Source organism: Petromyzon marinus, chromosome 60, assembly GCF_048934315.1.
Source record: "Petromyzon marinus isolate PM22_M1 ecotype Great Lakes invasive population chromosome 60, UKy_Petmar_22M1.pri1.0, whole genome shotgun sequence".
In the NCBI taxonomy this organism is placed as follows: Eukaryota; Metazoa; Chordata; class Hyperoartia; order Petromyzontiformes; family Petromyzontidae; genus Petromyzon; species Petromyzon marinus.
The window spans coordinates 8900636-9044814 of NC_133726.1; the positions used below are offsets into that span (position 1 = coordinate 8900636).

The 144179-nt window shown below is 51.8% G+C and overlaps 5 protein-coding genes and 1 long non-coding RNA gene across 8 annotated transcripts in view; 2 read left to right on the plus strand and 4 right to left on the minus strand.

The window, feature by feature from the left end:
* Window positions 1–2054: 2054 nt before the first annotated feature.
* On the minus strand, window positions 2055–11648 carry LOC116955544 (thread biopolymer filament subunit alpha-like). Its single transcript, XM_032976678.2, has 10 exons — window positions 10785–11648; window positions 9923–10134; window positions 8689–8749; window positions 8135–8230; window positions 7441–7620; window positions 6888–7013; window positions 5536–5649; window positions 4919–5025; window positions 3746–4137; window positions 2055–2862 (listed from the first exon to the last, which is right to left on the minus strand). Exons 1-10 carry the CDS (start codon window positions 11391–11393, stop codon window positions 2837–2839), a joined length of 1923 nt encoding a protein of 640 aa, XP_032832569.1. The 5' UTR covers window positions 11394–11648; the 3' UTR covers window positions 2055–2836.
* A 3806-nt stretch (window positions 11649–15454) lies between these two features.
* LOC116955568 (thread biopolymer filament subunit alpha-like) lies at window positions 15455–29423 on the minus strand. The gene is made up of 10 exons (XM_032976706.2): window positions 28095–29423; window positions 25266–25477; window positions 23269–23329; window positions 22609–22704; window positions 20450–20626; window positions 19603–19728; window positions 18285–18398; window positions 17651–17757; window positions 16771–17258; window positions 15455–15637 (listed from the first exon to the last, which is right to left on the minus strand). The coding sequence occupies exons 1-10, from the start codon at window positions 29037–29039 to the stop codon at window positions 15615–15617; spliced, it is 2349 nt and encodes a 782-aa protein (XP_032832597.1). The 5' UTR covers window positions 29040–29423; the 3' UTR covers window positions 15455–15614.
* Window positions 29424–34243: 4820 nt separating this feature from the next.
* DDX10 (DEAD-box helicase 10) lies at window positions 34244–72947 on the minus strand. Its single transcript, XM_032976705.2, has 20 exons — window positions 72707–72947; window positions 71762–71822; window positions 70367–70497; window positions 69728–69886; window positions 69173–69293; window positions 68488–68677; window positions 67713–67839; window positions 65591–65753; window positions 64524–64608; window positions 63761–63862; window positions 59218–59305; window positions 58011–58099; window positions 55544–55695; window positions 54529–54674; window positions 53732–53944; window positions 48865–48999; window positions 48238–48411; window positions 43463–43522; window positions 37247–37389; window positions 34244–36150 (listed from the first exon to the last, which is right to left on the minus strand). The coding sequence occupies exons 1-20, from the start codon at window positions 72866–72868 to the stop codon at window positions 35943–35945; spliced, it is 2709 nt and encodes a 902-aa protein (XP_032832596.1). The 5' UTR covers window positions 72869–72947; the 3' UTR covers window positions 34244–35942.
* Window positions 37311–61493, plus strand: LOC142905997 (uncharacterized). The gene is made up of 3 exons (XR_012930022.1): window positions 37311–37410; window positions 48269–48419; window positions 53679–61493. It is a non-coding gene; the product is annotated as an uncharacterized LOC142905997 (long non-coding RNA).
* An 8958-nt stretch (window positions 72948–81905) lies between the features above and the next one.
* On the plus strand, window positions 81906–99556 carry LOC116955540 (calcium homeostasis modulator protein 6-like). The gene is made up of 4 exons (XM_032976674.2): window positions 81906–82830; window positions 84874–85065; window positions 93724–93914; window positions 95357–99556. Exons 1-4 carry the CDS (start codon window positions 82423–82425, stop codon window positions 95667–95669), a joined length of 1104 nt encoding a protein of 367 aa, XP_032832565.1. The 5' UTR covers window positions 81906–82422; the 3' UTR covers window positions 95670–99556.
* Window positions 99557–102555: 2999 nt separating this feature from the next.
* The window catches only part of NOX4 (NADPH oxidase 4), a 47537-nt gene continuing 5913 nt past the window's right edge, over window positions 102556–144179 (minus strand). Inside the window, exons 2-18 of one of the 3 annotated variants that reach the window (XM_032976605.2) lie at window positions 142182–142277; window positions 139559–139669; window positions 137291–137375; window positions 134785–134882; window positions 133289–133316; window positions 132822–132894; window positions 130526–130606; window positions 128910–129114; window positions 128405–128569; window positions 127184–127246; window positions 118576–118636; window positions 118370–118457; window positions 117182–117301; window positions 114523–114631; window positions 112769–112837; window positions 109405–109502; window positions 102556–107501 (exon numbers count right to left, since the gene is read on the minus strand). In XM_032976605.2, coding sequence (XP_032832496.1) covers window positions 107381–107501; window positions 109405–109502; window positions 112769–112837; window positions 114523–114631; window positions 117182–117301; window positions 118370–118457; window positions 118576–118636; window positions 127184–127246; window positions 128405–128569; window positions 128910–129114; window positions 130526–130606; window positions 132822–132894; window positions 133289–133316; window positions 134785–134882; window positions 137291–137375; window positions 139559–139669; window positions 142182–142277 — 1671 coding nt within the window. In that variant the 3' untranslated portion in view covers window positions 102556–107380. Of the gene's footprint in view, window positions 107502–107565; window positions 109503–112768; window positions 112838–114522; window positions 114632–117181; window positions 117302–118369; window positions 118458–118575; window positions 118637–127183; window positions 127247–128404; window positions 128570–128909; window positions 129115–130525; window positions 130607–132821; window positions 132895–133288; window positions 133317–134784; window positions 134883–137290; window positions 137376–139558; window positions 139670–142181; window positions 142278–144179 lie in introns of those variants that run through there. The other 2 variants (XM_076053350.1, XM_076053351.1) reach the window with 2 other exon arrangements.

Consider the following 144179-nt stretch of genomic DNA (forward strand, 5'->3'; position numbering starts at 1 on the left):
AACGTCGTAGAAAGTCAGTGATTTTTCTTTTGCAAAGGGTCAAGTCACTTCAGCAGAGGAATGCAAAATGCAAGGTAAGAAGAAATATTTTGGACGTAAAAATAGATTTGTGTCAATTTCAATAATAAAATTCCTGCACACTTTGCACTCTTGGTCTATTGAGAGCACTAACGGACTGTTATCCAGGGGGCTGGGGGGGGGGCACAGCCCCCACTGAAATTTTGGGAAAGTCGGTGATCGGGATAACCGGATATCTGGCTGCTGCAAAATGCTGCAGGCTGCCCCCTTGTGCTGCCCTGCAGGCTGCCACCTTGTGTGCTGCCCTGCAGGCTACCACCTTGTGTGCTGCCCTGCAGGCTGCCACCTCGTGCTGCCCTGCAGGCTGCCACCTCGTGCTGCCCTGCTGGCTGCCACCTCGTGTGCTGCCCTGCAGGCTACCACCTTGTGCTGCCACCTTGTGCTGCCCTGCAGGCTGCCACCTTGTGCTGCCCTGATGGCTGCCACCTTGTGCTGCCACCTTGTGCTGCCCTGCAGGCTGCCACCTTGTGCTGCCACCTTGTGTGCTGCCCTGCAGGCTGCCACCTTGCAGGCTGCCACCTTGTGTGCTGCCCTGCAGGCTGCTACCTTGTGTGCTGCCCTGCAGGCTGCCACCTTGTGTGCTGCCCTGCAGGCTGCTTGAGCGGCAGGCTTGCGAACTTATCGAACTTATTAGCCACATCAGCGGCTCCGACCTATTAATAAACTCCGCGTTCAAATCCTATAAAAATAGTTTTATGCATTTGTGGCGCCCACTGGAAAACATAAACACTGGATATCTCAGAATATTGAAGTCAGCCCCCACAAAGTCAAAATCCTGGCTCCGCCCCTGCTGTTATCTAACATGTTATTAAGAATGGTTAATACGTTGTTTTTAAATTAAACAAAGATTCCTCAATGCTCTTGTCTTTTCATGTTTTAGAGTAGGTTAGATGTTACTTTTGCATACCTCCGCAGGACCGAGGAGATGTGAGGGCTCATAGCGCCCGAAATCTTCAAGTTACTGTCATGAATAATCTTTATTTTTCTACCTACGTGACTTTACCGAAAGAACCAAATAGTATGGATTCCTGCAGTCACGAAAGCTTCAAATCAAGATTACGGCCATGCAGTTGTTTTTGTTTCGTTTCTATTTTCCTCATTGCTGCACTTTATTTTGTTGCTGTTATATTTTATACTTAACCTCGGTCTCTTGAAATCTCACCTAATTAAACAAAATCATCTCGAATTAGATTTGTTTTGGTCAGTTACTCTGCATGCTTTAAAAAATTTCTGCTTCACCAAACACCCTACAACCCAAAGGCAGGAAACCCCCTACAAGCCACTCCCAGTTTGACACGGCTGATGATGCCGATGGCATCCCTAAGCCCCAAGTATCACCCCCCGTCCAGTGGCACACAACTATTTTAACTGTTATCCCATTAGTCTGGTAATCAAATAGATGCTCCATAGAGTCATTGATAACTTAGACATAGACAATGTTTTGATTTAAAGCTTTCGTGACTGCAGTAATTCATATTCTTAGTTCTTTCGGTAAAGTCACGTTGAAGGGAAACAATAAAATATATATAATTTTTATTGTTTTATATATATTCTATTATTTTATTGTTTCCTTTCAACGTGACTTTACCGAAAGAACTAAGATTATAGACAATGTTATTTATGCTGGAAAATCCCGATGAGCTGTGGAGATATTTCCACAGGAGTGAAGAATTCAGCCGAACTCCTTTTACACATTATACATGCAGGATTCCTAATACCTGCTGAGCTTTTTGAGATTCGACAGGCTGATTTGGATCAGCTTAATTTCAGCCGGGTTTGTCCGACTCACTGGCCCCTGGTCCTGGTTTGGCTCCCCGACCCAGATTGAGATGTCGTTGTGTGGGAGCAGCGCATCGCGGTTGGTTTCGTTCTGGTTCGGCAGGTAAAGTAACCAGTCGAAGTCAACCCATGCCGTTGGCTCTGCTCGGATGTGCCGGTGGATAAGGGTTTTGTACAGACGCACGCACACACGTGGCTTCAGGTTAATGCGTGTAGGTTTATTAGCGTCAAACCAACCGACTAGACCGCACCACCGAATCCCACCGCCCACCGCAGCGCAAGCAGCCGACTCTGCCACAGACCACTTTCACAATCGCGGAGCACCGGTCAGTCCGTGTCAAGAACGCGACAGAAGTGAAACGTGAACAGGAAGGGGAGGTGGGCCCAAGCGCCAGTGGTGCGGCTGAGTTAGGGTTTGGGATAGGAGTAGCATTAGACCCTGATTGACTGGTTAGCTCGTGTGGATAGAGCTCAAGGTATTCCCAGTGTCTGATTGGCTAGCGTGCTCCGCACCCTAATTGCTCGTCCCCTCCTACTGTTTACCAGCTATTGACGTTTCACTGGAGCTCTTTTATTGCTCTTCGCCTTTCAGTGTTTGGTGGAGACGTTGTTTGATGTGCGCTCCAAACGTGGTCTAGTGGGGGCGCGGCGGGGCGGGGGCGCAGCCGTCGGTGGTGTGTGGGGACTAAGGTGCCCCCCTTCCTGCCACGATCGGCGTAAAACCTGTCACCCCTAACCCCGGACATGCGGACACAAGCACGTAGTGGATATTAGCCCCAAGTGGAAAGGAATTACACATTTCGCTAATGTACATGCTGCAGGGAGCCTTGAGCTTTGCGTTGTCGAAGGAAAACTCGGGTGGCGTTCGGAGTGTTTGGGTTTTTCACGTTGCGTTCATTTGATCGATCTCCGCACGTTTTTCCTTTGTTCGTGTAAAAAAAAACGGGACGACGGCTCGCGGTCAAAATCCGTTCGCCGCTCATCCCATGAGGGTCGACGAGAGCGCTGTGGAAAACACGCACACACAACAGAAAAACAAGGTCATCGTCCAGCCATCGTTCACGCCCGTAATGCCACAAACGTTCCAATAGGAGGTGACAACAAGAGTGCGTCCCTAACCCTAACGCATTGATGTAAGACCCTCCCCCCTCCCCCTTGAGTGTACCCTGGGTATTGCAGGCGTGCGTCTTACAGCAACAAGGACCTTAGTTCAATTCCTGATTTGGGTGCATTTCTGCGTGCTGTTAGTATGTTGTACCCCTCTCCTGCACGGTTTTCTCTGGGTTCTACGGCTGCCTCCCATAGCCAAAAACGTACAATGTCCTTGGTGATGGCCAAACATCCCAATGCTGGACCCTCCTGAAACTTGAGTTTTCGGGTTCAATGTGGCTTTCCTGGGTAGATGAGTCATTATTTTAATAGAGTTACGATACTAATTGTGCCCGTGGTCTCGGGTCATGATACGAAATGTCTGTTTGAAATTCGATCAGTGAGCAGGGCATCACCCCGTGCAGTAGAGAAAAGCCCGCTGAAGCAGATATCACAGAACTGCTTCTGAAATTCCTTCGAGATGGTGGTTAAAATGTAATATTTTTTAAGTCTCAGAGCCAGATTAAGTGACAAAGCAAATTACATATTATTTTTTTGGAACAGTCATTGGTGACCGGACTGAAACCATTAACTCCACTACACTTGAGAATTCAATTCAACCAGAATTGGGCCCAGATCTCAGCTGTGCCGGCTCAGCATCTCTGACCCCCAAAGCCACACCCATACAAAATTACCTTCAAGTGATGCCCTCTTTAGTTAATAAAAATAATCATCACATTCGTCAGTGTTTAGTTTCAATGTTTGCTGGTTTACTCTTTTGTCCCGGTGTTCATCTCACCGTGTCCACCTCCAAAACTGGTGCTCATGCTGCTGCTGCCTCCACCGCTGCTGTAATTTCCGAAGGAGCTACTTCCAGCACCGCCGCCAGAGCTGAATCCACCGCCGCCAGAGCTGAATCCACCGCTGCCAAATCCACCGCTAAATCCACCACCGCCAGCACCACCGCCAAATCCACCACCGCCAGCACCACCGCCAAATCCACCACCGCCACCACCCAATCCGAGACCCAGCCCGAATCCGCCAGAGCCGCCACCGCCGCCACCACCACCACCACCACCGCCACCACCCAATCCGAGACCCAGCCCATATCCACCACCGCCACCGCCACCACCACCAGACATGGTCGTGGACTTGGACATGGAGATGGTGATGCCGCCCCCGCTGCTGATCCTGCGTGGCCACAGGGAAGGGTGCGGGTTAGCAGGAACAGTGGTAGTGGTGGAAAGTGAGTCGGTTGTGCACACTCAAGTCGGGGATAGCAGACTGCATTGATGTTGGGTCACAGTACAATACAACAATGGGATTTGCAGCACTGCCCTCTGCTGATAATATAGTCCGACAGAACATCCAAGCGCTACTCAGGCTCAAGCCTGTTAGCTTCCGAGGTCAGATAGGATTTCGTGCATTCCAAGTGATTTGATCACAGGCTATCAAAGAATGACGCTGCACTGGTGACAATTGCAACGCCTTTGTCCACATCTGAGTGAGCAGTTATGCAACCAGATAACTCTGGAAATCACACAACTCAATCATCGCCTGCAACCGCTTTGTCCGCGTCTGAGCGAGCGGTTGCACAGCGAGGAAATTGAACAGCCCATCCAGGATCATGACGACCAATCGTAGTTCGCAATGTCACATGACGATGAACTGCAATCGATGCAAATCGCTGAGCAGATCGCTAGGAAGTGGCCGCTCGGCAACTGTTTTGCAGAGGCAACTTGGTTGCATGCAACTGAGTTATACATGGTGCAATGTACATTTTTATTACCGTTTTAGTTGAAACGCAACAAGAATCTGGACATTGCTGCTGGTGAGCTGGGTGGCCAGTTTACTATTGGTGTCAACACTGCCAGTGGAGCTGACTTTTACTTGAAGACAGCAGCAGGAAGAGCAGAAAGATTCACAACAGCAGGGACGCGTCACCACGATAAGGTCGTCAAGGGGACCTCACCTCGCCTCCTCGCTGTCCAGGAGTTTCCTGTAGGCTGCGATCTCAATGTCCAGCGCCATCTTGTTCGCCAGCAGTTCCTGGTATTCCTGTGCGTACTGAGCGATTTGCTGCAGGTTGGGGGGGGGGGGGTCAGACGTCGCGGAATGCCGTTAGACAAAAATGTAAAAAATCTACAAGTCCAAATTGGATAGTTATTCTATGGGCGTGTGGCGGTGGTCACCCGGCATGAAGTCATCACTCGCACTGCACAAGCGAAACAGCCCCGTGCAAAATGGGTAGTGTGACGTCACTCGTGCAACATGGCCGCCGGGACGTCATTGTTTTATGCTTCAGCCAGTCTGTGGCTGAGGTAAGTACATTTGCGTTATCAATGTTGATCATATTCGTCAATAATAATTGGTAATAACATGAATAATCACGAACTTTTATTTATTACCGATTAACTTTTTAGCTACTTTCGACACAAGAGTGGTCCTGACCACTCCGGGGTTCTCTGCTAGTGTCACGAGCTTCATTCGTCTTAACTCGCGAAAGGAATCGGAGTTGTAGCAAGTCGTCCCGAGGCTATAGCGCAACGGGCAAAAGTTATGCTGGTTGTCGCAGACACCCCTGCTCACCTTCTTGATGTCGTCGAGCTCACGTTTGAGCACGGCCAGCTTGTCCTGCCACTGCTCCAGCTGCGCGTGGCCGTTCGCCTCTGCCTCCTGGATCTGTGTCTCCAGCTCCGCGTTCTGGTGCACGCGGCGTGGAGACGGAATCGGGATTGAGAACCGAGATCGCCAACGATCAGGATGGCAATCTAAACTAAACTGAAAACTAAGCTGTTTTTACTTGACCAGCTAATGCCCACTGAACTAGATGGCTCTTTTTCAGAAGCGACCTGGCTATCACAAAACGATAACTCCACGATGTGGCTTATCACGTGGGCAATTCATAGCAGCCAAATATACAGCAGCAGGCGTAAGGGTCGGGATCGAATCCACGACCTCCTGCGTACCAGGCGAGGTAGTTAATATCTCCTAGCCACCGTGGTGCCGAAATCAAGACTGAGATCGGGGGAGGTGGGGAGTGGGGAGATCGCGCACGTCAAAGCGACAGCGAAGGCATTGGGCCACGATGACGCACGGTGGCGCAGTCGGCTGAAAAGGTGTCTCGGGCCATTTCCTTACCGAGGGCTGAACGGGACTTTCAAAATTGGCCAAGCTGTGTGACCCTATATTGGGATGTTAACGAGGTGTTTTATGCATGTGGGAGAAAACTGCAGTTTCCAGAGAGAACCCCATGCATGCCGAGGGGTGGGGGAGGGGGGGGTAACACTCAATTCCCCTATATATGGAGTGCAGATGGAAATTAATCCACATTCTGTACTGCCAAAATGTCCCTAGCCAGCCAGGAGGTGGCGACCTCAAGTTTGAGGTGTGTGATCCACCAAACCTTACTGCATTCACAGTGCTGGAATACAGGCCACGCATGGCCACCACATTAACACACACACTTAAGTCACTTCTGTCACTGCTAAGAGGCCCTTGCAGATGTATCTGCTGTTTGGTCAACACGCGAATCTGGCCTGAGATACTTTTATTTTGGGGCTAATTCCATTGTTTATTTCATTATTCGCAACATTAGAAACCTCGGTTGTTCGTGTACGAGTCTGACGGTCAAAGCCCCGGTGCTTAGGCAATTTTCAACGGACAGAATCGAGTAAAATCGCGTTGGGACTGCAGGGAACTATGGTACTGAATATGACTATTGTACTTCTTACGTTCTTTCACCCGCGCCAAAAAAACCCAGAGAATGACAATTTTTCGCGGTGCCGATCTTATGCCGTTTTTTGTTTGTTACAATTCTCTTAAAACTGCCGTGAGAAGATAATGACGTTTCATTTTACAAGTGGCTCAACGACGGACGACCCCAGAAGGGACGATTGTGGAACGCGTGTCTGGTCTCGCTTGGGAAAAGGCGCGCTTACCGCCTCCCGGATCTTGTCGATCTCGCGACGCAGGCCATCCATCTGCATCTTGAGCGAGCGCAGCTCCTGCTTAGCCTCGCCGAGGGCTTGGTTTCCGGGCTGGACGGCGCCGACCACCTGTATGATCTGCGGGACAACGGTGGTGACAGCAACAGCGGGGAGGGGGTAGGAGGAGGGAACATCAAAACGGGCAAATGGACGAGACGTGAAGCGAGGTTGCACGGTGGCGGGAATCCCCCGTCCGTTACTGAAGCAGCCCTGGGGTGCGGCCTGTAACACGGAAATGTTAAACTGGGACATCCAGATTTTTACAAAGCCTCATGGGGGACAGACGGATGGACGTCCCTGCCAAATGGAGATGTTTGGCAGCTTTGGATTCAAGTGCAGAATCTAGAGGCCCTTATGTTTCCAAGTGTCCTGGACAGCGAAGATTCTTCGCGGCTGCACTTAACAAGGATTTGAAAGTGCTACCCCTCATGTCCCTGTGTCCCCATGTCTTCCCGTGGTGTCTCTCCATGTCTCCTCGTGTGTGTGTGTGTGTCCCGTGTCTCACCCGCGACTGCACGGATGAGAAGGCGTCCTCCTTGCTCTTGGAGGCCAGGGCCTCGTAGTGCGCGCGGACCTCGTTGAGCGCCGTGGTGAGGTCCAGCGCCTGGTTGTAGTTGTCCACCGTGATGGAGACGGCGGCGTTGGTCGAAACGCCCATGAAAGCTGACTGCACCTCCTTGACGCGCTGCACAGATGGATTGAAAGAGGAGGAGGGGTTTCAGGAGGAAAATGGTAAAGGGGGGGGGGGGGGGGGGCTTCGGGTGATGATGATGACTATGATCTCATTCACTACTAAGCAGATAATAAAAGTAATATTTACACATCTCATCAGCCACTTGCTCGTCTGGGAGTGCATAATTTCAGAAGAATTGGTTAAACAAGCAAACTCTAGACCAGTCTTGACACTCAGTGTCTCATCAGCAGGGTCTGACTTGCTTGAACCTTCGCTGGTGAAAGTCCCTTGCTTATAAACATCTGGCAGTTTACCAGCACTGGTTCAAGCGAGCCTCGCGCTACTGTTTACTGCATGACTTTGCTTTTCCCCAAGCCTTCAAAAGGATACGTGCTTCACCCGGTTACAGAATAGGTGAACTGTGAGATGATGGCGATGATTGATGATGAAGGTGGTGATGCTGGGGACGAATCTGGTCACGATTATGATAATTTTGGTGATGATGATTGTGTGAGGCTTCACAAACCGCGTTGTAGAGTTTCTTCATGAGGTCGATCTGATCCTCCACGCCCTGCACCTTGGTCTGCAGCTCCACGATAGAGAGGTATGTCTTGTCCACCTCCTGTGTGGGCACCAATGCAGAGCAGTGCATAACGAAGTCCACCACTATCATCAACAACATCGACATCACCTCAAACATCGATACCTTCATGTCCACCCCAACCTATACATCCACAAAATATCCATCACCACCATCACTTCAATCATCAGCACTTCCTTTTCTATCACTCCCTTACAACCATCTCGACCTTCATTTGCACCACGACCATCTCTTTACTCCACCGAAACTACCATCACACAACCTCCTCCACCACCTTCACCACCATCTCGTCCACCACCACCACCACTACCATCATCTCCACCAACGCCACCGTTATCTCCACAAACACCACCTCCATCACCTCAACCAGCACCATCCCAACTTCACCATCACCTGCACTTCACTATCACCACCACCTCAATAATCACCATCTCCACCACCTCAATTATCATCACCACCTCCACTTTCTCGGTGCTCACATCTTTCAAGGTGTTCCACTCGTTCTCCAGGCTCTTGTTTGACTCCGCCTCCTCTTCATACCTGGCAGCAAGGATGAGGTAAAGAATAATGTGAGCTCCACAAACCTCTCCTTCATCCCCATACCTTCCACCCACCGCCCTCTTCTCACGGGGACCAGGGTTATCTCCTTATCTCCAGTGGCCAGGTCAGAGCGGGTTTACAAAGTTCACCCAAGTAAGCACTTAAGTCACACAGGAGCACGTTTTCAAAGTACATCCAGAAATATTTGAAAATTGCCAAGAAATGTTGATATGGCCACACCCATTGCGCATTGGCAAAGTGCACCCAGAAATATTGGTACGGCCACACCCAGTGCGCATTTTGAAAAGTGCACCCATAAATATTTGATTTGATCACCTTTTATGTGGATTTTCAAAGTGTACCCATGAATAAAGGTATGGCCAAACCCAACAGCACGTTTACATAGCTACACATATATATGTAAATGTGTGGCAACTACGAATAACACATCTTAAAAGCATACCCAGTATGGTATGGTTATATTGGAGAATGTGTTTAAAAAGTGTGCATTTTCAAGGTGCATCCAGAAATATCGGTACAGCCACACTTACACAAACATGTGCATCATTTTCAAGGCTTCTTGGAATTCCGTCATTCTAAGTGGCTCTATTAAAATCTAAGTTGAATTTTACGAGGCGTTTAATTTCCAAAATGCACTCCAAAAACATGCACTTCAACACACTGAGGCTCCATTTATAAAATACACTAAAAAAAAAGAAAGTTATGACCACGTCCAAGAGCTCGTTTTCAAAGTGCACCCAGAATTCCACAGCCAATGGCGTATTTTCAAAGTGCACCCAAAAATAAACCCGCAGCCACACCTAAAAGCTCGTTTTCAAAGTTCACCCAAAAAGGAAGCCATGGCCACATCCGACATTTGCAAAGTGTACCTCAATAACTAAGGCACCCGCAAACAATACTACAGCCTGAACCAAGAGCTCGTTTTCAAAATGCACCCAGGAATATCCACACCGAAAAGTACACTTACAAAGCGCGCCCAGAAATAACTTAACAAATAGAGGCGGGAGCACATTTCCAAAATGCACCCAGAAATCAATGGTGCAGCCACACCCTAGTGCACACTTACACAGTGCACCCAGACATCATTTTACAGCCGCGGACAAGAGCACATTTTCAAGATGCACCCAATCGGTGAGTGTGCGGGGCTCTTACTTGGCCGTGTACTCCTGGATCACGCCCTTCCAGTAGTCGATCTCGGCCTCGAGCGCCGCTTTGAGCTGCCTCAGGCCATCGATCTGCGAGTTGAGGGCCCCCGTGACGGAGCCGATGAGCACCGTGGTGTTGGCCGGGCCGCCCGAGTCCGTGTTGGTGTACATGGAGATCTGCGCCTTCAGGATCGCATTCTGCTGCTCCAAGTGGCGCACCTGTGGGACGACGGGCGGGTGGGCAGGGGTGGCAACCGTGGTAATGGTGGTGGCGGCATGGTTAGAGATGTGCGGGTGGTAGAGATGATGGCAGTGGTCCTGTTTATTTAACACGTGAATATGATGGTGGTGATGATAACGTATCCTGGTCAGCACACTGGCGGAAGATCCGTTTCTCACAATTCATCAGCTGAGTCTCGCATCTCGTCGCGGGCATCACTTCACCATAACTCCACAGTCTACCAAATCCTCAACTAAAGGGGGCCCTGATCCCCGTAATAGCTCGCCACAGGGGTCATTTCATGCCCTATAGTTTGGAAGGGGGCCTTTGTGGCTGTGAGATTAAGGGATTACTGTGGAGATACTGAGAGGTCACCGTTACTGGGAATTCAGGGGTCCCTTTATTTGAGGAATTCCTGTGACTGAAAAATCATGGGGACCCTTATCTGATCTGGGGTTTCAGGGGTGCGTCTATGGGATGCGTAGTCCGGCGAGATCAAGACCCCCGAGTCTGTCCTATCAACGTGGCCACACGTCCCTGCGGAGTGTCTCGCTCGTCTACTGCGTGGAGGATGAGCTGTAGCCGAGGGGATTGGAGATAAACTACAGCCGAAGGGCTAGGACGCCCAGGTGCCCCCCATCCCTCGTACCTTATCCACGAACCCGGCGAAGCGGTCGTTGAGGACCTGGAGCTCCTGCTTCTCGCGGATTCTGGTTCCCTGCACCGAGTCGATGGAAGGGAACGAGGCCGGGTCCACCTCCACCATGCCGGGTCCCGCGCCCAGCAAGCCAGAATGCACCGACGAGACGGTGTGCGAGGTCGACTGCAGGAACGAGGGGTTGACCCCGTACGTGCCCACGTTGATGTTGGCGCCGACGCGGTTCCTGAAGTTGGTGGACAGCAGGCGGAGAGCGGCGGACGCACCGCCCCCCCTCGCTCCGAATCCGCCGGCTCCGAAGCCACCCGCTCCACCGCCACCTCCTCCGCCGTAGCCGAACGAGAAGGAGGACCCGCTGCCGTAGCCGCCACCGCTGCCGTAGCCGCCACCACCGCCGTAGCCGCCACCGCCACTGCAGTAGCCGCCGCCTCCTCCGAAGCCGCTGCCCATCCCGCGAGCCAGACCTACGCCGCCAAACTTGAAGGAACGGGAGCCACCGCCGCCGCCAAGGTTGGACAACACCCCGCCAAGGCCGGCACCGGAGTACTGAGCTCCGTAGCGCACCGAGTGCACCGTGCGTGAGGAACGCGCCTCCGACATCGTGGTGGTGGTGGTGCGAGGGAGAGAGGGAGAGAGGTCAAGGAGGTAGCGGTGCTGGTGGAACTGGTGGTGGTGGACGATACGGAGGTGCCACTGCTAACTCGGGTAGAGATGAGGGCGCCACTGCTTGTGCAGTTGGCTGAAGAGGAGGAGGAAGATCGAAGCCGGAGGAAGATGACGGAGTTGATGGAGGGGAGGTGATGGAGCAAGGTAGAGCAAGAGAGACCCACGAGTTGTGTGGTCTCGACCCCGGCACCTTTTAAAGGCTAAGTTCAGCCCCAGGGAAGGGGATGGGCTAACCGCTGCTTTCACGGGCGGGACATTTATTTATTTAATATTAATGCTATTTTATATATTTTTTTACCTGGTGTTTAACCAACCCCAGTTATTTATTTTTTACATGTCATTATTTTCTTGTCCGTGTAGGAATGCGCGGTGTCTATGACAGTGCACGTGTGTGTTCGCCCGTGCCTTCACTGCGCTACCGCCACCCGAGTTCGATTCCCATTCACGACCAATGACGCTGACAGTTAACATTTGAACCGCTCCTCAAATGGATATCGTGTGCGGTGTAAACATCGCCTTGAGGGAAACAAAGACGGCCGGGCGTTGTGCTGGCCATCCGCCCCCTCATGTGCCGGCTTTCATAGGTGCTCGCTAACAACACTTGCCTCACCAGTGTGTTAAAAGCTATTCGGGGGACCTTTGTATTTGCACTTTGCAAACTGCACTTGCCCAAACAGTCTTGTTATGTGCAATGATTGAATGTGTGTGTTTGTGATTGAATGTGTGTGTTTGTGATTGACTGTGTGTTTGTGATTGAATGTGTGTGTTTGTGATTGAATGTGTGTGTTTGTGATTGAATGTGTGTTTGTGATTGAATGTGTGTGTTTGTGATTGAATGTGTTTGTGATTGAATATGTGTGTTTGTGATTGAATGTGTCTTTGTGATTGAATGTGTTTGTGATTGAATGTGTGTTTGTGATTGAATGTGTCTTTGTGATTGAATGTGTGTTTGTGATTGAATGTGTGTGTTTGTGATTGAATGTGTTTGTGATTGAATGTGTGTGTTTGTGATTGTAAACGTGGGCGCGCCTGCATTTGTGTGGGGAGTGGCAGCGTGGTGGTTGGCACGCTGCGCTGCCAACCCGGCAAAAGACAACCCGAGTTCGACTCCCGCTCATGGCCAACGCCAGTGACGAGCATTTGAGCCGATCGACTCAAATGCAGCGCCTGGTGCGATGCCTTCAACATCGCCGCTGTGGAGACAAAGACGTTCGCGCGTGGCGCTGGGCCACACACCAGCCCCTCGCGTGGCCGGGCGGTCGTCTCATGTGGGCACTGCTGGCGAGGGACAGCGGTCTCCTCTTCCACGCCGAGTGTACGTCTCGGAAGGGTCTGGGCGTACCCACGCTTTCTCCACCGCACGCGACCTGCCGATCACAGACTTTGCTGTACCCGTTTATACTAAATTACTTTTTATTGTGCCAGGCAAGGCTCACTTGATCGATATCACCTTTTTTTCAGACGCGACCTGGCCACACATGATAGCCCAACGAAGTGACTTATCGTGTGGACATTTTATAGCAGTCAAATACTCTAAACGCGTGGTGATGTTTATTCTAAATGTGGAGGGAAAATCCGGAGGACCCGGAGAAAAATCCACGCCACCACGGGGAGAGAGAAAGAGAAAGACACGCAAACTCCAAATACACAGCAACAGGCGTCAGGGTCGGGATCGAACCCACGACCTCCTGCATACCAGGCGAGGTAGTTAACATCTCCTAGCCACCGTGATGATGAGAGAGACACGCAAACTCCAAATACACAGCAACAGGCGTCAGGGTCGGGATCGAACCCACGACCTCCTGCATACCAGGCGAGGTAGTTAACATCTCCTAGCCACCGTGATGATGATGAGAGAGAGAGACACGCAAACTCCAAATATACAGCAGGTGTCAGGGTCAGGATGGAACCCACGACCTCATGTACACCAGGCGTGGTAGTCAACATCTCCTAGCCACCGTGGCGCCCCATGCTACTGGGTGGATAGAGGCGGGGCTGGAGATGTAAGAAACTTGGCACATTGTTTCAGCTACCGCGCCAGGAGATGGAATCGAGCGGGCGACTCCAGGATTGTGTCGGCTACCTTAATTTATTCGGCTAAATGTAAGTTTTTGCGCGTGCGTCAAACCGGTAACCGTGTAGACCGGGGGGGGGGGGGGGGGGTAGGATATACAAACTCCACTCGCACACACGACTGCAAAGCGGGGCGAACATACAATCTCCACCCATAAAGGCGCTTGAGTCGGGAATCGAACCCGGGGACTTCTTACTGTGAGGCACGAGCGTTAACCACTGCTCCTCCGCGCGTGTGAGTGAATGCGTGCGCGTGAGTGCGCGTGTGAGTGAGTGCGTGTGTGAGTGTGTGCGCTTGAGTGCGAGTGAATGCGCGTGAGTGCGAGTGAGTGCGCGTGTGAGTGCGTGCGTCTGTTTTGGGCGTGGTGCTGGCCACCCAACCCCCTCGTGTACCCTTCAGGCCTTCGTGGGATGCTCGCTAGCAGCACTTGTCTCTCAAGGCTATACGGGGGGGCTTTGTCTTGTGTGTGGGGAGTGGTGGGGCTGTAGTTAGCGCTTTGGGCTATAAATCCGGCGATCCGATTTTGATTCCCATTCGCAGCTTTTATGAGTGATGTTTATCTAAGCCGGTCTTGTGTCCCTCTAGGTCAACTCAACCTCAAATAAGTACCTGGTGCGGTGTGTAAAAATCGCCAATGGGGAGACAAAGGCGGTCGGGCGTGGTACTGGCCACACCAACATGACCTGGTGGAGCCTTCCAGAAATGTGGAAGCTTACTTGAGTTAGGACACACTAAACATCGACACCACATTCACATCGACACCTACACAAACACAACCACGATTCGCCACTAAGTGACTGTGACGTCACCACGGCGCCTGTGCCAGGCCAGGTACACTTTGAGGCTCGCTGACAGGTTACGAGACAGACCCAGCAGGTGCCATGGGTTGGATAAGATGACTGGTAGATGCACCAGCTTGACCCCCTACTGTGCCAACTTACTGAATTTTTGCCGCCCGGCGCTCCGCTCGTTGTTGTGAACGTCGCTCTACCTTCTGTTGTTGTTGGAGGGCGACTGCCTCCAACTGCGCAGTAGCGTCCTTCACGAGCCTCCTCCACAGAGGACGATCTTGACACCGCTGGTACCAGTGATCGGCAAGTGCACTCAGCTCCACATCCTCCTGTACCGCATCAGTCCATCTCCAGCCCATGTCGTACCTGTTTAGCCCCCTCTATGCGGCCAAACAAAAGCTGCTTGGGCATGCGGTGGCTGGGCATGCGGGCTACATGGCCCAGCCAACGCAGCCTTGCCTGCCGGAGGAGCTCACTGATGGGAATGTGTCCAAATCTTTCAAGCATTTGTGAGCTCCTCACACAATCCAGCCTGGTTAAACCCAGGATGGATCGTAGGCAGGCCAGCCTAAATGTTTGTAATCGGCGCAGATGTTCCATTAGAGGGGTCTTCGTTTCACAAGCATAGAAAAGGGAGGCCATGACTGGCCGAGAAGACCCGAAGCTTCGTGCCGAGTGACAGACCAGGTAGCTTCCACACATCGTTACGTAGCCGATGAAAAGTGTATGCCGCCCGACTGATTAGGAGTGAGACTGCTGTCAAACCGGAGCACATACACACACACGTATAGACAGCACATGGACACAATACGTGTAGACACAGCACAGCCATAGAATGAACGATGTAAAGTCAAGGACACATTGCGCATAGACAGCATATATATGAAGTAGACTGCACAATTATACATAGCACACATAGATTGTTGTCCTTTCCCCCGCACCTACGATTAACACCACGGTTGGCTACGTACGATGTGAAATAAGTTGAACATACATACATACAACACAATATACTCAGCATAGATACAACACACAAATACAGCACTGTATACACAACACACAGCACATAGACACAGCGCTCAGACATAGCAAATACACACAGCGCTCAGACACAACACAGAGAGGGCAGCTCGAGACCAAGTGTCTTTATTTGTCACGGGTGGGGGGCTCACAGGGGGTTCCAGCAGGGGGCCCACGTGGGTACAGGAGGGCCGTGAGTATTGGCAGCGCTGGGAGCCCGAGAGCTTGGGGGTGCGAGGCAGGAGGAGCATGGGGGCGCGGAGTCCCTCGCTAGATGAACGTGGAGGAGAGCACTGTGGGCGACAGTAATTAACGAGCAGGGTCACGTGGTGTGAGATTAATTAGCATTGCTTACACAGTGTTCGATCGTCATGGTCAGGTGGGTGTGCGATTGGTTTTGGTTACGTTCAAGTATAGCGAGTAACCACCACACACGGAATCATTCAAAGTCGAAGTGATTTCCTGCTCAAATGAGCATTGAGGGGCTGCTTATTTCCTCAATTACAGCCCAGTGGCGGAAATTCCATGTTCCTATGGTGGCAGCGAGTATATTCATAGGACAAGCACCATTGACTTCCTCACAAAGTAGTACTCATGTTATCGACCCCGGGGGTATGATGAGCTAAGTTAACTCCCAACCATGCCTTGAACTCAGAAACCTGTGCGGAATCACAGAAACCCATATTTACATGAAAAACACATACAGTACATAGATATCCACAGACTTACATAGAGAACCACACTCATGGGGTGAGTTGTGGTTAAACCGAGTTTTCAAATGTAATGAGTTGATGATCTCAGCCTGGTCACATGATTGCAAGATAAAATTTAGATCTGCACTTAGTTTTGGCAAAATTCTCTCTCTCAACATTAAAAAGACATTCCTGGATTAAAGGTGGTCTGCCTGTAATCCAGCACTGTGGATGAGGAGGTACAGCAAAAGTGGACCCAACCTGTTCCATCTGTATGGAATAGAGCATTGTACCCTTACGCGCTTAGGTTTTTCTGGGTTTCCTCCCACTTGTAAACACCCAATTAATTGACTGAAATCATCTTAATATATAGAGGACTGCAGAACTTGGACAATCGTTGGTAGCGCCGGCTCACCGCCTGGCTGGTGCCTTCCCACTCGTCTGTGGTTCCACACGCGTCTTAAGTCGTTCACTCTTTTCGAGAGCGAGCAACTGCTGTGGTGCATTACAATTCTAAATGATTTCGCGAATATTTTATCAGAAAGTAGAATATTCCAAAAGAGATGACATAATCAGCGATAATAACGACTTAATAATATTTCGCAAACCGGACGATTTGATTATTGTGCGCCTTACTTTGTACCATCACCATATCGTGACAACGCAATCGGAAACGCTGCGTGACCTCAAAACGATGACGGGAGACTCGTCAAACGCAGACCATTGGAACTCACTGGAGTTGCTGCCTCCTCCGTAGGACGTCCCAGCAGACGATGAGATGAAGCTTGCTCCACCCCCACGACCGCCACCACCGCCACCACCACCACCGTAACCACCTCCCAGCCCAATGGCTCTGCCAGTGGAGCCACCGACGCCGATGCCACCGCCGATGCCACCGCCGATGCCACCGCCGCCGCCGCCGATGCTACCAAAACCATACCCACCACCTAGACCATAAGCACTGGACGCTGCGCCTGACTTAAAGCTCTTGCTAGCCATGCTGTACCCCCCTCCAAGACCCCCCGACGAGTAGACGCCTCCAGCAGGACCCCCTAGGCCGCTGTAGCCGCCCCCCAGGCCGCTCATGCCAAAGTCCCCGCCGAAGGACCCCGGGGCGCCCCCCAGAGGGATCCCGTAGGCCCCGTGGCCCAGGGCTCCGTAGCCAGGGACCATATTCGTGGTGGAGGCCATGGAGACGGTGATGCCGCCACCGCTGTTGATCCTGGAGGGAAAGTGAGTGGGAGAAGAGGAGGGTTACCATTATGGCACTGGTGGTGGTTATAGAGGTGGTGGTTGATGATGAATACTGATGATGATGTTAGGGGAGGAGGTGTGGTAATCAATAATAAGTGGTGGTGATGGTGATCATGATGATCATATTGATAATGTGGTGATGGAAGATATGGCTGTGGTGATTATGGTAGCAATGGTGGTGGTGATGATATAACAAAGACAATGAAGGTGGAGATAATCATGATCTTCACCATGGTGCTAGACATGGTGACAACGATGATGATGTAGTGGTGGTGAGCTGCAGAGAATCAGATCGCAAATCGATTCAGTAACTCGTGGCGTGACTCGGTCTCACCCACACACACAGATCTGGGACCTCACCTCGCCTCCTCGCTGTCCAGGAGTTTCCTGTAGGCCGCGATCTCAATGTCCAGCGCCATCTTGGTGGCCAGGAGGTTCTGGTATTCCTGCGAGTACTGCGCGATTCTCTGCAATGTTAATTTTCAACGTTAATCCTACATCACACGTCCACTTTGGTGAACAAGAGGGTCTCAGAGCAGAGCCGGATTAATCCACAACCTAAAAAGACCTTAGGCCCTCATATTTTGTAGGCCCTCCTTTAGGTCCTCCGTGCTGAAGTAACAGCTGAGCGATGGTAGCGAGGCCCTCGGAAATATTTTGTGTTTGAATAATGATATCATTAATGACTTTTCCCCAGCTAAAGCTTGAAAAAATGTTATTAGTTTGATTAAATTGGTGTAGTGAGTGATTTATGTTTGATGAATTTACCTTGAGTTGAATAAATGTGTTAATTTTACATAGGTAAATTAATATTTTTTTATGAGTCTATCATTTTTTTACAAAACGTAATACATAGGCCCATCCCTGCTATTAACCTTAGGCCCCTCATAACAGAAATCCGACTCCGTCTCAGGGTCCCACTTGAGACCTCACCCTGGTTGTTAAATGTCAGGGCCTCGCCTTGTCCTCACGTCGAGGACCCCCAGCCCCTCACCTTCTTGATGGTCTCGAGCTCCGTGCGCAGGCTCGTCACACGCTCCTGGTACTGATCCACGTGGGTCTCGCTGCTCACCTCCGCCTCCGCAACCTGGATCTCTATCTCCGAATTCTGCCGGGGAAGCCGGTTAAATATCATCATCGTTATCATTAGCGGCTGTGATCAATCAATTGCTGAAGACCTCCCCAAAGCCTTCGCCTTCCCTCAAGATCCCGCGATGTCAACATTCATATAGCTCTTGCAAATCAGCTTGTTTCATCGCTCCATCTCTGTGATGTATTGTACTTATATGTTCATGCTCCCTGCCTTTATTGACCTGCACCGACCAGCGTGGTGAAGAATTGTCCCAATTACCCCCACGACCTGCACGATGTGGGAAAGCCTTCATCCAGCAGTGGCTTGACATAGGAACTCAAGAATAGAGGGAGACAGAAGGGAATTCTAAAGATGGACCGATCCTCGGACCACCTGACCATCCCTCGGACCATGTGCGATAAGGTGGGATCAGGTGAGAGCAGGTGGTAGCAGGTTAAATCAGCTGGGAGTAGGTGGGATCGGGTGGTAGTAGGTGGGATCAGGTGGGATCAGTTGGGAAGGTGGGAGTAGGTGGGATCAGGTTGTAGTAGGTGGGATCAGGTGGGAACCAGGTGGTAGCAGGTTAAATCAGCTGGGAGTAGGTGAGATCGCGTGGTAGTAGGTGGGATCAGGTGGGAACCAGGTGGTAGGTTAAATCAGCTGGGAGTAGGTGAGATCGCGTGGTAGTAGGTGGGATCAGGTGGGAACCAGGTGGTAGCAGGTTAAATCAGCTGGGAGTAGGTGAGATCGCGTGGTAGTAGGTGGGATCAGATGGGAACCAGGTGGGATCAGTTGGGAGCAGGTGGGAGTAGGTGGGATCAGGTGGTAGTAGGTAGGATCAGAACATGGGACCTTTCTTGCCAGTATCTAAGTATAAGAATAGGTTTTACCCTTTCAGGAAATAAAACAGGTGTTAAACTGTGCAAACACCAAAAATACCTTTTGCAAGGAATACTATCTGCATTAACCACACACAGTGCTTGTGAACATGCAAACACAAACATGCTCTTGCAATATACGCATTGTCTTTGAAACTGATTGGTCTACACCAGAGACAGCTTTCTTTAAGGTTTTTGTTTAGTGTTTGAACATCTTAACGCCTGTCAGGTGGGAACAGGGGGGAGTAAGTGGGAACACACGGGAGCAGGTGGGATCAGTTGCGAGCGTGTGACAGCAGGTGGCAACAGCTGGGATGAGGCGTGGGACAGGGCCCCCCACCGCCCCCCACCGCCCCCCACACCTGCACGCGCAGGCGTTCAATCTCGCGCTTGAGGGTGTCCGTCTGCAACTTGAGGCTGCGCACCTCCTCCCTCGCCTGCGTCAGGGCCATGGAGCTCGTCTGGGTTGTGCCTGCCACCTGGTGGATCTGGGCGACAACGATTGGGAGCAGAGGGGGTGGTGGTGGGGGGTGGTGGGGGGGGGTTCATTGAGAGGGTTCGCAACAGACCGGCGGGGCCCACGTCGGCAACTCTTCACTCGACGGACTCGAACGAAGCCGCCGTCTCTCCACCACCGTCCATCCACTCAAGCAGAAGGGGCACGCGCGCACGAGATTGTAATCAATAAATGTATCGATGAGTCGCGCGTGGTGGGGTAATGCGTGGGAACCCAGCTCTCCCAAGAACTCTGGCCAGCGGGGAAGAGTAGGCCAAAAACGAACTTGTCTAGAGCTCCTAGCGGAGGCCCTTCCACCAGCAGTGGCGTGAACAAGAAATCTCAGGGCTGCGCCTTTACTGACTTGCTTTTACGTTGCGAGCAGGGGGCTGCAGAGCGAATTACACTGTTGTACTGTACTGCTAAGCCGCCACGACTGCTCCCTGAGCTGCTCCAACCCGTACTCACCGTGCACCCCCATGTCTCTGCGTGTCCCCCTCGTGTCTCCCTCATGTCCCCCTCGTGTCTCCACTCATCTCCCTGCGTCACCCCGAACACCTCCGTGGCCCCCCTCATGTCCCCCCTCATGTCTCCCTCGTCCCCCTCAGCGCCCACCCCCCTCAGCGCCCCCCCCCCCTCAGCGCCCCCCCCACCTCAGCGCCCCTCCCCCTCAGCGCCCCTCCCCCCCCGCAGCGCCCCTCCCCGTGTCTCACCCGCGACTCCACGGTGGTGAAGGCGTCCTCCTTGCTCTTGGCGGCCAGGGCCTCGTAGTGCGCGCGGACCTCGTTGAGCGCCGCGGAGAGGTCGAGCGCCTGGTCGTAGTTGTCCACCGTGATGGAGACGGCGGCGGAGGAGCCTCCGGCGAGCGCCGCCTGCACCTCCTTGACCCTCTGAGGCGCGCGGGAGACGGTGCACGCGCAAAATGTTCACGATCACGCACACAGTGCACACTACTCTGTGTTACACACAACACGCACTACAACATCACGTGCGGCACACGCACAGTACACAACTATATATTACACACAGCATGCAGTACACATCAGAGTACACACGCACAGTACACAACTATATATTACAACATGCAGTACACATCAGAGTACACACGCACAGTACACAACTATATATTACACACAGCATGCAGTACACATCAGAGTACACACGCACAGTACACAACTATATATTACAACATGCAGTACACAGAGTACACACGCACAGTACACAACTATATATTACAACATGCAGTACACAGAGTACACACGCACAGTACACAACTATATATTACACACAACATGCAGTACACATCAGAGTACACACGCACAGTACACAACTATATATTACAACATGCAGTACACAGAGTACACACGCACAGTACACAACTATATATTACACACAACATGCAGTACACATCAGAGTACACACGCACAGTACACAACTATATATTACAACATGCAGTACACATCAGAGTACACACGCACAGTACACAACTATATATTACAACATGCAGTACACATCAGAGTACACACGCACAGTACACAACTATATATTACACACAGCATGCAGTACACATCAGAGTACACACGCACAGTACACAACTATATATTACAACATGCAGTACACAGAGTACACACGCACAGTACACAACTATATATTACAACATGCAGTACACAGAGTACACACGCACAGTACACAACTATATATTACACACAACATGCAGTACACATCAGAGTACACACGCACAGTACACAACTATATACAGTATTACAATCGCCTCGTGGTGGTTAATTAACGTGGTCACCCTCGTTAGCCCCATCACGGTAGCTAATTACCTCACGGTAGTCGCTTCGTGGTGGTTAATTAGCGTGGTCACCCTCGTTAGCCCCATCACGGTAGCTAATTACCTCACGGTAGTCGCCTCGTGGTGGTTAATTAGCGTGGTCACCCTCGTTAGCCCCATCACGGTAGCTAATTACCTCACGGTAGTCACCTCGTGGTGGTTAATTAGTGTGGTCACCCTCGTTAGCCCCATCACGGTAGCTAATTACCTCACAGTAAGTCGCCTCGTGGTGGTTAATTAGCGTGGTCACCCTCGTTAGCCCCATCACGGTAGCTAATTACCTCACGGTGGTCGCCTCGTGGTGGTTAATTAGCGTGGTCACCCTCGTTAGCCCCATCACGGTAGCTAATTACCTCACGGTAGTCACCTCGTGGTGGTTAATTAGTGTGGTCACCCTCGTTAGCCCCATCACGGTAGCTAATTACCTCACAGTAAGTCACCTCGTGGTGGTTAATTAGCGTGGTCACCCTCGTTAGCCCCATCACGGTAGCTAATTACCTCACGGTAGTCGCCTCGTGGTGGTTAATTAGCGTGGTCACCCTCGTTAGCCCCATCACGGTAGCTAATTACCTCACGGTAGTCGCCTCGTGGTGGTTAATTAGCGTGGTCACCCTCGTTAGCCCCATCACGGTAGCTAATTACCTCACGGTAGTCACCTCGTGGTGGTTAATTAGCGTGGTCACCCTCGTTAGCCCCATCACGGTAGCTAATTACCTCACGCTAGTCGACTCGTGGTTAATTAGCGTGGTCACCCTCGTTAGCCCCATCACGGTAGCTAATTACCTCACGGTAGTCGCCTCGTGGTGGTTAATTAGCGTGGTCACCCTCGTTAGCCCCATCACGGTAGCTAATTACCTCACGGTGGTCGCCTCGTGGTGGTTAATTAACGTGGTCACCCTCGTTAGCCCCATGACGGTAGCTAATTACCTCACGATGGTCGCCTCGTGGTGGTTAATTAGCGTGGTCACCCTGATTGGCCTTGGTTAGTGAAGGGCACTAATTGGCGGTGCGGTGAGGAGGACGGCGTGTGCTCACCGCCGTGTAGATGTTCTTGGTGAGCGTGATCTGGTCCTGCACCGCCTGCACGTTCGTCTGCAGCTCCACGATGGACACGTACGTCTTATCCACCTCCTGCGGGGTGGACACGGCGTGTCGGTGGTCAGCGGCCTGCCGGATTCGATCTCTCGGCGCGGCAGTCAGTTTGAACAATGGCCCAGGTTTGTGAATGTGTATCTGGTCCACGTTAGGCATCAGTGGTGGGGTCCAGTGTGGGTGTTGACGCCTCTTCCAAGACCGCCTGGCCAGCGTGCAAGAGTAGGCCAGTAGAGGTACAAAATAACTTGCTATTGTTCATATTAAAAATAAACGATGGATAATCGGTTCTAAAATGACCAAAACAATACTGGCGAATCGCCTGATGAAGCTGGTTATCACCAACGAAACATTGCACTCGAACTGTAAATGTGATTTACTCTCCAATGTACCGGTGTGTTGAAGTAGTTACTAATTGGCACGTTTTATTTACATGTCAAACCTTAATAATTGTCTGTCAGGTGGTGGGTTTAACAACATGTTTAGACGATCTGACCCAAAAAACTTTATTAGACACTATCCCCATCGTGCTGGGGCTTCAGCACGTGAGCTGTCGTGCTATTAATATCGTGCTCGTATAATGGCTACAGCGCAATCACGTACGTCCTTCAGGGTGTTCCACTCGGCCTCCAGCGTGCGCGTCACCTCGTTCTCCTGCTCGTACCTGTGCACGGTCATTAGAAAAGGTGGGGGGGGGGGGCATAATTACCACAGGGTGGGGGGCCAAACCAACACAACCCTGACCCTAGCTGAAACCATGACATCAGCTTTACCCAAACCGTGACCCTAACCCTGACTGTAATCTTGATTGATCTCCGATCTAAACCCTGATCCTCAACATTACCCAGATTCTAACCCTGACCATGACAATAATTGTGACTCTACCGATGATCATAACCCTTACCCTGACCTCAATCCTAACCCTGAATCCAACCCTGACTGCAATCGTGACCAAACAACGGTCTTATTCCAAACTCTGAATCTAGTGAAGATCTTAAACCCTGACCCTTATCTTTAACCCTACCCTGATGATAATGATAGCAATGATGATGATGACAATGATGAGCCGAGACAAGCCAATTTAATTACAGGACTTTTTTAAGGTAATTTACTGGGCTGAATCCAACAACTTGCTCCGCTTGAAAGCCCGGTTTAATAACGGCCGGCTAAAACCCAGGATCTCGATGGTGCCAGATCAGCATCTGTCTCGGACATGGCCATTGTGAACCCCCTGGGGCATGAGGCCAATGCAGCTGTTTGTTGTTTGGATTCTGTATTTTTTTTTAGCTGCCACGGTTGAGACATGAGTATAGATACATACCTCGAGTAATGGGGCTTGGGGGGGAAAAAAGATTCGGACAATATTGGCTGGTTGGCTGCTTGCTGGGTGGTGTAGGAATGGAAACATTTGAGAATGTTTAGGTCAGTTTTTTAACGCTTTCTAAGTTTTACAGTGTTTATGGTAGTATGGACTCGCGTTATTAAAAACCGACTACATTGATCAAAGGGTTGCCCAAAACTTTGGAGATGCAAACCAGGACAAAGGACTATTTAAAAACCTGCGAAGGCATTTTGCCCTGACTGCTTTCCACGAGCTACCACACAGCTAATTTAATATACTGCCGCTGATGTTGGAAGGCATTAACTTAATCGATGAGCATGAAATATGTATCCTAACTTGTTTAATCTGGGACCATGCTGCGTTCCCACAGCCACTTGAAATTGGCTGCCCAGGTTGGTGAATTGGCACGGTGTGGCCGGCCTTGTTTCCTGTAATAGCCGGTCGCCTCATTTACATGAGACGGCCAACACGGGTTGAGTTGATTTCTCCCAGAATTCTGAGTTGCAAGACAATGGGAGTTGTTAAAAAAACTAAAAACTTGGTATTTACACGATGTTTTAAAGTTGACTTATTCTAAAAGTTTTGGCAAGGCATTCCCAGGAATATTTATGAGTTTTCCAGAAAATAATGCCAAAATGTAGCAAAAAATAAATGGCAACAAATTACGTTTTAATTTTAGTTTGGAATAACAAACTACCTCAATGATCATGAAACGGAGTAGATTTTTTCAGATTTATTTTCACTTCCTTCTGGCTATGGAGAGGAAGGAGAGGGATGGCCCAGCCATTACGGACGGGAAGCCCCAATCCCAGCCGGCACAGCTTGGATCTGGTTTCGAATGGCCATGGAAACACTGCATGAGAGAACCTGACTTAAAGGTACAACTTCATCGTACAAGGTAGTCCCTGAAGGCATTCTTCTGGCAACAACCATGCTATTTTCTGTAATTTTCACGAGCCATCCTTGAAGTTGTGTAAAGCTTTCGAGGCGCTTTGTTCTCGGGTCTTAACTTGAACTACATTTGTCCAGGCCGGTGGCACAGAAAATATTCCCCACTCGACACACCCCATCCAGTATATCTGTCGCTATGGCTCTGGCTGTGAGCCGCATAGTCCTTCTGCAGTCTACCAGTGACAAATATTCCCACGACAAATTAAGCCCTCTCTCTGGTCACACATTTTCTGCATCTCTCACGGCTTTGCGTCCCAGTCGGCCGCCCCTCACCACCCACCCCCCAATGTCAGACCAATGTCCTCACTTGAACGTGTACTCCTGGATGGCGGTCTGGAGGTGGTCTCTCTCTGACACCAGGGCCGTCTTATTGGCAATCAGCGTGTCGAGTTGGCCTTGGTACGAGCTGGTGATGGCCCCGATCACCACGGCCGTGTTGGCGGGGCCCGTGGGGTCCGAGTTGGTGTACATGGTAATCTGGGCTTTGAGGATGGCGTTGCGCTTTTCCAGATCTCGCACCTGACTCGCACGCACGCGGTGAGGGAGAGTTAGGGTCAGCATGGGAGGGGGAACGCCGGGCATGCTGCGTGTGTCTGTGTAAGGGTTTGTATGTGTGTGTCGGTGTAAGGGTGTGTGTGTGTGTATTGGGAGCGGTGGCACAGTGGTTGCCACTAAGTGACACGAATACGGCCACCCCAGTTTGATATCCGCTCACAGCCAATATCAGTGACGAATATCTGAAGCGGTTCTAGGTCTCCAATCGGTTGACCCAACCTTAAATTGTGTGGTGTGTAAACATTAACACTAGGAGACAAAGGCGGCCGGGCTTGGTACTAGCCACACCATCCCCTCACAAGTGTGCGATTCTGACCTTTATAGGAGTTCACTAACAGCACTTGCCCTAACAGCCTATTAAGGCTATGTGGGGATTTTTTTCTCTTTGCTTTTGCTTGTATGAGTGTATTGGTGTCTGTGTGTATTTGTCTGTGAATGTGCGCGAGAGTAATTGTGTGAATCTTTAGGTGTGCATATCTATGGGTGTGTGTGTGTGGCACAAGCGTCGTGGTGACGTCACCGCCACTTAGTGGCGAATGGCGGTTGTTATTGTGTGAACGTGTGTAAGTATGTGCTCGTGTGACGTCGCGTATGTGTGCAAGCCCCTAAATGTGTGTGTCTGTGAATGTGTGTGTGTGTAAACGCGTGTGTGTAAATGTGTGTGAGAGTGCCTCTGAAGTTCACTGTCACTGCACGTCCTGCGTTTCTCACTCGCTCAAAGGTTTTGTAACAAAAAATTTGGACAAATCGCAGAATTCACAAAACCCATGACTGAGCCCCCAGCCTCATGCAGATGCTAGTACCCCCCCAGGCACCACTCCCCTCGCTATGCACATAGATGAGTGCAGCACACGCTGCAAAAAAATACAAAGATCCCCAGTATAGCCTTTGATAGGATTCTGGGACAAGTGATGTTAAGAAGCATCAATTAAGATGCACACATTCACACACACGCATTTAAAGTCAAATATCCCCCTTATAGCCGGCTGGGACGATGCACCAAAGGTTGTTGTGGCCAACACCACGCCCAGCCTTTTTGTCTCCCCCTCCCCCCCATTGCTAATGTTTTCACACCGCAGCCTGAGGCGACCAAAGTTAAGCCCAGCATCGGTTCTGATTTCACTTTCCACTAATGTTAGTTATGGCCAGGAATTAAACTGGGGATCTTCCAAATTTGTACCGCAATGCACTCACCACTGCTCTCACACGCACACACACATCACCAGGGCAGTTGTTGGGAGTGGCACCCAGGGGTCAGTGACCAAGGGGAAGAGAAGACCCAAAGCTAGGTTGTGGCGATTGGACCGTAAGAGTCATCGTCCTTAAAGGACTTGTTAACTTGATAACAAGGTGAAGAGCCAGAGCGAGATGGTGGCAGCGGTGGTGGTAGTGGTGATGATGATGCTGGGGCTGTAGGAACTGTTCTTGGAGGTCACACGTAGACTGTGCAGAAGGAAGGAAGTGATGGCGAGGTATTGTGGTGGCTGCAGTTTTCACAGATGGCCTCCAGACGTTGGCCTGCACAGAGCTCCTAGCCTCACTCCTGGTGGCTCTACAGCTCCGCTCAGTCAATGTGAATATGGCAATATTATTGAGTTTTTTTTTGCCAGGTAAACCACGAGTTTAAGCTGTTAGATAATTTTCAGAGGCGATATTGGCCACACGTGATAGCTCCTAGAATTTGTTGATATCATCACACCTGGGAATTTATAATAGCAAAAATAATGTCTACGCATGTGTACAGTGTATATGAGCACACCTGTACATGTAATGCTGTGGAGTGACTAAAACTGTGAACTTTTGTGGCACTTTTCAGACAACGGCATACATTTAGCGATGCCCTCCCCCATTGACTTAACTATGAGAATTTTCATAATTTCAATGGCACAAGGGCAGCATGAGCAGCAGCAGCAGAAATTAGCGTAATTGGTTTAATTATAATTTTCACCATTCCAAGAGCACAAGGCCATCATGATGGTGATATGTTTCACAGACGAGCATCATCTGCCATTGGGACACAATGTTGCCCATGTTGTTTTACCCAATGATGTAATTTTCTGGTAGCTTTCTAAAACTTTCTTGGAACATTTTGACCATGACACCGGCACATGTCATGGGATCTTTAACGTCCGCGTGTGAAGCAGACGGCGCGTAATATTTTATGATTCACACCCGCGGTATTAACCAGGGCAGTTGTTGAGCTCGACAAGTGGCGAACATGCTACCGCTGGGCCACGTCAGTGCCCCAGTGTGATGTCACGGTGACGAGATATAACTACCTGGTATACAGGAGGTCATGGGTTTGATCCCGACCCTGACGCCTGTTTTATATTTGGAGTTTGCGCGTTCTGCCCGTGGTCCCGTGGATTTTTCTCCGGGTCCTAAGGTTTTTCCCTCCACATGTAGAATCAACATGTGTTTATAGTATTTGGCCGCTATAAATTTCCACACGATAGGCCGCTTCATTGAGCTGTCATTTGTGATAGCCCTTCTGAAAAAGAGCTATATAGCTCGGTGGGCCTTACCTGGTGAAATAAACATAGTAAAAAAATCTATAGTGTCCACTCAGACGCCGCCTCACCCTGTCCACGAAGCCGGCGAAGCGGTCATTCAACTTCTGCAGCTCCTCCTTCTCACGGAGACGCGGGCCTTGCACCATGTCCAGTGGCGGGAAGGACGCGGGGTCGATGTTCGGGAGCCCCAGGGTGGTGAAGCCATGGGGGGCTCCCCCGACGGGAGCGGCTCCCCCCAGGGGCGTAGACCCCATGGGGACGATGCCCGCGGGCCCCCTGCCCGGTTGGTCGCTCCCCCACGAGGGGTTTACGCCGTAGGTCCCGACCGAGATTGGCCTGCCTAAGCGCGACCGGAACGGCGCGGTGATGTTGTGCAGGGCGCTGACGGAGGCTGTGCCCCGCGATCCGATCCCCAGGCCTCCCGGCACGATCCCCGCCGGACCGGACCCCAGAGGTCCCAGCTGGCCCGGATGCATAGCACCGATGTACCCCCCAAACAGGGGGGCGGACCCAAACCCTAAGCCATAGCCACCCGTGACCCCCAGACCGGTCATGCCGCCACCTCCGGCGACTCTGGAGAGGCCAATGCCGCCGCTGCTTCTGCCGGCACCGAAACCGGCGATCCGGGATGCCGTGACCCCGGCGCCGGTCCCCAAGGCGAATCCGCCTTGTCCCGCGCCAAAGGATTTCTGCCGCAGCGTAGCGAGTCCCTTGCCCGTGTAGACGGCACCTTGACGCACAGACCGCGCGCTGGCGTGCGCGGCCGTGGCACCGGCACTGCCGCCGGCACCGCCGCCAACAGCACCGATCAGTCTGCTGCCGCTCGTAGCACTGCCGATCGCAGCACTGCCGATCGCAGCACTTCCGACCGCGCTGCTGCCGATCATGCTGCTGCTCGCGCTGGCGCTGCTCGCGCTGGCGCTGCTCGCGCTGGCGCTGCTCAAGCTGGCGCTGCTCAGGCTGGCGCCACTCACGCTTGCGCCGCCAGCAACGGCGGTGGCGACCCTCTCCATCTCTCGGAGGTGGCGAGAGATCACAGGAGGCACGGAGAAGTGTCTAACCAAGGTCCGATGGGAGGGAGATTAGAGATGCGGGACTGCCGGACCGAGCACCAAGTAAGGGGGGCCACAGAGTGCGGCCGCATTTATATCGGCGAGTCAGTGTGCGAGGGGGTGTGAGTCGGGGTGCATCGCGGTAGCCACCACGGGGGCCGTGGGGTGTGCGTGCAGGTGGCCTTGGCAGGGGTGCGGGGAATTGTGCGATTAACATCCCCACGTGCGGTTGTATTTGCAGGTGGGTTCAGGGGACGCGTGATTTGGAACCCTCGGGCTAAATTTCCCTATGACATGAGGCCCAAAAAACCATGGCATCATCGCCACCACGCCATGAAATAGTTTGCCATTTAATGAAACTACAAGCGCACGTATAAATTTTGCTCAACAAATGGCACGGCGACCCGTGTAACTTCACTGGACTGTCAACGTATCGGCAAAGCTCGGCAGAACTTCGGCGAATGCTGCTTCTCGACATAATTTTTCGTAAACCCGTGCCGATGTCTTCCATCGGTGACAACGTGGCAAATCGAGCACAGAAGTGTTTAAGCCCTTATTATCATGAATCGGAACGTGGTGCCTGGAATTCCAGTGTGATTAAATGTAATGGATTTTTCTGTCACCGAGAGGCTTCGTCAACGTTCCTGAATACGGCCAGTGAGTAAAGTGGCCTCCCCTGCATTCCAGTCTCGCAGAACCACGATTTTCTATGATCGGAAACCTCGTCAGGCAAAGCTGCAGGCTTGAGGTATTAGTAGAGAAAAATGCAACCCAAGGTGAATAAGGGTGGACATTGTGCATACGGTGGCCACTCAGTATTCGGTGTTCTGTTACCTGTATATGGCAGCACGTGGTGGTCCTGCTACGTTGATCTTGACAGAACAGTGCAGCGATTTTATAAATAACAACTGACCAGCCGGACAAAACTTTTATTACATTTTTTTATATTTGTGTTCGTTCATTATTTCAGAATGTCTTGATAAGTATTGTATTGCACCGTAAAATATTTAAACTGTGATTGCCCATTTGTATCTGAAATATATCACTGTAGTGTAAACAATGTTTACAGTGGGGGACGTTTTCATCTCGGGTACAGGGTTATGGTTGGTGTTTGGGTTAGTGGAGCTCAGAGGCTCATTACTCAGTCCAATCCACAGTCATGAACCATCCAGCCTCTATCGTCCACTGCTCCAGGAAGACCAGCGTGTCTTTGTTAGTCTGGAGCAGGGGTGAGCAACCTGCGGCTCCGGAGCCGCATGCAGCTCTTTTAAGGACTGCCTCGTGACGTTATTCACATGCATAAGATATTTTTTGGGTTAGATGGCATAAATATAAATGTGTCGTTAAACCTGCCACCACCCGATACAGCCAATTAGTAAGGTTTGTCACGTAAACTAAACATGCCAGGTGGTGGCGGGTTTAACGACGCATTTATTTTTACAAGATCTAAAACCAAAAACATCCTATTATGAATATTTTTAGCAAAATCCGAAGTGTTATTCACATGCATTTCGGCTCTTGAAAGAGGTTTTTTTTTTTACAAATCCTAAAAAAAATGGCTCTTGTTATTTTGGTTACCGACTTCTGGACCACAAAAAAGCCGACGGTCCTCTTTTTACAGAAAGAGCATGCTACACACGGCAGAGACGATAGCTAACGCTGCTGGGAGAGTGGCTCCCTCCCTTGCCCCTGTGAATTGCCAGCTTTGTTGTAGGCCAGTGAGCGCCTGAAGATGGAGGGTCTTTGGGAACATTTCGAGTGGGCTCCGTGGAGCGCGAGCTCGATCGGGCGTGGCCGAGTCCAGAAGGACTCGCACCTGGGCAACAGACGTCACTTAAAGGACACCTGCACCACTGTTCACGGAATGTATTCAAACAAGGAGACGGACGCGCGATTGTTTTGTCCTACGCACGCGCGCACGCACGCTCGCTCCATTTGACTCCTTAATGTGCGGTCGCGTTGTCGACTTCTGTCAGACACCGAGCTAGCACTGTCGAGATCCTCGGTTCGAATCCGAGGTTTTGGTCGACTTGACTGATAAACTGGGTTCTCGAGTGAAGCAACTTGATGGTCACAGTCTAAGTCGCCAATGATTTGTGTAAATACTCACAGGCCTTGCAGACAGACCCCATATACTTGCACAGAGACCCAAACATGTACAGAGGTGCATTACCTGAAACAGACTCATAGCCTTCCACAGATTCAAAAACTCACTCAGAGCCCCATAGCCATTCAACTTATTTGGGGGTGGTGCTGCTGCTGTATTGGCAGTGGTGCACAAGCACAAATAAGATAATTCAGCACATTTGTCAAAAACACTGCGGCGTTAAAAAACAAAAAGTAATATATTAGTTGACGTTTTAGGCAATGGTCCTTCACAGCATGTAGAGGCTTGAGAGGAAAAGTGGACCATCGCGACACAGACCCACAGACTCGCGAAGAGCGACATAGACTCACAGAGACTCATAGACTCTCGTAGAGACACTTGCATGAACCGACTTGCGATTCAACCGGATTCCCAAGTGTGACAGTTTATGTTATTTGGTTGCCAAGCGCAAATGACACAACAAACTCAACACATTCCGTGTCAATATCACTGTATGGCCTTAAAAGGAAATAAATACATATAATAGGCAAAGTATTTGGCAAATAGCCCTCCGCCACAGCAGATAACGGGTACTATGCAAGGATTACGGGCAGTTTTCAAGGGCAGTGCTACGACGCTTGTCATCAGGTTCAGTTGTCCAACAGGACATGCAATCGCCCACCTTTGTTTTAGCTTTATAGGTAGCTGCTTAGCTGGCTGCATAGCTAGCTGTAGAGGTAGCTGCATATCTGGCTGTAGAGGTAGCTGCATAGCTAGCTGTAGAGGTAGCTGCATAGCTGGCTGTATAGGTAGCTGCATATCTGGCTGTAGAGGTAGCTGCATAGCTGGCTGTAGAGGTAGCTGCATATCTGGCTGTAGAGGTAGCTGCATATCTGGCTGTATAGGTAGCTGCATATCTGGATGTATATGTAGCTGTAGAGGTAGCTGCATATCTGGCTGTATAGGTAGCTGTAGAGGTAGCTGCATATCTGGCTGTAGAGGTAGCTGCATAGCTGGCTGTAGAGGTAGCTGCATATCTGGCTGTAGAGGTAGCTGCTTAGCTGGCTGTATAGGTAGCTGCTTATCTGGCTGTATAGGTAGCTGTAGGGATAGCTGCGTAGCTAGCTGTAGAGGTAGCTGCATATCTGGCTGTAGAGGTAGCTGCATAGCTGGCTGTAGAGGTAGCTGCATATCTGGCTGTAGAGGTAGCTGCATATCTGGCTGTAGAGGTAGCTGCATATCTGGCTGTATAGGTAGCTGTAGAGGTAGCTGCATATCTGGCTGTAGAGGTAGCGGCATATCTGGCTGTAGAGGTAGCTGCATATCTGGCTGTAGAGGTAGCTGCATATCTGGCCGTATAGGTAGCTGCATATCTGGCTGTAGAGATAGCTGCATATCTGGCTGTATAGGTAGCTGCATATCTGGCTGTAGAGGTAGCTGAATATCTGGCTGTATAGGTAGCTGCATATCTGGCTGTATAGGTAGCTGTAGTGGTAGCTGCATAGCTAGCTGTAGAGGTAGCTGCATATCTGGCTGTAGAGGTAGCTGCATATCTGGCTGTAGAGGTAGCTGTAGAGGTAGCTGCATAGCTGGCTGCATAGCTAGCTGTAGAGGTAGCTGTATAGCTAGCTGTAGAGGTAGCTGCATAGCTAGCTGTAGAGGTAGCTGTAGAGGTAGCTGTGAAGCTCAAGGACTCTGCAGAGATAACATCTGGCACAGGGTTGGGACAACTCTCCCTGAAGCCTCTGATCTCACCATGACGTCCCACGCACCGGCCAGAGAACCAAATGTTGATAACAATGAGATGAGAGGAGGGGGGGGAAGGTCCTAGTGGACTTCAATGGTGGACATGGCAGAGGCGCTACCTCCTGCAGTCAACCGGGGTTTAAAGGACAGCAGACCAAACCAATGGAAATCGTGAAGCTCGAATTGAATGCCTTAATGGGACTTGTGATTTGGAATCGTGAGTTGACGATCTAGGTAAAGTTGTTACACTGCTTGGACAATCACCAACTGTCCCTGCGGGTGTGACAGGATTCATGCGAGTGTCCATTTCCCAGGGCTTACCCACACAACTCTTGACCGATTTTACTTAGACATTGTGGGATAAACTAAGAGAAGACCATGCTGGGATCAGCTACAGATGAAGGGCAAAAGCTCACACGGAGACCCACAGACTCGCACGGCAATCCAGACTCGCACGGAGACCCACAGACTCGCACGGACACCCACAGACTCACACGGAGACCCACAGACTCGCACGGAGACCCACAGACTCGCATGGAGACATCACTATGGACACCTGGCACTCCTCGTCGATCTTGCCATTGGCTGCCCTCGCCGGGGTTTAGTCCACCCGAGCAGAACGGTGTATGGGGAGAGTGTCCACTGCCACATACAATGAGCTACTTGTAACTCCACTGGAACCTCCGAGTTGTGGTGTGGCTGCCCTGAGCCAGCCTGAAACAGGTCGGGGGAGCAGGGGTTGCTTTTCCACTGCACAAGCCTAACCGTCCCACTGACGTTACAAACACTGTGTGGTGAAGTCAAGATGTGCATAGATGCGGCGGCGCTGTTTGGAGTTTAACCGACTTGACGTCACACACATTGTAGATGTCATTAGCCCCATCCCTTGCCCATTTTGGACCAGAGCCAGATTCATGTAAAGTATATTGTATAACCAGCTGAGAACTCAAGGGACCAGGATGTCTCATTTGCAAGACAGACCTGGGGTGACCCGGATGTCTTGTAAGGCTAGCTTCCGGCTTGACCTGGGGAAATGCAAGTGGAAAAAACACCTGTGCCGTGCTTTCCCATGCTGCCATTGCTCTGATGCGAAAGTGGGAAAGTGGTATGAGAAGAATAGGCGACAGCGGAGTACCAAAGCCAGTATGGGGTGTATATGGAGTGGCACCTTAGATTGACCGCGCCTACATCCTGTGGGGTCACTTTGGAGGGCATTTGTCTCAACATTGACGATTACCAAACCAGATGAAACCCGCACGTGGTCCTGTAGAGTCGGGAGCGTGTCTTTAATAATTAACATGTTTTAACAGTCAAAAAAGATCTCACTTCAGGGTCACAAATTCATATTTATTTTTTCTATTGAGTTGAATCTGCAATAGTTACATAAACGTATAAAATATACAATGGTGTAAACGTACAAGATTATATTCGTAATATAAAAATTACCATTTCTCAATCCACTGCTGGATGAAGGCCTCTACAACTGTCGGTCATGAGGGTTGTTTTGACGATGCTTGACCGCACTAATCAGTGCAGGCTGGCGAAGGGAGACGAGATTCAGGACCGGTTCGGAAGTCACTTGCCACTGATGTCAGCCATGGCTGGGTAATTAACACAGGTCGTCGTGTTCATGGCGCAGTGCTCCACCGGCTCCTCACACTGCATATTCATTGCGAAATAATGATGATTGCAAGTATGATTCAACTGATGTATCATGAATGTCAGAAGTCATTTTACTGAAAGAATTAGCATAGCGGCATCTGCATGTAACCGCATCTCAAGACAATACAGAAAGTAAGTTAGCTTATATGTTTGGGAGAGGCAGTCGATCATAGGCGGAGAGAAAAGGGGATAGTCTTGGACCTGGACATAAACAGGGAGTCGATAGCATAGATGGCTTGGGGAAGGGATTTCCAGACTGGGGACAGCAGAGGAGAATGAGCGACCTCCCACTGAGAAAAGATGAGGGGGTAGGAGAATGTTGAGGGTAGTAGGGCAAGAGGGGAGGGGTAGTAGAGTGTGTGAAGGGGAGCAGAGTGAGATGAGAGTGGAGGGGTAGGAGAGTGTTGGAGGTGAGTAGAATGAGAGGGGAGGGGTAGGATTGAGTGAAGTGTAGTAGGACAGAAGGGGTAAGCGAGTGTGTAGAGGGGAGTAGAGAGAGATGAGAGGGGGGGCATGTAGGCAGGTGTGAGTGCAGGGAGGATTTTGGACGCTGGGACTCCTCAGCGCCTCGAGGACACGTCGCATTCACCGAGGGGGTTTCCGGATCCCCTCCCACACGGAGTACAACACAACTCTCACACTTGTTGAGAGCCCGCGAGGCTTCCTGGATAAATAGACATTACAAATAAAATACATTATTAATCATTAGATGCTTTACGGATCCAAATGATACTGTAACATTTCTTGTAATGGTACAATGGTCCCCTTTGGATACCCTTGGGGGGATCATTGGCACTGCCCTGGTTGCCCAAGGGGCTCGTCGTTGTGGTTCTTGTTGGGCTCATGGTCGCAGTGCCACGGTGTCGCCCTCCTTCCCGTGTTTTCCTGCCCTGGCTCCCTCCCTCCCCACCGACACCGCCTGCCACCCGAACGTAGTTTTTTTGATCAACTATGTTGTTTAAGTTAAGGGTCTCAAAAATGCGATTGCATGTAGACAACCCATACGTTCCAATTATTGTTTACTTAACGCAGAGGTTTTCACAGCCAATATTACCATTTCTAATATAGTTTTGGGTTAAGGCCACAAAGACTTTGCCAGAATTCCGGTCTTCAACTCTAGCGGAATCAATAATAATTGGCGCATCGTTCAACGCTTGTACATCATGTGACCGTTTAAATCGTTGGGTGGTCAAGAGTTATGCAACAAATTGGACCAGATCATTCCAGTACATGGCCTAACCCAAAAATATAAATTGTAAAATTATTATTGATGTTGATGTGTTCAGTGATCGGCCTTCGCTCGAGTCCATCTCCTGGCCATACGTCCCCGCCGTGCCGACAAAAGGCTCCGCTGCGTGGTCACTCGGCCTCTACTGGCGGAGCAGGTGCAGCACAAGTTCCTCGTCTTCGGCCAGAGACAGCCCCGTGTCCATCACCCTCCCGCCAGCATCATCATCATCGTCGTCGTTCGACTGTGCCCGTCGCCGCTTGCAGAGAGGGGCCATGCCGCGGCGGTCCCTGCTCGTCGCCATTGGCGTCTTTGGCTCTCCACCATCCTCGCCGCTCTCCTGCGACGAGCTGCGGTGGGGGAGGGGCGAGCAATAGGTCAGGACACGTGCAAGGAATCCGGCCAAATTTGTGTCGTAAAGACCCTACACGGCCCCGACACGGTCAACAGACTAAATTGTCACCTTGCGTGCGCAAGGGTTTAATGATGCACCGATTATTATATTATCAATTCAGTTCACTCACCGGTGGAGTTGAACAATTCTCACATCCAAAGTTAGTAGCAGTTACTTTTAATTGACATGTGGTTGTCCGATAGTGTCGGGTGGAGGGGAGGGTCTTATGAAAAAAATTTGGCCAGATCATTATGGCGTAACCAAAAAAAACAATAATGACTCAATTCTTACTGGCTGCCAAACCCTAAGTGTTAGGTTTATACAATGTGGTTTTAATGTGGAGTGCTGACAGCTCTCTCTCTGCTGGCTCGATGGCATGCGGTGACTGGAGTAGTGGCACGATGATGTTAAGAAGTCCCACATACATCATCAGACATGGTCAATCCACTGCTGGACGAATGCCTCTCCAAGCCACCGTCATCCCACAATCTTGCGATGTCTTAAATCCAACTTGCGACTGCCCGCAAACTAATCTCACTGCTCCATCTCCTCCACATGATGGACGTCCCCTCGGACGCATTCCATTCCTTGGCTACTACTCCGTTGTTAATCCTGCCCCAAGCCCACTCGCTTTGCTCAATAGCTTAGAGTAATGCCACTGTGGCCATCAAAGAAATGTAATATACAATCGGTGACGTGTTGGGCAATGGCCCTTCTTCATAGCACATCAACCAAGAGAGGCTAGACAGATGGAGTGGTTAATAAGAGTTGGAGACTGCAATTATAAACACTATGGGTGACAATATTTGAATTGTGCATATGAACATGTACTCAACAGTAGCTGTTGGGTACCACACACCCTTCACTGGTTATGGGGCAACGTAGCTCAAAGCAGAGGACGGAAAACTAAATCCATCGCACATCTGTGCTCCCCACCTTCACCGACCCGCGCTGACCAGCATGGTGAAGTATAGTCAAATAACTCCCCGCGACACGAGCGGCATGCAGAAGCTCTCATCCAGCAGTGGATTTGGGAGTTGCTACGTGCATACCTGTCGCCCTCCTCGGCGACTCCACGTTTCTCCCCCTCCTCATCGCGGTACTTGTCGGGGTCAGGCAGGGTGCTGGGGTCAAAGTCCTCTCTCTCATCGTCGCTGTCGTCGCTGCGGCCGAGGACAGCGGTGCCCTCCTCATCCTGCAATGCACACGCGCGCAGGTAAGTAAAGGTACAAAGACACCCCATATAGCCTTTGACAAACTGATAGGGCAAGTGCTGTTATGGAGCACCTATGAAGGGCGACATAGCACACAAGGGGGTGCTTGGCCAGCACCACCCCTGACTGTCTTTGTTTACCCAGTGGCGATATTTACACACCACATCAGGTACTCAAATGAGGAACGATTCAGATAATCATCATTGGTGTTGGCGGTGAGTAGGAATCCAACTCAGGTCACCAGGTCACCAGCGCAACACACTAACCGCTACACTCTACAGAGGTTACTCAAACACAAGTACACAAAGGTATGCAAAGGTACATACATATACACATCTGTACATGTGACAGATCCCCTCCCCCCCGTGTACTCTAACAAGCTGTTGGGGCAAGTGCTGTTAGTGAGCACCTACAAAGGCCGGGACAGCGCACAAGAGGGAAGGGTTTGGCCAGCAGTATGCCTGGCCACCTTTGTCTCCCCAGTGCTGGTGTTTGCACACCGCACCAAGTACTCATTTGAGACCGAGTCGACCTAGGGGTGGCCCAAACCTGGTTTCTATATCACTCTCCCAGTGTGGTTAGCTGTGGCTGGGAATCAGGTGTCCAGGTTGTAATCGGAGTGCGCTAACCACTACACACAGACTTAGGTACGTACTCGCACACAAATAGGCATGTGCACACAAACAAAGACAGATCCTCCGCATAGCCTTAACAGAATGTTGGGGCAAGTGCTGTTAGCGAGCACAAAGACACACGAGCAAATGCAAGGACAGATCACACTCGTCACTCGCATCACGCGTTCGTCTCATCACACGCTCGTCTCATCACACGCTCGTCTCATCACACGCTCGTCTCAACTCGCTCGTCTCACGCCCACCACACTCTCCACGCTCACTACACTCCACGTGCGCTGGGCCGCACCTAGGGAGCGGTGCATAGCAGAGCGCAGCGGAACGCACACCTCTTCGCCAACTCCTCAGGTGCGGAGGAGAGCGGATAGAAAGGGGAGGGGAATAGAGCAGAGAAGAAAGAAGAGGAGGGGAGGAGAGTGTAGTGGAGAAGAAAGTGGGAACGAGGAAAGGGGAGAGATGAAGGGGAAAGGGGGCGGTGCAGAGGAGAGATGAGAAGGGAGAGAAGGAAGAGTGAAGGGGAGGAGAGTGGCGTGAGGCATGTGTGGATCTGTCTCGCCCCCAGGTAGGGTAGGGGATGGGACAGGAGGGGCGGAGAGCGGAGGGGAGAGGGCAAGGGAAGAGGGGAGTGGAGCAGTGGAGGAGAGTGAGTTAGAGAAACAGAAGCGCGAGTCCAGTGTGCATCACACGGGGAGGAGAGCTCATCGTTCTCGGACCGACCGAGTCCCCTCTCGCCGAGTTCCAGGCTAGGGTCACTCGGAGCGATGCGCTCCGTCAATGAGCACTGGGAGGGACCGCGCGACTCCCACGCACACCATGTGGATTCTCACTGCTACATTGTAGGGTTGCGAGAGACGCTCACAGCTTAGGGAGGCCGACAACCAGCAGTGGATTGGTCATGAGTGACGACGATGATGAAGATGGTCATGATGCCACCCCATCACCCCCATTTCTTCAGTATGAATTATTTTTTTGATCGGCTGTTAAAGTTGCGCGAGGTCAAAAAGCATCGCCAACTACGTAAAACATTTTTTAAAACCAATCAGGTCCCCAATTGGGCTGCTGGCATCATCACATGATATAAATGCGTTTTCTTTTGGACCACTTGCAGTAAGCAGTGCACCACTTAGAATTTGCACAAGTTGATATCGGGTTTGCATCGAGTTGGGTGAGCCAGCATCCGTACCACAGCTTATTTTTATAACGGTTGCTGAGCAAAGGCCCAAAGCGGCCAGCAACAAACAGCACTATTGAAGCTGCAATAGATAAAGAGTTGCTACGTTTCTTGAGTACAGCAAGGTTATTATGAGGCGAGAGAGTGTTGTGACCTGCATTGCGGTGAGCGAGTGGATAAGTGTGCTGTTGACCTGAGTGTGGTGAGTGAGTTGGTGAGTGTGGTGTTGTGACTTAGTGTGGCGAGTGAGTGAGTGGGTGAATGAATGAGCGAGTGGGTAATTGTGTGTCTGTGATCGGAGTGTGGTGAGTGAGTGGGTGAGCGTGTTACTGTGATCTGCAGCGCATTGGTTGAACCGTGGTGGTGGATTAAATGAAATCATCAGTCCTTAACACGAGTGGTGGAATCAACAAGCGAAGTTCACGGGAAAAGCAACCACTGTAGTAGCAGTAGCAAAAGAAGAGTAACAAGGAGGTGACTGAACACTGTTAAGCGAGCGCAGTGGATGGAGTGAATCGGTGAGCGTTGGATTGTCAATCCATGCCGGGCGTGTGAGCATTTGGGTTTTAGGGGCAATGCCATAACATTGTTAAAAATTATTTATGTTTTAATTAAACTTGTCTACACATGAACAGGGCAGGGTCCCCCACCACAGTAACTCACAACGCTGCCCCCACAATGCCGCCCTGATTTACATAATTGGCTTGTATCCAATTAACCCCTTCCACACCCAATTATTTATCACAATTAGATTTTTATATTTGCCACTGTGGTCAACAGGAAAGACACAGCCCTGCAATTGCGCGCTCACGCCACTGCTGGCAGAAGGGCCTCGACCAAAGGGAGCCTCTCTAGAGATCCCCTCATCTTCCACGCTGGCCAAACATCTTGGAAGAGGCGGTAGTACCCACATTTTACAACATAAAAAACGTCATTCACAACTAAGTGGCGATGACGTCACCACGGCGCTTGTGCCAGGCTAAGTGCACTTTAAGGCTACATGAAGTGTCGAACGCTCGCTGGCAGGTCACGGGACAGACCCAGGTGCGATGGGTTGATTGACTGAGATGACTGGCTGATGCACCAGCTGTGCCCCCCACTGTGCCAACTTGCTGTGTTTTTGCCACCCAGCGCTCTGCTCATTGTTGTGAGCATCACTCCTCTGCCCTGCGTCGTTGCTGGAGAGCCACTGCCTCCAACCGCCCCGTAGCGTCCTTTATGAGCCTCTACAGCGTAGCATATGCCGGAGATGGGCTATGTGTTAGGATCGCCTATGTGTAGCTGCGTTACGAAGTATATCGCCCCGTGTGCTCTTAATAAATAAGCCTTCTACTCCACATGTCTCGGAAGTCAGTCACGACACATATAACATGGTTGACCAATCGGGAGCCATCCCTTGACCACAGCTGGGCATCGATCAGCCTCCTATTGTATCTGTACCAGATGGAGATTCCTCCTGGTCGAAAAAGATGTTACATGGGACCCAAAGGACATCTCTGGTCGCACCCCAAGGTGAACAGGGAATGGCTCCGACTTCTGGCCACGTAGTTTTACCTGGGCCTGCCCACAATCATGAAGGTCCTTAATCATTGTAAGCAGAGAGACAGGGACTCTTAAAGCTTGAATAACAAACCAGAGCCCAGGCATATTGATGGTATCAGGCCTTGACCAGTCCAATAAAGACGAGATGTAGGTCCTATTGGAATTCCTGACATCTGCTATCGCAGACGGACAAAATATGACCGCCCTGGCCTGAAACCACACTGGGGCTCCGCAAGCCTCTCCTCAGCATACCTGGCAAGGCAATGTTGAATAATCCTTGCCAGGACCTTTCCTGGCACACTGAGGCGGGAGGTGCCCAAGTAGTTGTTACAGTCTGTGTGGTCCTCCTTAAAGAAGGGGACTACCAGGGCATCCTTCCAGTCCTGCGGAACCTGTTCAGTGGTCCAGACTGTTTTTATTGTCATATAGGGCAGTCTGCACACCAATGCTACCCTTTCCGAAGCATTTCGCTTGGGAAATCATCTCTGCCCAGTGTTTTTTCTGGTCTCAAGAGTCTGGATCTCTTTCTGTACTTCCTCAACAGATGGCACTTCAGCCAGCCACTCACAGGGGGTGACTACTTCCAATATTTGAGGAACAGCAGCCTCATCAGGGTCATCCCCACTTTGACCCATGACATGCAACCTATGCTCCTGGGTAGATAGTGGTTTGCCTGTGTTTGAACTTCCGTGATGGGAGATAAAACGGTTGACTATGGAGCAGATACAAGTTATGATGGCTGCAGTTTTTACAAATATGCATGGTTTACGGGAACTAATTACATGTCACATCAGCAACCATGAACTGTGATCTAATCACTGCGGGATGAAGGGCATCCCCAAACCTTCTCAAGGCCCTGCAAGACAACAATCCATCTACCGCAGCTGATTTCATCGCCGCATCTCTGCAATGGACGGCCTCTCCGGCAAATCCCCCCCCTCTTTTGGGTGTCACTGTTGTTGGTCTCGACCACCACAGCCACCATCCCTTGCAGCGACATCATCTTTCTGGTATTTACCTCACACCTGAGGCCTGCTCCTCTTCCTCCACTCCTTCCCTTACTGGTCCAAAATCTCCACCTCATCTTGGCCTCTCGGTCTCCGCCCTGGTGCTTCCAGGTTCATTGCCTTATTCCAAAGTAGCTTTCATTCTTCTTAAGACACTTCCCCCCAGCCAGCTGAGAGGACTTCCTCTCAGCATGCCTGAGATGGACACCACTAGCCCCTACCCCACTAACCCTAACCCACCAAACCTAACCCATTAATCCCTAACCCACTCATTCCAAACCCCGACTGATGCGTGCAATTAAGCGCACGATTGACATTTCTGCGTTGTTACATGCAGCCCCGTAGCATCGGTGCGTAGAATTAAGCGACGGGCGTTGCAGCCTTTGCTAATGCACACATGGCGTGGGAGGGGGGTGAGAGGGGGGTGAGAGGCGGAGCGCTCCGCAATCCATGCTGTTCACCGTTAAACCTGCGCTCCAAGTTCAACTTCGCCGGTGTGCCGTCTGTGCCCTCTCTCCCCCCCGCCAAGTTTGTACCATGGACACCCTTTGCTGGCGAGACGTTCCATCTTGAGGGATTTCACCAGGTCGAATAATTCATGGAAAAGTATGATCACACGTGCCCCCCTCCACACCTGGCCCTCCCCCCTCACGTGAAGCCGGCTCGCGCTACAAGCCTGGGCGCATGCCTGCGGCGCTCGCACGTCCTTCGTGTATTACACACGACGGCTAAATTACCGAAAATTACGGCTTGCGACGGGGCCTGCGTGGGGTCGTGTGGGGTCGCGGTAATGCGGGGGGGGGGACGGGGTATTTGGCACGTCTTGTGACCCGTGTTTTTGTCCTTTTCCCAAATTTCATTAATTTGACTGCGTTATCACCGTCGCGAAACACCAAGCGTCCGTCCAGGGCCCTCGCGGTTGAGCGAGCGGTGCATCGCCCCGTGCGCCAGCGTATGGGTGGGCGGCGCAAGGCGACATCGGAGAAGTGACCTCTGTCAATCACACATTGGGGGCGCTGCGCCACCGCCACCACTTGCCACCTGGCTAGAGACCCGTTCGTGACACAGCAGTCACAATGTTAACTTTTGGTTCTTCGAGCAGGAATTTAGCCAAGTTAAATGCGACTTTTTGCGTGCAGCCATTGGTTACCTGGCCATGGACATCAATTCGCTACACACTTGTGAACCTGGTTTATAAGTCACAAGTCCGTCTATATGGGTCTGTAGGTCTCTACGCAGTTTGAGTGTTTTATTATGTCCATGGATGTCTAGGCGAGGTTATGGATCTCTAGGCGAGGCTGTGGATGTCCGTTTGAGTGGATCTCAACGTTGCCGGCTCAGCGTTGAAGAGCTTTGCAGAGCCAACCCGGTCACCTCCAGATTCAAGTGGAACTCCCCCTCTGCTGTTGGAAATCAGGCTCTCGGAAAGGAGTCAATATTTTTAAAACATTTCTTCTAATCAGCTTCGTTCCTCTCTGGATCTCACTCTGCCACGCGGCTCCGTTATTATCTCTGTCCCATTCACACACGTGGCGCCTTGAGAAGCTGTGAAAGGCGCCCGTTAAGCGCAAATCATTATTACTACGTTTGAAACACACCTTGTATCAATGGTGCATCTATCGAGTGTGCAAGCGGTTTAACTGCGCCAGGGCCCCACTCCCTCCCACCTCTCCATGGTAGGCCTGCATGCGCTTGTGCTCACCTTGTTGCGTCCACGCTTGCTCAGCGCTCTGCGTTCCTCCTTGGCTCTCAGTCGTTGTTCCTATAACAAAACAACAAAGCACGGCGCCGAGTTAGAGCACCGAGTGTGGCCGGTTTATCGACTCCGATAAAAATAATACTGGAAAATATATTTCAGTACATTTGATATTCACGCCGTTCGTACAGCGCGAGGCTCTCGCGAAGGAAGGCGCTGTGGTGTTTTGAAGTCTGCTGTAGTTTCATGGTAGGGGGACCGTGTTGCGATGTGTACTCTCGTGGTGCGGTTTTTCACATTTTTGGCAAATGTGGACCATAACGCCGGCACACGACGATCTCGTCTCGAATGACATCACTGTCGGTTGGGCGGTTTACACCGTGATTTCATGAACCACGGAACTCGTGTGGCCACTCAAAGTTCCAGCACCTGCAGCAGCACCCGCACCACCACCCCCCCCCCACTACCCCCCCGTTCCACTGTTTGCACCAACTCGGGCAGGGGGCTTTAATTTTCTGGCCCGATTTTGGTCTTGACGACACAAATTTGACAAAATCATTATGTGGCCTAACGAAATCCAGCGTCGTGGTTAACCGTTGCCGGTCGATTGTTTGTGTGTACCTTGGCTGCCGCTGATAATCCAAACTAACCACTCGGTAAGCCCTCGAAGCCGCGCGCTTGTTGGCATGTGCACCATGCCCCACCGCTCCACCAGTGTCGCCTCAAATAAAAACGATGGTGGCACCACCAAGCTCTCAGTTTAAACAAGTTTAAACAAGCTCGCGCCTTTAATGGCCACGAACCGCGATCTACCCACGGCTGGGTGAAGGCCTCCCCCCCCCGTCGCCATCCCTTCCTAACAGTGAATACAATGGCTCTAATCTGCACACACGTTCTGTCGTTCGTACAGTCCCCCTGCCATCTTTTAACGCGATTCCATCAAACCATCTACGTAGCAAACGGAAACGCAGGAAAATTATAGTGTACTTCTATGCTGCCATGTCCACGCTCTCCACCTTCACTGATTGCCACTGACCAGCGTGCGTCTACGTGCAATTTCAGCTCTTCCATTTTATTTGTGAACGCCCGTCATGGCAGGTAAAATGTAGCCTGACGAGAAACCTCCGCTCGGCACATTGCAATGCCGATTTGCCATGTGCAGAGCTATTGTATATATTGCAAACAGCCGTCTTACACGCACGCACAGGCATGCATGCATGACTGTAAGAACCGATTGGTGGGGCGCAACTGGCGCAAGCAACAGTGCCCGTTCCGAGTCGCCCCCCCGGCTCGACTGGTCGTCCTCCAGCCTCTCTCTTGTGAACCGCGCCTGGCGCAGCGGAGGGAGAGGAACCCGGCGCCCGATTTGGCAGCGGCGTGCCCATGATTTGGCACTGCCACGTGGCGAGCACAGTGGAAACGCCCGAACCTGCCATGCCGTGAGGGGCGAGGCAAGCCAACCGCCGTGGCACCGTGCCACGGCTGCTACCTCTCAGCCACCCACCAGTCAGCGCCACCGCCCATACCAGATTGTGGCCACTACACACGGTCTGCCGCGGCCACTCCCTTGCAACTTGCCACGGCCCTTGCCTACAGCAGGTAGTGGTCACCAGACACTACTTGCCAAGGCCAAATACTTGCCATGGTCACTCATACTTCCCAAGGCCAGTACCGAATAATACTTGCCATGGCTATGGCCCACAAGAGGCCACGGTTACTTGCTAATGCCCTCCACGGCCACGAATACTCTCTTCTTGACAAAGCCACAACAGATAATATCCACTGACCGCCACCAACCCAGAAGCCCGATCTTAGTGCCCTAATATTTGAGTGCTGAAGCATTTTGGTGGTGCCATGGCGCAGCAGGAAGGGCGTTGTGCTATGAACCCGCTGATCTGGATTTGATTCCCTGTCACTGCTGACATAGGTGGCGAGGGTGATGCCTAAACCATGATGGTGAAGTATGGTTAAACAACCAGTACCCCTCTGGAAAATCGGGGGGAAAAAGTTACTCGACTCAACTGATAACGAACAAAAAAAAGCACGGCGAGTTTTATTTGCCGATCGATCGGATCTCACGCGACGGCATCCTGAAAAGATGATCCAATAAAAGGGATTTAATCAAAGTCAATTAGGCGGCGACGCGCCGAGTTGTAAAATCTCTGCCGTGGGGTGGCGGATGGAGCGGAATGAAACGAGACGTTTTGCAAGGGGTGGGGAGCACAGTCTGTTGTGGCTGCGATGCCCGGGGCCCGGCACGCCAGTGCACGTGATGACAGTGCCGTGCTAATGCACACACGCACTAAAACACACACACACACACGCTAACACACACACTAAAACACACGCTAACACACGCACTAAAACACACGCTAACACACACGCGCTAAAACACACACACGCACTAACACGCGCTAAAACGCACACACATACACGCACTAACACGCGCTAAACCACACACACATATACACGCACTAACACTAACACGCGCGCACGCTAACACACTCTGGTGCTTGACGTGGTGACAGTGCCGTGCTAACAGACACAAAGACAAAAATCCCCCGTATAGCCTTAAGACTGTAGGGGCAAGTGCTGTTCGCGAGCACCTATGAAGGCCGGCACGGCACGCGAGGGGGTGGGTGGCCAGCACCACGCCTGACCACCTTTGTCTCCCCAGTGGCGATGTTTCCACACCGCACCAGGTACTCATTGAAGACTGAGTCGACCTGGGGGACGCCCAGGACCGGTTCAGATAATCGTCACTGGTGTTGGCCGTGAGTGGGAATCGAACTCGGGTCGTCGGGTTCATAGCGCAGCGTAGCGCTAACCGCTACACTACCGCTCCCCACCTAACACACGCTAATACACACATACACGTGCTAACACTAACATGTACACACGCTAACACACACACACAGGTGCATGGCGGAGTGATAGCGCTGTTCCAACACACACATACGCTGGCACAAATACACACGCTCACTCGCACACCCACTCAGCCATACATGCGAATATAACAAACACACAGGCACCTATATCTGACACCAAAGACAAAGATCCCCCATATAGCCTTAACAGACTGTCAGGACAAGTGCTGTTAGAGAGTCGCACCTATGAAGGCACACGAGGGGGTGGCCAGCACCAAGCCCGGCCGTCTGTCTCCCTAGTGGCGATGTTTACACATCGCACCAGGTACTCATTTGGGGCCGAGTCGACCTAGGGGAGGCCATCACCGGTGGTGGCCGTGAATGGCAATCGAAGTCGGGTTGCCATGTTCGTAGCGTAGCGCGCTAACCACTGCGCCACCGCTCAGCCTTTATCGGACACCACACACACGCTTACACCCATTCTCACACGCGCCGACCCCGACACACTCGCACACAAAGTATGTATAAAATTGGCAGGGCGTGGTGGGCTATCCACGTGGCCTGTAATCTTGCACTGTGGAGGCGAGGGGAGGGTTGGTGGATCACAAAAATGTTAACAAAACTCCCACCCCGCGCGACTGCTGCGGCCTACCCGCTCATCTGCGATTCCCTCTTCATGTCTCCGAGTCGTCCTCTCTTTGAGAGCGAGCGAACACTGAGTGGCGATGCATCGCAAGTCGATATTATTGTTAATTCACCATGGGACACGGTGAACGTGTGTATGCATGTAAGCACGTATGTACCATATGCACGCACATGCTTACATATATTAGAGGCGTGACCATCAAGCACAATGTTACACACAAACACTCGATTTGTGAATTGTGTGGGGGGAGGGGGTTTGTGGGTGGGTGGGGGGGATGACTCCACCCCTAGCCCAGTTCACCACCTGCTGCACCAACAGCAGCGCCATCTTCAACACTAGAACCACAACAACAACCGCCATTCGCCACTAAGTGGCGGTGACGTCACCACGACGCTTGTGCCAGGCCATGTGCACCTTGAGGCCACACTAGAACCACCACCTGCTGCACAAACAGCACTACCATCTTCTACACTAGAACCACCAACTGCTGCACCAACAGCAGCGCCACCGTCTTCTACACTAGAACCACCACCTGCTGCACCAACAGCACCACTATCTTCTACACTAGAACCACCACCTGCTGCACCAACAGCAGCGCCACCATCTTCTACACTAGAACCACCACCTGCTGCACTAGAAGCAGCACCACCGTCTTCTACACTAGAACCACCACCTGCTGCACCAACAGCAGCACCACCGTCTTCTACACTAGAACCACCACCTGCTGCACCAACAGCACCACTATCTTCTACACTAGAACCACCACCTGCTGCACCAACAGCAGCGCCACCGTCTTCTACACTAGAACCACCACCTGCTGCACCAACAGCAGCACCACCATCTTCTACACTAGAACCACCACCTGCTGCACCAACAGCAGCGCCACCATCTTCTACACTAGAACCACCACCTGCTGCACCAACAGCAGCACCACCATCTTCTACACTAGAACCACCACCTGCTGCACCTGCTGCACAAACAGCACCACCATCTTCTACACTAGAACCACCACCTGCTGCACCAACAGCACCACCATCTTCTACACTAGAACCACCACCTGCTGCACCAACAGCAGCGCCACCATCTTCTACACTAGAACCACCACCTGCTGCACTAGAAGCAGCAACACTAGCAGCACCGCCTGCTACAGTAGCAGCAGAACTCTCACTCTCTTCTGCACTTGCAGCACTAGCGCCACCATTTTCTGCACTAACAGCACCAACACCACCACCTGCTGCACCAGCAGCAGTAGCAGGCAGCACACTCACCCTGTGCTTCTTCTTGATCTTCTCCCGGTAGAGCTCCTTGTCCACCTTGTCCTCCCGGTGCAGCCGCTTCCGCGCTTGTTGCACGTCGATGCCTCCCGGCCCCCCATCGTCGTCGGGGTCCTCATCGTCGTCAAGCGCAGCCATACTCTGCATCGGCGGCCAGGCCTGCACCTTCTGCACATGTGTGCACACACGCGACACACACACACTCATTGTCAGAATGGCCACCGTACGTTTTAGTCGGGGAGGCTCGTGTAACAACAAAAACACCACCACCATCAGCACCAAAGACAAAGATCCTCCCGTGCAGCCTTTAGAGACTGTAGGGGGTAAGGGGCTGTTAGCGAGCAGCACCTATGAAGGCGGACACGGTACACAAGGGGGCGGGCGGCCAGCACCACGATCACCACCACGATCACCACCGCAATCACCATCATGCGCAGCATCACCATGATCACCACCACAATCATCGCCACCACAATCATCACCACAACCACAGCCACCAACACAAGTGGCACCACGAGCTGCAGGAGCTCCCTCGTGTTGTCGTTTCGTGTTGTCGTTTCGTGTTTGCGAATGTTTAAATGGATCCCTGCACATCGCAATGCGACGGCGCTGGGCACGCACCTCGCCCTCGTCGGTGAACAGGACGCGAGTGTTCACTTTCAGCTTCTTTTTGAGCACGCGCTTGGCCTCGCGCACGCGGCTGTTACGGCCACTGCCGCCGCCGCCGGCCCTCCGCTCCTTCTTCTGCGATGCCACCTGGAGGTGAGGGGTGGGGTCGCAGGGATCAATAAATGCAATCAAGCAACGGTCTTTATTTTCTGTGACAGTATCGGCCTCATTAAAGTAGGCATCGGGGCAGATTACAGCAGAATGCGGAAAGGTACAAGGGCACACAGCAACAGGAATGAATAAGGGAATGAAAACTGCAATGAAAATAGGGAAAAACACAGCAACAGGGGACGTGGGGGAGGTCGGGCTCGAGATGCCATCGCAGCCAAAGCCGTCGACGCGACGACGTCATCAACGTCGTCCCTGCCGGTGGTCGGACCCCGCAGCGGCTGCGCCGTGGGCGCTGCGACCTCCGAGGTCTGCCGTCCTCGCAAAAACCCCCTCCACGCGCCCTCACACCAACTAGCACCGAGAACCACAGACCTGCCCGATCAGTATCAGGCCTGAGGGTCTCCTCTTCCCGTTGGTCGCCGGGACTATTGGAGACCACTCGAACGGGGTCAACGCTGGCCGCTAGCTCACGCGTACTGCGTGTGTGAGACTCGAGATGCACAGGTGCCGTGGGGTGATGTCACCTGTTGATGCTGAACTACACTCCCATGTGGCAGGGTATATACATAATGCTTTTAAGCATATGGATGTATATAGACAGACGGAGATCCCCTGTGTAGCCTATAACAGATTGTTGGGGCAAGTGCTGTTTGCTAGCACCTGTGAAGGCCGGCACAGCACACGAGGGGGTGGGTTACCGAGACCACGCCCATCCGCCTTTGTCTCCTTAGTGGCGATGGGTACACACAGGTACTCATTTGAGGCTCAGTCGACCTAGGAGAGGCCTAGGACCAGTTCAGATAATCCTCACCGGTGTTGACCATGAGTGGGGATCGATCTCGGGTTACCAGGTTTGCACCCACACACACTCGCATACATTGCCACACACACACACACACCCGTGCATTCACACGCAGGAAGACACACACACACAAGACAAACATCTACAGTTTCCCCACAGACAGTTGGGCTAAGTGCACTACGGCGCCCGAGGGGCTGGTGGTGTTGTGGCCAGGACCGCGCCCAGCTGCCTTTGTCTCCCCAGTAATGAAATGTATCTGTACCGGGTACTAATTTCTGAAAGAGGTGACACAGGGAAGACCCGGGTCAAGGTCCGATTCCACTTTCCACTCACTCATGTTCGCTAAGCCTGGGTATCAAACCCAGGTCATCGGTTCATAGCCCATTACGCAAACCACCGAAGCCACCGCTGACTACCCATACAAAGACCCCCCCATACAGCCTACAGAGACTGTTGGAACTCAGTGCTGTTAGCGAGCACCTAATGAAGCCGGAACGGCGCTCCTTGGGGCTGGTGTCGCCAGCACCATGTCCAGATGCCTTTGTCTCCCCAGTGCTGATGTCAGCACACCGCACAAGGCACTCATGTAAGGCTGAATCGACCTAGGGGAGGCCCAGGGTCGGTTACGATATTCGTCACCGAACCCGGAACGCCGGGTTCGTAGCGCAGTGCACTGACCACTGCGCCACCGTTCCCCCACAAAGCTACCCAATACACATCCGCACGGACACACATACGTGCTAACCCACATAATACGTCACGTGAAATCAACATTCAGATCGAGCCTTCAATCAAAAAAACACTCCAAGGCACCGAAGAGTCAACCTTGACACGTGCATCATACATCACAATTAAGTCAAGGTGCAACCCTGCAATTTCTTTACCGACTCACGCCAGTCTTTGGAAGAGATGGGTGTACCCACACTTTACCACACCAAGCTGCCTCTCCACCATCAGTCTTAGCCAGTGTGCTTCCCGGTCAACGCGACGTCCCTCTCAAGCTGCGTACATTCCCTGGGCCCGTGCATTCCTCTTCCCGTCTCTCTTGAGCGGAATTCCGAGCAGGCACAGAGCAGCGATGGAACCAGCTGGCGTGCGGGCGCTATGGACGCCATAGGACCGTGAAGAGATTGAGACAGCACAGGGAGGTATTCACCTAGCAGCGGACTGATCACGGCCGATGTTAACGGCGGAATCTTTGCTCTCCGCCAACAATGCAGTACGGTGGGATAACTTTATCGACTACTCACAACGGCTTTGGATGGGGGCCCTCATCCAGCAGTGGATTGACGAACGAGACAGTGCGCGCGCCAGGAAAGACCGGTGGAGGCCGTGAGGTCTAACCCAAAATCGTGCGCCTTACACCAAACCCCCCGACGATCACTTAGAGCGGCAGAAAACAAAGTGCAGAGGCGGCCAAACCTGTTTGAGCCACACCAAGACGGTGGAAAAATGTCCCGGGCTTGCTGGAGTGAGAACACGTGAAACACTGAAACTTCGCCATATTAATCATTAACCGTAATAATAATTATTCTCACCCCCCTCCTCGTACGTACGTATGTTGAACTTCTTTCGCACCATATGTAGCCAACCGTGCTAATCGGAGGTGTCGTGTGTGTGTATAAATGTGTTGAAATTCTTTTCCACCGTACGTAGCCAACCGTGCTAATCGGAGGTGCTGGGGAAAGACAACGAAACTTAACACAAAAAAGCAGTTCGCTGCTTTGACCCTACACGGTCAATCCACTGCTAGATGAAGACTCACCGTGCTGGGTCAGTCACGGGAGGTTGTTTGACCACAAACCCGTAACACCTGGGGGGTCTGCCACGTGACCTCCTGCTTGCGAGCCTTTGGCACCTTCACATGGGCTCAAAGTGCACCTCAAAAGGGCGCAAAAGCACTGTGCTGACACTGCGGTCACTTCGTGGTGAGCGGAAACTAATTCTTGTTGTTGTTTGACCATACTTCACCACGATGGTCATGGTGGGATGGTGAAACTGGTGGGGGGGGGGGGGTGTTGTGGACCTCGGGACCCGTTAAAAAAGCTTACACATTTCTGCACGGCTTACGCGGATTTCTATCAAGACCCCTTCAACAGTGCAGCCCGGGGCGACAGGCTCAACCTTAACCGCGCGGTGACAGCAGCAGCAGCGCCCAGCCAACCACCGTGCTGGCATTGGCATGCCGGCACTTGCGCTGAAACACGCTCGTTAAACGCAGCTTTTCGCCCCTCCCACCGCGCCACCACCACCCCCCCCCCGGAGCCACCGCGAGCCTTCTCGTGTTACCGGCGGCGGCACGGTGCCAGCATCAGGGCGCTGGCATCTTTGGTGCCAGATACCCGGCACATGCTGGCTGGTGGCCCATTAATTATGGGACGACTTTAAAAGGAGGCTTGGGTTGGGCTGGGCTTAGTTGGTCAGTGGGTCGATCAAGCAGGCCAGTGAGCTAGGCTAATCCCAAGCGATTGGCGTGCGCAACTGAGTTGCGTGCAACTGAATCGCATGTGTGTAGTGGTGTCTGCACCCAGGAATGAGCAGTTGCACAGCTGGTTGCTTAAAGGCTCCTCCTCTCCTGTCAGGCTCTCCTGTCACGCGGCTTGCTCAGGGGTGTGCGGCGAAGTAAGTCCATGGTCACGTGACGCACTGTCCAACCACGAGTAAAACCCCACTCGATAACGAGCAAGAGAACGCGCCGGCGGTTTCCTGCACGATTTCAACATCGATCGGTGGTAGCGAACGACGCCGCCGCCGTTAAAACCGGACCGACGTGCACCGAAGGGGGGGCCAAGAGTCAGACGCTGCAGGTCCCGGCATAAACTCCGCGCACTCCTAACCACACGGGAAATAAGCTCAAGACGCGGTTGCGAGGGCGAAATGGTTGCGCATCCCGATCGCTCAGCTGCCGCTTGGTCAGGTGGGGGGGGGATGTGTGGTCGGTGGATTCGTACCACCAAAGACAAAGATCCCCCCTCCCCTCCACCGTCCACAGTCTTAACAACAGACTGTCAGGGCAAGTGCTGTTAGCGAGCACCGCCGCACACGCACAGAGGGCAACGCCCAGTCCATTCAGACGTGGCCCCCGCAGCAAGGGGAAGTCTCGGCGCATAGCGAGGGAAAAAAAAAAGAGGATCGGTGGAAACGGCGGAGGAGCGGCGGTGGCCGGCCCCCCCGAACGCCATCGATCACAAGCGACGACGCGATGGCGTCCTTGCCACGGGGCCGCAATGGCGGCTTGCCGCGGGGGCCCAGCAATGAACGGGCCTCTGTTTCGCGCCGCGTCTGCTGTCCGTCACTGCCCGTGACCCCCACCTCCCGCCCCGGGGGGGAATCCGCGGTCACGGCAACACGATGGATTGAGAAATAACGCCGGTGACACTTTCGAGCGGCGAGCAATGCGCGCGAGCCGTCCGCGACGAGCCCCGAGCGGAGATGAGCGACAAGAAAAAAACCGTACGCAATTCTACGTTGTTGCGCAACCGCTCGCTCAGAGCTGGACAAAGTGATAGCGGCGGTGGACTTGAGAGAGATCCGCGTGCACCCGGCGTCGTGCCCTCGAGCTGCCGAGCATGCACGGCTCTTTTGACCCCCCACCACCCCCCCGCCCCCCTCCCACCTCACCATCCCCGCCACGGCCCCCTCCCCCCCGGTCATCTCGACGCTGCCGGGGGGGAGGGGGGGGGAATGGGAGGGGGGGGACCGCACGTTCCGTGTTTTCCACCGAGCGGTTTACATCGAAATGAAATCCGAACGCGGGGAATGCGATAAACCGCACGGCATGCTTGCGGTGGATATGAACTTTTGAAATATTTGACAATAGAAAATAAATAAATCTAAATGTCTCTTCCCCCAGGGCAGAATGGTGTCCCGGTGGCCGCCATGCCATTCCAGCTCCGCAGAACTCACCTCGTCATCCACCTCGTCCTCCACGTCGTCCGTCGCCTGCGACGCCCCCCGCACCCCAAACACGTCGCGCCGCTTCACGCTCAGCAGCTCCGCGCCCTCTTCGTCGTCGTCGTCCTCCTCCTCCTCCTCCTGACCCAACGAGAACTTTGGTGGACGGGCAGCGTCGACTGCCTCTTCATCGTCCTCCTCCGTGTCACCCCCTTCCTTCTCATCCTGCACCACAACACCAACATCATCATCATCCATGTCTCCCGCTTCCACCTCATCATGCACATCATCAGCATCCCACTCAGTGTCTCCCCCTTCTACCTTATCCTACACATCATCATCACCATCCCACTCAGTGTCTCCTCCTTCCACCTCATCCTACACATCATCATCAGCATCCTACTCAGTGTCTCCCCCTTCCACCTCATCCTACACATCATCATCAGCATCCTACTCAGTGTCTCCCCCTTCCACCTCATCCTACACATCATCATCAGCATCCTACTCAGTGTCTACCCCTTACACCTAATCCTACACATCATCATCACCAAGCGCGCGAGAGATTTTTTATGTTCCTTGACGAGCACTTCATGTGTAATGAGTGCAACCTCAATGTATTCGTTCAGCAACCGTAAGCCAATGCAGCTCAGCGAGCACTGAACAGACACGGTCAGATCTTGCAGAGTACCCATCACGATATGTACCCCCCCCCTCACAGACGGAGCGAATGCATCGCCGCTCTCAACCTGGGCCGCAAAGCGTTGGCGCGCAACAAACGTCGTCGTGAGTCGCGTGGCTGTCGAGTGCACCTCTTCGCTGGACGAGGAGGAGTCTTGCGGCGGCGCCGTCGTGGTGGTGGTGGCTGGGCCGCCCCTCGCCGAGTGGCCCCGCTCCGCCCCCTGCCGCAGGTGCTCGCGGAACGTGTTCAGCTCCGTCTCCGAGTCGGACGCCCCTTCTGAACGCGGCGACGGGAACGGGCGACGCAAGCGCTACTCTGTTAGCACGCATGGCGCGCGATGATTGCAATTGATTATAATAACGTCAAACACACAGGGAAGGCGGCAGCAGCCAAGCGGCGCGCTGGTGCCAAATTCCGCCCCCAAGCTCTGCGGTCCTCTATATATATGAAGGTGTGGGCCAATTCACGAGCGATTTCAGGCGGGTGGTCGCATTCGGCGATTGGAAGGGCATCGGTTTAATCGTTTCAAGTCACGACAACGACAAATTGAATTGGCTAAATTCCAGTTCTGAGATTTTTTAAAAATGTTGATTTGATTGACGTGCCATGAACCGTGCTCCGCTGGGCATGAGCGGGGGAGCAGGCAGCGACGTCAAGAACCGCGACGGAGCGGCAGCCACGGAGCGGGGCGCCAGGAGAAGACGTCCACCAGCAAGCAGGTGGCGGCGATCAAATCAAGTTGTCTGCAGCTACTGCTGCTGCTGTTGCTGGGCGGATCGTTACGGCGCAAGGTCGCGAGAGATGGCGGCCACGCCTTGGGGAACCCTCCATCCAGCAGTGGAGTTGGCCAAGACTGATGATGATGATGACGATCATAACTTTGTTTTTTTATACGCATAAAACAGATGAATCGATTATAACAAACAAATAGATTTAACCAAATTATTGTATAAGCTCAAGACAAGCCCGTGGGGTTGAGCACGGCACACTTCATGGCCGCTAATTCACCGTACTGAAGCCAACACATTCTTAAAAATGGATACATTTCAAACAGTGCAACGATTGAAAATGTCAATACTACGCCACAGCTCTGCTGTAAATAAGTCGCAAACAAATCGTGAGACTGGGAAACCGAGGCGTGGCACCTTCTGCCGCTCTCCGCTGCGGCGCGGCCTTCGTGCTGGGGCCCTCCGTTCCCAGCGTGCACTGGGCGGACCCTTTTGCGGCGGCTGCCCTCCTTTGCTGCGCTTCCCTCTGCAGGAAGCGGATGCGGGGAGCCACGGCAAGTCCCAAAGACCTGCGCGAGAGGCGTTCAGAGGTCATGGCGGTCGAGTCGGTCGCCCCCTCGTATCTCTATCTCCGTTTGTGAACCGCGGCGCTGCGTGTGCGCAGGAGCGAGACGGAAGGCCTTCATGCGGCAGTGGATACATCATGGTTGACGATGTTGACAGCTCACGTGATCAGACATGCCAATCCAGTTTACGTGGCTTTGGGTGGCCAATCACTGGTTTGCACAGGGAATGATCCGATGTTTAATAAAGCATCAGTCATCGCTAATGCACCTTCAAAGAGAAGCGGATTAAAACTAAGACAATTATTGAAAAAATTATATAAGATATTAGTAATTTAATAAAAAATAGAAAACCTTCATGCGATTTTTGGCAAATCAACATCCGCGGTTAACACTTGAACAAACGATTTAAAACACACGAATGAAGAATGATCTGTAACATCAGAGGCGTCGCATGAACATTTACGGAAAGTAACAGCGGCTTCGGAGAGGACGCGTCCGTGGCCAGAAGGGACGATGGCCGGTGGTTGAGACTAACGGCGGAGCGGCAGCCCAAGTCGGGATCGCGCCCATGAGGACGTTGCACGAAGACGATTCCCCCCACCCCCCCCTTCATCTTCCCAACGCAATACCTCAACAACTTTTCTCGTGCCCCAGCCTTCCGTCGCCCCCCACCCCACCCCCGACCAGGCCGACCCCGAACCCCTCCTTGACACTCCCGCCTGTTCTACTGTCACTAAAATGTCACCACCCCTTTAAGTAGCCCCATTCTTCATCACAAAAAACCCAATACCATCGTATGTACATTGTTATAATAGCTGTAACGCGCCTTGGAAAAGGCGCAATATAAATTTCAATAAGATGAAGAGGTTGATGATGACGACGATGACGGTACGAATGCAGGAACCCGCACCGTAACGTTTACAGTGTCTGCCTCTCGTTGTCGAAGTGGTGCTGTTCATCCCGGGGGGAACTGCGGTCTGGCCGTGCAGCAGCTGCCTTGGCCACAAGTTTTGGTTTCTGGGGCGTCCACTCTCAATCAACACCCCAAGAGTGCCACCACGTTGTGCCAAGCCGACCTGACTCACGCGAACCACAGAGGCCTCCACACCTATCGTGCACCCACTTTAATTACTGAAGTCTTATTTCAGTTTCATTAGGTACGTTTGGTATCTGCGCCATTCTCACAATCCAAGCCTATCGCTGAAGCATTATGTTTCACAGCCATAGGCTGAAGTTGATTCACACAGTATTGGGGGGGTGGGGGTGACGTTGCTCTGCGAATTCCCAACCGAGTAATTAATCTGCAGTGGTAATTTTTTTTAAATTTAGACCATGACACCGGCACGCATTGGCCTGCTCTTTTCGCGCAACGTCACGGGATCTTTAATGTCCACCGAGAGCAAAGTAGGCGGCGCAAATAATTTGTACTGTCAACACACCCCGAGTGGTATTGACCGGGACTGACCACCGGGATTGGAACCGTGGAACCTCTGCGAAAAAACGGCGAACGCGCAACAGCTGGGCGGCGTCACCACCCCAAGAAGTTTTCCATCCAACTCCGCCAAACAACGGCATTTCACGAGGAAAAAGAATCCATTCGGTAATCTCACAGCGCAATAAGGGGGACGGGGCTCTCTCCTACACACTCTGCGCTGCGACCGGCATCCGTAACACGATGGTCGAACCAATATCTGTAACTGCACGTGGATGATTTGGTTAACGAAGCTGCACACTCACGTCGGACAATTGGGGACGCCGCAGGCTGTGGCCTTGGGCATGAGTTTCAGATTTAAACATTTCCGCTTGTGTATTTTTAAGGACAAATGAAAAATCTTTGTCAAGACCTTCACATCATTTTAAGCATTTCAAAGTAAAACAGAGGGAGATCCTGCTGCTCAAATGAGCACCAAGGCATTTTGCTCATTTCCTGTTGACAGCCACGAACCGGTGATGGAAATTCCACATTCCCTTGGTGGGGGGAGGGGGGGGTCTATCTGTCCGTGCGCTGAACCCACCGCCTGTAACTCGCTGGACCCACCACATGGAACTCGTTGTTGCTGAAACAACTGAAGGACGACGATGTCTCTCTCACACACCTCAAACGTGACCCGAAGACTCAACTGAAGACTCAGCCTAAGACTCAAACTGCGGCCTCGCAGCTACACGGCGGGCGAGAGCGGTGTTACGACACGACAGCGCGCTCTTTCAATGTCTAACCATCATGACTGATATCTCCGCTCGATTTTTCCAGACCGATCCGACAAACGTGACCCCCTTGGCGCGGGGGTGAGCGAGGGACGTGGCGGAGGGGTACTCACAGTGCGTACTGCGGTAGCGGCAGTCGAGTGACATCGAACACCTCCTTGTTCTTCATGAGGTAGACGGCACGGATGTACGACATGAAGCACTACGCACGCGCACACAAAGACAAAGACCCCACCCCGCTGTAGACACAAGCGCTACTTGCGAGCCCTGATGACGGCCGGCATGGCGGGGTAGGGCGACAGGACCGTGCCCGGCTGCCTTTGTCTCCCACCTGCTGGTTTGGTTGAGGGAAAACCCAGGACAGATCCAAATATACACCACTGATGTTAGCCGTGATTAAACCGGGTTCTCAAGTGCAGCGAGTTGGTGGTCTCAGACTGGTCACTGATGACCGCACGAAAAACGCCATCGAGTTAAATCTTCTTTTGCACTTAAATTTGACTAAATTCCAGCCCTGAGAATTAAAAAATATTAATTTACCGCCATGCGACAAACATGACTTTCAGTGGCAGGGCCGGTGGGGAAAGCACTGTTACCCTTTATTGTGTGGACAACAGGTGGCATGAAGAGATCTCAGAGGTAGCTCTGTGGTATCCGCTTCCACAGTGCGTTCTCTAACACTAAGGGCCGCACAGCTCTTCATCTCACAGCTCAAGGCCAATAGCACAGCCGAGATAATATTTTTGGAAAAGAAGTTTAAACACCATCAGCATAACAGGACTACACAAAGATCCCCCGTATAGCCTTGAACAGTCTGTTGGGGCAAGTTCTCTTAATAAGCAAGGCACACGAGGGGGTGGGTGGCCCACACCACGCGCGGCCGCCTTTGTCTTCCAAGTGCTGATGCTTACACACCACACCGTGTATTCATTTAAGGCTGAGTCGACCCAGGGGAGGCCCAGGACCGTTTCGGATAATCATTACCGATGTTGGCCCATGAGCGGGAACCGACAGCTCGTGGAGGGGTGCCTTCATCCAGCAGTGGACTGAACAGTGCACTCACCGCTACGCTACCACTCCCACACATGACTATATGCGCACTCACACTCGCGCATTATCTCTCTCTCCGGTGCCGCCGGGTTTTACCGCGTGCTCGTCGGCGTGACGTCTCACATTTTCGCTCCACGTGGTGGGCGGCTCATTCAGGAACTCACTAAGGCACTCTCACTTGTTCTCTCGCTCATTGTGAGACGCTGCGGTGACGTCGCGGCGACGTCACCGCGGCGTCAACGCGGCGTCAACGCCCGCCGCGCCGCTTACCCGCTGCGCCCGCTCCTTCAGTTCCTTCTCCTGCGCCAGGAACCCCTCCAGCTTTCCACGCACGTCCTTCAGTTTATCCGGGTTCACCCTGCACACACGCGCGAGCGCATCATACACGCGCGAGCGCGTCATACGCGCGTCAACCCAGTTAGTCATGTTTAATCCACTGCTGGATGAAGGCAGCCCTCCGCGTGGCACCGATCGCAGGCGATCGCATCGCTCCGAGCTCGAGTATGGTTAGTGCTGTGGTGGGAAACTGCAGGGGATACCAGGTCTTATGGGCTTGTGTTGAGAGAGGAGACCCGGAGGTGGCAACACAGCAATGGATTCATAAATCCATCTGTGTGGAGCAATGTCATTATCCTCGTGTGTGTGTAGGTGGGTATTCTCCAGGTCCTCCGGTTTCCTGCCACATGAAGCCAAACTCTAACTGCTTGCGGAGTTCATGGCCAAACATCCCGCTGTAAGAGCACCCTCTCTTGACAATGAGTCTTGAGACCCAAGCGAGGTTTTCGTGGATAAACACGGGCGTGGGGAGGCCTATGGCGAGCAGTAGACTTGACAAAACGGTTGTACATGGGACACCTGTGCATGGACGTGTGGAAGTGTAACCCAGCGGCACGAGTTCAATGTCCGGTCAAGACCGATAACAACGGTGAATATTTAAACCGATCCAGGGCCTTCTTTTCCTAGGTTGACTCAGCCTTGCGAGGTTTTGTAAACATCAGCAATGGACAGACAAAATGTGACCGGGCACGGTATTGGCGACACCGCTGCTCACTCGTGCTCCGTGCTGCCCTTTGTAAGGCGCTCACTTACAGAATGGCCCCAGCAGCCTGTGTCGACTAAACAATGGGGCCTCTGTGTGTCTGCTCGGCCTCCCCTCCCCTTCCTTACCCCCCCGCCACCCAAGTACCAGGGGTGTCGTTGGAGCGCCTGTCCACGCAGGCTCCCACCCAGAGCCCGGGCCCCGCTCCGCCACACCCTCAAAGCCGCAGGTCGACAAGGGTTTTATCGCCACGTCAAAATCTGCATTCCGACTGTGCAAAGTGCTGGAGGCGTGGCTGTCATCCCATCCATCTCCCTCGCGCTCTCCGCGGCTGCAGAGCAGCGTCGTAATTTCGCGTTTCACAATTCATTTCGTTTGCACGTTCAATGTCTCGCGAAGAGAGGCGGGCCGGAATGCACGCTGCGGCGGATCGAGAGTTTGGGAATAAAGGCCCTGGGCTGTGATCGATGAAAAATGAAAAAGGCAGAAGGAAAGAGAAAGATAATAAGATAAGAGGAATGATAAAATGAACAGCGTTGTGCGGTAATTATAATGGGGTGAACGGATGAAACGAATCAACACAAGGGGACCACACCTTCCTGTAGGCCAGATTGTGTACTCGGAGACGGAGCCCACTGTGGACATCGCGTGCCTCAGATCAGCCAGGTTGTGCTCGAGCGGCCATGTGGCCAAGCGGTGGTGCGTTCTCTGCCCTTGCTATTCCTGCGGTCGCGTGTAAATTACCCGCACGCACGCCATCCATCTGCTTCGCAGTGGAGGTTAAAGATTCCGTGACGGCATTCAAAACCAGCGGGCCACTGTATGCTGGAGTCATGGTGCCAATTTGCAGCGTTCGAGAACATTTCACACCGCAAAATACTCAACCGGGATTGCACACGGCAGCATCGCCGCCTGCTGCCCAACTACAGCAGGCGACGCCTGCGAAACACGACAGCGCGCCTTTCCCTCGCAACGATCGCCCCGCCCTATAAAAGGACGGTGCCGAAAGCAAATGTACCAAATTATTTTAATTCTTTTCAACCGCCCGAACCGCAAGGGGCACCCGGATGAATCAGAGGGGTGGGGGGGGGGGGCTAACGCACGATCAATCGCGACCACGATCGATCGTGACCGTTCCGCCGCAGACCGCGACCGGCTCCGTGTTTGTCGCCGTTGCCGTGTACGCGCCGTTTGTTTGGTCATGCGTTCGTTCCCAAAGCGGCCGCCGCCGCCGCTGGCGCTGGCGCACACCGGAGTTGGGCATTGCGCTCGCGAACCGAGAGGCGGCCGAGCCACGTGCCAGGACGCGAACACTCAAGTTTGTTTGTTCCACTGGAGAGCCGAGCCGAGGCTCAAGACCCGTATTCAGGAGCTGCCTGCATTAGGATGTCTGTCTGTATGGATGGACGTGGAACTTCCTTCGCACCGTACGTAGCCAACCGTGCTCGTCGGAGGTGCCAGCTACTTGTCTGGCCAGTTGCTTTTTATTAAACATTTACAAGCCAGAGTGTACAGCGTTTTTACGTTAGATCTGCGCGTGTGTGTGTGTACGTCAATCCGTCTGCAACTGGGAGGGTGGTGGGGGGGGTGGTCATGTTACCTCTGGTAAACGTGATCAAAGACGAGCAAAACTTTTGTGTTGCTGTTCAGGAATTAGCCCGATTGCAAACTGGACTACTTGATCAAAGCGTGGCCAAAAATATAGAGACCTAAAAGAAAATTCATTTGCAATATTTGTCAATTAATTTATCCTCGACAGCGGTCTCGTCGACTTCTGCAGCGAGAATTAAACACTTCCCATGTGCATGGCGGGAAGCCGGAGAAAACCAAGACACACAAAGACAAAGATCCCCCTACAGCCATAGAGACACTTGGGGGTAAGAGCTGTTATCTAGCCTCCCCGGTGCTGATGACTTCACAGATACATAATACGACAATGGCCGCCATCCGCCACTAAGTGGCGGCGACGTCACCACAAGCGCTTGCGCCAGACGAGGTCCACCTTCAGGCCACGTGAAGTGTCAAATTGTCAAGCTATGCTCCTCCACCCAGATACAAAAACGTCTCCACACTCTTCAAAACTGCCTCATCACTAATGGAGAGTGGAGGAGTATTTGATGACATAAAAGACCCAGGTAGGTGCTTTGTTTTTGTGGAGCTGTTGGTAAGGCCCCCACCTCTTATTGCCATCCTCCAGGTCTCCAACTCATTCTCAAAGTGAGCAGCAATGACTAGATCATCAGCATAATATGATAACATGTTTGACCAGAAGGCAGCCATCCCTTGACTGCACACAGGCATCGACAAGCCTCTCATATCTGGACCAGATAAACATTCCTCTGGTAAAGCCATGGGAATAACTAAATGGTAAAAAAATAGATGGAAACTAATTTAGGAGCCAGAGGACATTCCTGTCGCACCCCAAGGTGACCACACATAACAAAACAAAAAAGATCTCACCTATCGCCTTAACAGACTTTTTGGGGCAAGTGCTCTTAGCGAGCACCTGTCAAGGCTGGCACCTCGCCCGACGACCAGTGTCTCCCCAGTGGCGATCTTTACACACCGCACCAGGTGCTCCTTTGAGGCTGAGTCGACCTAGGGTAGGCCTAGGACCAGTTTGGTTAGTTGTCACTAGTGTTGACCTTGAGTGGGAATCGAACTCAGGTCGCTGGGTTTGGAGCGCAACGTTCTAGACGTTACAAAGATAAAGACGCCCCCCGTATAGCCTAAACAGACTTAGGGCAAGCGCTGTTAGCGAGCACCTATGAAGACCAGAAGGGTACCCGAGGGGGTGGGTGGCCAGCACCATGCTCAAACCGCGTGTCTCCCCAGTGGCGATGTTTTTACACAACGCACCAGGTACTCATTCGAGGCTAAGTCGACCTAGGGGAGGTCCAGGACCGGTTCAGATAATCGCCATTGGTAGTTGGCCGTGAGCGGGAATTGAACTGGGGTCACCGGGTTCGTAACGCAGCGTAGCGCTAACCGCTACACTACCGCTCACACACTACACACACTCGCGTCGACCAGTGCTGACACACTTCACATCCACACGCAGCACGGGCGCCACCTCCTGGCGTGGCACATCCGGCCACCTGGTTTCACCGAATCCTCCACCCGTGTCGAGGACTCGCTCTGCCAGACGACAGCCCGTTTCGTCTCATCCACCACGCTTGTGTTTAATCACCACACTGCAGCTAACAACAATACTCCCACACTCACCACACGTGGGCAGGTGACAACACTTCTCCATCTGCTTCTTCCCTCGCACGACTGCACTGGATCATTCCGTCAACCTCCCTAGCTCCACTGCCTAGCTCCACCCTACCTAGCTCCACCCTCCCGAGATCCACTCTGCCGAGCTCCACCCTCCCTAGCTCCATCCTCCCTAGCTCCATCCTCCCTAGTTCCACCCTCCTTAGCTCCACCCTCCCAAGCTCCACCCTCCTTAGCTCCACCCTCCCAAGCACCACCCTCCCAAGCTCCACCCTCACTAGCTCCACCCTCCCTAGCTCCACCCTGCCTAGCTCCACCCTGCCTAGCTCCACCCTCCCTAGCTCCACCCTCCCTAGCTCCACCCTCCCTAGCTCCATCCTCCCTAGCTTCACCCTACCGAGCTCCACCCTGCCGAGCTCCACCTTGCCGAGCTCCACCCTCCCGAGCTCCACCCTCCCGAGCTCCACCCTCCCTAGCTCCACCCTACCGAGCTCCACCCTACCGAGCTCCACCCTACCGAGCTCCACCCTCCCGCGGGTGCCGGCTGGTGCTCACCGGATCTTGTTGATGGGCACCTTGCGCTCCTGCAGCTGCTTCACCATGCCGGCCTCCTCAGAGGGCAGCAGCATGAGCAGCGCCTCGCCATCCTCCTGGTACCTGCACCGGCGGAAACGGCGGCGGCACGGGCAAGCAGACGGGCATCGCACACAGCTGGCGCATGATGCATCTGCCAGTCATCTCGGTCAGTCAACCCACGGCACCACCTGGGTCTGTACCCGTGACCTCCTGCACCGAGCCTGCCACAGTAGGGGGAGCAGCTGGTGCATCTGCCAGTCATCTCGGTCAGTCAACCCACGGCACCACCTGGGTCTGTACCCGTGACCTCCTGCCAGCAGTGAGTCTTCGACACTTCACGTGGGCTCAAAAGTGCACCTGGCCTGGCACAGACGTGGTGACGTCATCGCCTCTTAGTGGTCGAATGGCGGGTATTGGTATTGGTGCATAGTGTGGAGCAGTGGTGCAGTGGTTAGCGCACTTCGCTACTGACCCGGTGACCCGAGTTCGATTCCCACTCATGACCAAACACTGGTGAGGACTATTTATACGGTCCTAGGCCTCCCCTAGGTCAACTCAGCCTCAAAAGGAGTATCTCATGCGACATGCAAACATCATCACTTGGAAGACAAAGACGTGGTGCTGGCCACCAACTCCCTCGTGTACCGCGCCAGCCTTAATAGGTGCTCGCAAACAGCACTTGCCCCAAGGGTCTGTACAGGTTATGTGGGGGTTCTTTGCGTGCGTGTGAGGGTCGAGCTACCGGGCTGTGCGCCCCGCGCGGTGGATGTAGGTGCTGGCGTCCTCAGGGCAGTCGAACTGCAGCACCCAGCTGACAGCCGGGAAATCTGAGCGCGTGAACAACACAACGACCACATATCGACACCGTCACTCCCCGCAAGCCCAGCAGGAACCCGAACCCGGTTACTGAACGGCTGGCAGGTTGCTCGAGCCTATAACACCTGGTAACCACACGCAGAGCGGTGGTTACCAGGTGATGGCGGTACAGCAGTGGACAAAAACTCGGAGCACGCCGCATCTCGTCGCATCTCGCAAGCCCAGCAGGGACCTGAACCTACTCCGTGATTGGATGATCGACGGCCTAGGAATACTGTGGCCAGGAGATGGATGTATAGCAATGGATTCTTGAATCTACCGGTGTGGACATATGAAGTGCCATCCCGTCAAATGTGTTTTATGGATTTTTTTTTCCTACAGGCACACACACTGGTGGCCTTCACAAACCCGCACGGACCAGTTGGGTGAAGTACGGTCAATTAGCGGCCACGACCCGCACGGCATGGGGAGGCTGTCATCCAGCAGTGGATTGACAGAAGGGCGGTACGATAACAAAAACAACAAACTCTTGAAATAAGAGTCTTGAGGGTCTGCGAGGTTTTCCTTGATTTTCGTAAGCGGCGACACAAGGGCAAGACACGCAACACACGCACACACACCCCGGTGACACCTCTCGGCAGCTGCACGGCATTGTAAGGAGTGCACAAGTTCAGCAGCATTGGGTTCAACACAAGAGTACTCTGGACCGGTTTCGACATTCAGTGTCTCATCAACACAGTCGCCAGGCTTGCTTGAACCAAAGCTGGTGGACTGCCAGATGTTTATATCTCTGTTAGATGTGAGACTCCACTTCAACACGAAACTACATCATACGTCACAGTAACAATAACACAGCAGACACAACACACACACGCACGATAAGACGCAAGGGCAAGCCGGGGAGGTGGGAGGGGGGCAATAGGTGACTCATTGTCAGAGTGTAACAGCGGCGGTGGAAAGGGTTGCGTGGTGGTGGTGGTGGCGGTCGGGTACCGAGGCCTCGAGCAGCGATGTCGGTGGCGAAGAGGGCGGCCGACTTCTTGCGGCAGAAGTCCTGGTACACGTCCATCCTCTTCATCTGCTGCTGCTTGCCGTGCAGTGCCAGGATGGGCATTCCTGGCCGCAGGCGGCAGAAAGCATGGAACAGGAACTGCACCTGCGGGATGGAGCGGCACGGCGAGGGGCGCGGCAAAGTGAGTGGCAAAGTGAGCGGCAAAGTGAGCGGCAAAGTGAGCGGCAAAGTGAGTGGCAAAGTGAGCAGCAAAGTGAGTGGCAAAGTGAGCGGCAAAGTGAGTGGCACAGCGAGCGGCACAGCGAGCGGTACAGCGAGCGGCACAGCGAGCGGCGAGCGGCACAGCACAGCGAGTGGCGAGCGGCACGGCAAAATGAGCGGCACAGCGAGCGGGGCAGGAAGCGGCACAGCGAGCGGCGTGGCGAGCGGCACGGCACAGCGAGCGGCACAGCGAGTGGCGAGCGGCACGGCACAGCGAGCGGCACGGCACAGCGAGCACAACAGCGAGTGGCGAGCGGCACGGCACAGCGAGCGGCACGGCACAGCGAGTGGCACAGCTTAACAGGTTTGTCACGTGACCGACTAACGAACAACACGCAATAATAAATGTAAATATTATAATTCAGTGCTTTGCCAATCCACTTTTGAATGAAGGCCGACAGAGGAATGCGTGGATTAGTTTGGGACATTTCCATAACACAAAATGGGGGAGAATATACGGCGCCGATTATTTGGTGTCGTGTACAAGTTTTGTGTTTGACCTGCATCGAACAAGCCAGCCTCTTTCCATCTGGCAGTCCACCAGCTTTGGTTCAAGTAAGTCTGGCGACAGTGTTGATGAGACACTGAATGTCGAAACCACCCCAGAGTATTTTTTATTTTTCGATTTGAAGCTTTTGTGACTGCAAGGATTCATCTTTGGTTCTTTCGGTAAAGTCACGTAGAATGAGAATAAAATAATAAAAGAACACAGTAAAATTCTCACGACGTTTCGGCTTCAATTTGAAGCTGTCGTCCCGACAGTTCTGCACCTTTCACCTGAAGACGGCGGCTTGCGTTGTGGCCGAAACGTCATGAGAATTTTATTGTGTTATTTTATTATTTTATTCTCATTCTACGTGACTTTACCGAAAGAACCAAAGATCACCCCAGAGTACTCTCGTGTTGAACCAATACTGATAAACGTATGCACTTCCAGAATGCCGTACGGCTGCTGAGATGCGTCGTTTTTTACGTTGAGCGACTTATGAAAACGTGGGCTTGGGCAGGACGCGTCACTAGAGCTACGGCGCACTGCGGTCGTGACTCATGGCGCAGTGGTGACGCAAGCAGCTCGCACGCTAGACGGACCGTGACAGAGTGAGACCGTGACAGAGTGAGACCGTGACAGAGTGAGACCGTGACAGAGTGAGACTGTGAGTGTGAGAGTCGTGACAGAGTGAGACCGTGACAGAGTGAGACCGTGACAGAGTGAGACAGTGAGTGTGGGGAGTCGTGACAGTGGGAATCTTAACAGCGTGGGACCGCGACGGCGTGGGAATCGTGGCGGCGTGGGAATCGTGACAGCGTGGGAATCGTGACAGCGTGGGACCGTGACAGCGTGGGAATCGTGACAGCGTGGGACCGTGACGGCGTGGGAATCGCGACAGCGTGGGAATCGTGACAGTGTGGGAATCGTGACAGCGTGGGAATCGCGACGGCGTGGGAATCGTGACAGCCAGGACCGCGAGAGACGGCGATGCCTTGGGGAGGCCTTCCCGGCAGCCCAAGGAGAGAGAACGCGTCTCAGGCCGCGAGCACCACGGAGACGGAGCGATGATATCAGTTCACGTGCTGCAGCAGCAGCAGCAGCAGCGAGACAGAGCGATATCAGTTCACGTGCTGCTGCAGCAGCAGCACCGTGGAGACGGAGTGATGATATCAGTTCACGTGCTGCAGCAGCAGCGAGACGGAGCGATGATATCAGTTCACGTACTGCAGCAGCAGCAGCAGCAGCGAGACGGACGGGTAAAGCGCTGAACTGTCGGGGGACAACGACGATGACCACGGATGTCATTTATCCAGCAGTGGATTGATCATGACGCGCAGAGCGATGTGCCGCACCTGCTTGCAGCTGGAGAAGAAGACGATGACCTTCTTGGTGAGGTGGCTCTTGATGAAGGAGTAGAGCATGTTCACCTTCTGGTGGAGCTCACACACCACGTAGTTCTGCTCCAGGGTGGCTGGGGTGCTGCCAGAAAGACAAAGATCCCCCATATAGCCTTAACAGACTTTAGGAGCAAGTGCTGTTAGCAACAACCTATGAAGGCCAGCATGGCACATGAGAGAGTGGGTGGCCAGCATCACATCCGGCCAACTGACGCCCCATTCGCAATGTTTACATCCCGCACAAGGTACTAATTTGAGGCCGAGTAGACCTCTGGGAGGTCCAGAATCGGTTTATATAATTGTCACTGGATTTGGCCACGAGCGGGAATCAAACTCAGGTCGCCAGGTTCAAAGCAAGGTGCGCCAACTGCGGCACCACTCCACCACACACCACAATCCCACCTCACTCCACCTGCCTCACTCGCCTGTGCCTGCACCACACACACCTGTACTCCCTCCCGACACACCTGTACACGCCCCACACACCTGTACACATCCCACACACCTGTACCTGTGCTCCCCCCAAACACACCTGTATGAGCCCCCACACACCTGTACATACCCCACACACCTGTACCGGTGCTCCCCCCGCACACACCTGTATGAGCCCCCACACACCTGTACCGGTGCTCCCCCCGCACACACCTGTATGAGCCCCCACACACCTGTACACATCCCACACACCTGTACCTGTGCTCCCCCCCAACACACCTGTACATGCCCCACACACCTGTACTTGGCCTGTTCGTGCACCCACACGTAGGCGGGGTCGCGCAGGCTGAGCCGTGCGAGGTCGCGCACAGACTTGGTCTGCGTGGCAGAGAAGAGCAGCGTCTGCCGGCTGGCCGGGAGGTTCTCCACCACCGCGTTCACCGTCACCGCGAAGCCGAGGTCCAGGATGCGGTCAGCCTCGTCCAGAACTGCCGGGGGATAGCACCGCCACCACCGCCGCCGTCAAGTCGCCAAAATTAACAGTGACCCGCAAATTCATTCCCAATAGATTTTTTTGGGCTTAGGTCTCGTAAGAGGAATCTGACCAAATCTGTGTCGTTAAAAACCCTCCACTGCCCGACATGGCCAAACAAATGTAATTGTCACCTTGCGTGCACGTGATTAACGACACGTCGATTATTATCGTTTCAGCTTGCCGCACGGTAAGTTGAAGAACGATTCTCACAACCAAGTTTGATGATTAAATCTTCACGCTCTTGGCCGAGAAATTAAGAGAGCTGTCGTGGTGTCGCAGTGAGCACGCTGGAATTGGAGAACGGATTCCGGTTTAATGGCTGTTCCGGTTTTACAACGGCCGCCGGAGTAATCCACCGACCCTTGGTACCCTTTACCCGGCGGCAGCAGCTGGACAAAAGCAGGTTGTTAGATCACGACTAGGGTCCCATGCCCGCGGCCCCACTCACCGAGCAGCTGGAGGTTGTTGGCATAGAAGTAGCTCGTTTCGTCCATGTGCTGCAGCAGCCGCCCCGGCGTGCAGATGATGACGTTGGTCCGATGGATCCTCTCCGACTCCTCCTTCACGTCCTGCGCTCGCAGGCGAGAGACGTGGGCGGGAGACACGCACGATGCTTGCTTCAGCTGCCAGGGAGGGTGAAGCGTTTGCAAAAGCGGCGGCCGAAAACCGCGGCTCGATAGAAATGCAGGTCGCTGGTAACCTTTCTGGGCTGTAACTTTACGTGAAATGGGGAGAAATTTGCGGAAGCGGCCCAGGTGGTTCACACCAGGCAAGCAGCGCCCGACGTGCGAGTACTCCCCGAACGCTCACGCCCGCAGATTTCCAAATTCAAAACTCCACACAGCCAAAGTGGTAGGCTGCACGTGGACCCCACGGGCCATTACCAAGTTAAGTCGGGGGCCGGATACAACCGCGCATGCCGCAGGTTCCTCGCGTCATAACGACGACGTGCCTGCCGTCGGGCGAGCATCACAGACGCCGCCCTCCTGCTCCTCCTCCTCACCTTGCCCCCGATGATGAGGCCCGCTGAGAACTCGTGGTACTTGCCAACCTTGCGCAGGACCTCGAAGGTCTGGAAGGCGAGCTCCCGCGTTGGGGAGATGATGAGCACGCCCAGACCATCGTCTGCCGTCCACTGCTTCCGGTAGAGGCACTCCAGAGCCTGGGGCGGGTGGGCGGGCCAGGGGTGAAGCTTCAAGTTTAAATTTGATTTCATTTCACCAGGCGAGAACTCAGAGAGACCAGGCGAAGCCTCGCATGCCAGAGTAACTGACCGGGGTTGCATAAATAACACAGGCAATAACGTAAAACAAAATACAACAACGAAGCAAATATAAATCAGATCCAAAAACAACCAAATAAAAATCATTACAAAAGCAACCTAGGGTAGGCTCTGGACAGGTTCCGATATAGTCATCAATGTTGGCCGTGCCCGAGAATCATACTTGTTCACCGGATTCCTGGTACAGGTTCGCTAATATTGGATCGCTCTCCGAGTTACGCCTTCCCGTTTACAGACAGACGGGCCGAGCTTTAGTTGAAAAGCGTAACAAATCGTCAGCCCAGCAGTGCTGGCGGCACAGGCGGCAAAGTCGCACAGGTGGCACAGGCGGTAACGCGAGTACAGGCGGGCAGCGCTCACCGGGATGAGAAAGGCGAGGGTTTTGCCGGATCCGGTCTTGGCTGCTCCAAGGACGTCTTGGCCTTGTAGCGCCAGCCCCACCGTCCTGCGCTGGATCTCCGTCGGTAAGCGGTACTCCGCGTTCTGCAGACCTGCGACCCAAACCGATTTGACTTCATCGACACAACCCAAAGTGACAGCGGAATAAATCAATACGTCGGAGGCACAGCCAATACGGGGCAACTGCACAACCGATACAGCATTGGCGGCATACGTAGCACAACCGGCAAGCGAGCAAGCACACCATAGTAACGAGCGAGATGTCAACAGCACACGATGTGGCTTGTGCGCAACGGGCTCAGAAGCCAATCCACGTGGGTAGGGTCAAGCGATGCCCACAACCCCTGTCCCGGAATCGCTAAATCTCAATGCAATCCTTGGAAACGAACACCATTCCTGAGTGAGAGAATTGCCCAAGCGTATCCTCCGGTGGCAATCGCTTCTACTTCTTCCTCCTCCGTGTTGCCTATGAAAAGCACCTCTTAGAGATTCAGTTGCAAGTGATTTTGCCATTCAGTTGCCTTGTCTGAGAGTTGTAAATTGCAGATTCACCCACCGCGCTTTCATGTGCATATTTCGGGCAAAATCACGTTATACGCTCCATGGTTTGGCGTTCTTGGCCACAATCGCACAGTCTCAAGAGTCTTTGATTTTCCACTTATGCCAGGCAGTGGTGGCTATGCACGTGGCCTGTAATCCAGCATTGCGGGGGCAGCGAGGGCTGGTGGGTCGAACTGAAATGCTGAGAAACTCCCTTTCCCTCGGAGTTGAGTTGTTATACCCTGGCTCGCCAGAAGGCAGTATAGCAAGTGAACTAATCGCCATTTGCTTCCATCTATACGGTGATAGTATTTTCCCCTCGCGTGCGAAGGGGTTTTTTTTTCCAGGAGCCCTAGTTTCTATCCCACACGTACAATAAACGCTCATTATGAATTGGCTGAAAATAATTATTATTTTACATGTAAAAAAAAACCCAATGCAGCAGTGGCAGAACCCTCCTGAAGAAGAGTCCTACGACTCCTGGATAACCAAGTAAGTTATGTTTTATTTAAAAAAAGCATATGATATAAATAATTATATGATTACTATTCATGAATATATTTCTTATTGCACCAAATTATGAATTCGATGTCTGCATCTTTCGTGGTTTGTATGGATGCGGTTGAGCGCTGCCCATCGTCTCTGTTAAAGTATGGTGGAGGTGAGGTAGCGATTGCGGGAATCCCCATAAAGGATCCCCGATCCATATCAACTATCAACGGAGAACAAGAAATCGGTGCCGGACGATTCCTGGGCAGTTGAAGAGTCCAAATTCTGCAAGTGCAGTGCTGCGGGTCCTTGAGCCGCGTCGCCCACCTTTAAGCGTCTTCTTGGACAGCGGGAAATCGGAAAACTTCACAACGTCCGCTACATTGATCTGTAACAACAAGAACGGCGACAATTACACCCGCCACTAGCTGCGTTGCTCACCAGTCACCACTCACCCACCCAGACATTCACAATTGACAAGACACCCACACCATTAACCGCTCACCAAACTCCCACCACTCACTTCACCCGATCCTCACCTACAACTCACACACACTCACCAGACACTCACTACTTACCCGATACCACTGACCACTCACCATACACAACACACTCAATGCGGAGTTGAAAATAAACCAGTGACTGGGGACTCCAAAATGCGAGACCAGGAACCGATGACACAGGGACCTGAGATCCTCCCCATGTGCCTCAGGATTACGCTCACCACTCAACCAACATTCACCAGAGACGTGGCACATACGACTCACCAAAGCAACACACACTCACAACTCACCAAACATCCACCTCACCTGTTTCTCACCAATTACCAGACGTAACTCGCTCATCTGAGCCACTCACACCCACTCAACACTTTCCTAATACAACACACTCACTTGACAATTACCTAATAATCACCATTCACACTCACCACTCACTGGACACTCACCACTTCCCAGATAACTATCCTCAACAATTCAACCCCGGACACGGGGGACCTGGGAGTGAGACACAAGGACCCCCAACACACAATCCAAATATGTACAGTGTACTGGAGGAATCCGATGAGCTAAGAAGCTCTTTACTCACAGGGGCGGATCAGCAAGTTACAATACAAAAAAAACGAATCGGAGTACAAAATAGATAAAAGGGTAAGCAAGTCACCAAACATAAACAAATATAAAATGTATAAATAAAAGAACTGCACACAAGTGCGCTCCTCCACCACCCTCCCCAGGCCAACCCACGTGTGCCGCTCGGGACCGGCGCGCAAACCTGCGCGTATTTGTCGGTGAGCTTGGCGATGGCCTCCTGCTCCACGACGTACTCGGGCCGCTTCTCCGCCTTCCTCCTCGTCTGCAGCTTGCGCCGCTTCTTCAAATCCTTCTCCTTCCACTGCTGCAGGTCCTGCACGGCGAGCTCCCTGGACGCCGCCATCGCTGCTCGTCTCTCTCGCGGTGCGCAATGACGTCACGACGCAGAGACTTTTAAGTCGCGCCGCGCGGGACGACGACGTCACGACGCAAAGGGACGTTGACGTCACGCCGCACGGGACGGCGACGTCACGACGCGCGTGGCGGCGACGTCACGACGCGCGGGACGGAGACGTCACGACGCGCGGGTCGAAGACGTCACGACGCACGGGTCGACGTCACCGCGCGTCGTGCGCGGTCGGGCGTCCAGTGCCAAGCGCAATTTCCGGTTGGTGTTGCCACGGCGACCGACTTTAGGACTCAGAATATTAACATGACGCAATATTAAAGTGCGGAAGGAATCCGATGAGCTATAAAGCAATTGTCTTCATCAGGTGTCCAGTAGGGTCGGGTAAGGAACGCTCCAACAACAACCAATAACAAAAAAACAGCAGTGAAAAAGTCCAAGAAAGTTAAACAAGTCATCCAAATAAAACGAAAGCATCCCCACCCGACAAGGCAAAGCCCACAGAGGTATTAAATTATTTTTCAAAAGCGACCTGGACATCACAAATGAGAGCTCAAAAAGTGGCTTTTCAATTTGGACATTTATAGCAGAAAGGAGTGGTAGGGCCATGTTCTGTGACCCCAGCTGTCAACCCATGCGGTTTACTTTGTATTCTTGTACAGGGAAACTGAGTTTTCAGGTCCATTGTTTGTGTTTCTCCCTTGTGACGGGACTTTGTAGGGTGAACTTTGAGATGCATAAGGGCCAATACGGTCTGTAATATGGTAGGCACTGATAAGTGGTTCACAGGTGTATATTGTTGTATTTTAGATCATAAGTCATGCAATCATGGAACAAGTGTGAGTTTTTCGCTTGCTCCAGTCACCTTGCAATGTCAGTTAAAAACAGTTTTAGATTAAAAAATTGCGAAAACATCGATTTACGACGGTCCGAATTAACGATCCGCATGTTTTTTTTTACGACGCCTCTATCAAAAAAAAATTCGCAGACTACCTACTGGATCTCCTCTCTGTTTCAAAGAACAAATTTGACCTCAGGTCCTCGCTCATTTACCAGCTTCACATTCCCTATTGCCGTACAAAAACCGGAGGAAGGGCCTTTGCTATTGATGCCCCCAGGGTCTGGAATGCTATTCCCCAATAAACTGCAACTTGAATCACCACCTATGAGATCTTCACAAAACTGCTCTAGAGGAGTTGTACACCCCTAGCTGCCACTGCTATTCAGTGGCCTAAAATATGGCTCTAGATTTTGGTGTTATAATTTATTTATGTAGTTTATTGTTAAAAATTCGGTCACAGTCCCTATGATCACTGTTACATTGCATTTATGGCTTTTATTTTGGTGATTTCGAAAACGCTTTTTTTGTTTTGGTCATGATTTTGTTTATTGTAGTACGGAGTTAGACTGATGGCCTTAATCTTAGTTGTCTTGTGGTTGTTGTTGTTGTTTGACTTGCCTCCCACTGGGATTTTTGCACACAGCGTTGGTGTACGGTGCTATTTCAGGAATATTTTGATGTTTTTTACCTGGATTTTCTGTTTGCACAGTCACATAATCACTTTAAGATGTTTTCTTGTTCATTTTTTTGTTTGTTGCGGTTGCACCCGATTCAAGAGCCGAATGGCTCACAGGGCTATACCAAATAAATGAACTATGGAACTATGGAACTATCAGCCCACCGCGGATCGATGAACAGTCCAGAAACGCCACGTGGGCCCCATCGTCCACAACACGGCGACTCTGAACTCTTTGTGAAGAACGACCGCCCCTGCCACGTCGTGAAAAGTGTGCTGAGTGTTTCCCTTGCAAAAGGTGGAATCGCTTAAGCTAGAGGAAGGAAGAAGACAAGTTAATAAAATATATATTTTTATATATATATTTTATATATGTTTTTAAAATATATTTTATATATTTTATTTCATGATTAACTATTTGATTATTTAAATTGACTAAGGTCACCTTTTATTTATTCCATGAATGAGCATTTTGCTTCTCCATGGGTGAATGGAGAAGCATACATTTTGTTAATGTTTTGAATGATTGCTATTAAACATTTTTATTTTAATGATTCTACCAGGGCTTTTCAGTCTGTGGAATGAATATGTGATTGTTATAATTGTACTCTCCATTTTGCTTCGTTCTACTACAAAGTTTCAAGTATTTTTATAGTTATAATTACTTTTAATATTCTATAATTATAAGATAATTTCAATATAATATTCTGAACATCTGCAGTTTTAGTTAGACATTGAATATTTTCAAGCGAATTTTATGCTAAATTTCAGCTTTCGAACGCCTCCTTTTTAATGTGTTTTTCCCTACAACATCAGAGTGCAGCGACACATTAAATACGCACTGCAATGACAATAGTTTAAAATGATTTGAAGCATGCTTTATTTTCAAAATGGAAATATGGTTTGGGGGGGGGCAGAGCTTTGTGACGTAATTTTTGAGGGGGGTCTGACTTTTTGTGACGCCGTGTGACGAGGGGGGGGGGGGGTTAAAATTAGCCAAAATCGCGTGATGTCATTTATGGACGGCCCCTAACTTTTATTCTCGGCGCAAACCCCGCATATTTTGCGAGAAGAGCCTCGCCTACTGATGCCTAAGTCCTCAGCTACTCAAACGCCCGACCACGTGCCTCGTAGCTGGACTCACGGCGTCGCACGGACACTGCGAGTGGCTCGAGAAGGCGTCCGAGGACGGCAGGGGGTGTGCTGCGTGTGAGTACTCAGTGTGGGGACCAGGGGGTGTGTGTGCTGTGTGTGAGTACTCAGTGTGGGGACCAGGTGGTGTGTGTACTCAGTGTGTGTACTCAGTGTGTGTACTCAGTGTGTGTGTACTCAGTGTGTGTACTCAGTGTGGGGACCAGGTGGTGTGTGTGCTGTGTGTGAGTACTCAGTGTGGGGACCAGGCGGTGTGTGTGTACTCAGTGTGTGTACTCAATGTGGGGACCAGGAGGTGTGTGTGCTGTGTGAGTACTCAGTGTGGGGACCAGGTGTGTGTGTGCTGTGTGTGTGTACTCAGTGTAGGGACCAGGAGGTGTGTGTGCTGTGTGAGTACTCAGTGTGGGGACCAGGGGGTGTGTGTGCTGTGTGTGTGTACTCAGTGTGGGGACCAGGCGGTGTGTGTACTCAGTGTGTGTACTCAGTGTGGGGACCAGGAGGTGTGTGTGCTGTGTGTGTGTACACAGTGTGGGGACCAGGAGGTGTGTGTGCTGTGTGTGTGTACTCAGTGTGGGGACCAGGAGGTGTGTGTGCTGTGTGAGTACTCAGTGTGGGGACCAGGTGTGTGTGTGCTGTGTGTGTGTACTCAGTGTGTGTACTCAGTGTGTGTACTCAGTGTGGGGACCGGGGGGGGTCGCGGCTTCGAGGCCGTGGCACCACCGAGTCCATCCCCATTCCGGGCTGACTGGAGCCCCTCGCCTGGGTCGTCCCAACCCGGTAACGCCGCGGAGTCCGCGGGACCCGCCCGGCTCTCGTCGCTGGGTTTGTGGGTGGCAGCTCAGCGGTCTCTGTCTCGCTCCCAGAGGCTCCTCCTGCGCTCAGCTGGCTGGGGAACAAACTCAGGGGCAGAGGGGTTTAGGTGCCGCCGTGCCCGTCGCCTCCTTGCTGGGCCGGGGTCCTCTGGGAGGAGCGGGGGGGGGGGGAGACAGAAAACAAAACTCAAAAATGCGGTTCTCAAGAAAAGGAAGGCAGCTTCTGTTTGCAGCGACGCTCGAGTCTCGGGACAAAGTCTCTCTCTCTCTCCCTTTTGTCGGTGAGTCGAACCGCTCTCTCTCCCTCTCGCGTTCTGATGCAGAACGGCGCTTCACCTGTCTGCCCGGCCGCTCTCCGCCGACAAACCTCGGCGACCGGCTCGAGACGGCTGGTTGAGTGCCGCACGCGTGCCCCACGCTGTTGCCGCTTGCACGGCGCCGGTACCACCGGGAGGATCTGTGTGGACACTGAATTGACAGCCGCCGTCCAGGGGGAGGTCCCCGAGGGTAACGAAGCGTACTTGGCGTTACAAACGGTGGTGCACGGTCAAAATAAAATGTATAAAAGGAATAACTAAAGAGTAATTCCAGCAGTCACGAAAGCTCCAAATCAAATTTAAACCACCTCTGCGGGGAGGATTTTAGTTAGTATTCTCTCTCTGTGTCTCTGTGTTGTCTCTCTCTGCTTGTGTGTCTGTGTTTCTTCGTGTCTGTGTTTTGTCTCTCTCTCAAATTTAGCAATCTTTGGAAGAACGTTAATCAAGCAGCCAATCACCCGCTTCATCCCCCCACTCACCCAGCCAACCAGTCACCCGCTTCATCCCCCCACTCACCCAGCCAGTCACCCGTTCATCCCCCACTCACCCAACCAGTCACCCGCTTCATCCCCCCACTCACCCAGCCAGTCACCCGTTCATCCCCCCACTCACCCAGCCAGTCACCCGTTCATCCCCCCACTCACCCAGCCAGTCACCCGTTCATCCCCCCACTCACCCAGCCAGTCACCCGTTCATCCCCACTCACCCAACCAGTCACCCGCTTCATCCCTCCACTCACCCAACCAGTCACCCGTTCATCCCCCCACTCACCCAGCCAGTCACCCGCTTCATCCCCCCACTCACCCAGCCAGTCACCCGTTCATCTCCCACTCACCCAACCAGTCACCCGCTTCATCCCCCACTCACCCAGCCAGTCACCCGTTCATCCCCCACTCACCCAACCAGTCACCCGCTTCATCCCCCACTCACCCAGCCAGTCACCCGTTCATCCCCCCACTCACCCAGCCAGTCACCCGTTCATCCCCCACTCACCCAACAAGTCACCCGTTCATCCCCACTCACCCAGCCAGTTACCCGCTTTAGCCCCCCACTCACCCAGCCAGTCACCCGTTCATCCCCCACTCACCCAACAAGTCACCCGTTCATCCCCACTCACCCAGCCAGTCACCCGTTCATCCCCCCACTCACCCAGCCAGTCACCCGTTCATCCCCCACTCACCCAACAAGTCACCCGTTCATCCCCCACTCACCCAACCAGTCACCCGTTCATCCCCCACTCACCCAACCAGTCACCCGTTCATCCCCCACTCACCCAGCCAGTCACCCGTTCATCCCCACTCACCCAGCCAGTCACCCGCTTCAGCCCCCCACTCACCCAGTGCTATTCAATGCACGCATCGTGTGTACGTTGAACTTCTATCGCGCCGTACGTAGCCAACCGTGAGGTGGTGTCAGCTCTTATCGGCAACGAAACGACAAAACGTTGGCGCAGTCGCGTGTCACCCAAACAGTCACGTGTCACCCAAACAGTCACGTGTCACCCAAACAGTCGCGTGTCACCCAAACAGTCACGTGTCACCCAAACAGTCGCGTGTCACCCAAACAGTCGCGTGTCACCCAAACAGTCGCGTGTCACCCAAACAGTCACGTGTCACCCAAACAGTCGCGTGTCACCCAAACAGTCACGTGTCACCCAAACAGTCGCGTGTCACCCAAACAGTCACGTGTCACCCAAACAGTCGCGTGTCACCCAAACAGTCACGTGTCACCCAAACAGTCGCGTGTCACCCAAACAGTCGCGTGTCACCCAAACAGTCGCGTGTCACCCAAACAAACTCGACATTCGTCTCTCACTGACGCAGCCCTGAAAAGGAAACGTTGGGCAACGTTTCGGGCAATGGTCCATCTTCATAATGGGGTTTATATAACAGGTCCCTGCAGGGTGGGCTGGTAGGACAAGTGTCTGCGCTGTCTATTGCTGATTTTACACCCCAACAGCACGAGATTTCACTTCGTTAAAGTATTGAAAGGGGACGGACGGACACAATCTATTGCAGGCTGGTACACTCAGTTTACAACTTCGTTCCTACCAGTATCATGTGTGCTGTAAGGGGCACACCCTATTAGGCCCCGTGTTGTATACAGTGCACATACATTCTCTTTGTACACGCAGTCGTACTTACGAAGTGCACACCGTGTCAACCCGCACGGCTCAGCCTGTATTCTTGTACAGGGAAATGGAGTGTTCTGGCCCATACGGCGTACAGCCGTTTCAATACGGGCAACAAAATCTTGTTTTCTCTATTTGTTTGTGTTTCTCCCTTGTGATGAGACTTTGTAGGATGAGCGTTGAGATTTATAAGGGCCACGGCGTGACCAATGAGGTCTGAATTGGTCTGTTATTTTGGTAGGCGCTGATACATTCACAGGTATGCGAATGTGTTGTGGGACTGTCAATTATTAAAAACAAATTCCAATAATAGCAACAACACTGGGTGTCTACTGTAATAGTGCTACTTGTTGCTGCCATCGCTTGCCGTTTTGGTCTTTTTAGCGGCCGTGTTTGCTCTGCAACAACAACAAATAACTGGAACCACGTGGGTACCCAAAGGTAGCGAAGTCGCGGATGAGTGGTGGTGGTAGCGGCGGGAGAAACCCCAAACCGCACACACAACGCACACACAACACACACCACACAACACACCACACATACACACACACCACAACACACACACACAACACACACAACACACACACAACACACACAACACACACACAACACACACAACACATACCACAACACACACCACACACACCACACAACACACACACCACAACACACACACAACACACACACACAACACACATACACACACACACAACACACACGCACAACACACACAACACATACCACAACACACACCACACACACCACACAACACACACACCACAACACACACACACAACACACACAACACACCACACATACACACACACAACACACACAACACACACACACAACACACACAACACACACAACACATACCACAACACACACCACACAACACACACACCACAACACACACACAACACACCACACATACACACACACACCACAACACACAACACACACACAACACACACACAACACACACACAACACACACAACACAACACACCACAACACACACACACCACACACAACACAACATACACATAACACACACAAAACACAACACACCACACAACACACACACAACACACACAAACAACACACACAACACACACACAACACACACAACACACACACAACACAACACACACAACACACCACACACACACACCACACACACAACACAACACACCACACAACACACACACACCACACACACAACACACACAACACACCACACAACACACACAACACAACACACCACAACACACAACACAACATACACATAACACACACAAAACACAACACAACACACACACAACACACACAAACAACACACACAACACACACACAACACACACACAACACAACACACACAACACACCACACACACACACCACACACACAACACAACACACCACACAACACACACACAACACACACAACACACCACACAACACACACCACACACACAACACACATACACAACACACACCACACACACCACACACACACCACACACACACACACAACACACACACCACAACACACCACACACACAACACACCACACACACCACACACACAACACACCACACACACACCACACCACACACACACCACACACACCACACACACACACCACACACACCACACACACCACACACACCACAACACACCACACACACAACACACCACACACACCACACACACAACACACCACACACACAACACACACCACACACACACACCACACACACCACACACACCACACACACCACAACACACCACACACACAACACACCACACACACCACACACACAACACACCACACACACCACACACACCACACAACACACACACAACACACACCACACACAACACACACACCACACACAAACCACACACCACACACAACACCACACACACACCGCACACACCACACACACCACGCAACACAACACACACACAACACACACCACACACACAACACACACCACACCACACACACACCACACACACCACACATACTGAAGCTTGGGAAAGTGCCACCTCACCTCCTCACCGCTCATCGTTACATAAATCATCGCCGCGAGCCGCCCACGCGCCGCTGTTCATCTCTGCTGGACTCAGCCACTCGAACAAAACCTGCCGGACTGCATTCACCTGCTGCATCATACACCTACTCATCATACACCTGCTGCATCATACACCTACTCATCATACACCTGCTGCATCATACACCTGCTGCATCATACACCTGCTGCATCATACACCTACTCATCATACACCTACCTGCATCATACACCTGCTGCATCATACACCTACTCATCATACACCTACTCATCATACACCTACTCATCATACACCTGCTGCATCATACACCTGCTGCATCATACACCTGCTGCATCATACACCTACTCATCATACACCTACCTGCATCATACACCTACTCATCATACACCTGCTGCATCATACACCTGCTGCATCATACACCTGCTGCATCATACACCTGCTGCATCATACACCTACTCATCATACACCTGCTGCATCATACACCTACTCATCATACACCTACCTGCATCATACACCTACTCATCATACACCTGCTGCATCATACACCTACTCATCATACACCTACTCATCATACACCTACTCATCATACACCTACTCATCATACGCCTACTCATCATACACCTACTCATCATACACCTACTCATCATACACCTACTCATCATACACCTGCCTGCATCATACACCTACTCATCATACACCTGCTGCATCATACACCTACTCATCATACACCTACCTGCATCATACACCTGCCTGCATCATACACCTACTCATCATACACCTGCTGCATCATACACCTGCCTGCATCATACACCTGCTGCATCATTCACCTACCGGACTGCATACACCTACTCATCATACACCTGCCTGCATCATACACCTGCCGGACATCATACACCTGCCTGCATCGTACACCTGCCTGCATCATACACCTGCTGGACATCATACACCTGCCTGCATCATACACCTGCCGGACATCATACACCTGCCTGCATCATACACCTGCCCGCATAGTGGCGCTTAAATAAATTTCCCCTCGGCTAAACAATTCCTAACACGGTCAAACACTTCCTCCTCCTCTCTCTCTCGCAAATATTCTGGATCTTATCTCGCGCGCGCGCACACGCGCGCGCGCGCGCACCCCTCATCTTTTATTCTCGTCGAAGACTTCTCTGAAAACAATCTTCCGATGTTGTGGCTCTTGCAACCCCTAGCGCGGACACAACGAACCATCTTCACCGAGAGCTGAACCATCTTCACCGAGAGCTGATCCATCTTCACCGAGAGCTGAACCATCTTCACCGAGAGCTGAACCATCTTCACCGAGAGCTGAACCCTCTTCACCGAGAGCTGAACCATCTTCACCGAGAGCTGAACCATCTTCACCGAGAGCTGAACCTCAACGGCGGCCCGCTCCGCGATTTCAAACTCCAACCCGTGGTACCCCCCGCCGCCAGCGCGCGCCATCATCGATTTCGACATCGTCAAAAGCTCCCTAACCCACCAACACCAACAACACCACCATCACAGATAATCATCACCGCAGCCATGGCTCAGAGCTTTGTGACCGCAATGAAATTCGCGAAGGCTCAAAAGGCCGTGCTCGGGAACAGCGCGGTGGCCGTGCTGACCGGATCCTTCGAGCAGATCTACCAGAGCGCCACTTTCAAGTGCCCCTGCTCGCCCGGCGTCAGCCAGATCTACGCCTCCACCTCGCTGCTCGTGCCGGCCCTCGTCCTGCTCGCCATGGGCTACACGGCCAACGCGAGGACGTGGAAGCTGGTGACCGGCTGCTGCTCCTTCAGGCCCGTCCGTGGCTTCGGCGGCCTGCGGAGGTTCCTGCGGATTTTGCTGTCGGTCACGGGCAGGGCTATCGTGGCACCAGTCGCTTGGCTGCTCGTGGCGCTGTTTGACGGCAGCTACTACGTGTGCGGAGTGAGCCCCTACGCCACGCAGGTCGGTGGCACGGCACGCGTCGTCTGTGCGGAGCGTTCAGTGTCGCCGTGTTCGGTTGGGGGGGGGGGCGGTGGTGGGTTGGGGATTCATCACATTTTCTGCACGCCAAACCCGGGTATGTTTCTCAGTCGTCACGAGGTACCTGTGGGCAAAGTTCCACACTTCGGTACGAATTCGACTCCCTTGCCCTTGCTTGTCACCCCAACAGGATCGCCGCGGTGGCTAGGAGATGTTAGCTACCTCGCCTGGTATGCAGGACGTCGTGGGTTCGATCCTGACGCCTGCTGCTGCTGTATATTTGGTGTTTGCGTGTCTCTCTCTCATCATCATCACGGTGGCTAGGAGATGTTAACTACGTCGCCTGGTATACAGGAGGGCGTGGGTTTGATCCCGACGCCTGCTGCTGTATATTTGGAGTTTGCGTGTCTCTCTCATCATCAACATCACGGTGACTAGGAGATGTTAACTACCTCGTCTGGTATGCAGGACGTCGTGGGTTCGATCCCGACGCCTGCTGCTGCTGTATATTTGGAGTTTGCGTGTCTCTCTCTCATCATCATCACGGTGCCTAGGAGATGTTAACTACGTCGCCTGGTATGCAGGACGTCGTGGGTTCTATCCCGACGCCTGCTGCTGCTGCTGTATATTTGGAGTTTGCGTGTCTCTCTCTCATCATCATCACGGTGCCTAGGAGATGTTAACTACGTCGCCTGGTATGCAGGACGTCGTGGGTTCTATCCCGACGCCTGCTGCTGCTGCTGTATATTTGGAGTTTGCGTGTCTCTCTCCCCGTGGTGGCGTGGATCTTTCCTCACGTGCACTCCGGGTTGTTTTCCCCTCCACACTTGGAATCAACATCACGCGTTTAGAGTATTTGTCTGCTATAAATGTCCACACGATATACAATTTGGTTGAGCTATCATTCGCGATAGCCAGGTCGCTTCTCAAAAAAAGCTCGACAACTCAGCGGACCTTACCTGGTGAAATAGAAAAAAAAACCGGTTTAGTTTTTGTTGTTTACCGATGTCCGTTCCTGGACTGTCCGGGTCAAACTCTACCTGGACGAGGCAGTGGCGTCACCGGGAGCGCGTTCCCCGCTTGTTGCAGAGAGAGAGGGACACGGTTCTATTCCAGCAGCCGCCCCGATTAATACTATTCACTATTATTCTTGGTTCTTTCGGTAAAGTCACGTAGAAGGGAAACAATACAATAATAAAAAATATATAACAATAAAATTCTCACGACGTTTCGACTGCAACACACGCAATCATCATCAGGTGTGAAAACCACAGCAAGAAAATAAGAAAAAAACCGCCACTTTTTTCAAATTTCCTTGCTGTGGTTTTCACACCTGATGATGATTGCTTGTGTTGCAGTTGAAACGTCGTGAGAATTTTATTGTTTTAATTTTTTATTATTTTATTGTTTCCCTTGTACGTGACTTTACCGAAAGAACCAAGAATATGAATCCCTGCAGTCGCGAAAGCTTTAAATCAAAATCTATTCGCTATTCTTTATACAAGCAGCAGCGTATCTCTGGGACAACACGGAGCACTCATAACATGTTATGGTGATGGGGGGGGGGTGGTGGGCTAGTGGGGGGGTGGTGGTGTCCCTATTTATGTGAAGCTCTGCAGGTTGACCACACCCTGCCCAATGTACAAGGTGCTTCAAAGACATTTTAACGCTTCTTAGAATTTGCAACAATACGACGAGAAATGTGACTCTGGGTTCTGGAGAAGATTCCAGGCATATGTTGAAAATGATGGCGAACAAGTGGAGACTCTTTGACTTTTTGAAGCTATTAACATGACGTTTATTATCATTGTATTATCCGTTCTTTTTGCATTAACAACGATAGTCCGATATACGCGTTAACACTTTTTTGAAGCATCCTGTATCTTCCCTTTGGGAGTTGTTTGTACCACGTGACAAGGCTTTCCCAGAGTAAACAACAACAACAACAACAACAACAACCACCAGCAGCTAACTGATTATCGCTGGTGGTTTGTGGCATACGCTGTTGTTGCTTACTCGACGCAGGTAAAGAACGGCTTCCTGGGAGGGTGGCTGCCGACGGTGGCGGACGGCCTCTCCCACCTGCCCGAGCCTCTGGCCAAGATGAATCATTCGCAGCTGGCGCCGATACTGGCGGCCCTGCCGTGCCGGAGGCCGGACGGCATCTCTGCGTCTTCGAGCGACCAGATCTTGAGGCAGCTGGCGATCCAATCTCAGGTGAGCGGGGGCGAGTGTTGTTGTTGTTGTTACCTTGACACGTGGGTGTTTTGTCGCGAGTATATAACGGTCCGTATTTGTGTTTTGGTTTAAGCCACGTGGTGCTCTTGATGCCAGCATGCTCGTTCGTTAACCCTGCGTCTAGAGCACAGAGTTTGAGGGGCAGCGGCCCACGAGAGTCTCCAGCCCGTCACCCAGCAGAGCTCGCCGCAGGCCGAGAGGCACGAGGAGGAAGTAGGAGGAAGGGAAGGAGAAGGGGGAGGAAGAGAGGGTAAGGAGGGGGTGAGGGGTAGGAAGGAGGAAGGGAGGAGCAGGTGAGAAGAAGGACGACCTGATTGATGCATTGTCCGTACGCTCATGTGAATGATACCTGTTGTGAAAAGCGTACAATTGTGTCGGGTGGTGGAGAGTTCACAACAGGAATGTTGGCATTAAACCACCACCACTACCACTAAATGCCCCGACCCAAACACAAACAGGAATGGTTGTCGCATTTCCCCAATGTTATCTCGGTCGCGCTATCGGCGTCGCCTCATCACGAGACAAAGAATCCATCGGCACCTCTCGCCGAGCCGAGCTCGGCCGCCCTCCGCGCGGCTCTCCGTGTGAGTCGATTGGCCTCGATGTCTCCTCACACTGGCGAGGCCATCAACTCGCCACGTTTGAGAGCACGGGGATCTCTGCGGTGCTGGCTCTGCGTCCCTAACCTCTGACCTCTGACCTAACGCCATTGCCCCGACGCTCTGTTGACTACAGAGGGGCTTTGAAAACTAAACTGTTTTATTTTTACCAGGTAAGGCCCACTGAGCTATGTAGCTCTTATTTCCGAAGTGACCTGGCCAACACAAATGATGGCTCATTTTTGTGAGCCAGGGCGTGGGTGCTGAACGTTGTCCCGACTTGTCCCGTGTGGGGAGCGGTGCAGGGCTTTCAGGTCACGCGTCACGCGGCGTGTGTCGACATCGCCTCTGTCGCGCGACAAAGGCGCAGCGATTTGTGGACTGCGCTGTCAAAACCCGAGCTCTGAGTTTCAAGTTAAATTCTTGCCCATGGCTCCCATCCCGGTGGTAGTGATGCTTGAACCTGACCTTGCCGCCACCGCTGCCCTACCGTGCCCTCCTCCACCACCCTACATAGTAAACCCATAGATGGAGATGGTTCAGTTTTATTTTTTATGCGTGTGGGAGATTTGTTTGCCATTCTTGTACGTTGCACTATGATCGTGTATTTGTACTTTGCACTATGATCGTGTATTTGTACTGTTTGCTGTTGTAACGATCTCATCCGCCCCTACTGAGCATCTGTGAAAAAGAGCTTTATAGCTCATCGGATTCCTCCAGTATAAATTAAAATTCTGATGATTCCATAGAGACCCATGGACTTACTTAGACAAACTGGTGAGAACCCCAATTACACCCGGAGTTTTGCATTTCACGAAAAAATTTACAAAGATCCCCCATATAAGATCAACACACAGTTGGGGCAAGTGCTGTTAGCAAGCACACGAAGGTGGCGGGTGGCCAACACCACGCCTGGCCACCTTTGTCTCCCTTGCAGTGATATTTACACATCGCACCAAGTTCACATAATCGTCCCTGGTATTGGCCGTAAGCAGGAATCTCACTCGGATCGCTGGGTTCATGACACAGTGCAACTAACCCACTCAATTGTTTTTGGCATTTCACAAACCCACACTGAACAGCATGGGTGAAGTATGGGGTGAGTAGGCCTTCATCCAGCAGTGGATTGACAAGCAGATATGCAAGCAGACCTCGACTTACGAACACCCGCACTCACGAACACCGCCCACGCTTACGAACATGTACAATATTTCTACTTATGAGTTTAACAATGCTTCCCTTTTTGTTCAACCATAACACATTTCATGACACTAACCGTATGGGCATTTAATGGCAGTGCATTGTTGTGCTCCGACTGATTAAATATTCCCAGGAACAACTTGTCAACTAACATGTAGTAGGCTTTCACAACCAATATTATTCATAAGTCGAGGACTGCCCGTAATAAATATTCTGGACTTGGTCAACCAGACTGACTCATCTCATCCATACTGTGGTCACCCACCACACTGCAGGTCACAACAACTCACCCACTCACCCACGGCACTGCAGGTCACAACAACTCACCCACTCACTCACTGCACTGCAGGTCACAACAACTCATCCACTCACCCAGCACACTGCAGGTCACAACAACTCACCCAGTAACCCACCGCACTGCTGGTCACAAAAACTCACCCACTCACCCACCGCACTGCAGGTCACAACAACTCACCCACTCACAACACTGCACTGCAGGTCACTACAACTCACCCACTCACCCACTGCACTGCAGGTCACAACAACACATCCACTCACTCACCCCACTGCACTGCAGGTCACAACAACTCACCCACTCACCCACCACACTGCAGGTCACAACAACTCACCCACTCACCCAGCACACTGCAGGTCACAACAACTCACCCACTCACCCACCACACTGCAGGTCACTACAACTCACCCACTCACCCACCGCACTGCAGGTCACAACAACTCACCCACTCACTCACTGCACTGCAGGTCACTACAACTCACCCACTCACCCACCGCACTGCAGGTCACTACAACTCACCCACTCACTCACTGCACTGCAGGTCACTACAACTCACCCACTCACCCACCGCACTGCAGGTCACAACAACTCACCCACTCACCCACCGCACTGCAGGTCACAACAACTCACCCACTCACCCACTGCACTGCAGGTCACAACAACTCACCCACTCACTCACTGCACTGCAGGTCACAACAACTCACCCACTCACCCAGCACACTGCAGGTCACAACAACTCACCCACTCACCCACCGCACTGCAGGTCACAACAACTCACCCACTCACCCACCGCACTGCAGGTCACAACAACTCACCCACTCACTCACTGCACTGCAGGTCACAACAACTCACCCACTCACTCACTGCACTGCAGATCACAACAACTCACCCACTCACTCACTGCACTGCAGATCACAACAACTCACCCACTCACTCACTGCACTACAGGTCACAACAACTCACCCACTGCACTGCAGGTCACAACAACTCACCCACTCACCCACCGCACTGCAGGTCACAACAACTCACCCACTCACTCACTGCACTGCAGGTCACAACAACTCACCCACTCACCCACCGCACTGCAGATCACAACAACTCACCCACTCACTCACTGCACTGCAGGTCACAACAACTCCCCCACTCACTCACCGCACTGCAGGTCATAACAACTCACCCACTCACCACACTGCACTGCAGGTCACAACAACTCACCCACTCACCCACCACACTGCAGGTCACAACAACTCACCCACTCACCACACTGCACTGCAGGTCACAACAACTCACTCACTCACCAACTACACTGCAGGTCACAACAACTCACCCACTCACTCACCGCACTGCAGGTCACAATAACTCACCCACTCACCCACTGCACTGCAGGTCACAACAACTCACCCACTCACCCAGCACACTGCAGGTCACAACAACTCACCCACTCACCCACCACACTGCAGGTCACAACAACTCACCCACTCACCCACCGCACTGCAGGTCACAACAACTCACCCACTCACTCACTGCACTGCAGGTCACAACAACTCATCCACTCACCCAGCACACTGCAGGTCACAACAACTCACCCACTCACCCACCGCACTGCAGGTCACAAAAACTCACCCACTCACCCACCGCACTGCAGGTCACTACAACTCACCCACTCACCCACTGCACTGCAGGTCACAACAACTCACCCACTCACCCACTGCACTGCAGGTCACAACAACACACCCACTCACTCACCCCACTGCACTGCAGGTCACAACAACTCACCCACCACACTGCAGGTCACAACAACTCACCCACTCACCCAGCACACTGCAGGTCACAACAACTCACCCACTCACCCACCACACTGCAGGTCACTACAACTCACCCACTCACCCACCGCACTGCAGGTCACAACAACTCACCCACTCACTCACTGCACTGCAGGTCACTACAACTCACCCACTCACCCACCGCACTGCAGGTCACAACAACTCACCCACTCACCCACTGCACTGCAGGTCACAACAACTCACCCACTCACTCACTGCACTGCAGGTCACAACAACTCACCCACTCACCCAGCACACTGCAGGTCACAACAACTCACCCACTCACCCACCGCACTGCAGGTCACAACAACTCACCCACTCACCCACCGCACTGCAGGTCACAACAACTCACCCACTCACTCACTGCACTGCAGGTCACAACAACTCACCCACTCACTCACTGCACTGCAGATCACAACAACTCACCCACTCACTCACTGCACTGCAGATCACAACAACTCACCCACTCACTCACTGCACTACAGGTCACAACAACTCACCCACTGCACTGCAGGTCACAACAACTCACCCACTCACCCACCGCACTGCAGGTCACAAGAACTCACCCACTCACTCACTGCACTGCAGGTCACAACAACTCACCCACTCACCCACCGCACTGCAGATCACAACAACTCACCCACTCACTCACTGCACTGCAGGTCACAACAACTCCCCCACTCACTCACCGCACTGCAGGTCATAACAACTCACCCACTCACCACACTGCACTGCAGGTCACAACAACTCACCCACTCACCCACTGCACTGCAGGTCACAACAACTCACCCAGCACACTGCAGGTCACAACAACTCACCCACTCACCCACTGCACTGCAGGTCACAACAACTCACCCACTCACTCACTGCACTGCAGATCACAACAACTCACCCACTCACCCACTGCACTGCAGGTCACAACAACTCACCCACTCACCACACTGCACTGCAGGTCACAACAACTCACCCACTCACCCACCGCACTGCAGGTCACAACAACTCACCCACTCACCCAGCACACTGCAGGTCACAACAACTCACCCACTCACTCACCGCACTGCAGGTCACAACAACTCACCCACTCACCCACTGCACTGCAGGTCACAACAACTCACCCACTCACTCACCGCACTGCAGGTCACAACAACTCACCCACTCACCCACCGCACTGCAGGTCACAACAACTCACCCACTCACCCACCGCACTGCAGGTCACAACAACTCACCCACTCACCCAGCACACTGCAGGTCACAACCACTCACCCACTCACCACACTGCACTGCAGGTCACAACAACTCACCCACTCACCCAGCACACTGCAGGTCACAACAACTCACCCACTCACTCACCGCACTGCAGGTCACAACAACTCACCCACTGACCCACCACACTGCAGGTCACAACAACTCACCCACTCACCCACTGCACTGCAGGTCACAACAACTCACCCACTGACCCACCACACTGCAGGTCACAACAACTCACCCACTCACCCACCGCACTGTAGGTCACAACAACTCATCCACTCACCCACCGCACTGCAGGTCACAACAACTCACCCACTCACCCACCGCACTGCAGATCACAACAACTCACCCACTCACCCACCGCACTGCAGGTCACAACAACTCACCCACTCACTCACCGCACTGCAGGTCACAACAACTCACCCACTGACCCACCACACTGCAGGTCACAACAACTCACCCACTCACCCACTGCACTGCAGGTCACAACAACTCACCCACTGACCCACCACACTGCAGGTCACAACAACTCACCCACTCACCCACCACACTGCAGGTCACAACAACTCACCCACTCACCCACCGCACTGCAGGTCACAACAACTCACCCACTCACCCACCGCACTGCAGATCACAACAACTCACCCACTCACCCACCGCACTGCAGGTCACAACAACTCACCCACCGCATTGCAGGTCACCACCCCCACTTTGCATTCTGCTTCTTTCCTCGCACTGCTCCACTTGGAATCCCCTCCACTCATCATCGTCATCATCACTGTCCCTTCTCGCCAAACGTTTTAGTAACCTTGCTCAGTTCAAGGAATGTGTTCACTCTGGCGTGTTACGGCTGTGAGCTTGCTGCTGGCTCCTGGCCCCATCGAGTTTTGGGTCTCTGGGCCGGTGTGCGGTGTAGGCGGTCCACCCTGTCCACTCAGCTACTGTATTCAAGGATCCTAATTGGCGGTACACCGGTGGTGCATGGTTTTTAAAAAAAACAACAACGCAATTTTAGCGGTGATTTTTTATGTTCCCACGATTCGCAACGCCACTCAGAAAATCTTGCGGGGCAGTGGTGGTGGTGGTGGTGCGTCAACATCGGTTCTCGCGATGTCGAAGCAGTCGTAAGACGGAACGTTTATACGAGCGGCTGAACACGAGGAAGCTTCACAGTCTGTTGCCCTATCGCAGCACCCAGCCTTGTGACTATTGGCTGCTCCATGTTTTGATTCCTCGTGCCCTCAACAGATTTTCCCTGCCCTAGTCTTGGTCGCACGGTTCCTAACCCGAACCCTAAGACATTCAGAAGAAGTACAACACGATCCCAATGCTCTCCTGCCTTACTATCCATCGGCGGTTCAAGACTACGAAGATGACGATGCTCCAGTCCCACCTCAGGCTCATAAGGCAACGCAAGGAAGCTGCTGCTGCTGCTACTACAGGCGCTCGCCCTCTTGATCGGCCCCAAAAATCGCGTGACCTCGGACCCAAATCGACGGTCAATATTGACACGTCGTGAGAATTTTATTGTCTTAAGTTGTGTTATTGTTTTATTCTCATTCTACGTGACTTTACCGAAAGAACCAAGAAGAAAAAATATTGACATTGTTAAGCAAGTCTCAGTAGACTAAATAAACCTTCGAATCGCGTCAAATTTTGCGACAGGGTCTATTAAAGGCGAATAAAACAGATTTTCTGATACAAATTTAGATTTCAGACTGTGTTATCAGGACTGGTGTGTCATGGTGCACCGGTGCATGGCCAATACTTCCTAATCTAACAATGACATTGCGCGTGTATTTAATTGGCATCCAAGGACGATGCTAATATAACCACGACAGAGTGCCTGGCAGAGGAGCAGAAGGAGAGGACTCCGCTGAGGACTCCACTGAGGAGACCGAGCGGATGAAAACTGGGTTTTTGTTGGGTTCATGTTGCCAGCGGGGCGGCTGGGTGAACCGTCGGACCTGTGTGATCTTGGAGAGGTTGCAGCGGTCTGGGGGCAAAGCGTGTGTGCTCCCACCTCTTTCAGGACGTGAGGCTCGCGTGAAAGAGTAGGCCAAACACAACACGGCGAATAACAGAACCGTCACGAGTGCAGGTGGGGGGGGGGGGATATGCCATTAATTCTGAGATCTTGAAAAGAGAAGTAGGTTTCCCCAGAAGCCGGGCCCGGGAAAGTTATAAAACAAGAACAGAAGGGGGGGGGGGGGGTATGAGGAAGCAAAACAAGGAAGTTGGTGGCGGGGGGGGGGGGCTTGCGTGTTCGTGTTTTGTGCGTTTTGTTTTGCAGAGGCTTTTCGCTATCGCACGCAGCTCCGCAGGAAACCGCGGTTAACCGCATCTGGAGTCACTGCCAGTTTACCAAGGAAACCCAACCAAGTCGTGGCAGTGGCAGAGGAGGGACAGTAGTTGACATTGTCACTGCGCTCTTTTGTTTCCCCCAAGAAAGCCTCACCCCAGGCGTTTGCAGTTGAGGGGCGATCTCCCAATTGACGGGGACTTTCGTTGGCTCTCATATTTTACCCCCCTCGCTTAAAACCCGCCCTCGGTTGTTGTCTCTAGTAGCTGGGGGGGGGGGGGGGGGGGTAAATGTATCTTCCTGACGGTAAAGTATTAGAATTAAACCTGCGCAAATAAACCTCGAGAGACGACGAATCCCAACGGGCCACCGGTTAATTAGAGGTCACGGCGCGTGTCAATGGAATCTCACATGGCTAATTAACACCACCAGCGGCAGCATCAGCAGCACAGTGTACAATATCAGCAATGAGTCTAGTTCGTGAAGTTCTTATGATGGCGTCAAGTTGGCCTGATTGTACTTCAGGATCCTTCACGCCTAGCCGAATGTGCCGTTGAAACGTAAACCCTCTGTTTTGTTGTTTCAATGTTTTATCCCCACCACCACCACCACCGCCGCCGCCCACCCCAATTGCAAACCTGACGATTCTACTCCCGGTGTCTGTTCAAGGTCCTTACGCGAGTATTTAAATCTCTTCATGGCCTTGCCCCACCGTACCTCGCTTCCCTCATCTCGTTGTATGTCCCCTCCCGTCTGCTCCGCTCTCAATCTCTCCCACTACTCCTTGTGCCCAATCCCGTTTACACTTCTTTTGCCAACACGTGCCCCCTTGCACTGGAACAAACTTCCCCTCCACAACAAGCGAGCACCCTCCGTGTCGAGTTTCCGCTCCTCGCTCAAGACCCGCCTCACCTCGGTGGCCTTAGGCACCCACTGTAATTCCCACACCCACTAGCCTCCCTCCCCATACCCCCGTCCCCGTTCACCATATCACTTTCAGCTGCCCTCATTGTACCACTCATAACCCTTGTAAATTTATATCAATATAAGATGACATTCGTACCCCCGCCGTGCTTGAGACGCACCAAATGACGACGGCGGCAGCGACGGTAAACGTGACGCGAGACTTGCCCCCCCCCCCCCCCCCCCCTCTTTGATGTGCGCGCTTAGCTCTGGGGCTGGTTCTTGCTGGCCACGGCCGTCGTGCTCGCGATGAGCTGCAACTGCCTGGCGTACTGCACGGCGCCCGTCAGCTACCTGCACCTGCAGTACTGGCGGGGGTACATCGAGGCGGAGGGAGAGCTCTTTCAGAAGCGGGCATCGGAGCACTCCAGAGAGCTCGCCTCGAAGAACGTGGACAGGTAACGGGAAGGGGCGGCCTTCGTCGCCGGCTGGTTCACGTTTTCGCCGCATGGCAAGAAGGGGCCTAGGTTCGATTCCCGACTTGGGCTCTCCGTATGTTCTCCCACTGCTCTGCAGAGTGTGCGTGTGTGTTTTTTTTTTGTTTCCCAACGTAAGCAGGCTGTAGGAATGAGATAGTACGATGATTCCTGATTCTCGTTCTTCGTTCGTGGATCTCGCCAGCAGGATACAGGCTCGTAATTCCGTTAACGTAGCACACCGATCAGTAATACCAGACCAACACCCAAGAGACGTCTAATCTCAGCACTTGAATCTAAATATCATCCAGAGACGAAACCAAAATCCCACACGCACGACATGAACGCACGCAATGTGACCGAGTCCTATCACCAATCAGTGTATATCTCGTCATCATCATCGTATACATCTACTTCTCTTTGTCTATCCATGACAACTATTTAACAACAACTATTTTTATTTTACCAGTTAAGGCCCACCGAGGCTATGGTGCTCTTTGTCAGAAGCGACTTGGGCCACAAATGATAGCTCAACCAAGTGGCACACCTTCGTGTGGAGATGTACAGCAGTAGCCAAATTCTCTGAATGCACGTTTGTACGCCACTGCTCCACCCATAGAATACTACTAAACCTAACCTTTATTAAATATACACGTCCACAAATGGGAACTTTTCTACATGATTCTAAATGTGGAGAGGAAAAGCCGGAGGACCCGGAGAAAAATCCACACGACCACTGGGAGAGAGAAACATACAAACTCCAAATATACAGCAGTTGGCGTGAGGGTCGGTATTGAACCTACGACCTCCTGCATACCAGGCGAGGGCGTTAACATCTCGTAGCCACTGCTGGATGAAGGCCCTCCCCATGACGTCGGTCGCAGGACCTCTGTGCCACCCGGCCACCCCCGTGGGGATAAAACACTTCTTGCCGTCTCATTTTTTATTTTATAATCTTGAGTGCTCTGATCACACGCACACATTGTGCTTCGTGTGAATACGGATTGATAATGCCCAGGCTGGGATTCACCACAACCATCACCAGCAAAGACAAAGATCCCCCGTGTAGCCTTAACAGACCGTTGGAGCAAGTGCTGTTAGCGAGCACCTAAAAAGGTCAGAATGGCACGCGAGGAGGTGGGTGGCCAGCACCACACCCGGCCGCCTTTGCCTCCCCAGTCGTGATGTTTACTACACACTGCACCAGGTACTCATTTGAGGCTGAGACAACGTAGGGGAGGCCCAGGACCGGTTCAGATAATCGTCACCGGTGTTGGCCGTGAGCGGGAATCGAACTCGGGTCGCCGGGTTCGTAATGCAGTGCGCTAACCGCTACACCGCCGCTCCTCGCCACCATCACCACCACAACCACCACAACCACCACAACCACCATCATGATCCACCACGCAATCGCCTCTTCCCAGGTTCTTCCAGAGAGATGCGGGGGGTAGCCCCTTGGCGTCGAACCCCAGCATCGACGACTGGAAATCCGCGTCGCGCCTCTACGTCTTCCACGAGGGGCAGCCGCTGCGCTACAGCACCCTGGACAGCTGGGCGCAGAAGGGCGCCCAGCTGCCGGCGGGGAAGGAGGGTGCGGCGGGCGGCGTGGCCTCGCCCGAGGGGGAGATCGAACCCTCGCTGGCGTTCGTGGACGGCACGCGGCTCCTCCGGCTCAGAGACGCCCTCTCGGTGGACAGCGAGACGGAGCCACTCAACGGCAAAGCCACAAACATTTGAGCCGACGAGGAGGAGCGTGAAGACGAAGCGACGAGGGGGACGACTTACATAGAACCAGAAACCCCACGGACTTACATAGAACCAGAAACCCCACGGACTTACATAGAACCAGAAACCCCACGGACTTACATAGAACCAGAAACCCCACGGACTTACATAGAACCAGAAACTCCACGGACTTACATAGAACCCGAAACCCCACAGACTTACATAGAACTAGAAACTCCACGCACTTACATAGAACCAGAAACCCCACAGACTTACATAGAACCAGAAACCCCACAGACTTACATAGAACTAGAAACTCCACGGACTTACATAGAACCAGAAACCCCACAGACTTACATAGAACCAGAAACCCCACGGACTTACATAGAACCAGAAACTCCACGGACATACATAGAACCAGAAACCCCACAGACTTACATAGAACCAGAAACCCCACGGACTTACATAGAACCAGAAACCCCACGGACTTACATAGAACTAGAAACCCCACGGACATACATAGAACCAGAAACCCCACGGCTTACATAGAACCAGAAACCCCACAGACTTACATAGAACTAGAAACCCCACGGACTTGCATAGAACCAGAAACCCCACGGACTTACATAGAACCAGAAACCCCACAGACTTACATAGAACCAGAAACCCCACAGACTTACATAGAACCAGAAACCCCACGGACTTACATACAACCAGAAACCCCACGGACTTACATAGAACCAGAAACCCCAGAGACTTACATAGAACCAGAAACCCTACAGACTTACGTAGAACCAGAAACCCTACAGACTTACATAGAACTAGAAACCTCACAGACTTACATAGAACCAGAAACCCTACAGACTTACATAGAACTAGAAACCCCACAGACTTACATAGAACCAGAAACCCTACAGACTTACATAGAACTAGAAACCCCACGGACTTACATAGAACCAGAAACCCTACGGACTTACATAGAACCATAAACCCCAGAGACTTACATAGAACCAGAAACCCTACAGACTACATATAACCAGAAACCCCACAGACTTACATAGAACCAGAAACCCTACAGACTTACATAGAACCAGAAACCCCACAGACTTACATAGAACCAGAAACCCTACAGACTTACATAGAACCAGAAACCCCACGGACTTACATAGAACCAGAAACCCCAGAGACTTACATAGAACCAGAAACCCCACGGACTTACATAGAACCAGAAACCCTACAGACTTACATAGAACCAGAAACCCTATGGACTTGCATAGAACCAGAAACCCCACGGACTTACATAGAACCAGAAACCCCACAGACTTACATAGAACCAGAAACCCCACAGACTTACATAGAACCAGAAACCCTACAGATTTACATAGAACCAGAAACCCCACAGACTTACATAGAACCAGAAACCCCACATACTTACATAGACCCAGAAACCCCACGGACTTACATAGAACCAGAAACCCTACAGACTTACATAGAACCAGAAACCCCACGGACTTACATAGAACCAGAAACCCCAGAGACTTACATAGAACCAGAAACCCTACAGACTTACGTAGAACCAGAAACCCTACAGACTTACGTAGAACCAGAAACCCTACGGACTTACATAGAACTAGAAACCCCACAGACTTACATAGAACCAGAAACCCTACAGACTTACATAGAACTAGAAACCCCACGGACTTACATAGAACCAGAAACCCTACGGACTTACATAGAACCAGAAACCCCAGAGACTTACATAGAACCAGAAACCCTACAGACTACATAGAACCAGAAACCCCACAGACTTACTTAGAACCAGAAACCCGACAGACTTACATAGAACCAGAAACCCCACATACTTACATAGAACCAGAAACCCTACAGACTTACATAGAACCAGAAACCCCACGGACTTACATAGAACCAGAAACCCCAGAGACTTACATAGAACCAGAAACCCCACGGACTTACATAGAACCAGAAACCCTACAAACTTACATAGAACCAGAAACCCCACGGACTTACATAGAACCAGAAACCCCACGGACTTACATAGAACCAGAAACCCCACAGACTTACATAGAACCAGAAACCCCACAGACTTACATAGAACCAGAAACCCTACAGACTTACATAGAACCAGAAACCCCACGGACTTACATAGAACCAGAAACCCTACAGACTTACGTAGAACCAGAAGAACCAGAAACCCTACAGACTTACGTAGAACCAGAAACCCTACAGACTTACATAGAACTAGAAACCCCACAGACTTACATAGAACCAGAAACCCTACAGACTTACATAGAACCAGAAACCCCACGGACTTACATAGAACCAGAAACCCCACGGACTTACATAGAACCAGAAACCCCACGGACTTACATAGAACCAGAAACCCCAGAGACTTACATAGAACCAGAAACCCTACAGACTTACATAGAACCAGAAACCCCACAGACTTACATAGAACCAGAAACCCTACAGACTTACATAGAACCAGAAACCCCACGGACTTACATAGAACCAGAAACCCCAGAGACTTACATAGAACCAGAAACCCCACGGACTTACATAGAACCAGAAACCCTACAGACTTACATAGAACCAGAAACCCCACGGACTTACATAGAACCAGAAACCCCACGGACTTACATAGAACCAGAAACCCCACGGACTTACATAGAACCAGAAACCCCACGGACGTACCTAGAACCAGAAACCCCACGGACGTACATAGAACCAGAAACCCTACAGACTTACATAGAACCAGAAACCCCACGGACTTACATAGAACCAGAAACCCCACAGACTTACATAGAACCAGAAACCCTACAGACTTACGTAGAACCAGAAACCCCACGGACTTACATAGAACCAGAAACCCTACAGACTTACATAGAACTAGATACCCCACGGACTTACGTAGAACCAGAAATCCCACGGACTTACATAGAACCAGAAACCCTACAGACTTACATAGAACGAGAAACCCCACGGACTTACATAGAACCAGAAACCCTACAGACTTACATAGAACCAGAAACCCCACGGACTTACATTGAACTAGAAACCCCACAGACTTACATAGAACCAGAAACCCCACGGACTTACATAGAACCAGAAACCCCACAGACTTGCATAGAACCAGAAACCCTACAGACTTACATAGAACCAGAAACCCCACAGACTTACATAGAACTAGAAACCACACAGACTTACATAGAACTAGAAACCCTACAGACTTACATAGAACCAGAAACCCTACAGACTTACATAGAACCAGAAACCCTACAGACTTACATAGAACCAGAAACCCTACAGACTTACATGGAACCAGAAACCCTACAGACTTACATAGAACCAGAAACCCCACAGACTTACATAGAATTAGAAACCCCACGGACATACATAGAACCAGAAACCCCACGGACTTACATAGAACCAGAAACCCCACGGACTTAGATCCGTCACTGAAGTAAACGAAGCCCAATGTTTAATGTGAAATGTATTGAAGTTTTTGTTTCAGTGTTTTAAGATAACGTATTTTATTTCTAAGTCTACTATTTGTTTTTGTTGTTTTAAACTGCATAGATGTCCATGCTATCCGGGTGTTGCCGTGACCTCTGTGAGCCACTCGGGCTGACTTGAGGAACCTCTGGCCCTGCGAATGTTGCTGGGAATTCAGTGGCCGGGTGAAGGGTAACCACCTTGGAGGTTGGGCACGGAAGGAGGCAGGGGAGAGCGCTCTGCATGCAGTCGGAAAGAGGATTGCAGGCGACCGAGATGGGCAATGGAGTTTTTAAAACACTTTTTTGTTTAAATTCGCTTTATTTTTTATTGTTGTTTTTCTATCTACGAGACTTTACCGAAAGAAACAAAGAATATTTTTTTAACTTGTGTTTACTACTCTTTGGTTTTTGTGTGTTTACTATTTGTATTTTAGTAGGTAAGGCCACACTGAGCTATTGAGCTATTTTTCAGAAGCGCCATGGCTATCGCAGACGATAGCCCAACGGAGTGGTGGCTTATCGTCGTGTGGAAATGTGCAGCAGCAGCAGCAGCTAAATACTGGACTCTGAAACGCGTTGCGCCGTTGATTTATAAATGCGGAGGGGACAAAACCGGAGGACCCGGGGAAAAATCCACGCGGCCACAGCGGGAGAGAGACGCACACACCACGACCTCTTGTACACCAGGCGAGGTAGTTAACATCTCCTAGCCACCGTGATAATGATGAGAGAGACGCACACACCACGACCTCCTGTACATCAGGCGAGGGAGTTAACATCTCCTAGACACCGTGGCGCCCCTTTGAGTGGCACCTATAGGTCGGCGACCAAGGGGAAGAGAAGACCAAAAGCCAGTCGGTGGTGGTGAGACTGAAGCAAGTTGTGGAGGTTGGATGTCGACTGTACAACACGTGCTGGTTCTGGCAGAGAAAGGAAGTGATGGCGAGGTGTGGTGGCATCGGTGGCATTGGCTGAAGCCCTCTTCAACTCTGTTTGTGCACGCACCGCCGTGTTATGGCGCAACTGCAATGTGACAAAGTGTAATCGTGAGTAAATTGTAAACAACTTTTACTAAAAATTTGTAACGTGTATTTTATGTTGATTCGTACATTCCCCGTGTCGGGTGCAATAATGAAAAATATTCATCCCTGAAGTGAATTACATTTCCTTGCTTTAACCCCCCCCCCCCCCGCAGTCTCATCGTGGGGCCCAAACACTCCGGCAGACTGGGCCACTGAGAGCCGTCACCACAGCACACACAGAGGGGGGGGGAGCCGTTCGTGCAGATGCCACGAGCCACTGGGTGTCGTGAAGTCCTCGCCCTGGCTCGCTCAAGAACATCAACGTGGACTCGCACAGACACACGGGGGGGGGGGGGGGGATCTGAGGGGGGCTGGTGGGGGGGGCAGAGAGCCCGGGCAGTGGAAGGCACCGTCACTCACTCAGTCTCGCGAGTCGCGCTTGTCCGACGTTCGTTCGACGTTCTACTGTCTCATGCCACTCCCCTATCTGAGGCCTCCCCCTTTGAAACGAAGTCACGCCGCTCCCGGGATACTGCATTGGCATTTGGAGAAGTGGGGGGGGGGGGGTCATCCAGCAGTGGAGAAAGTGTGGTGCATGTACGAGAATTCGTTTACGATTCTGCTCGACTTTTTCTGGAGGGTCCTGCCAAGCGCCACGGTGGCTAGGAGATGTTAACTACCTCGCCTGGTGTACAGGAGGTCGTGGTGTGTGCGTCTCTCTCATCATCACGGTGGCTAGATGTTAACTACCTCACCTGGTATACAGGAGGTCGTGGTGTGTGCGTCTCTCTCATCATCACGGTGGCTAGGAGATGTTGACTACCTCGCCTGGTATGCAGGAGGTCGTGGGTTCGATCCCGACCCTGACGCCTGCTACTGTATATTTGGAGTTTGCGTGTATCTCTCATCATCATCACGGTGGCCAGGAGATGTTAACTACCTCGCCTGGTATGCAGGAAGTCGCGAGTTTGATCCCCACCCTGACACCTGCTGAAGTATATTTGGAATTTGCATGTCTCTCTCTCCCCCCGTGGCCGCGTGGATGTTTCTCTGGGTCCTTATAAACATGCACTGAGATGATCTAGATACTATAAATGTCCACACGATGATAAGCCACTTCGTTGAGTTATAATTGGTGATAGCCAGGTCGCTTCTGACAAAGAGCGGTATAGCTCAATGCGCCTTACCTGGTAAAATTATTATCCGAGTTTTTGTTGAGTATGCGAGGCTCACGTTGCTGCTACTGCTACTACTGCTGCTACTGCTGTTGCTACTGCTGCTACTACTACTGCTGCTACTGCTGTTGCTACTGCTACTGCTGCTACTACTGCTGCTACTGCTGCTGCTACTACTGCTGCTGCTGCTACTGCTGCTGCTACTACTGCTGCTGCTGCTACTGCTGCTACTGCTGCTGCTACTACTACTGCTGCTGCTACTGCTGCTACTACTGCTGCTGCTACTGCTGCTACTACTGCTGCTGCTACTGCTGCTACTGCTGCTGCTACTACTACTGCTGCTGCTACTGCTGCTACTGCTGCTGCTACTGCTTCTGCTACTGCTGCTACTGCTGTGTTGATCCCAATGGAGTGATTCGCAGGGAATTGTTCAGCATCGGGGGAGGTTTTGGCCAGCATCATTGAGGCCTGGTGGGAGGGAATTAGAGAACCAGGCAGAGACAACCACACGCGGGGAAGAAGAGGGCGAGTCTGACACGTGACGCGAGTCTGACACGTGTCGCGAGTCTGGCACGTGTCGCGAGCTGCGAGTCTGACACGTGACGCGAGTCTGACACGTGTCCCGAGTCTGACACGTGACGCGAGTCTGACACGTGACGCGAGTCTGACGCGAGTCTGACACGTGTCGCGAGTCTGGCACGTGTCGCGAGTCTGACACGCGATAGGCTTTCGCGACCAATATTACCCATAAGAGGTTTTTGGGTTAGATCACGTAAATAAAAATGTGTTGTTAAACCCGACACGACCGATGAGTAAGGGTTTGTCACGCAAACAGAACGTGCCAATTCGTTACTAGTACAGCGACATCGGTAGTGTGTTGGAGAGTAAATCAACATTTACAATTCGAGTACGACGTTTCGCCAGTAACTGCAACTAGCATCATCAGGAGACAGACAGATATGGTGCGCTCTACGAGTAACCAATTGGCGCATTCTGTTCACGTGACAAATCTCACTCATTGGCTGCGTGGGGTGGTGTCGCGTTCAGCGCCACTTTTGTATTAACGCGACCCGAACCCAAAGCCTCTGCCGTGGAAGAAGAGGGTGGTGCGGAGAGACCGCGAAGACTCCACGCGGAGAGGCATCTTTGGTGAGGAGGCGAACCCCAGAACGGCAACCGCAAGGGGTAAGCGTTTGCCCGCGTAACTCTTTAATAGGGGAAAACGTTCCTTTCAACCGCTGTACAAATATGACACAACTATTATACAAATATATATTGAGATTTGCATATGGTGATGTCGTATGCGAGATAAAGTTATATTTGAGCGCTTACATCATTACAATGAGCCGCTTTCATAACCAGGGTAATTGCAAGAGACACTGCGCATCCTACATTCCCATTCGATGTCTGTGGGCGTGTGTCTGTGCGCATTTCCTTGGCTGCCTGTGTGTCTGCTTGGTGTCTGTGTACTCGCTCACAGCACTTGCCACAGCAGCCTGTGAAGAGCCTTGGTGTGCGTCTCTCGGTGTGGCTGTGGCTGCGGCCGCTCAGCGGTCTCCTCGATCCCCGCTCACGGCCAACACCGGTGACGATTATCTGAAGCGGTCCTGGGCCTCCTCCCCTAGGTTGACTCAGCCTCGAATGAGTACCTGGTGCGGTGCGTTGTAAACATCGCCACGAGGGAGACAAAGGCGGCCGGGCGTGGTGCTGGACACCCAGCCCCTCGCCTTCATAGGTGCTCGCTAACAGCACTTGCCCGAACATTCTGTTAAAGGCTATACGGGAGATCTTTGCCTTTGTGTGTGTGTGTGTATACAATGGTTAACGCGTTGCGCTATGAGCCCAGCGTTCTGAGTTCGATGCCCAGCCACGGCTAACGTGAGTGCATCTGGACCGGTCCCGGGTTCCCTCATTCATCAGGTAGTCAAACCAACCCCTGTGACACGGCGTGGGCAGGGAGACCGTCGTCCAGCAGTGGATTGAGCAAGGGACGAAAGCACAGATCAGCATGATGTGGTGATTGACACTTGATCATAAACGCAGAGCACGCGCAGAGAATCACATGCATCACGCGTTACAGCAATCACCCTAACCTTGATCATTTCAACGACTACAAAAATATATCTCTTTTGGCCAAAATATACACACAACAAAAATAAACGCGGTACATATTTCAAGTTTAAAATGAATTGTAAGGAAATCATCATCGGGACGCGCGACACGTTTAAACACGCCATGTGGAGCAGTAATGTGTGCGACGCAGCACAACACACAAGATCTCAGGATTATTACGACTCCGCCTCCCCAGCGAAGCCTCACAGAGTCTCAAGACTCTTGTCCAGGAGGGTCCTGCCAGGTATTCGCACGAGGGTTGATGTGATGTTGCTGTTACCGTTGCTTGTGATCCCAAATGAGTCAATTGCAGGTAACCTTTTAGCATTGGGTTGTTTTAGCCAATTCCAGTTTGCGTTTGCAAGTTTGGCACCTCCGATTAGCACGGTTGGCTAAACTATTATTTATTTGACCAGGTAAGGCTCACTGAGCTATGCAGCTCTGTTTCAGAAGCGACCTGCCCACAAATTATAGCTCAACGAAGTGGCTTATCGTGTGGACATTTATCGCAGCCAACTACTCTAAACGCGTGTTTCTAAATGTGGAGTGAAAACCCGGGGGATCTGAAGGAAAATCCACGTGACCACGGGGAGAGAGACACGCAAACTCCAAATACACAGCAGCAGGCGTCAGGGTCGGGATCGAAGCCACGACCTCCTGTAAACCAGGCGAGGTAATTAACACCTCTCCACTGTGGCTACGTACAGTGCGAAAGAAGTTCAACATACTTGTGTAGTTATTTCTGCTATGGGAGGAAACCGGAGAACACGCAGGAATGCCATACAGGGAACAGGGAAAGAGAATACAAATGGCACACGCCCACTCACTCGAACGGTATGAGGTATACAGCAGACAGCTCAAGAGGGAACTCACAGACTCTCACACACTCTCACACACTCACTCACTCGAACGGTATGAGGTATACAGCAGACAACTCAAGAGGGAACTCACTCACTCACTCGAACGGTATGAGGTATACAGTAGACAACTCAAGAGGGAACTCACAGACTCTCAGACGCTCACTCACTCGAACGGTATGAGGTATACAGCAGACAACTCAAGAGGGAACTCACAGACTCTCACTCACTCGAAACGCCTTTTGTCTCAGGAGTGGCAATGTTTATTTTACACATCGCACCTGGTACCATTTAAGGCTGAGTCGACCTAGAGGCGGCTTAGGACTTGTTTAGATAATCGTCACCGGTGTTGGCCGTGAGCGGGAATTGAACTCGGGCCGCCGGGTTCGTAGTGCAGCGTAGCGCTAAGCGCTACACTACCGCGCCCCACAACACACTCACACAAAAAGACAAAGATCCCCCTTGTAGCCTTAACAGAATGTTGGGGCAAGTGCTGTTAGCGAGCGCCTATGAAGGCCGGCCAGCTCACAAGGGGGTGGGTGACCAGCACCGGCCGCCTTTGTCTCGCGAGTGTTGAAATGAACGCACCGCACCAGGTACTCATTTGAAATGAACACACCGCACCAGGTACTCATTTGAAATGAACACACCGCACCAGGTACTCATTTGAAATGAACACACCGCACCAGGTACTCATTTGAGGCTGAGTCGGCTTAGGGGAGGCCCAGGAGCCGGTTCAGATAATCGTCACTGGTGGTTGACCGTGAGCGGGAATTGAACTTGGGTGTCCGGGTTCGTAGCGCAGCGCGCTAAGCGCTACACACACACGAAGACATACGGTAACAAAGACAAAGTTCCCCCATATAGCCTTTAACAGACAGTTATGGCAAGTGCTGTGCACGAGCACCTCACAAAGACACGCGAACACGCCGCACCTCCGATTAGCACGGTTGGCTACGTAGGGTGCGAAAGAAGTTCAGCATAGTACAAAGACACACACGCGCGCGCACACACACAAAGCAAATGATGAGAAGCACCCACAGCTGTTGTTTTTAAATGACAAGGGTAAGAAGTGCGTCTTATAATCCGGCGAAGCCAGCAACTACGCCTCGTGTATTTGACGACGTGCGCCTGTACGCTGTGAGACTCGTGGCCAGCTAATGTTGTATGCATGTGTGTGTATGTTGAACTTCTTTCGCACCGTACATAGCCAACCGCGCTAATCGGAGGTGCTGGGGGGAGGAAGGACAACAAACAAAACGCGCAACATTTTATTTTGAGTGAACGGCGATCGGAAGTCGGTTGCGCAGCACAAAAAAATATTCAAATAAAATTGCCAAATGCAATGACTCGGCCCTGGGAAACCGGTCTCGTGATAATTGCCATCGCATAAACTCACATCGCGGCAACGCCAGATATCCCCGGCTGATTAGGCACTCAAGGCTTTCGCTAATAGGCGCTCGCAAACAGTACCTTACATTCACGTGCGCGCGTGTATTTGGTGAATGCCCGCTTGTAAAAAAAAAATATATATACTTTGTTTAAGTTGAGAATTGAATATTCTCTGGAAACTGCCGGTGGATGACAATGTTGGACCTGTCGCGACACTAGAACGATTGTCACCTGTGCAAGAACCGAAGTGGAGAACGTGGCTGGCTGGGAACTCAATCAAGTGGGGGGGGGGGGGGGGAATTGGCCAAGTGGAGTAGGGACGTTCAGAATAATCAGAATATGTATTTATACCGGAGTAATCCGATATAAACTACAAAGCTCTTTCTCACAGAACTCCAGTTGATGGCCGGGCCGGAGGCACGGAGCCGGCCCCGCACACCGCCGTGTAAGGAGGAGGGAGGTGCGGTCAGTGCTCTGTCCCTGACTAGAAAATAAATAGTCCACGTTTTAAAATGAGTAATGTCGTTTGAGCCATCTTTAAGAAACTATACCAAATGGTTGTCTGCATGTTCAGGTCACAGTGCCTCCTAAGGGTGGAGCAAAGAAAATTATCATTCTCACTGACCACAGTTCAGTCTTTAAAGTTGAATAGAGGCAGCCTCTGGTTTACGACGGTCCAATTTTACGACGATCCACATTCAAATAATGCCACCGTGGATCGATTCACGACGCGGGCACCTGATTTACGACGCGTCTTCCGACACGACTCCCGAACGCATTTGAACAGTCAGTCGGTCCGGTTTCCGACGCTGCTTGGCGGTGGAGGTTTCGTTGTTTCTCGAGTGTTTGTGCGAATGTTCACCTCTCAAGCACGGTTTAAATACGGCTGATGAAATGGAAGATCGGCGAGTGACGCCTCTACTTTCTTCTACTGTCCATGGGAAAATAAGGCTCGGATTTTAGACGATCCGATTTACGGCCACGGGGTTTCCAGGAACCCGCTGTGACGTCGTTAAAGTCGGGGACCGCCTGTGTGTATAAGGGAGTCCCCTGGTAAATGCTTTCCTTAGCAGGGCAGCGTGGAGAGTGCTGCCCTCTACCGAGCGCGTGGGTCAGAGGTCGCTTGAAGGAGGGATCTCAAAGGCGGCTCTGCGATGTCCGCTTCCGCGGGTTCCTTTCTCTAACAACGCGGCAGGGGGCCGCGCTGCTCGCCGCAAGAGACCCGAACGGATTCTTCGTCGCGTAACGATGCGAAGCCGACAGCGGTGCAATCGTGACGAGACTGGCGAGTTAAACCGAGCAAAGCCTCCCGCACAGGTCACCCCGGTGGCAGCAGCTGCTGTCGTGAGAATTGAGCCTCAAGCCGATGTGCCAGGTTGGCCCAACGAACGATGGAATCAACAGTCGGATTCATCCCACAGCCTCGGACGGACGGACGCCCCCATCCGAACCGAACGATCAGGGAAGGCAAATCTACACGGCGACTTTTCTACTGATCGGAGCGGTTGTGTTTTTTGTCTCGTCCGCAAGAGTCCGGCTGGGGCAGCGGTGGTCGCTCCACGCTCCCACGGATCTCCGAGGCCTCCAGCAGGTCGCTCCTCCACCCCCCCCTCCCACCCCGGCCCCGTGACGCCGCCCTGGGTCGCCGGCTCAGCCGAAGGACTCCTTGTTGTAGTGGAAGCTCGTGCCGTGCGCGTTACACCGGTTGCAAGTCCGGTGCACGGCTCTCGACATCTTCTGGGGTCCACAGCAGAAGACGCCGACCGACGTCCTGGCGATTGAGATCACGCGCAGAGGCAAAGATTCCCCACCCCCCCCCCCCCGCGACCCCCGCGTGAGGCCTTTAACAGACTGTTGGGGCAAGCGCAGTTAGCGAGCACCTGTTAAGGCCGGCACGGCACACGGTGGAGTGGGTGGCCACCAGCACCACGCCCCGCCTCTGTTTCCCCAGGTGCTCTCTTAGCGACGAGTCAACCGCGTGGGAGGCGCAGGACCGGCTCAGATAATCGTCACCGGTGTTGGTGGCCGGGTTAGCAGAGCGGCGCGTTGACCGCTACACTACCCCCCCCCCCGCACGTTGTGGCCATGCGTGGATGGGCAGCGGCGCGCTCCACGCAGCGCACAGGGGATGCGAAGCACGTCATCCGGTGACGCTTTTGCTTCGTCAGTCCGTTGTTTAACTTGGTTATTTATTTAAACCCACTGGCAGATTCGTCATCATCGTCAACTCCGCAGCACAAATTGAACACGTAAGGCTTTCGCGACCGGTATTCATTCATCATGCAGTTCTTGGGTTCGATCGCGTAAAGTATAAATGTGTCGTGAACCCGTCTCGACCCGACACGGGGTTGAGACGTGAATAAAACGCGCTAAATAGTTACTACACGTCAGCACACCGGCGAACTCGAGAGCAAACCCGCGACATTGACAATTTGAGTTAATGACATTTCGCTGGCGATTACAACAACAGCCAGCTTCGTCAGGCAATTGCCAGAATTGTGAAGAAAGTCTTCAACATTCTGATATTGCCGTTCTCATCGCTCAATCATCGCCATCACCACCACCACCAGCACCACCACGCCGTCATCATCACCATCAGGCGAGGGCCAATGCACTGCTGGATGTAGTCCTCCCCAAGCCACTACCGCCACCTCTCACAATCCACCGTGGCGCCCCTGGGCGTGAACATCGCTCCGTCTCCACCGTGACGGTCCTCTCGGGCGTGTTCCATTCTGTGGCTGCCACTCCGTTATTGCTCCGGACCGTTGGCCACCACCGTGCCTCCTAGCCGTTGACGAGTTCTGCCCAAGCCTCGCTCACGTCTAACAGTGATGATGACGGTGTCACTATTAACCTGTGAGTGTTCGTTAATCCACGCCTTCCTCTCTCTCTCTGTCTCTCAGTGCAACTCCAAGCGTGCGTCTCTCCACGCTTCTTTGGGCACTCTTTTCGTTTTGTGTTCCATATCTTTTGTGCGTGAACGACCAAGGCATTTCTGAACTGCCGTGCCACAGAAGCTATCCATCGGTAGCTGCTGTGGCACGGCGTTTCTGAACTGCCGTGCCACAGAAGCTATCCATCGGTAGCTGCTGTGCGCACCGATTGAGCACCTCTCCTTTGCGGCCACACTTGCCGCGTTACTTCTCGTCCTCAACAAGTTAAACCATGAACAATTCTCATCTTCAATCACAATTAGCACAAGTTCATGTGTTTAGTTATGACTGTCAATCACTCGGGCCTAGAAAATAAATTGACTATTTTTGATGTGACCAGGTAAGGCCCACTAAGCTATGTAGCGCTTTTTCAGAAGTGACCTGGCTATTACAAGTGATAGTTAAACAAAGTGGCTCATCGTGTGGAAATGTATTGCAGCCAAACACTCTAAAACAACGTTGTTTCTAAATGTGGACGGAAAAGCCGGAGGACCCGGCGAAAAATCCACGTGATCACGGGGAGAGAGACACGCAAACTCCAAATATACAGCAGGGGATCAGGGTCGGGATCGAACCCACGACCTGTCTGCATACCAGGCGAGGTAGTTAACATCTCCTAGCCACCGTAGCATACCCCTGAATTGGCCAAACATCTCAATGTGGCAGGTCACCCCTGAAAAGGGCTCTGTAGACTCGGCGAGACTTTGCGGGGTAGCGAGGGGGACATCGTTGCCACTGTACCTTTGGTTGCACTGCGCGATCTCGTTGAATAGCGCTCGCCAGCAGGGTCTGCCCACGGACATTCGTGAATTCAGAGCGTGATATTTGTCTTCCAGCGTCTATAAACACACACAAAGACAAAGATCCTCGTAATAGCCTCAACAGACGCTTGGGGCAAGCGCTGCTAATGAAGGCTACCGGCACTGCGGCACACGAGCGGGGTGGGTGGCCAGCACCACGCCCGGCCGCCTTTGTCTCCCTCGTGGCGATGTTTTTACTGTACACCACGCCAGGTACTTGTTTGAGGCTGAGTCGATCTAGGGGAGGCTCAGGACCGGTTCAAATAATTGTCAGCGCGCACACAAAATAAAGACAAAGATCCCCCGTATAGTCTAAACAGACTGTTGGGGCAAGTGCTGTTAGCGAGCGCCGATGAAGGCCGGCACGGCACACGAGGGGTGGGTGGCCGGTGGCGATGTTTAGACGGCACCACACCCCGTACTCATTTTAGGCTGAGTCGACCTAGGGGAGGCCAATGACCGGTTCAGATAATCGTCGCTTGGTGTTAGACGTGAGCAGAAATCGAACCCGGGTGGCCAGGTTCGTAACGCAGCGTAGCGCTAACCGCTGCACGACCACTCCCCACATAAATACACGCGCACACACAAACACACGCACTCCTGTACACACACACACATACGTCTAATGCATTTGGAGGTGCACATATCGTGTATATATAATAAGAATGTTAACTTCGAAGCCGGAGGAAGACTCAAGAGGATCCACGGACGAGCGGGAAGGCAGCCGCGCGGTTAGTAGCCGGCGCTAAAGAACCCCTCAAGCTCTGCAATTCTATATATATACTCAAGTATTGCGAGCCAATTAATGCGTGTTCAGGTGTGGGAGGAAATTCAACTATTTTTTCAATTTATTTTACCAGGTAAGGCCAACTGAGCTATGTGGCTCTTGTTAAGAAGCGAACTGGCCACAAATAATAGCTCAACGAAGTGGTTCATCATTATGTTGAAATTTACAGCAACCAAATGCTCTAAAGCATGTTTATAAATGTGTAGAGCAAAACCGGAGGACCCAGAGAAAGATCCATGCCACCAGGGGAAGAGAGAGAGAGAGAGACATGCAAACTCCAAACATCCAGCAAGGTCGGGATCAAACTCAGGACATCCTGTATACCAGGCGACGGAGTTAACATCTCCTGGCCACCGTGGCATCCCCAGGAACCAGCGCACCCGGAGAAAACCCACAGGTGCGAAGGGGCAACGCTCGATCCCACACAGGTGGGACGGGTGGGGTCCACATTCTGCTGCACCGCCTCCTGGCGGAGAGATTCCCGACTTTTGCGTGACCCACCACACCCTCGCTGTCTCCGCAGTGCTGGCTCAAGGGGTTTAAGGGTTCAGGTGGATCATGAGTGAGTGGACAAGCGCCAATAAACTCGATACGTTTGTCAATAACACTTTGTGCGTGTGGGACCTTCAAAGGATGGAGATATAATAGGTGACGTTTCGGGCAATGGCCCTTCTGCAAAGCACGTGAGGTCAATGGCAAAATTCTAACGATTCAAAGTGGGGCCCCGCTGGGCAGGACATGTCATGGCTAGGATGGAATTAAAATAATGGAGCGGCAGCCAAGGAATGGAACGCGACAAGAGGGGTTTCACCCGTCCAGGAGACGGAGCGGTGAAATCAGCTCACGAGCCGGTACCGGTTATGCCGCCGTATTTTGGGGCCGTGAGAGGTGGCGGTGGCTTTCATGCAGCAGTGGATTGACCATGACTGCCGACGATGAGGATACGTTGGCATCACATTGCACAGCGATGGCATGAACCCAGGGGCGCGACTTTGGTGGGGGTCGGGTATGTGGCGGCGATATGCGACGCATCGAATCGGAATCCGAATATTTATACTGGAAGAATCCGATGAGCTATAAAGATACATTTTCACAGATGTCCAGTAGGGGGCCCGAATCAACAAATAAACAAGTACCAACATCTTCAGATTAACAATAATAAAAATTATGAATAAAAAATTTCCCTGCGGTCTACTACAATGGATCAAGCACCGATGAAGGCATCTGGCTAACGTATCAATTAGCTATCGTATCAATTAGCTATCGTATCAATTAGCCATCGTATCAATTAGCCATCGTATCAATTAGCCATCGTATCAATTAGCTATCGTATCAATTAGCTATCGTATCAATTAGCCATCGTATCAATTAGCCATCGTATCAATTAGCCATCGTATCAATTAGCCATCGTATCAATTAGCTATCGTATCAATTAGCTAACGTATCAATTAGCTATCGTATCAATTAGCTATCGTATCAATTAGCCATCGTATCAATTAGCCATCGTATCAATTAGCTATCGTATCAATTAGCCATCGTATCAATTAGCCATCGTATCAATTAGCCATCGTATCAATTAGCTATCGTATCAATTGGCTATCGTATCAATTAGCTATCGTATCAATTAGCTATCGTATCAATTAGCCATCGTATCAATTAGCGCGGCATAAAGTTGTGCGATCCATCCCCTTTGAGAAAATCCTAGACCGATGGGGCCAGGCATCGTATCAAGACGCACGGCTTCTTAATTGTGAGAATTGTAACATTTAAATCGTTTTATTAATACTATCACTCTGAGACTGTCTTCTTCTAAACCCAATACACGGCGCAACTAAGATAATAAATACAGGGTGCTTCAAAAAAATGTTAACACTATGTAGAATTGGCAACAACACCACGTGACATGTGCTGTCGCCTCCGGTCTCTGGAGACGACCTGCAGAAGATCCCAGGCCACGTTTCGACAACGACGGCGAACACGTGGAGACTCTTTGACTTGTTGAAGCTATTAACATTACATTTGTTATCATGTTACAGTGTAATATCCGTTATGTTTCCATTGAAAACGGTAGTCCTTTTTTTAAAGCATCCTGTATAGAGTGATAGCCTACATAGTATTTGTATACGGGGTTAAAAACCACCCTGAGCTATTTCAGTTAAAAGTGAGTCGGGAGAAAGGAGGGAGGGAGCCCAAGGTCGGATCTTGCATAGCCACCCGGTTGACATCTGTGAAAAAAGAGCTTTATAGCTCATCGGATTTCTCCAGTATAGATAAATATGCTGATTCTAAAATAGGTATTTGCGGCCCTGCCCCCGCTGTGTCTAGGACAGGGCCCTTGCCTGCAGGCATCTGCAGTCAAGGGCAATGGTTGGTGTCGGCACTGTCAAACCCGCTCCACAGCTTGCTTGTGCCGACCCCATGCTGTTGCGAGCATAGCACTGCCAGACGACACTGTAGGTCGTCGCCGCCACCTGCAATGAACGAACGTGAGAAGCCACGGACGGGAAATGGGACTCACCTCAAGCGCGCCCGACCTCGTGGTGAAAAGCCTCACGCTGAAGAAGTCTGGCCGGTTCTCCCGCCAGAGCTGCGGCACAAACCACCACGGCGAAGCAACGTCGGTCAACCGGGCACGTTGCACGTGGCTGTGCACATTCACTTGCCCCCGCTTCATAGGCTTTAGACGTCTGGGCCCGACCCGGTTTGGCTCTTGCCAAAAAAAAACCATCGGGTCATAACGAAACACTTAGCCCATACATCATCATCATCCCTCCAGGGTCGATCACAACGAGTAGCACTTTGCAGGGGGGGGGGAGGGGGAGGCAACAGCGGGTTGTCCCTATGGGGGTAGAATTATGGCCCCCTGCCCGTAAAAAAATGTGGAATTTCCACCGCTGGCCTCCGCAGGGCTGTGAACGGGAGAAGAGGCACGGACAGCGGTCGCCACCGCTCGTGGGAGAGGCAGGAGGGCGGAGAGCCGCACACACGGCACGGCGGGAGAGTTTCACTTTCAGTACGGTGGCAGACGGGCAGCTGTCTGAGTTTACACGCGTCTGTATACTTAAATGAAACATACGGTATATCCTCGCTGAACGCGTGGTGTTCACGCGATAACGCGCTTTCGCTACAACACCGTTATGACGCGGGACACACAGCTATAAGGCGGAGCGTGCCCGTTATAACGCCACCACAATCCCACGCCACCACAATCTCACGCCACCACAATCCCACGCCACCACAATCCCACGCCACCACAATCCCACGCCACCACAATCCCACGCCACCACAATCCCACGCCACCACAATCCCACGCCACCACAATCCCACGCCACCACAATCCCACGCCATCACAATCCCACGCCACCACAATCTCACGCCACCACAATCCCACGCCACCACAATCTCACGCCATCACAATCCCACGCCATCACAATCCCACGCCACCACAACCCCACGCCACCACAACCCCACGCCACCACAATCCCACGCCACCACAATCTCACGCCACCACAATCTCACGCCATCACAATCTCACGCCACCACAATCTCACGCCACCACAATCCCACGCCACCACAATCCCACGCCACCACAATCCCACGCCATCAGTGCAGGCACAGCACGGGGGCACTCCGCTCCGTGGCACACAGCAGCCACTATTCACCACTGAGTTACCACGGCACTTGTGCCAGGTTAGGTGCACTTTAAGGCCATCACGTGCAGTGTGGAAGGCTCGCTGCTGCTGCTGCTACAGACACGAGGTCACAGAACAGACGTTCAGTGCTGTGCTGGGGGTTTCGATGGCAGCCGTAGCCTCGCCAGGCCACCAGAGGGCGCGATAGCCTCATGACTCAGAGACAAAATATTTTATTTTTAAAAAAGAAATCCTCAACGGCTCCGTCATTAATACTTCGCATGCGGCCCTTAAAATTAAACAAACAAGCGACGTGTTCCAATAAATGTTGTTCAGGTTTTGCTGACGCTTTCATTGTCGCTATGATGCTCTCAAACGCGCTCATCGTTATATCGCGATGGCAATACCTGTCAACCCCTTATCAGTGTCCTACCTTATTACAGACCATGTCAGACCTTACTGGTCACCCCGTGCCCCTAATAAATCTCAACGTTCACCCAACAAAGTCCCATCACAAGGGAGAAACGCGAACAAATATAATTGTTCTTGTCGAACGAGCGAGCGAGCGAAGGAACGAGCGAGCGAAGGAACGAGCGAGCGAGTGAGCGCCCCCTACTGCCACCCACTGCCACCCACCCACCTTGGCGTGCAGCGCCGTGAGCACCGCCGCCAGCCAGCCGAAGTCGCGCGCCTCCTTGCAGACCCAGACGAGGTAGAGCCGCCGCAGGCGCACGCCGGCCCACTGCTGCCTGCACCAATCGACGCCGTCTCACGGGGGAGGGGGTGGAGGGGGTGGGGGAGGGGTGGGGACGGGGGAAGGGGGGGTCAGAAAGAAAATAATTTAATTTAGACTGCAGGAGGAAATCTGATGAGCCATGAAGCTCTTTTTCACAGATTTCCAGTAAAGGGGGAAGGGGAGGCGACGCGACCAGCTACAGTGAGGGAAAAAAGTATTTGATCCCCTGCTGATTTTGTACGTTTGCCCACTGACAAAGAAATGATCAGTCTATAATTTTAATGGCAGGTTTATTTGAACAGTGAGAGACAGAATAACAACAACAAAATCCAGAAAAACGCATGTCAAAAATGTTATAAATTGATTTGCATTTTAATGAGGGAAATAAGTATTTGACCCATCTGCAAAACATGACTTAGTACTTGGTGGCAAAACCCTTGTTGGCAATTCCCGAGGTCAGACGTTTCTTGTAGTTGGCCACCAGGTTTGCACACATCTCAGGAGGGATTTTGTCCCACTCCTCTTTGCAGATCTTCTCCAAGTCATTAAGGTTTCGAGGCTGACGTTTGGCAACTCGAACCTTCAGCTCCCTCCACATATTTTCTATGGGATTAAGGTCTGGAGACTGGCTAGGCCACTCCAGGACCTTAATGTGCTTCTTCTTGAGCCACTCCTTTGTTGCCTTGGCCGTGTGTTTTGGGTCATTGTCATGCTGGAATACCCATCCACGACCCATTTTCAATGCCCTGGCTGAGGGAAGGAGGTTCTCACCCAATATTTGACGGTCAATGGCCCCGTCCATCGTCCCTTTAATGCGGTGACGTTGTCCTGTCCCCTTAGCAGAAAAACACCCCCAAAGTACAATGTTTCCACCTCCATGTTTGACGGTGTGGATGGTGTTCTTTGAGTCATAGGCAGCATTCCTCCTCCTCCAAATACGGCGAGTTGAGTTGATGCCAAAGAGCTCCATTTTGGTCTCATCTGACCACAACACTTTCACCCAGTTGTCCTCTGAATCATTCAGATGTTCATTGGCAAACTTCAGACGGGCATGTATATGTGCTTTCTTGAGCTTGGGGACCTTGCGGGCGCTGCAGGATTTCAGTCCTTCACGGCGTAGTGTGTTACCAATTGTTTTCTTGGTGACTATGGTCCCAGCTGCTTTGAGATCATTGACAAGATCCTCCCGTGTAGTTCTGGGCTAATTCCTCACCGTTCTCATGATCATTGCAACTCCACGAGGTGAGATCTTGCACGGAGCCCCAGGCCGAGGGAGATTGACAGTTCTTTTGCGTTTCTTCCATTTGTCACCTTCTCACCAAGCTGCTTGGCAATGGTCTTGTAGCCCATTACAGCCTTGTGTAGGTCTGCAATCTTGTCCCTGACATCCTTGGAGAGCTCCTTGGTCTTGGCCATGGTGGAGAGTTTGGAATTTGATTGATTGATTGCTTCTGTGTACAGGTGTCTTTTATACAGGTAACAAGCTGAGATTAGGAGCACTCCCTTTAAGAGTGTGCTCCTAATCTCAGCTCGTTACCTGTATAAAAGACACCTGGGAGCCAGACATCTTTCTGATTGAGAGGGGGTCAAATACTTATTTCCCACATTAAAATGCAAATCAATTTATAACATTTTTGACATGCGTTTTTCTGGATTTTGTTGTTGTTATTCTGTCTCTCACTGTTCAAATAAACCTACCATTAAAATTATAGACTGATCATTTCTTTGTCAGTGGGCAAACGTACAAAATCAGTAGGGGATCAAATACTTTTTTCCCTCACTGTATGCTGCGACATCCGCTTGTTTTTAATGCCATCATTATTATTATTCTGCTCGTTTCGTGCGGGAAAGTCTGGCCAAATCTCAAGACTGATGATTTTCATCTGGAGTCTCCTGCCAAGTGTTCTCAGTATGGTGGGGGGGGGGAGATGTTGTTGTTGCTGCTGCTGCTGCTCTGAGTGATCGAAATGGAGTGATTTGCAGGGAACTGCAGCTTATTGGGACGTTTTGGCCAACACCGTTTCCCTTGTATGGTTGGGGTGGTTTTTAGCTGTGGATGGAAACCAGAGAACCCAGAGAAAAATCCCCGTGCAGGACAGGGGAAGAACGTGCAAACTCCACGCAGGGCGGCACCCGAGCCGGGGACGGGACCCAGGGGCCTTTCTCGCCGTGAGGCGCAGGATGTTACCGCTGTGCCAGCCTGCCGCACCGAACGTCAGACAAAGACGACAAAGACGACAAAGACACTTGCTAGCCAGCCGCCCGGCAGCACGACTGTGCCCCTGAACGGGCGCCAACTCATTACGTCAATGTTCCCTTTATAGTAGTATACACCAGTGGTGTAGTACCGCCAATACGTCCAAATATACAGCAGCAGGCGTCAGGCTCGGGATGGAACCCACGACCTCCTGCATACCGGGCGAGGTAGTTAACATCTCCCAGCCTCCGTAATGATGATGAGAGAGAGAGACACGCAAACTCCAAATATGCAGCAGCAGGCATCAGGGTCAGGATGGAACCCACGACCTCCTGCATACCAGGCGTGTTTCTGGGTGCTACTCACAGCAGCGCGTTGAGCACAGCGGCGAATGGCGTCACCCCGATCCCTCCGGCGACGCACAGGCTTACGCGGTAGTTGAACACCTCCTCCGCTGGGCTCCCAAAGGGCCCGTCTATGTACAGCCTTGGGTGACATCATCATCATCGCCGCCGTCGTCAGCATTATAGTCATCACCGTTATTGCCATCAGCTGCGGCAGCGGCGGCGGCGTCACCACGAGAGCATGGTCAGTCTTCGCTCCACTCGTGCAGCGCGTGGATTACACGAAGCCGCTGTGTCAACAACAACCACCGCCATTCGCTACCAAGCGGCGGTGACATCACCACGACGCCTGTGCCAGGCTATGTGCACGTTGAGGCCACGTGAAGTGTCGAACGCCCGCTTGCAGGAGGTCACGGGGCAGACCCAGGTGCCACGGGTCGACTGACTGAGATGACTGGCTGATGCACCACCTGTGCCCCCTACTGTGCCAACTTGCTGTGCTTTAGTCACCCGGCGCTCCGCTCGTTGTTGTGAGCGTCGCTCCTGTGCCCTCCGTTGTTGTTGTGTTAAACACACATATACACGGGTATAGTTTGCCAATAGCGGGCGACCTTGTGATGCTGTTTTTACCTGATTAAAGAGTCGGCATCATCGTCATAAGCGGTCAGCAGCAGCAGCGCCGTTATTAGCATCAGCAGATTCATGATCAGCAACAACATCATCGTGAGCAGTAGTCATCGTCGTTAATGTCAGCATCACCACCACCACGGCTAAGAGGCCATCACAGACGTTGTTCCGTGACGTCACCTTGTCCAGGGCCGTTCACCTGCACATGGCGGCGCCGTGCACGGCGAGCGTTCCCTAGCGGGACGCCTCTGCCTCGTGACCTGATGCCGCCCACGAAGCACACGTTGCGATGCGAGCGCGGGATGTTGATGAGCAGACACGTTCTCAGGCAAGCTAACAGCGTCGCTGCGATGTCATCGCATCGCGAGCGGTGGCTCGGCGGTCGAGCGAGCGGCTCGGCCATCTGAAGGCTGCGAGTTTCGAATCGTCCTTGTGGGCGTCGACTCAGCTCATCGTCCACCTGGCAGGTCAACGCGGCTGACCCTTGGATGTACTCGCCGCCCCCCCTGCCACAGGAATGTGGAAGCTCCGCCCGCCTCAATGCTCGCCGGAGCGGGCAATTCGTCGTAAACCAACCACTTACTTTGGGTGCTGACGAGGAGGAGCGGGGCTTGTGCGTAGATACTCCATATTTGGGTTCTGGTTTCTGATCAGCTGATCTCGGAGAGAAGCTGGATTAGAGTACAAAATAATAGAGAAATGTAAACTCTCGTACACGCATGTTATTAAAAAAAACCTACAAATAATCTCGGCGAAGTGTTGATTAATTCTCAGCGTGGCCACACTTGCCTGTCCAGTCGCCAAGCACTCGCAAATGGATGGCGAAGTTCCCTTTAGAGTCTGGTGGGCACTGCAAAGACAAAGACGAAGATCCCCCATGTAGCCTCTGACAGGATACCTGGGCAAGTGCCGCTAGCCAGCAAACACGATTGCTTGCAAAGCACACGAGGTGGGTGTTGTGGCCATAGCCCTCGTCTCCCCAAACGCCGATGTTTACCCATCGCTCCGGGGACTCATTTCAGGCTGAGCCGACCTCGGGGTGTACCCAGCCGCTGTTATTTCGCCGCGTTGGTCGGCACGTCGGCGTGAGGTACCGCCGCCTTCTCCTGTAAAGCCACGGGCATGGCGCCTCCGCACGCGACGCCCCCACGGGCACAGGGAGTTCGCAGACATTTGAAAAAGGTTTTTACCCTCCTCTTGGCCAATCACCAACCCGCACTGGCCATCGTAGTGAAGTGCTGCCCGTCCTCCTGTAATCCTGCATGTGTTCACAACGCGAATTGGGTATAAAGCGATGAATGTACGAGGGAACGCATTTTTTTAAGAACGAGGTTGCGAATTGGTTATGGCGCGGCCCTTTTTCCAGTGTCCAAAATGATGAAAAATAAGAATATGGGTGACCCTTTCTGGCAATAATAAAACAGTTGCGTTAAGATGTTAAAACACCAAACATAAACCTTTTGCAAGGAATCCTGTCTGCATTAACCACACACAGTGCTTGTGGTGAACACGCAATCACACGCTCTGGTAGTATAAAGCACTGTCCACACCATAGACAGCTTTCTTTAACCCTCGTGTAGCCTTGACAGACTGCTGGGGCAAGTGCTGTTAGCGAGTAGCACCGATGAAGGCCGGCACGGCACACGAGGGGGTGGGTGGTCGTGAGCGGGAATCAAACTCGGGTCGCCGGGTTCGTAGCGCAGTGCGCTAGCCGCTACAGCACCGCCGGTGCCACAAACATCGTCTCAGAAGCCGCTAGCATGCCGACGGTATACACCATCCATAATACAGGTGGGTGAGATCGCGTCAAAATAATAATAATGTGTCGTTAAACCCGCCACCACCCGACACAGCCAATTAGTAAGGTTTGTCACGTAAACACAACATGCCAATTCGTTACTAGTTCAGCACACCGGTGTGTTGGAGAGCAAATCCACAATGTTTACAATCTGAGAACAGAGTAAAATCTGAGTCCATTGTGGAGTTAACATCTCCTAGCCATCGTGGAGCCCCTTCAGGGCCACAGTCGTGCTGCCTGACGGCTGGCACGATGGCTGACGTTCTGGGCGGCAGGCTGGCACAGCGGTAACGTCCTGCGCCTCACGGCAAGAAGGGTCCCGAGGTGCCGTCCTGTGTGGAGTCTGCACGTTCTTCCCCTGTTCTGCACGGGGTTTTCCTTGGGTTCTCTGGTCTCCTCCCATAGCTGAACCCCGCCCCACCCACACAAGGTGACTTGGATAAAACCCAACGCCTCCTGTATACCAGGCGAGGGAGTTAACATCGCCTCGCCACCGCTGTGCAACATTTAGGCGGCCAGGGGCATCGCTCAGCCCGCGATCGCTGCTGCGCTGGAGCCAGACACGAGATGAATGTGTACTTGATGGATGTTTGTTATTTCTGGATGTTTTTGCTGGGTTACAGACCCCTCTAGGGTCCGTTTTGGAAATCCTCCACACTATCCCAGTGTTTGGATGACAGTGGTAGATATGATTTTGATTGTTTTTTTTTATTTAAAACTTAAAAAATCATGGCAGTTTAGGAAGTCAGAATGAGCAGTGCAATAAAGATATTCTCATTTCAAACTCATGTTGCTAAAACACACACTTGGTATGTTGGTAGAATACTCTCAGTGACCAGTGTCTGTCTGTCTGTCTCTGTCTAGAGACACCGTCAGAGACAGCTCTGTCTGTCTGTCTCTGTCTCTAGAGACACAGAGACAGCTCTGTCTGTGTGTCTCTGCCTCGAGAGACACATAGACAGAGACAGACAGCTCTGTCTGTGTGTCTCTAGAGACAGAGACAGACAGAGCTGTATCTGACGGTGTCTCTCGAGGCAGAGACACACAGACAGAGCTGTCTCTAGAGACAGCTCTGTCTGTGTGTCTCTATCTCTAGAGACACATAGACAGAGACAGCCAGCTCTGCCTGTGTATCTCTACCTCGAGAGACACCGTCAGAGACAGCTCTGTCTGTGTGTCTCTGTCTCTAGAGACACCATCAGAGACAGCTCTGTCTGTCTCTGTCTCTAGAGACACATAGACAGAGACAGCTCTGTCTGTGTGTCTCTGTCTCTAGAGACACCATCAGAGACAGCTCTGTCTGTCTGTCTCTGTCTCTAGAGACAGCTCTGTCTGTGTGCCTCTGTCTCTAGAGACACATAGACAGAGACAGACAGCTCTGTCTGTGTGTCTCTGCCTCTAGAGACACCATCAGAGACAACTCTGTCTGTGTGTCTCTAGAGACACCGTCAGAGACAACTCTGTCTGTGTGTCTCTAGAGACACCGTCAGAGACAACTCTGTCTGTGTGTCTCTAGAGACACACAGACAGAGACAACTCTGTCTGTCTCTGTGTCTCTGTCTAGAGACACCGTCAGAGATAGCTCTATCTGTCTGTCTCTGTCTCTAGAGACACCGTCAGAGACAGCTCTGTCTGTCTGTGTGTTTCTGTCTAGAGACAGTCTAGAGACAGTGATAGACAGCTGTAGCAGAACACGCGTGCCAACGAGGGCACTCAATTGATTTTTATTAAGTTTAAGTTGCGTGCAAAACTAGTTACTACTGGCCAAGACTAATTAGAGAATCTATCGACATTTTCAGAAATCATTATAACCATTCGGATAGCTACAGACTTAGTGCTGCTTGGAAGCATCATGTGCATGCATAACGTACGTTGATTACCATGTAATTAACCCAACCGGCAATGGAAACCCATAGTCATGAATACTCATTCATTACCACCCCCACTTCGCGCAAGAAGGGCACTGAAGTGCTGTCATCGCATCTACCCCTCCGTTTAAGGAACGTAACAGGAGGACTTCTCCACACATCTGGCCGTCGCCTGATGAAGCTCGTTGTAACTACTGGCTAAACGTCGTACTCAGATTGTAAATGTTGTGGCTTGGCTCTCCAACACACCGGTGTGCTGTACTAGTGACGAATTGGCCACGTTCTGTTTACGTGACAACCCTTACTAGTTGGCTGTGTCGGGTGGTGGCGGCTTTAACGACACAACATTTATATATTTATACGATCTAACCCAAAAAAACCTCGATGACGAACGGCAGGGCTTCCTGAGTAGTGGGCGGATCTACCTGAGCAGTGGGTGGAGCTACCCAGGTAGTGGGCGGATCTACCTCAGCAGTGGGTGGAGCTACCCGGGTAGTGGGCGGATCTACCTCATCAGTGGGTGGAGCTACCCGGGTAGTGGGCGGATCTACCTGGGCAGTGGGTGGAGCTACCTGGGTAGTGGGCGGATCTACCTGGGCAGTGGGTGGAGCTACCCGGGTAGTGGGCGGATCTACCTGAGCATTGGGTGGAGCTACCCGGGTAGTGGGCGGATCTACCTGAGCAGTGGGCGGAGCTACCCGGGTAGTGGGCGGATCTTCCTGCGGAGTCGGTGGGGCTATCTGGCGACCGAGCATCCATTGTTAAGAGGGAAGGCCGCTCACTCAAACTCAAATTATGAAACAATTTTATATTTTACCAGGTGAGCTATACAGCTATTTTCCAGAAGCGACCTGGCCACAAATGCTAGCTCAACGAAGTGGCTCATCGTGTGGAAACGTAGAGCAGCCCAATACTCTAAACGCGTGGTGATGTTAGTTAGAAATGTGGAGGGGAAAACCGGAGGACCCGGAGAAAAATCCACACGACCACGTGGAGAGAGAGAGAGAGAGACACAAACTCCAAATATACAGTAGCAGGCGTCAGGGTCGGGATCGAACCCACAACCTCCTGTATACCAGGCGAGGTAGTTAACATCTCCTAGCCACCGTGATGATGATGAGAGAGACACGCAAACTCCAAATATACAACTGGCATCAGGGTCGGGATCAAACCCACAACCTCCTCTATACCAGGCGAGGTAGTTAACATCTCCTAGCCACCGTGATGATGATGAGAGAGAGACACCCAAACTAAATATACAACGGGCATCAGGGTCCAGATCAAACCTACAACCTCCTGTATACCAGGCGAGGTAGTTAACATCTGTGTGGGGGCTGCACCCTGTGTTCCCCGGTTGAGCGTCCCATGGACGCGCGCGAGCACGCCGCTCCATCTCCGCTGTTCACCTTCCTGCCGCAGACAGCTGTGAAGAGCAGCCATGCGTTGAGAAACATCTGGAAGCACTTAATCCTCAAACATAACCCCCTGAGTGAGGGGGGAGGGTTGTTAAGTGGGTGGATTGTTGTGTGGGGGGGTGGCGAGGCTGGGAGAGGGGGTTTCCTGTGCGACTGCTGCTGCCTTCGCGGAGATGAAGGGGCAGCCCTGAAATTGCCTCCTCATGCCCCTGCTGGGCGGAAGGGCCTCAAGTGGAGGGGCAGTTCCCTCTTGTAAGGCTCTAGGGGGCTGGACATGTCACGGCTTGAATGCAATAAAAATAACGGAATGGAACGCGACCGAGGGGTTACGACTGCCGAGGAGACGGAGCGGTGAAATCAGCTCGCGTGCCGGCGCCGGTTATTATGCCGCCGTATTGCAGGGCCGTGAGAGGTGGCGGTGGCTTTGGCTCTCATGCAGCAGTGGATTGACCATGGCTGCCGCCGATGAGGATACGTTGGCATCACATTGCACAGCGATGGCATGAACGCAGTGGCGCGACTTTGGTGGGGGTCGGGTATGTGGCGGCGATATGCGACGCATCGAATCGGAATCTGAATATGTATTTATGGCGGAGGAGTCCGATGAGTTATGAAGGTCTCACAGGTGTCCAGTAGGGGGGCCAGTCGGCCACAAGGGGGGTCCAGAATCAACAAATAAACAAGTACCAACATGTTCATAAAAATTATTTCGAAAAAATGTGTATTCGTTAAAAATAACTTGCACGGACCAAACCCCATTGAGGCATCTGGCTATCCTCTCAATTAGAGCGGCATAAATTCGCGCGATCCACCCCCTTTGAGGAAATCCTAGAGCGATGGGGCTGGAAAGAAAGCAAGACGCACGATAACTTAATCTTGATTTGAAGCTTAATCGTGAGCATTGCATCTTTAAACATGTGGTATTAGTACCGTCACTGTGAGGCTGTCTTCCTCTAAACCCAACAGGCGGTGCAACTAAACTTAATATATATAGTTATATCCTAACATATTGTTGTATACGGTTAAAAAATATAAACATCCGTAGCAATTCCAGTAAAAGTGAGTCAGGGAGGATGGACGTGGGCCCACAGTCGTATCTCGCACCGCCACCCCCGTTGGCAATAGGCCGTTGCGCCCCTGCTCGAGACAAGGGTGGTCGCTGTGCGTGCATGGTCCAGGCCGCACTGCTGCCCCTGACACGTGCACCGTCGCGGCCTGGCGCTTGCTCACGGCACTTTCCAAACGACTGAGCGCCGTCGACATCATCGTCCCTTCGGGTCGATAAATCGAGCAGCGGTACAACGTTGTGGAAAGTCAGCAGCAGCCGTCTTACGCATAAACTGCCCCCACACCCCCCCGCTACACCACCAACCCCTGCCGCGGGAATGTGGAATGCCCACCGCTGTCTCCGGGGCGGCCGTCGGAGATGATCCCCACCTCGTCGCTCGTTTGCACGGGGAGGCGGCAGGCCGCGTCGTTTGGACCGAGAGCCGATTGAGATGTCAGCCGATGTTTGTAACGAGCCCCAGGGCGGTAGAGCAGCGCAGTGGTGAGGCTCGCGGCCTCGCAGCGAGAAGGGGCCTGGGTTCGACTCCCGACTCGGGCGCCTCTCACTGTGTGGAGTTTGTGCTCTCTCTCTCTCCCCCACCTGTGCCGCGTTGGGTTTCCTCCGGAGAAGTTCTGGACCGCGACCGACGTCAGAAATTAACGTCCCCTACAGGGACCCTACCGTCGACCGGGTCAGAGACCGGTGGGGCCATGCGGCCGATTGTGGCCACCCAATACACAAACGGTGCATGGAAGATCGGGCGGCATGCGCGTGTGCAGCCACGAATCCCAAACCGTGGACTGCGTCGTAAACACTCCGCCGCTGCTGCCACTTCCACCGTCTTCACTCCTTTAAAGGAGGAATGGACGAGATCCGCTTTGCTTCTGAACAGACAACTGAGTGGACAAGAACATCTAAGATTACATCTTTAATCCGCAACTATGAATCCATACGAAATAAGCGAACGATGAAAGCTAAGCGAATTAGCAGGGTAACTGGCATTGGCCAAACATCCCAATGGTCAGATATCACCTGCAATTTGCCCAATAGGGATCACGTGCAGCAACATCGCCCTCTACTTCAAAAAACTGGCAGTAACCTCCTGAAAATGATTTTAAGAATGGAACAGTAAAATGAAAACTAAACTATTTTTTATTTTTCAAGCCACCTGGATAACACAAATTATTGCTCAACGAAGTTGCTTATCGCGTGGAAATATATCGCGGCCAAATGCTCGAAACGCGTGCTGTTGATTCTAAATGTGAAGGGAAAACCCGGAGGACCCGGAGAAAAATCCACGCGACCAGGAGGAGAGAGAGAGAGACACGCAAACTCCAAATATACAGCAGCAGACGTCAGCGTTGGGATCGAACCCACGACCTCGTGCATAGCAGGCGAGGCAGTTAATATCTCCTAGCCACCGTGGCGACCTCAGTGAGGTTGTCCTGGAGAAATATAAACAAGCATAGTAATAATATTTTTCGACGTGGTATGAGCTCATTCCAGGCTGGCGAGCGTCTTCCAGGCGGCTGCCGGCCAGCGCGGGGCTCCGAGCGAGGTTCTGGTTTCTAACGTGGGGGTTCTGGAAATCGGTCAGGAACACTTAGCCAGCGTTCCAGAGGGCCCCCAGTCCCGATCGGGGAGGGATGTTACTGACATAGCGACGCCAAAGCACGGCGCGAGTCTCGGCTTCTTCGGCCCGAACACCAACACGGCGCACCCTGTGGTGACGTGACTCGCAAGGCGTGCAGACAGACAGGCTGACAACGTGGGACCTTTCTTGCCGGGATCAAAGTTTCAGAATAGGATTGACCCTTTCTGGGGGGGCGGGGGGGAGGTGGTATGTGCCAGCAGGCTTATGCGATGCATCGGGGCCCAGTCGGCCACAAGGGGGGGGAGGGCCGATTCAAACAGATAAACAAGTAATAAAAAGTGTGTTTCCAACAATTAACCATAAATGTCAAAAAAATTTAAACATTTACAAGTGAAAAAAATAACAATTCCCAAAAATGTAGAGCGTAAACTACAGTAGGCATACACTGGGTGTTTGTTACTGCACACCGGACGTTTTTGCTAACTCGCACGCAGTGCCACTGGGAGACTATCTTCTTCTAAACCAAATACAGTTATAGCCTAACATATTCTTTGTATACGGGGTTAAAAATCATCCGTAGCTATTTCAGTACAATAGGTCGTTGTGCTCCTGGCGGCTGGAGTCCAAGACCACCGTGGACCGTTTGTAAGCCTCGCAACAACAACAAATATTGAGTAGTAATTGACTACTACATTTACCCAAGAATGTCAGCGTGTAACGCGCGAGACGCCACTCCACTTCGACCAGCCCCCCTCATTAATAATCATTAATAGGTGACGTCATCCACATGGACCCGCCCCTCATCAATACAGGAGCGGGTGACGTAACTCCGCATGGAGAACCCCTCCCCCCCCTCATTAATAATCATGAGAAGGTGATGTCACTGCAAATCGAACAGCCCCCCTCATTAATAATCATGAGTGGGTGACGTCACTCGACATGGGGGTAGGGGGGGGGCGCCTCCTCCCCCCTCCTCAGCGTCAACTCACAACCCTCACTACAAAGGCAGCACCCTCACGTCACGTGATCTCCGTAACGCTACTGAGACATCAAAGTAAAAAGGACGTCGTGATGAACAAGGCATTAAAACCTTTAAATGAAAAAAAGTCTGTGTCACCGCGGCCTTATAAATTGCACACGAATTGATGCAATGAATATATCACGTCGTGGTCTGATTTTCGCTTGCAAGTTTACCATTTACTGCAATACGCCCGTCCTTGGACGGGCAAAAGGCTCGTAGTAGTAATAATAATAGTAACGATGGTGATACCAATGATGGCTGAGAGGGAGCTACCACAGCACCCGGGTCAATCAGTGCGCTGGACTCATTGTCAGGAGGTCGCCGGCTCGATTAGATTCCCGGTGCGGCAGTTTAAAAAAAACTGGCGCAAGTTTCTAAAGTCCACCCACCATAGTAAAGTTTAGGTTTTTTTTGGGTTGGATCACGTAAATGTTTCAATCTGGTCGTTAACCCCGCCACCGCCACCCGACACAGCCAATCAGTAAGCTTTGTCACGTAAACAGAACGTGCACAATTAGTGACTACTTCAGCGCAAACCGGTTGTTGTGTGTTTGAGAGTAAACCCGCGACATTTGCAACTCTGAGTACCGTGACATTTCGCTGGTGATTGTTGTTGTTGTTGTTTAGGCGTGCCGTGCGAGCGGCTCTCTTACCTCTGTGAGGGTAAATGGATGAGACTCAAACGTTGAGACACTTGGGCAATGTAGCAGCACGTACTAGCTCACGCGCGCACACACACACACACACGTGCGCACGCACAAAGACAAAGGTTCGTTAGCGAGCACCTATTAAGGCCGGCACGACACGGGAGGAGGCGGTGGTGTGTCCACCACCGCGCCCGGCTCTGCCTTTTGCCTGACGTGGACATCGGGCAGCAGCACTCGTTCAAGGCTGCGTCGCCCGTGGGGAGCTCAAGGACACTGATGGTTTGGCCATGGCCGGAAATGGAAGCCATAAATAAGAGCAGAGAATGGCTCATCCCTCGCGGAGCAGTGGCAATCTCGCGGATGGGTCGAGGCATCTTTGTCTGCCGAGTTATCTTGTGGCGTGTATTCTCCATGCCGACGCGAATTATGATGATCATCACCTTCATTATTCTGTGTCTCGCTCAAATGAGCGTGGAGGCGGCGGTAAGCCAGCCTAGCTGCATCTGGATACGAAGTCTGCGTTTGTTTTTTGTTCACCGGTTGGATCTATCGCGAAGGTTTCCCCGGTGTCACAAGTCCTACTGTTGGCAGGCTCTCCGCTCGCCGGTGCTTGAGCCGAGGAATCCTCCAGGCTGTGGATTCTGCCGACCATCGCCGGTGTTAACATGATTACGGCTCAACCTTGGTACGCTTCTCGGTTATTGTTTGCGTATTCTTGCCGACGAGATGTCTTCCTTGGGGGGCGATCCTCTCCGATGGGAATCGCAGCTCTACATCCTGGAGTTCTAATGTTGGAAATTTGTATCTTGTCCGAATTTTTTTATTCTGACGCTTCAAAAAAATGTTAACACTTCGGAGAATTTGCAACAAAACCACAAGCAATATGCTGCTGCCTCCGGGCTCTGGAGACCACCGAGAGAAGATTCCAGGCACGCGTTGACAACGACGGCGAACAAGTGGGAGACTCTTTGATTTTTTAAGCTATTAACATGCATTTGTTATCATGTTACAGTGTATTATCAGTTATTTTTCCATGAAAAATGATAGTCCCGTGTAAGTGTTAACATTGTTTTGAAGCACGCTGTAGTTTGAGGCGTCGGCCGTTGTGATGGTTCAAAATTGCCGCAGTGCCGTTTGCACGAATGACGCCGTGTAAATGCGAACCATTAATTATTTTAATTATGATTAAGAGCATCGGATTGGCGACACGGGGGTTCGTCTGCTCACCTGGCCCGGCCGGGCGGTGAAGCCCGGCCTGAGCATGCGGATCTCCAGGACGTTGCCCGGGTGCTGAGCGGCCGAGGTGACGGTGACCGCCCGGCTGCTGCGGATGAGGCGGTAGACTCGCTCGGCGCAGTAGAGGCACAATGGGCCCGACACCCACAGCCAGGCCTGCCGCCAACGCCACCGCCAGCACCGATCGGCCGGGAGATTGACGCAGCACAGGCAGTGGAGATGGAGGGAGAGGCAAGCGGGAGACAGGTGGAGACGTCAACCTGCAATGTAGGTTTCCATAGCAGCCGCTGATACTACTATGGAGTCCGTTGTTGGTGTCTGGGCTGGGCCACGTGGTGGTGGGTGGGTGGTTTAATTCGAACGTTCTTGTCGTGAACCCTCCACCGCCCGACGCGATTTTGGCATTCGCAGATATAATTAGCGCGGGAACAGCTGCAGACCGTGGTTAAAACACCGAGATGCACGCACGGTGCGGGGGAAAACCTTATGCACCCACCTCGGGAATTTGCGACTGAAATCTGGGCAGCTCACGGCATTCCACCCCGGAGTTCTTCGCCATCCCTGGCTCCGGCTCGGCAAATCCTTCGGGAAGGGGCTCGGGAATGCCAACGCCGGGAAGCGATGTGGCGTTGCCGGGCCGCCCGTGGGTATCGCATCCCGGCGGATGTTCCAGGAGGTTTATTTGGACTTTGAGAACTCCACTGTAATAGACAAAGGAGATGCATTTATTTATTTGTTATAATCATTCTTGTTGCTGTGCCTGTGTGCCCGGGAAAGCCTCGCATAGTCTCAAGCCTCGTTCTCAGCAGGGTCCTGCTAGGTCTCTGTGGTAAGGGGCGATGATTGCAATGTGTCATCACTAATTGAATCATTGTAAAGCACATTTATGAAATGGTATTCATGATAAAGGTTTTGTGGGTTAGATCGGCAAACTTATAAATGTGTTGTGAACCCACTACCACCCAACATGGCTAATTAGTAAGGTTTGTTATGTAAAAAAAACATGCCAATCAGTTACTACTTTAGCCCACCGGTGTGTTGGAGAGTAAATCCACAACATTTACAATTTGAATACGACGTTTCACTGGAAATTACATCCAGCATCATTGGGCGATTTTGCCAGACAAAATACGTGACAAACGTTACTAATTGGCTATGTCGGGTGGTGGCGGGTTTACAACACACTTAAACTTACGAGATATAACCCGTAAAACCTTTTTTATGAATAATATTGGTCGCTAAATGTTAAAATTTGGCAACATTTTCATCGGAACCAACGTCACAACGACGCCACTGCACCATCACAGTCGCCTCCTTTCTAACTGCCTTGGCTGTTACGAGCCGGCTCCTGATTTCCAAGGGTCACTCTCACAGTCTCATCAACAACAACAACCGCCATTCGCCACTAAGTGACGGTGACATCACCACGGCGCTTGTGCCAGGCTATGTGCAATGTAAGGCCACGTGAAGTGTCGAACACCTGCCGGCAGGAGGTCACGGGACAGACTGAGATGACTGACCGATGCGCCACCTGTGCCCCCTACTGTGCCAACTTGCTGTGTTTTAGCCACCCCTGCGCTCCGCTCGTTGTTGTGAGCGTCGCTCCTCTGCCCTCTGTTGTTGCTGGAGGGCGACTGCCTACAACTGCCCACCACCTACAACTGCACCCCCAGGGTCGTTGAGCTCTGTCAGTGCCACTCCTGCCCTCCTCCTCCACCATGCACCCACGTCCTAGCCATCCCGATCATACCTCGCCTGGTATGCAGTAGGTGGTGGCTTCGATCCCGACCCTGACGCCTGTCTCTCCCCGCGGTCGCGTGCAAGTTTTCTCTGCGTCCCGCGGGTTTTTCCCTCCAAGCGTTTCGAGGATTTGGCCGCCGTACATTTCCACGTGATCACAAGCCACTTCGTCGAGCTATCATTTGCGATAGCCAGGTCGCTTCTAGAAAAATAGAGCTATGTAGTCGCTCAGAGAAGCCTTACATGGTGAAATAAAGCATAAGCATCGGTGAGCTTAGTTTAGTACTTTCCTGCCCATACGGTCTATTCACAACCCCAAATTGCCTGCCCTATCCTCTGTGACGTCAAGGACGGTGTTCCGTGTCGCTTCACCCGGTCGCGTGCAGCAGCAACAGCAGGAAGAAGATGAGGTAGAGGCTGTGGGTGTACCAGAAGACGTTGTAGGAAGTCACTCTGTAAGTCAAAGGGCAAAGCAAGCCGTCAGATTATTACATCTTTAAAGGCAGCTTCCATTGCATGTGGAGTCGGCGTCATCGTCGTCATCACCAGCAATGGTCGCTCCACTGAGCTACCATTTGTGGCCAGGTCGCTTTTGAACAATAAGTGAATATCCTCTTTGGTTCTTTCGGTAAAGTCACGTAGAATGAGAATAAAATAATAAATTGATAAAATAACACAATAATATTCTCACGACGTTTCGGCCACAACACAAGCGGCCTTCATCAGGTGAAGGGACGAGACTGTCTGGTAGGACAGCGCTGGAGTGAAAAAGCCACATTCAGATCACGACCTTTAAGCTTAAAGATGAAGGCCGCTTGTGTTGTGGCCGAAACGTCGTGAGAATATTATTGTGTTATTTTATTTTATCAATTTATTATTTTATTCTCATTCTACGTGACTTTACCAAAAGAACCAAAGAAGATGAATCATTGCAGTCACGAAAGCTTTAAATCGAAAAATAAGTGAATACCTCAGTGGGCTTTGTCTGGTAGGATGGGGATGGTTTTGTGTTGTATTTGTTTGTGTTTGGGGGATTTGCGAACCTTTCTTGTACTTTGCGCTCCTATTGTGCTTTTGTAACTGTTTGTTGTTGTGACGTTCTTACCCCGTGCCCCGACTGGACAACTGTGAAAAGGAGCTTTATAGCTCATCTGATTCCTACAGTGTAAATAAAGATTCTGATTCTGGATGAAGGCCTCCTCACCAAGCCACGAAGAGCTATATCACTCAGTGGGCCTTGCCTGGGAAACCAATTAAAATAGTTCATAGAATGTAACAATCCATGCGGGACGTTCTCTCCTCGCGAGTTGATCTCATCATCGCTCTGTCTCCTGCTTGGGTGTCACGTCCTCTCGGGCGCATTGCGTTCCTTGGCTGCCACCCTGTCATTGTTCTTGACCCATCGGCCAACATCCCCTCTAGAAGTGGCGCGCCCGGCTATTTGTGCAGCAGTGGTCAATAAAGGTGAGGCTCTCGGCATCAGCGTCAGTGTAAGGATCTCAGTGTTAGGGTATCAGTGTTAGGATCTCAGTGTTATGATCTCAGTGTTAGGATCTCAGTGTTAGGATCTTAGTTTTAGGATCCCAGTGTTAGGATCTTGGTGTTATGATCTCAGTGTTAGGATCTCTGTGTTAGGATCTCAGTGTTAGGATCTCAGTGTTAGGATCTCAGTGTTAGGATGTTAGTGTTATGATCTCAGTGTTAGGATCTCAGTGTTTGGATCTCAGTGTTAGGATCTCGGTGTTAGGATGCCAGTGTTAGGATCTCAGTGTTAGGATCTCAGTGTTAGGATCTTGGTGCTAGGATCTCGGTGTTAGGATGCCAGTGTTAGGATCTCAGTGTTAGGATCTCAGTGTTAGGATCTCAGTGTTATGATCTCAGTTTTAGGATCTCAGTGTTAGGTCTCGGTGTTAGGATCTCAGTGTTAGGATCTCAGTGTTAGGATTTCAGTGTTAGGATCTCAGTGTTATGATCTCAGTGTTAGGATCTCAGTGTTATGATCTCAGTGTTAGGATCTCAGTGTTTGGATCTCAGTGTTAGGATCTCGGTGTTAGGATGCCAGTGTTAGGATCTCAGTGTTAGGATCTCAGTGTTAGGGTCTCGGTGTTAGGATGCCAGTGTTAGGATCTCAGTGTTAGGATCTCAGTGTTAGGATCTCAGTGTTAGGATCTCAGTGTTAGGATGTTAGTGTTATGATTTCAGTGTTAGGATCTCAGTGTTAGGATCTCAGTGTTAGGATCTCGGTGTTAGGATGCCAGTGTTAGTATCTCAGTGTTAGGATATCAGTGTTAGGATCTCCGTGTTAGGATCTCAGTGTTAGGATGTTAGTGTTAGGATCTCAGTGTTATGATCTCCGTGTTAGGATCTCGGTGTTAGGATGCCAGTGGTAGGATCTCAGTGTTAGGATCTCCGTGTTAGGATCTCAGTGTTAGGATCTCAGTGTTAGGATCTCAGTGTTAGGATCTCAGTGTCATGATCTCGGTGTTAGGATCTCAGTGTTAGGATGTTAGTGTTAGGATCTTAATGTTAGGATCTTAGTGTTATGATATCAGTGTTATGATCTCAGTGTTAGGATCTCAGTGTTAGGATCTTAGTGTTAGGATGTTAGTGTTATGATCTGCTGTGTAACGGTCTGAGTGACTTTCAGCTGCAGGAGTGAGTGAACCACCTGATCTGTCGAGTGGATGAAGTTCCGATGAGGAAGAGGATGACGACCATGAGGATTCCCGTAACACCTGGGACTGATTGATATAAAGACAAACATCCCCCATATAGCCTTAACAGACTGTTGGGGCAAGTCAGTGAGCACCTATGCTGTTAGCGAGCACCTATGAAGGCCGGCACGGCACACGAGGGGGTGTGTGACCAGCACCACGCCTGCCCACCTTTGTCTCCCCAGTGCTGATATTTCAGAATCAGAATATTTATCTATACTGGAGGAATCCGAAGAGCTATAAAGCTCTATTTAACAGAGGTCAATTCACTGATGTTGTTTGTGAGCGTGAATGGGACTTGTGTCGCCGGGTTCGTAGCACACTCCGCTAACCAATGCGCCACCGCTCACCATTAACATAAACACACGCGCGCACAAACATCTGTTTTGCATTTGTTTTAAATGTGAATCCAAAAACATACCCGTTGTGAAAAGGATTTTCCTTGGATCCTGAAAATAGATGCATATTTTGTAAATTGAACTGCATTCACTGCCACTCACAAAACGCCGAGCAGAGTGTATCACCGTGCGGGGATTCGCGCTGCTGCCGCTGCTGCTGCTACTGCTGCTACGCGGCTCTCTCCACGCGCGTTGCTCTGCGGCGACGATGTACCGACGTTTTGCTACCCGGTGCTGGGAGCCTCGTCGGCTCAAGCTGAGCTAACCAGAGCGGCGGGCAGCCCGAATAACAACGCAGGGCCCATCTGTGACCCCACTGCCGGATGAAGGCCTCCCCCCCGCATACAATGCAGCTTTGTTTGACCATACGCGTCTGTTCCCCTGCCACGCTGTAGTCGATCGTGTTCCTGAAGAATACCGCATTATGGAACTATCGCGTTACAATAAATAATATGTAATGTAGGGGTAGAGTCTGCGATAGCGCGTGAGATGCGTACGCAGGCTGAACAAAGACTGAGGTGCGTGGGTAGCATCTAGAAGCATCCAGCAGCATCCCAACGCCTTGTGTGATGCTAGGTAGCATCTATAAGCATCCAGCAGCATCCCAACGCCTTGTTGTGATGCTAGGTAGCATCCAGCAGCATCCCAACGCCTTGTTGTGATGCTAAGCCAAGGCAGCCGAATGAGCGCTGATTCCTGTTTGCACAACGTAGCTCCGTCTGCTCAATCGCGTTATAACCAAAATGATGAAAAAATAAGAATAAGTTTTACCATTTTTGGCAATAAATTGGTGTTAAGATGTTCAAACATCTGAACACCTGTTTGACACTGACTGGTAAGATGAGATCATCAAGAAGGCCGTCTCTGGTGTGGGACAATCAGTTTTAAAGACAATGCGTATATGATAGGAGCATGTTTGTTTGCATGCTTTGCCACAAGTATGTGTGGTGAATGCAGACTTGATGCCTTGCAATAGGTAACATCTATTTGATGTTTTAACATCTTAACACAACTGTTTTATTATTGCCAGAAACGGGTCACCCATATTCTTATTTTTCATCATTTTGGACACTGGCAAAAGGGCCGCGCCACAACCAATTCGCAACCGCGCTCTGAAAAAAAATGCGTTCCCTCGTACATTCATCGCTTTATACCCAATTCGCGTTGTGAACACATGCCGGATTACAGGAGGACGGGCAGCACTTCACTACGATGGCCAGTGCGGGTTGGTGATTGGTCAAGGGGAGGGGTATAGAGGTAGAGTACAACTATGGATGTTGCTGCGCTGACCGCAGCATCGTGCAAGTACCCGGCGCGTGTGCCTGGGGAGGGCAGGGGCCCATTCAGATCTCGCTCGCCACCGATGTTACAGCCCTGGCCGGGAATCCAATCGGACTTTTCACATCATTTGCACGAAGCATCGAGGATCGATTTGTGAGCGCGAGAGTCAATTCGAATTTATAGTCAAACGCGATCTTGAGTTCATCTGCGATATATTCCCTCCCTGCAAACTGCTCACCTCGTTTCGATATCGCACGACATTTATTTCTGGGAACTGCGATGAGTGATGGGCGGAGAAGTTCCAGGCATTGACCATGTGTGCTGCACAGTGCAAGCCTGCAGGGAGCGAGAGAGGGACAGAGTGAGGCGAGAGGTCACACGGCCACAGCCTCCAGAATTCTCTGGGAGGGGCTTCGCCGGAGTTGGGGGGGGGGGGACGTGATCTGGTAGCACCTCCTTCGCTTTACGTACACGGTGGTGGTGGTGGTGCATCGGGTATCTACGGATGCAATTCACCACTTTACAAATGTAAACTATTGTTGAAAAATGAAAGTATGTTTTAACCTTTCTAGCAATAAAACAGGTGGTGTTAGGATGTTCAATTACCAAATAGAAACCTTTTTGCAAGGCATCAAGTCTGCATTAATCACACGTTACTTGTGGCAAAACATGCAAACAAACACACTCTGATAATTATACATCTATTGGCGTGGGCCAATAAGTTCCAAGGACAATGCATATATATTATCATCAGAGCAGGCTTGATGCCTTGGTGTCTATTTGGTGTCATCAGAGCAGGCTTGATGCCTTGGTGTCTATTTGGTGTTTGAACATCTGAACACGACTCCAGTTGTATTCCCAGAAAGGGTCAAACCCGATTGTTATTTTTCATCATTTTTGAAACTGGCAAAAAGTTCCTATGTCATTGGCACAGCCCGGCTTGTGCAGTGAAAAAACGCAAACGGCCTCCACACACACGTGCACACACACTCACATACACACGCACATACACACATACACACACTCACATACACACTCACATACACACGCACATACACACATACACACACATACACACACTCACATACACAACAACAACAACAACCGCCATTCGCCACTAAGTGGCGGTGACGTCACCACGACGCTTGTGCCAGGCTATGTGCACCCTGAGGCCACGTGAAGTGTCGAACGCCCGCTGGCAGGAGGTCATGGGGCAGACCCAGGTGCCACGGGTCGACTGACTGAGATGACTGGCTGATGCACCCCCTGTGCCCCCTACTGTGCCAACCTGCTGTGCTTTAGCCACCGGGCGCTCCGCTCGTTGTTCTGAGCGTCGCTCCTCCGCCCTCCGTTGTTGTTGGAGAGCGACTACCTCCAACTGCCCAGTAGCATCCTTCACGAGCCTCCTCCACAGAGGCCGATCTTGACACCGCTGGTACCAGTCATCGGCAAGTCCACTCAGCTCCACGTCCTCCTGTACCACATCACTCCATCCCTACTCTAGCCCGTGCCGCGCCCGCTTAGCCCCCTCAATCCGGCCGAACAAAAGCTGTTTCGGTATGTGGTGACTGGGCATGCGGGCTACATGACCCAGCCATCGCAGCCTTGCCCGCCGGAGGAGCTCACCAATGGGACCTTGCCCAGATCTTTCAAGGATTTGTGAGCTCCTCACACAATCCAGTCTGGTTAAAACCAGGATGGATCGTAGGCAGGCCAGCCTAAATGTTTCTAACCGGCGAAGATGTTCCATTAGGGTGGTCCACGTTTCGCAAGCGTAGAGAAGGGAGGGAATGACCGTGGCCGAGAAGACCTGAAGCTTAGTGCGGAGCGACAGACCAGGTAGCTTCCACACAGTGTTACGCAACCGATGAAAAGATATTGCCGCTCGACTGATTCGGAGTGAGACCTCTGCTGTTAAACTGGAGCTAGTCATAAGCACACTGTCCAGGTATGGGAAACTCTCCACTCTCTCCACAACTGCCCCATCACCGATTGGGAGTTGTGGGGGTGGAGTGTCCGATGGTACAAAATACCCAGGCAGGTGCTTAGTTTTGGTGGGGCTGATGGTAAGGCCCCACCTCTTAGTGGCACGCTCCAGTCTCAGCAGCAGCGTCTCCAACTCCTCCTCTGACTGAGCAGCTATTACCAAATCATCAGCATACTTAACGTGGTTGAGCAATAGGGAGCCATCCCTTGACCACACCCGGGCATCGATCAGCCTCCCATTATATCTGTACCATATGGAGATTCCCCCGGTACAGCAATTGAAGGCTTCACGAACTACGTGGTCAAAATAGATGTTAAATAATGTGGGAGCCAGAGGACATCCCTGTCGCACCCCAAGGTGTACAGGGAATGGCTCTGACTCCCGGCCACGTAGTTTTACCCGGGCCCGCTCACCATCATGAAGGTCTTTAATGATCGTGAGCAGAGGGTCAGGTACTCCAAAAGCACGAAGAACAACCCAGAGCCCAGGCCTACTGATGGTATCATAGGCCTTGACCAGGTCAATAAAGCAGAGATGTAGGTCTTGTTGGAATTCCCTACACCTCTGCTGTAGCAGACACACACACATACACACACGCACATACACACACATACACACACATACACACACACACATACACACTCACATACACACGCACTCACATACACACACACATACACACACACATAAACATACACACATACATACACATACACACACGGGGATGATGTTTTTTCAAAGGGTAGCGGCACGTCACCTGTGAACAGGGCGATGGCGATCCCGCACGCGACGTGGAATGATTTGTTCCGATCCAGAAGCCTCCGGGTTCCGCGACTCGTCACCTGGCCCAGGTGAGGCACACGATTATCAGGGTTGACTACGTACGGTGCGAAAGAAGTTCACCGTGTGTACGTAAATACGCCACCACCACACGCGCGTGTCAACTGCGGCGTACACGTGGATAGCCGCCGGGGGGATGGAGGCGAGCGACATCCACCCACAAGGCGGTGCTCAATTTACCCTTCCTGCAGAGATGATGATGATGATGACGGGATGATTGCAACCCCAACAGGGATTAGAACTCTGAGTCTGACGACATTCGGGCGATATTCCCTCCGACCACTACGTCAGGTTTCCATGCATCACGATACCGGCGAGTCGATGTCGATGGAACCGCAGTGGCTTTCTGAATTGTGTTGGTGCCCCCACCGATTTGTAGAGATGTGGCTTCTCGAATTGTACGAAAGTTGAAGAGGCGATTGTTTTCCACGTGTAATTTTGTAGTCTAAGTCTGTGGGTCTCTATGTAAGTCTATGGGTCTCTGTGTAAGTCTATGGGTCTCTATGTAAGTCTGTGGGTCTCTGTATAGGTCTGTGGGTCTCTATGTAAGTCTATGGGTCTCTATGTAATGCTATGGGTCTCTGTGTAAGTCTATGGGTCTCTGTGTAAGTCTATTGGTCTCTATGTAAGTCTATGGGTCTCTGTCTAGGTCTGTGGGTCTCTGTGTAAGTCTATGGGTCTCTATGTAAGTCTATGGGTCTCTGTGTAAGTCTATGTGTTTCTATGTAATGCTATGGGTCTCTGTGCAAGTCTATGGGTCTCTTTCTAGGTCTGTGGGTCTCTATGTAAGTCTATGGGTCTCTATGTAAGTCTATGGGTCTCTATGTAAGTCTATGGGTCTCTGTGTAAGTCTATGGGTCTCTATGTAAGTCTATGGGTCTCTGTGTAAGTCTATGGGTCTCTATGTAAGTATATGGGTCTCTATGTAAGTCTATGGGTCTCTGTGTAAGTCTATAGGTCTCTGTGTAAGTCTATGAGTCTCTATGTAAGTATATGGGTCTCTGTGTAAGTCTATGGGTCTCTATGTAAGTCTATGGGTCTCTGTGTAAGTCTATGGGTCTCTATCTAGGTCTGTGGGTCTCTATGTCAGTCTATGAGTCTCTATGTAAGTATATGGGTCTCTGTGTAAGTATATGGGTCTCTATGTAAGTCTATGGGTCTCTGTGTAAGTCTATGGGTCTCTGTGTAAGTCTATGAGTCTCTATGTAAATATATGGGTCTCTGTGCAAGTCTATGGGTCTCTATGTAAGTCTATGGGTCTCTGTGTAAGTCTATGGGTCTCTGTCTAGGTCTGTGGGTCTCTATGTAAGTCTATGGGTCTCTATATAAGTCTATGGGTCTCTGTGTAAGTCTATGCGTCTCTGTCTAGGTCTGTGGGTCTCTATGTAAGTCTATGGGTCTCTATGTAAGTCTATGGGTCTTTGTCTAGGTCTATGGGTCTCTGTGTAAGTCTATGGGTCTCTATATAAGTCTATGGGTTTCTGTGTAAGTCTATGGGTCTCTGTCTAGGTCTGTGGGTCTTTATGTAAGTCTATGGGTCTCTATGTAAGTCTATGGGTCTCTGTGTAAGTCTATGGTTATGTGAGTCACTGATGAGCAGGCGGAGCCCATAAGCTGACGATAGGCAGCGGCTGACACCCAGACTCCAACGCAGAGTCTCAGCAGCGCTGGTTCAGCTCTACGTCCTCTGCGCCACTCACCTCGGCAAATAATAATAATAAGAATAATGAGAATGATAATAAGAAAAATAAGAAGAATAAAACGACGCTTTGCGGGAAGCGTTAAAAAGTCTTCTCTGTCCGTCACGTAATCATCGACGGCTGGAGACAAACGCGCTGCCAGTAGCTCCCCCCACCCACGCCACCGCCTCCTCCTCCCTCTTGTGGCTCTCTCGTCGTGCCCCCGGCCACACGGATACACCACCCGGCTGTCTGTCATCCCCCCACGTTCTGGTGGTTGGTGGTGGTTGGTGGTGGTGGTGGGTAGTGGTGGTGGGTGGTGATGGTGGTGGGTGGTGGTGGTTTGTGGTTGGTGGTTTGTGGTGGTGGTGGTGGTTGGTGGTGGTGGTTGGTGGTGGTTGTTTGTGGTTGGTGGTGGTGGGTGGTGGTGGTTTGTGGTTGGTGGTTTGTGGTGGTTTGTGGTTTGTGGTGGTGGTGGTTGGTGGTGGTTGGTGGTGGTGACTCACCCTCCGTGATCCCCGCAGCAGCGCCAGCGTGGTGCGGCACATGGGCAGCAGGATGAGGGCGCAGTTGAGGTTGATTGCGGAAGCCGAGGCACGGCTAAGGCACAATCCTAGCTGATGGAAGGAGACCCCCCCATTGAGACATCGACACGCACGGGCACCCCCCCAACTGCGACAAATACTCCCTGCAGCAACACAGACGCTTGGGCAAGTGTCGGTGCTGAGCACCTGTGAAGGTCACCACGTCACACCTGTGAAGGTCACCACGGCACACCTGTGAAGGTCGTCACACCTGTGAAGGTCACCACGGCACACCTGTGAAGGTCACCACGTCACACCTGTGAAGGTCACCACGGCACACCTGTGAAGGTCGTCATGGCACACCTGTGAAGGTCGTCACACCTGTAAAGGTCGTCACACCTGTGAAGGTCGTCACTGCACACCTGTGAACGTTGTCACACCTGTGAAGGTCACCACGTCACACCTGTGAAGGTCACCACGATACACCTGTGAAGGTCGTCACACCTGTGAAGGTCACCACGTCACACCTGTGAAGGTCACCACGGCGCACCTGTGAAGGTCGCCACGTCACACCTGTGAAGGTTGCCACGTCACACCTGTGAAGGTCGTCACACCTGTGAAGGTCACCACGTCACACCTGTGAAGGTCGTCACGGCACACCTGTGAAGGTCGTCACACCTGTGAAGGTCGTCACGGCACACCTGTGAAGGTCACCACGTCACACCTGTGAAGGTCACCACGTCACACCTGTGAAGGTCACCACGGCACACCTGTGAAGGTCACCACGTCACACCTGTGATGGTCACCACGTCACACCTGTGAAGGTCGTCACACCTGTGAAGGTCGTCACACCTGTGAAGGTCACCACGGCACACCTGTGAAGGTCGCCACGTCACACCTGTGAAGGTCGTCACACCTGTGAAGGTCACCACGTCACACCTGTGAAGGTCACCACGGCACACCTGTGAAGGTCACCACGGCACACCTGTGAAGGTCACCACGGCACACCTGTGAAGGTCGCCACGTCACACCTGTGAAGGTCACCACGTCACACCTGTGAAGGTCGCCAACGTCACCCACGCCCGGTGCTCGTTTCAGGCCGAGCTGATCTAGGGGGAGACCCAGAACCGGTTGAAAATATTCGCCACTGTCATTGGTGCTGACCACGACGCCACCTTTCCCCACACACACAAAGACAAAGATCCCCCGTGTAGCCTTAACAGACTGCAGGGGCAAGTGCTGTTAGCGATCACCTATGAAGGCCGGCACAGCACACGAGGGGGTGGGTGGCCAACACCACGCCCGGCCGCCTTTGTCTCCCAGTGGCGATGTTTATACATCGCACCGGGTACTCATTTGAGGCTGAGTCGACCTAGGGGAGGCCCATGACCGGTTCAGATAATCACCACTGGTGTTTTCCGTGTGCGGGAATCGAACCCGGGTCGCCAGGTTCGTAGCGCAGCGCGCTGACCGCTACACCGCAGCTCCCCACGGACACACCCGCAGAAACATTCCACGCACACATTCGAGCGGACACTTGACCTAAACATTAATCCCACTGGGACACACCATGACAGGTGAGGGCCTTGATGATGCTGGGTTATGTCTCTCTACGTGGCCCCTAGAAGTGCAATGCACTTGGTCCATCATCATCATCATCGTCGTCGTTATCATCATCATCACCACCATCAATGTCACCATCATCACCGTCCATGTCCCAAGGCTCTCGTCACCCCTGGCCCAGAATATCCCTCCCCGTGTCTCGCTCCTCATGCCCCACGTCACTTCACCCTCACGGGGACTCCTCTCCCGCTCCTCCTTACGCGAGGGGCGATGCTGCGGCTGAGAGACGCGAGGTGGTGGTGGTGGACGCCACCCGGGAGCCGGTTCTGCTGAGTTTCTCCAGATCTCTCTGATTTATATCAACATTTAATGGGATTGTCTCAGATTTTTTTTCTTCCAGACATCCCAGAATGCTCTTGGATTTTTTTCTCTCCAGGATTTCTCCAGATTGAATTTTTTTTTTATTTCCCAGAATTTTCTTGGATTTTTTTCTCCAGATTTCTCTGATCGCTCTTCCTTTTCTCCTCCCAAATTCTCTCGGATATTATTCTGGATTTTTTTTATGACTTTCAAATAAAAGATCTCCAGATTTCGATCAATCTCATTGAACTCTCCTCCCAGATTCATTCCAAACTTCCATAATCCTTCTCCAGGCATCTCAGAATTTCCTCGCATTTTTGTGCAGATTCATTTGCTCACAATTTTAAGTTTTGTTTCAAAATTTCCTCGCAGAAGTAATTAGTTTCAAATCTTTTCTCACGACCTCAGGCAATGCATTAAAAAACCAGGCCACTGTCAGACAGCCTTCCCTCCTCCACAAGACTCAAGCAACGACGCATCTCGCTAAAAATAATCACCCCACACCGTCTCGCTCCTCCATCTAGGAGAAGCCCGCTGACTTCCCCATGGCTCCCGCGTGGGTTAACAAAGAAAAGAAATCTCTCAGCAGCTGCAGCGGCACGAAAAACCAGTTCTGGACAGCTCAAGTGTCAAGGGGCGAATGCAGGTCGGGAGAACGTTCAGGCGCATCGGCAGATCTCACCCCCAGCATCTTGTGCAGGTAGTAGTACTCTGGGCCGTAGTAATAGAGCAGAAACGTGCGGCAGAAGACAAAGGTGGTGGCAGCCATCCACAGCATCTGCGTGGACACCGACACACACGCGGGCACACAACCACAGAGGGGAAGGGATGAGCAAGCGGCGACGACCCGATTATCGTCTCCCGTCGCTCAACCGACCCGACTGTTTGGCAAAACAAAACAGTCTCACCTTTGTTGCCACGCGTGCCGCTGGACGGGAGGTGATGGGAGGGGCTTGGTGATGTCATCGGCTTACGGGGGGGGGGGGTTCCTGCCTTGAGTGGGTGAAGGAAGCCGCTATTTTTAAAGGGGAACCCGAGTAATTGATGACCACAAAGAGAGCGTGGTCGATTATATTGCCACTACTTTCTCGTTTCACAGCGGCTTTTGGCTGGGCATCAAACAACGACTGTCACTGCATCGCGCGGCGCTTCCAGACGCACTTCTGCGGCGTCTGGAACGCTCTCCCTTCATAACATTCATACGATGAATCGACTAAAGCAGTGGTTCTTCACCTTTTCTGTAGCCCGGACCCCTTTGGTTCTCAATCGTCACAAAATGTACAATGTTAATAACCACGTGGGGTTTAATGAAACAAAGTTGTAGCTAACAATGTTAATAACCACGTGGGGTTTAATGAAACAGAGTAAGTTGTAACTAACAATGTTAATAACCACGTGGGGTTTAATGAAACAAAGTTGTAACTAACAATGTTGATAACCACGTGGGGTTTAATGAAACAGAGTTGTAACTAACAATGTTAATAACCACGTGGGGTTTAATGAAACAGAGTAAGTTGTAACTAACAATGTTAATAACCACGTGGGGTTTAATGAAACAAAGTTGTAACTAACAATGTTGATAACCACGTGGGGTTTAATGAAACAGAGTTGTAACTAACAATGTTAATAACCACGTGGGGTTTAATGAAACAGAGTTGTAGCTAACAATGTTAATAACCACGTGGGGTTTCATGTAACAGAGTTGTAACTAACAATGTTAATAACCACGTGGGGTTTAATGAAACAGAGTTGTAACTAACAATGTTAATAACCACGTGGGGTTTAATGAAACAGAGTTGTAACTAACAATGCTAATAACCACGTGGGGTTTAATGAAACAGAGTTGTAACTAACAATGTTAATAACCACGTGGGGTTTAATGAAACAAAGTAAGTTGTAACTAACAATGCTAATAACCACGTGGGGTTTAATGAAACAGAGTTGTAACTAACAATGTTAATAACCACGTGGGGTTCAATGAAACAGAGTTGTAACTAACAATGTTAATATCCACGTGGGGTTTGATGAAACAGAGTAAGTTGTAACTAACAATGCTAATAACCACGTGGGGTTTAATGAAACAGAGTTGTAACTAACAATGTTAATAACCACGTGGGGTTCAATGAAACAGAGTTGTAACTAACAATGTTAATATCCACGTGGGGTTTGATGAAACAAAGTTGTAACTAACAATGTAAATAGCCACGTGGGGTTTAATGAAACAGAGTTGTAACTAGCAATGTTGATAACTACGTGGGGTTTAATGTAACAAAGTTGTAGCTAACAATGTTAATAACCACGTGGGGTTAAATGAAACAGAGTTGTAGCTAACAATGTTAATAACCACGTGGGGTTTAATTAAACAGAGTTGTAGCTAACAATGTTAATAACCACGTGGGGTTTAATGAAACAAAGTTGTAGCTAACAATGTTAATAACCACGTGGGGTTTAATGAAACAGAGTAAGTTGTAGCTAACAATGTTAATAACCACGTGGGGTTTAATGAAACAAAGTTGTAGCTAACAATGTTAATAACCACGTGAGGTTTAATGAAGCAGAGTTGTAACTAACAATGTTAATAACCACGTGGGGTTTATGAAACAAAGTTGTAACTAACAATGTTAATAACCACGTGGGGTTTAATGAAACAGAGTTGTAACTAACAATGCTAATAACCACG

What these genes read in the sequence shown, in the direction of transcription:
- LOC116955540 (XM_032976674.2), top strand. Translation starts at nt 82,423, where the DNA reads ATGGCTCAGAGCTTTGTGACCGCAATGAAATTCGCGAAGGCTCAAAAG. An exon ending in TGAGCCCCTACGCCACGCAG is followed by an intron (nt 82,831 to 84,873) that starts GTCGGTGGCACG and finishes TACTCGACGCAG; the next exon opens with GTAAAGAACGGCTTCCTGGG. An exon ending in AGCTGGCGATCCAATCTCAG is followed by an intron (nt 85,066 to 93,723) that starts GTGAGCGGGGGC and finishes GTGCGCGCTTAG; the next exon opens with CTCTGGGGCTGGTTCTTGCT.
- LOC116955544 (XM_032976678.2), bottom strand. Translation starts at nt 11,393, where the DNA reads ATGTCGGAGGCGCGTTCCTCACGCACGGTGCACTCGGTGCGCTACGGA. An exon ending in TCTCATCCGTGCAGTCGCGG is followed by an intron (nt 7,014 to 7,440) that starts GTGAGACACGGG and finishes GTTGTCCCGCAG; the next exon opens with ATCATACAGGTGGTCGGCGC. An exon ending in CAGTTTTGGAGGTGGACACG is followed by an intron (nt 2,863 to 3,745) that starts GTGAGATGAACA and finishes TGTTTTCCACAG; the next exon opens with CGCTCTCGTCGACCCTCATG.
- LOC116955568 (XM_032976706.2), bottom strand. Translation starts at nt 29,039, where the DNA reads ATGGAGAGGGTCGCCACCGCCGTTGCTGGCGGCGCAAGCGTGAGTGGC. An exon ending in ATCCAGGAGTACACGTTCAA is followed by an intron (nt 23,330 to 25,265) that starts GTGAGGACATTG and finishes GACCGTGCACAG; the next exon opens with GTACGAGCAGGAGAACGAGG. An exon ending in AGCTCGAGACCATCAAGAAG is followed by an intron (nt 17,758 to 18,284) that starts GTGAGGGGCTGG and finishes TTAACATTGCAG; the next exon opens with AGAATCGCGCAGTACTCGCA.
- DDX10 (XM_032976705.2), bottom strand. Translation starts at nt 72,868, where the DNA reads ATGGCGGCGTCCAGGGAGCTCGCCGTGCAGGACCTGCAGCAGTGGAAG. An exon ending in GTCCAAGAAGACGCTTAAAG is followed by an intron (nt 70,498 to 71,761) that starts GTGGGCGACGCG and finishes TTTGGGTCGCAG; the next exon opens with GTCTGCAGAACGCGGAGTAC. An exon ending in CCCTCGCCTTTCTCATCCCG is followed by an intron (nt 69,887 to 70,366) that starts GTGAGCGCTGCC and finishes CACCCGCCCCAG; the next exon opens with GCTCTGGAGTGCCTCTACCG.